The sequence below is a fragment of the Apodemus sylvaticus genome, chromosome 21 (assembly GCF_947179515.1).
Source record: "Apodemus sylvaticus chromosome 21, mApoSyl1.1, whole genome shotgun sequence".
Lineage (NCBI taxonomy): Eukaryota > Metazoa > Chordata > Mammalia > Rodentia > Muridae > Apodemus > Apodemus sylvaticus.
In genome coordinates, this window is record NC_067492.1 from 63,341,568 (window position 1) to 63,485,746 (window position 144,179).

The following is a 144,179-nucleotide window of genomic DNA, read 5'->3' on the forward strand; positions in this document are numbered from 1 at the left end:
AAATCTTTCTAATTACACTGTTTGGTTTAGGAAATACAAGACAATTTTTTATGATGCGTTATTTCTTCTCATAAAGTTTAAGTATTTCTAATAAGTTCGTATTTGTCTTTACTCTGCAACACTGTATTTCCTTATAACGTGGTATTCTGACATATTTTTTTCGAGAGAAAACTCTCCTGTGCATTCTCTTTTGATGCTACACGCTTAGAAATACACGCAACACCAAAGCTCTTCGAGTTACAACCTGTTGTTTAGGAAAAACAAGATAATTTCTCATGATGCTGGATTTCCTTCAAATGTGGTATTCTGACATATTTTTTCGAGAGAAAATTCTCCTGTGGGTTCTCTTTTGAGGCTACACATTTAGAAATACACGCAACACCAAATCATTTCGAGTTACAACGTGTTTTTTGGATAATACAAGATAATTCTTTAGGATGCGTTATTTCTTCTCCTAAAGTTTAAGTATTTCTAATAGATACGTATTTGTCTTTACTTCGCAACACTGTATTTCCTTATAACCTGGTATTCTTACATATTCTTTCAAGAGTAAAGTCTCCTGTGTGTTCTCTTTTGAGACTACACGTTAGACATACATGCAACACCAAAGCTTTTCGAGTTACAACATGTTGTTTAGGACAAACAAAATAATTTCGCATGATGCGGGATTTCCTTAAAACGTGGTATTCTGATATATTTTTTCGAGAGAAAACTCTCCTGTGCGTTTTCTTTTGAGGCTACATGCTTAGACATACACGCCACACCAAATCTTTTCGAGTTACAACGTGTTATTTAGGAAATACAAGATAATTTTGCACAATGCGTTATTTCTTCTCGTAAAGTTTAAGTATTTCTAATATGTACGTATTTGTCCTTACACTGCAACACTGTATTTCCTTATAACGTGGTATTCTTATATATTCTATCGAGCTAAAACTCTCCTGTGTTATTTCTTCTCGCAAATTTTAAGTATTTCTAATACATACGTATTTGCCTGTCAACACTGTATTTCCTTGTCACGTGGTATTCTTACATATTCTTTCGAGAGAAAACTCTTCTGTGCGTTCTCTTTTGAGGCTGCACGCTTAGACAAAAACGCAACACCAAAGCTTTTCGAGTTACAACAATTTGTTTAGGAAAAACAAGATAATTTCGCAGGATGCGGGATTTTCTTAAAACGTGGTATTCTGACATATTTTTTCGAGAGAAAACTCTCCTGTGCATTCTCTTTTGAGGCTGCACACTTAGACATACACGCAACACCAAAGCTTTTCAAGTTACAACATGTTGTTTAGGAAAAACAAGATAATTTCGCACGATGCGGGATTTTGTTAATATGTGGTATTCTGACATATTTTTTCGAGAGAAAAATCTCCAGTGCATTCTCATTTGAGGCTACACGCTTAGACATACACGTAACACCAAAGCTTTCGAGTTAAAAAATTTTGTTAAGGAAAAACAAGATAATGTCGCACGATGCAGGATTTCCTTAAAACGTGGTATTCTGACATATTTTCTCGAGTGAAAATTCTCCTGTGCGTTCTCTTTTGAGGCTACACATTTAGACTTACAAGCAACACCAAATCTTTTCAGGTTACAACATGTTATTTAGGATATACAAGTTAATGATGTACGATGCGTTATTTCTCCTAGTATAGTTTAATTATTTCTAATACGTAAGTATTTGTCTTTATTCTGCAACACTGTATTTGCTTATAATGTGGTATTCTTACATATTCTTTTGAGAGAAAACTCTCCTGTGCGTTCTCTTTTGAGGCTACACGCTTAGACATACACACAACACCAAAGCTTTTCGAGTTAAAAAATGTTGTTAAGTAAAAGCAAGATAATTTCCCACGATGCGGGATTTCCATAAAACGTGATATTCTGACATACTTTTTTGAGAGAACACTCTCCTGTGCATTCTCTTTTGAGGCTACATGCTTAGACATACATGAAACACCAAATCCTTTTGAGTTACAACGTGTTCTTTAGTAAAAACAAGAAAATTTTGCACGTTGCGCTATTTCTTCTTGTAAAGTTTAAGTATTTCTAATATGTACGTATTTGTCCTTACTCTGCAACACTGTATTTCCTTATAACGTGGTATTCTTACATATTCGTTCAAGAGAAAACTCTCCTGTGCGTTCTCTTTTGATGCAACAGGCTTAGAAATACACGCAACACCAAAGGTTTTGAGTTACATATTGTTTAAGAAAAACAAGATAATTTCGCACGATGCGGGACTTCCTTAAAACGTGGTATTCTGACATATTTTTTGGAGAGAAAACTCTCCTGTGTGTTCCTTTTGAGGCTACACGCTTAGACATAAATGCAACAACAAATATTTTCGAGTTACAACGTGTTGTTCAGGAAATACAAGATAATTTTGTACGATGCCTTATTTCTTCTCGTAATGTTTAAGTATTTCTAATACATACGTATTTGTCTTTAATCTGCAACACTGTATTTCCTTTTAACGTGGTATTCTGACATATTATTTCGAGTGAAAACTCTCCTGTGCGTTCTCTTTTGAGTCTGCATGCTAAGACATAAAGGAAACACCTATGCTTTTCGAGTTACAACGTGTTGTTTAGGAAAAACAAGATAATTTCGCACGATGCGGGATTTCCTTAAAACGTGGTATTCTGATATATTTTTCCAAGAGAAAACTCTCCTGTGCGTTCTCTTTTGAGGCTACACACTTAGACATACACACAACAGCAAATCTTATCGAGGTACAACGTGTTGTTTAGATAATTTTGTATGATGAGTTATTTCTTCTCTTAAAGTTTAAGTATTTCTAATACGTTCGTATTTGTCTTTACTCTGCAACACTGTATTTCCTTGTAACGTGGTAATCTTACATATTATTTCGAGAGAAAACTCTCCTGTGCATTCTCGTTTGTGGCTACACGCTTAGACATACACGCAACACCAAAATTTTCGAGTTAAAACGTGTTGTTTAGGAAAAACAAGATAATTTCGCACGATGCGGGACTTCCTTAAAACATGGTATTCTGACATATTTTTTTTTCGAGAGAAAACTTTCCTGTGCGTTGTCTGCTGAGGCTACACCCTGAGACATACAAGCAACACAAAAGCTTTTCAAGTTACAACTTTTTGTACAATGCGTTATATCTTCTCGTAAGGTTTAAGTATTTCTAAAACATATGTGTTCGTCTTTACTCTGCAACACTGTATTTCCTTTTAACGTGGTATTCCTGCAAATTCTTTAGAGAGAAAACTCTACTGTGCGTTCTCTTTTGAGGCTACACGCTTAGACATACATGCAAAACCAAAATTTTCGAGTTACAACATATTGTTTAGGAAAAACAAGATAATTTCGCACGATGCAGGATTTCCTTAAAACGTGGTATTCTGACATATTTTATCGAGATAAAATACTCCTGTGGGTTCTTTTTTGAGGCTACACATTTAGACATACACACAACACCAAATGCTTTCGAGTTACAACGTGTTGTTTAGGAAATACAAGGTAATTTTGTACGATGCGTTATTTCTTCTCTTAAAGTTTAAGTATTTCTAATACATAAGTATTTGTCTTTACTCTGCACACTGTATTACCTTGCAACGAGGTATTATTACATATTCGTTCGAGAGAAAACTCTCCTGTGCATTCTCTTTTGAAGCTACACACTTAGACATACACGCATCACCAAAGATTTTCGAGTTACAACGTGTTGTTTAGGAAAAACAAGATAATTTCGCACTGTGCGGGATTTCCTTAAAACGTGGTATTCTGACATATTTTTTGCAGAGAAAACTCTCCTGTGCATTCTCTTTTCAGGCTACACGGTCAGGCATACTCGCCACACCAAATCTTTTCGAGTTACAACGTGTTGTTTAGGAAATACTTGATAATTTTGTACAATGCATTAATTCTTCTCGTAAGTTTAAGTATTTCTAATTGGTACGAATTTGTCTTTAATCTGCAAAACTTTATTTCCGTGTAATGTGGTATTCTTACATATTCTTGCGAGAGAGAACTCTCCTGTGCATTCTCTTTTGAGGCTACACACTTAGAGGTACACGCAACAGCAAAGCTTTTCGAGTTAAAACATGTTGTTTAGGAAAAAAAAAAAGATAATTTCACACGATGCAGGATTTCCTTAAAACGTGGTATTCTGACATATTTTTTGACAGAAATCTCTCCTGTACCTTCTCTTTTGAGGCTACACGCTGAAACATACAAGCCACACCAAAGCATTTCAAGTTATCACATGTTGTTTAGGAAAAACAAGATAATTTTGCACGATGCAGGATTTTCTTAAAACGTGGTATTCTGACATATTTTTTTCGAGGGAAAATTCTCCTGTGGGTTCTCTTTTGAGGTTAAACCCTTAGACATACACGCAACACCAAATCTTTTCGAGTTACAACGTGTTGTTTAGGAAATACAAGTTAATTTTGTACGATGCGTTATTTCTTCTAGTAAAGTTTAAGTATTTCTAACATGTACGTATTTGTCTTTTCTCTGCAACACTGTATTTCCCTATAACATGCTATTCTTACATATTCTTTTGAGAGAAAACCTTCCTGTGCATTCTCTTTTGAGGCTACATGCTTAGGCATACACGCAACACCAAAGCTTTTCGAGTTACATCGTGTTGTTTTAGGAAAAACAAGATAATTTCGTAAGATGCGGGATTTCCTTAAAACGTGGTATTCTGACATACTTTTTTGAGAGAAAACTCTCCTGTGCGTTCTCTTTTGAGCCTACAAGCTTAGACATACACGTAACACAAAATCGTTTTGAGTTACAACGTGTTGTTTAGGAAAAAACAGATAATTTTGCATGATGTGGTATTTCTTCTCGTAAAGTTTAAGTATTTCCATTATGTACGTATTTGTCTTTAATCTGAAACACTGTATTTCCTTATAACATGGTATTCTTACATATTCTTTTGAGAGAAAACTGTCCTGTGCGTTCTCTTTTGAGGCTGCACGCTTCGACAAAAACGCAACACCAAAGATTTTCTAGTTAAAACAAGTTGTTTAGAAAAAAAAGATAATTTCGCACGATCAAGGATTTCCTTAAAACGTGGTATTCTGACATATTTTTTTGAGAGAAAATTCTCCTGGGTATTCTCTTTTGAGGCTACACGCTGAGACATACAAGCTACACCAAAGCTTTTCGAGTTACAAAATGTTGTTTAGGAAAAACTAGATAATTTCGCACGATGCAGGATTTCCTTAACGCGTGGTATTCTGACATATTTTTTTGAGAGAAAACTCTCCTCTGCGTTCTCTTTTGAGGCTACAAGCTTAGACATACACACAACACCAAATCTTTTCGAGTAACAACGTGTTGTTTAGGAAAAACAAGATAATTTTGCACGATGCGTTATTTCTTCTTGTAAAGTTTACGTATTTCCAATACATACGTGTTTGTCTTTACTCTGCAACACTATATTTCATTATAACGTGGTATTCTTACATATTCTTTCGATAGAAAACTCTCCTGTGCGTTCCATTTTGAGGTTGAACGCTTAGAAAAATACTCAACACCAAAGCTTTTCGAGTTACAACAAGTTCTTTAGGAAAAACAAGATAATTTCGCACTATGCGGGATTTTCTTAAAACGTGGTATTCTGACATATTTTTTCGAGAGAAAACTCTCCTGTGCATTTTCTTTTGAGGCTACATGCTTAGACATACACGGAACACCAAAGCTTTTCGAGTTACAACGTGTTGTTTAGGAAAAACAACATAATTTCGCACTATGCGGGATTTCCTTAAAACGTGGTATTCTGACATATTTTTTCGAGAGAAAACTCTCCTGTGCATTCTCTTTTGAGGCTACACGTTTAGACATACTCGCCACACCAAATCATTTCGAGTTACAACGTGTTGTTTAGGAAATATTTGATAATTTTGTACAATGCGTTAATTTTTCTCGTAAAGTTTAAGTATTTCTAATACGTACGTATTTGTCTTTAATCTGCAAAACTTTATTTTCTTGTAATGTGGTATTCTTACATATTCTTGCGAGAGACAACTCTCCTGTGCATTCTCTTTTGAGGCTACACACTTAGACGTACACACAACACCAAAGCTTTTCGAGTTAAAATATGTTGTTTAGGAAAAAAAAGATAATTTTGCACGATGCGTTATTTCTTCTCATAGAGTTTAAATATTTCCAATATGTAAGTATTTGTCTTTAATATGCAACTCTGTATTTCCTTATAAAATTTTATTCTTACATATTGTTTCGAGTGAAAACTCTCCTGTGCGTTCTCTATTGAAGCTACACGCTTAGACACACATGCAACACCAAAGCTTTTCGAGTTAAAATATGTTGTTAAGGAAAAACAAGATAATTTCCCACGATGTGTGATTTCCGTAAACCGTGGTATTCTGACGTATTTTTTCGAGAGAAAACTCTCCTGTGCGTTCTCTTTTAAGGATACACGCTTAGACATACATGCAACACCAAATCCTTTCGAGTTATAACGTGTTGTTTTGGAAATACAAGATAATTTTGTACGATGCGTTATTTCTTCTCGTAAAGTTTAAGTATTTCTAATATGTGCATAGTTGTCTTACTCTGCAACACTGTATTTCCTTATAACGTGGTATTCTTACATAATCTTTCGAGAGAAAACTCTCCTGTGCGTTCTCTTTTGAGGCTACACACTTAGACATACAAGTAACACGAAAGCTTTTCGAGTTACAACATGTTGTTTAGGAAAAACAAGGTAATTTCGCACGATGCGGGATTTCCTTAAAACGTGGTATTCTGACATATTTTTCGAGAGAAAAGTCTCCTGTGCGTTCTCTCTTGAGAATAGACACTTAGACATACACGTAACACTAAAGCTTTTCGAGTTACAACGTGTTGTTTAGGAAAAACATGATAATTTCGCACGACGCAGGATTTCCTTAAAACGAGGTATTCTGACATATTTTTTCGAGAGAAAATTCTCCTGTGGGTTCTCTTTTGAGGATACACATTTAGACATACATGCAACAACAAATCTTTTTGAGTTACAATATGTTGTTTAGGAAATACAAGATAATTTTGTACGATGCTTTATTTCTTCTAGTAAAGTTTAAGTATTTCTAATATGTACTTATTTGTCTTTACTCTGCAACACTCTATTTCCTTGTAATGAGGTATTCTTACATATTCTTTCGAATGAAAACTCTCCTGTGTGTTCTCTTTTGAGGCTACACGCTTAGAAATACATGCAACACCAAATCTTTTCGAGTTGCAACGTGTTGTAATTTTGCATGTTGCATTATTTCTTCTCATAAATTTTAAGTATTTCTAATACGTACGTATTTGTCTTTACTCTGCAACACTGTATTTCCTAATAACGTGGTATTCTTACATATTCTTTCGAGAGAAAACTCTCCTGTGCATTCTCTTTTGAGGCTACACGCTTAGACATACATGCAACACCAAAGCTTTTCAAGTTACAACCTATTGTTTAGGAAAAACAAGATAATTTCGCACAATGTGTGATTTCCTTATAACGGGGTATTCTGACATGTTTTTTCGAGAGTAAACTCTCTTGTGCATTCTCTTTTGTGGCTAGAAGCTTAGACATACACGCAACACCAAATCTTTTTTTGTTACAACGTGTTATTTAGGAAAGAGTAGATAATTTTGCACGATTCGTTATTTCTTCTCATAAAGTTTAAGTATTTCCAATATGTGCATATTTCTCTTTAATATGCAACTCTGTATTTCCTTATAACGTGGTATTCTTACATATTCTTTGGAGTGAAAACTCTCCTGTGCATTCTCTATTGAGGCTACACGCTTAGACATATACGCAACACCAAAGCTTTTCGTGTTAAAATATGTTGTTAAGGGAAAACTAGATAATTTTCCACGATGTGTGATTTCCTTAAAACGTGGTATTCTGACATATTTTTTCGAGAGAAAATTCCCCTGTGGGTTCTCTTTGAGGCTACCCATTTACACATACACACAACACCAAATCTTTTCTAGTTACAACATGTTGTTTTGGAAATACAATATAATTTTTTACAATCCATTATTTCTTCTTCTAAAGATTAAGTATTTCTAATACTTATGTATTTGTCTTTACTCTGAAACAATGTATTTCCTTATAACGTGGTATTCCTATGTATTCTTTCGAGAGAAAACTCTCCCTTGCGATCTATTTTGATGCTACACGCTTAGACATACACACAACACCAAAGCTTTTCGAGTTACAACATTTTGTTTAAGAAAAACAAGATAATTTCGCATGTGCGGGATTCCCTTAAAACGTGGTATTCTGACATATTTTTTTCGAGTGAAAACTGTCCTGTGCGTTCACTTTTGAGGCTACACACTTGAACATAAACACAACACCAAATCTTTACGAGTTACAACGTGTTGTTTAGGAAATACAAGATAATTTTGTACGATGCTTTATTTCTTCTTGTAAAGTTTAAGTATTTCTAATAAATACGTATTTTTCTTTATTCTGCAACACTATTTCCTTATAACGTTGTATTCTTACATATTCTTTCGAGAGAAAACTCTCCTGTGCATTCTCTATTGAGGCTACACGCTTAGACATATACGCAACACCAAAGCTTTTCGAGTTAAAATATGTTGTTAAGGGAAAACTAGATAATTTCCCACGATGTGTGATTTCCTTAAAACGTGGTATTCTGACATATTTTTTCGAGAGAAAATTCCCCTGTGGGTTCTCTTTTGAGGCTACCCATTTACACATACACACAACACCAAATCTTTTCTAGTTACAACATGTTGTTTTGGAAATACAATATAATTTTTTACAATCCGTTATTTCTTCTTGTAAAGTTTAAGTATTTCTAATACTTATGTATTTGTCTTTACTCTGAAACAATGTATTTCCTTATAACGTGGTATTCCTATGTATTCTTTCAAGAGAAAACTCTCCCTTGCGATCTATTTTGATGCTACACGCTTAGACATACACACAACACCAAAGCTTTTCGAGTTACACCGTTTTGTTTAAGAAAAACAAGATAATTTCGCATGTGCGGGATTCCCTTAAAACGTGGTATTCTGACATATTTTTTTCGAGTGAAAACTGTCCTGTGCGTTCACTTTTGAGGCTACACACTTGAACATAAACGCAACACCAAATCTTTACGAGTTACAACGTGTTGTTTAGGAAATACAAGATAATTTTGTACGATGCTTTATTTCTTCTTGTAAAGTTTAAGTATTTCTAATACATACGTATTTGTCTTTATTCTGCAACACTGTATTTCATTATAACGCTGTATTCTTACATATTCTTTCGAGAGAAAACTCTCCTGTGCATTCTCTATTGAGGCTACACGCTTAGACATATACGCAACACCAAAGCTTTTCGAGTTAAAATATGTTGTTAAGAGAAATCTAGATAATTTCCCACGATGTGTGATTTCCTTAAAACGTGGTATTCTGACATATTTTTTTGAGAGAAAATTCCCCTGTGGGTTCTCTTTTGAGGCTACCCATTTACACATACACACAACACCAAATCTGTTCTAGTTACAACATGTTGTTTTGGAAATACAATATAATTTTTTACAATCCATTATTTCTTCTTATAAAGTTTAAGTATTTCTAATACTTATGTATTTGTCTTTACTCTGAAACAATGTATTTCCTTATAACGTGGTATTCCTATGTATTCTTTCGAGAGAAAACTCTCCCTTGCGATCTATTTTGATGCTACACGCTTAGACATACACACAACACCAAAGCTTTTCGAGTTACACCGTTTTGTTTAAGAAAAACAAGATAATTTCGCATGTGCAGGATTCCCTTAAAACGTGGTATTCTGACATATTTTTTTCGAGTGAAAACTATCCTGTGCGTTCACTTTTGAGGCTACACACTTGAACATAAACGCAACACCAAATCTTTACGAGTTACAACGTGTTGTTTAGGAAATACAAGATAATTTTGTACGACGCTTTATTTCTTCTTGTAAAGTTTAAGTATTTCTAATACATACGTATTTGTCTTTATTCTGCAACACTGTATTTCCTTATAACGTTGTATTCTTACATATTCTTTCGAGAGAAAACTCTCCTGTGCATTCTCTATTGAGGCTACATGCTTAGACATATACGCAACACCAAAGCTTTTCGAGTTAAAATATGTTGTTAAGGGAAAACTAGATAATTTCCCACGATGTGTGATTTCCTTATAACGTGGTATTCTGACATATTTTTTCGAGAGAAAATTCCCCTGTGGGTTCTCTTTTGAGGCTACCCATTTACACATACACACAACACCAAATCTTTTCTAGTTACAACATGTTGTTTTGGGAATACAATGTAATTTTTTATAATCCGTTATTTCTTTTTGTAAAGTTTAAGTATTTCTAATACTTATGTATTTGTCTTTACTCTGCAACAATGTATTTCCTTATAACGTGGTATTCCTATGTATTCTTTCGAGAGAAAACTCTCCCGTGCGATCTATTTTGATGCTACACACTTAGACATACACACAACACCAAAACTTTTCGAGTTACACCGTGTTGTTTAAGAAAAACAAGATAATTTCGCATGTGCGGGATTCCCTTAAAACGTGGTATTCTGACATATTTGTTTCGAGTGAAAACTATCCTGTGCGTTCACATTTGAGGCTACACACTTGAACATAAACGCAACACCAAATCTTTATGAGTTACAACGTGTTGTTTAGGAAATACAAGATAATTTTGTACGATGCTTTATTTCTTCTTGTAAAGTTTAAGTATTTCTAATACATACGTATTTGTCTTTATTCTGCAACACTGTATTTCCTTATAACGTTGTATTCTTACATATTCTTTCGAGAGAAAACTCTCCTGTGCATTCTCTATTGAGGCTACACGCTTAGACATATACACAACACCAAAGCTTTTCGAGTTAAAATATGTTGTTTAGGGAAAACTAGATAATTTCCCACGATGTGTGATTTCCTTAAAACGTGGTATTCTGACATATTTTTTCGAGAGAAAATTCCCCTGTGCGTTCTCTTTTGAGGCTACCCATTTACACATACACACAACACCAAATCTTTTCTAGTTACAACATGTTGTTTTGGGAATACAATGTAATTTTTTACAATCCGTTATTTCTTTTTGTAAAGTTTAAGTATTCCTAATACTTATGTATTTGTCTTTACTCTGCAACAATGTATTTCCTTATAACGTGGTATTCCTATGTATTCTTTCGAGAGAAAACTCTCCCGTGCGATCTATTTTGATGCTACACACTTAGACATACACACAACACCAAAACTTTTCGAGTTACACCGTGTTGTTTAAGAAAAACAAGATAATTTCGCATGTGCGGGATTCCCTTAAAACGTGGTATTCTGACATATTTGTTTCGAGTGAAAACTATCCTGTGCGTTCACATTTGAGGCTACACACTTGAACATAAACGCAACACCAAATCTTTATGAGTTACAACGTGTTGTTTAGGAAATACAAGATAATTTTGTACGATGCTTTATTTCTTCTTGTAAAGTTTAAGTATTTCTAATACATACGTATTTGTCTTTATTCTGCAACACTGTATTTCCTTATACCGTTGTATTCTTACATATTCTTTCGAGAGAAAACTCTCCTGTGCGTTCTCTTTTGAGGCTACACGCTTAGACATACACGCAACATCAAATCTTTTCGAGTTACAACGTGTTGTATAGGAAAAACAAGACAATTTCTCATGAGGCGGGATTTCCTTAAAACGTGGTATTCTGACATATATTTTGAGAGAAAACTCTCCTGTGCGTTCTCTTTTGAGGCTACAAGCTTTGACATACATGCCACATGAAATCTTTTCAAGTTACAACCTGTTGTTTAGGAAATGCAAGATAATTTTGTAATATGCATTATTTTTTCTCGTAAAGTTTAAGTATTTCCAATATGTACGTATTTGTCTTTACTCTGAAACACTTTATTTCTTTATAACGTGGTATTCTTACATATTCTGTCGAGAGAAAACTCTCCAGTGCATTCTCTTTTGAGGCTGCATGCTTAGACAAAAACGCAACACCAAAGCTTTTTGAGTTACAATGTGTTGTTTAGGAAAAACATGATAATATTGCACGATACAGGATTTTCTTAAAATGTGGTATTCTGACATATTTTTTCTATAGTAAACTCTCCTGTGCGTTCTCTTTTGAGGCTACATGCTTAGACATACACGCAACACTAAAGCTTTTCGAGTTACAACGTGTTGTTTAGGAAAAACAAGATAATTTTGCACGATGCAGGATTTCTGTAAAACGTGGCATTCTGACATATTTTTCGAGAAAAAATTCTCCTGTGCATTCCCTTTTGAGGCTACAAGCTTAGACATACACCCAACACCAAATCTTTTCGAGTTACAATGTGTTGTTTAGGAAATACAAGATAATTTTTTACGATGAGTTATTTCTTCTCGTAAAGTTTAAGTATTTCTAATATGTAAGTATTTGTCTTTACTCTTGCAACACTGTATTTCCTTATAACGTGGTATTCTTACTTATTCTTTCGAGAGAAAACGCTCCTGTGCGTTCTCTTTTTTGGCTACACGCTTAGACATACACGCAACACCTAAGCTTTTCAAGTTACAACGTGTTGTTTAGGAAAAACAAGATAATTTCGCATGATGCGGCTTTTCCTTAGAACATGGTATTGTGAAATATTTTCTCGAGAGAAAACTCTCCTGTGCATTCTCTTTTGAGGCTACACGCTTAGACTTACACGCAAAACCAAAGTTTTTCGAGTTACAACGTGTTGTTAGGAAAAACAAGATAATTTCGCAAGATGCAGGATTTTCTAAAAACGTGGTATTCTGAAATATTTTTTTCGAGAGAAAATTCTCCTGTGCATTCTTTTTTGAGGCTACACATTTAGACATACACGCAACACCAAATCTTTTCGAGTTACAACGTGTTGTTTAGGAAATACAAGATAATTTTGTACGATGCGTTATTTCTTCTCGTAAAGTTTAAGTATTTCTAATTTGTAATTATTTGTCTTTACTCTGCAACACTGTATTTCCTTATAACGTGATATTCTTTCATATTCTTTCAAGAGAAAACTCTCCTGTGCATTTTCTTTTGAGGCTACACACTTAGACATACACGCAACACCAATGCTTTTCGTGTTACAACATGTTTTTTAGGAAAAACACGATAATTACGCACGATGCGGCATTTCCATAATAAGTGCAATTCTGACATATTTTTTCCGAGAGAAAACTCTCCTGTGCGTTCTCTTTTGAGCCTACAAGCTTAGACATACACGCAACACCAAATCTTTTCGAGTTACAACGTGTTGTTCAGGAAAAACGGTAATATTGCACGATGTGTTATTTCTTCTCGTAAAGTTTAAGTATTTCTAATACGTAAGTATTTGCCTTTAATCTGCAACACTGTATTTCCTTATAACGTGGTATTCTTACATATTCTTTCGAGAGCAAACTCTCCTGTGTGTTCTCTTTTGAGGCTGCATGCTTAGACATACACGCAACACCAAAGCTTTTCAAGTTACAACGTGTTGTTTAGGAAAAAACACGATAATTTGGCACGATGCAGGATTTCCTTAAAACGTGGTATTATGACATATTTTTTTGAGAGAAAACTCTCCTGTGCATTCTCTTTTGAGGCTACACACTTAGACATACACGCAACACCAAAGTTACTCGGGTTACAACGTGTTGTTTAGGAATAACAAGATAATTTTGCACGATGTATTATTTCTTCTCGTATATTAAGTATTTCCAATACGTACGTATTTGTCTTTACCCTGCAACACTGTATTTCCTTATAACGTGGTATTTTTACATATTCTTTCGAGACAAAACTCTCCTGTGCATTCTCTTTTGAGGCTACACACTTAGACATACATGCAACACCAAAGATTTTCATAATTACAACGTGTTGTTTAGGAATAACAAGATAATTTCGCACTATGTAGGATTTCCTTCAAACGTGGTATTCTGACATATTTTTTCGAGAGAAAATTCTCCTTTGGTTTGCTTTCACCAAATCTTTTCGAGTTACAACGTGTTGTTTAAGAAATACAAGATAATATTTTACGATGCGTTATTTCTTCTTATAAAGTTTAAGTATTTATTTATTTATTTATTTATTTATTTATTTATTTATTTATTTTTTGCTTTTCCAACTTGCTTTATTTTAAAATTACACATATTTGCACACATATACTTGCCATGGTGCATGTGGAGGTCAGAGGACAACTTGTAGGAGTCAGTTCTCTCCTTACACCATGTCCATCCTTGGGATCGAACTCAGGCCCGCAGGTCAGGCTCGTCCTAAACACTTTTACCCATAAGCACCTTTGCTGGCAGAGCTGTTCATCAGCCATTTTCCAGGCTTTTGTGCTATCTACAATGATCATTTGTCACTTTTATGTGTTTTTATTTTTTGAGACGGAATGTCCTGGAACTCGCTCTATAGACCAAGTTGGCCTCAAACTCACAGAGCTCTGCCTGCCTCTACGTCCTGAGTGTTGTGGGATTAAAGGTGTGCACTACCACACCGTTTTTGTTTTTTTTTTTTTATTCGATATAATTTATTTATATTTCAAATGATTTCCCTTTTCTAGCCCCCCCACTCCCCGAAAGTCCCGTAAGCCCCCTTCTCTTCCCCTGTCCTCCCACCCACCCCTTCCCACTTCCCCGCTCTGGTTTTGCCGAATACTGTTTCACTGAGTCTTTCCAGAACCAGGGCCCACTCCTCCTTTCTTCTTGTACCTCATTTGATGTATGGATTGTGTTTTGGGTATTCCAGTTTTCTAGGTTAATATCCACTTATTAGTGAATGCATACCATGATTCAGCTTTTGAGTCTGGGTTACCTCACTTAGTATGATATTCTCTAGCTCCATCCATTTGCCTAAGAATTTCATGAATTCATTGTTTCTAATGGCTGAATAGTACTCCATTGTGTAGATATACCATATTTTTTGCATCCTCTCTTCTGTTGAGGGATACCTGGGTTCTTTCCAGCATCTGGCAATTATAAATAGGGCTGCTATGAACATAGTCGAACATGTATCCTTATTACATGGTGGAGAGTCTTCTGGGTATATGCCCAGGAGTGGTATAGCAGGATCTTCTGGAAGTGAGGTGCCCAGTTTTCGGAGGAAACGCCAGACTGCTTTCCAGAGTGGTTGTACCAATTTGCAACCCCACCAGCAGTGGAGGAGTGTTCCTCTTTCTCCACACCCTCTCCAACACCTGCTGTCTCCTGAATTTTTAATCTTAGCCATTCTGACTGGTGTAAGATGAAATCTTAGGGTTTTTTTGATTTGCATTTCCCTAATGACTAATGAAGTTGATCATTTTTTAAGATGCTTCTCCGCCATCCGAAGTTCTTCAGGTGATAATTCTTTGTTTAACTCTGTACCCCATTTTTTAATAGGGTTGTTTGGTTTTCTGAAGTCTAACTTCTTGAGTTCTTTATATATATTGGATATTAGCCCTCTATCTGATGTAGGATTGGTGAAGATCTTTTCCCAATTTGTTGGTTGCCGATTTGTCCTCTTGATGGTGTCCTTTGCCTTACAGAAACTTTGTAATTTTATGAGGTCCCATTTGTCAATTCTTGCTCTTAGAGCATAGGCTATTGGTGTTTGGTTCAGAAACTTTCTCCCTGTACCGATGTCCTCAAGGGTCTTCCCCAGTTTCTTTTCTATTAGCTTCAGAGTGTCTGGCTTTATGTGGAGGTCCTTGATCCATTTGGATTTGAGCTTAGTACAAGAGTTACAATGTTTTGTTTAAGAAAAATAAGATAATTTCGTATGATGCGGGATTTCCTTAAAACGTGGTATTCTGACATATTTTTTTTTTGAGAGAAAACTCTCCTTTGCGTTCTCTTTTAAGGCTACATGCTTAGACATACACGCAGCACCATATCTTTTCTAGTTACAACGTTTTGTTTAGGAAATACAAGATAATTTTTTACGATGCTTTATTTCTTCTAATAATGTTTAAGTATTTCTAATACGTACGTATTTGTCTTTACTCTGCAACACTGTATTTCCTTGTAACGTGGAATCCTTACATATTCTTTAGAGAGAAAACTCTCCTGTGCGTTCTCTTTTGAGGCTACACGCTTACACATACACGCATCACCAAAGTTTTTCGAGTTACAACGTGTTGTTTAGGAAAAAAAAATAATTTCGCAAGATGAGGGATTGCCTTAAAACGTGGTATTCTGACATATTTTGTCTAGAGACAATTCCTCTGTGGGTTCTCTTTTGAGGCTACACGTTTAGACAACCATGTAACACAAAATCTTTTAGAGTTATAATGTTTTGTTTAGGAAAAACAAGATAATTTCTCATGATGCAGGATTTCCTTAAAACGTGGTATTCTGACATATTTTTTGAGAGAAAATTCTCCTGTGGGTTCTCTTTTGACTCTGCACATTTATACATACACTCCACACCAAATCTTTTCGAGTTACAACGTGTTGTATAGGAAACACAAGATAATTTTTTACGATGCGTTATTTCTTCTAGTAAAGTTTAAGTATTTCTAATACGTACGTATTTGTCTTTACTCTGCAACCCTGTATTTCCTTGTAACGTGGTATTCTTACATATTCTTAGGAGCGAAAACTCTCCTGTGCATTCTCTTTTGAGACTAAACACTTAGACATACACGCAACACCAAAGCTTTTCCAGTTAAAACATGTTGTTTAGGAAAAACGAGATAATTTCGCACGATGCAGGATTTCCTTAAAACGTGGTATTCTGACATATTTTATTAAGAGAAATCTCGCCTGTGCGTTCTCCTTTGAGGCAGCATGCTGAGACATACAAGCAACACCAAAGCTTTTCGAGTTAAAACATGTTGTTTAGGAAAAACAAGATAATTTCTCACGACGCAGGGTTTCCTTAAAACGTGGGATTCTGATATATTTTTTCGAGAGAAAACTCTCCTGTGTATTCTCTGTTGAGGCTACACACTGAGACATACAAGCAACACCAAAGCTTTTCGAGTTACATCATGTTGTTTAGGAAAAACCAGATAATTTTGCACGATGCAGGATTTCCTTAAAACGTGGTATTCTGACATATTTTTTCGAGAGAAAATTCTCCTGTGGGTTCTCTTTTGAGGCTATACGTTTAGACATGCACGCAACACCTAATCTTTTCGAGTTACAACGTGGTGCTTAGGAAATACAAGTTAATTTTCCACGATGCGTTATTTCTTCTCATAAAATTTAAGTATTACTAATACATACATATTTGTCTTTACTCTGCAACACTGGTTTCCTTATAACGTGGTATTCTTACATATTCTTTCGAGAGAAAACTCTCCTGTGCGTTCTCTTTTGACGCTGCACGCTTAGACAAAAACGCAACAACTACGCTTTTCGAGTTAACACAAGTTGTTTATGAAAAAAAAGATAATTTCGCACGATGCAGGATTTACTTAAAACGTGGTATTGTGACATAATTTTTCGTGAGAAAACTCTCCTGTGTCTTCGGTTTTGAGGGTACACGCTGAGACATGCAAGCTACACCAACACTTTTCGAGTTACAACATGTTGTTTAGGAAAAACAAGATAAATTCGCACGATACGGGATTTCCTTAAAAGGAGGTATTTGGACATATTTTTTCAAAAGAAAACTCTCCTGTGCGTTCTCTTTTGAGACTACATGCTTAGACATATACGCAACACCAAAGATTTTCGAATTACAACGTGTTGTTTAGGAAAAACAAGATAATTTCGCACGATGCAGGATTTCCGTAAAACGTAGAATTCTGATATATTTTTTCGAAAGAAAATTCTCCTGTGGGTTCTCTTTTGAGGCTACACATTTAGACATACACACAACACCAAATCTTTTCAAGTTACAACGTGTTGTTTAGGAAATAGAAGATAATATTTTATGATGCGTTATTTCTTCTCGTATATTTTAAGTATTACTAATACGTACATATTTGTCTTTACTCTGCAACTCTTTATTTCCTTATAATGTGGTATTCTTACATATTATTTCGAGAGAAAACTCTCTTGTGCATTTTCTTTTGAGGCTAAATGCTTAGACATACATGCCACACCAAATCTTTTCGAGTTACAATGTGTTGTTTAGGAAATACAAGATAATTTTGTACGATGCGTTATTTCTTCTCCAAAAGTTTAAGTATTTCTAATATGTATGATTTTGTCTTTATTCTGCAAAACTGTATTTCCTTGTAACATGGTATTCTTACATGTTTTTGCGAGAGAAAACTGTCCTGTGCATTCTCTTTTGAGGCTACACACTTAGACATACACGCAACACCAAAGCTTTTCGAGTTAAAACATGTTGTTTAGGAAAAACAAGATAATTTCGCAATATGCAGGATTTCCTTAAAACGTGGTATTTTGAAATATTTTTTCGATAGAAAACTCTCCTGTCCGTCCTCTTTTGAGGCTACAAGCTTAGACATACACGCAACACCAAATCTTTTCGAGTTACAACGTGTTGTTTAGGAATGATAATTTTGCACGATGCATTTCTTCTTCTCGTAAAGTTTAAGTATTACTAATACGTACATTATTGTCTTCACTCTGCAACACTGTATTTCCTTATAACGAGGTATTTTTACATATTCTTTCGAGAGAAAACTCTCCTTTGCATTCCCTTTTGTGGCTACACGCTTAGACATATATGCAACACCAAAGCTTTTCGAGTTACATCGTGTTGTTTAGGAAAAACAAGATAATTTCACACGATGCAGGATTACCTTAAAACGTGGTATTCTGACATATTTTTTCGAGAGAAAACTCTCCTGTGTGTTCTCTTTGAGGCTACATCCTGAGACATGCAAGCTATACCAAAGCTTTTCGAATTACAATGTGTTGTTTAGGAAAAACAAGATAATTTCGCAATATGCAGGATATCCTTTAAACGTGGTATTCTGACATATTTTTTCGAGAGAAAACTCTCCTGTGCATTCTTTTTTGAGGCTACAAGCTTAGAAATACACGCAACACCAATTCCTTTCGAGTTACAACGTGTTGTTTATGAAAAACAGGATAATTTTGCACGATGCGTTACTTCTTCTCGTATAGTTTAAGTATTTCTAATACGTACGTATTTGTCTTTACTCTGCAACACTGTATTTCCTAATAACGTGGTATTCTTACATATTCTTTTGAGAGAAAATTTTCCTTTGCGTTCTCTGTTGAGGCTACACGCTTAGACATACATGTAACACCAAAGCTTTTCGAGTTACATCGTGATGTTTAGGAAAAACAAGATAATTTTACACGACGCAGGATTTCCTTAAAACGTGGTATTCTGGCATATTTTTTCAAGAGAAAACTCTCCTGAGAAAGTTTTCGAGAGAAAACTCTCCTGTGTGTTCTCTTTGAGGCTACATCCTGAGACATGCAAGCTATACCAAAGCTTTTCGAATTATAATGTGTTGTTTAGGAAAAACAAGATAATTTCGCAATATGCAGGATATCCTTTAAACGTGGTATTCTGACATATTTTTTAGAGAGAAAACTCTCCTGTGCGTTCTATTTTGAGGCTACAAGCTTAGAAATACACGCAACACCAATTCCTTTCGAGTTACAACGTGTTGTTTAGGAAATACAAGATAATTTTTTACGATGCGTTATTTCTTCTCGTAAAGTTTAAGTATTTCTAATATGTATGTATTTGACTTTACTCTGCAAAACTGTATTTCCTTGAAACGTGGTATTCTTACATATTCTTTTGAGAGAAAACTCTCCTGTGCATTCTCTATTGAGGCTACACCCTTAGACATACACGCAACACAATAGCCTTTCGAGTTACAACTTGTGCTTTAAGAAAAACAAGATAATTTCGCATGATGCGGGATTTCCTTAAAACGTGGTATTCTGACATATTGTTTTCGAGAGAAAAGTCTCCTGTGCGTTCTCCTTTGAGGCTACAAGCTTAGACATACATGTAACACAAAATCTTTTCGAGTTACAACGTTTATTTAGGGAAAACATGATAATTTCGCACGATGCTGGATTTCCTTAAAACGTGGTATTCTGAAATATTTTTTCGAGAGAAAATTCTTCTCTGCGTTCTTTTATGGGACTACATGCTTTACCATACACGCAACACAAAATCTTTTGAGTTACAACGTGTTGTTTAGGAAATACAAGATAAGTTGCACGATGTGTTATTTCTTCTCGTAAATTTTAAGTATTTCTAATACGTACATATTTGTCTTTATTCTGCAACACTGTATTTCCTTATAAAGTGGTATTCTTACATATTCTTTCGAGAGAAAACTCTCCTGTGCATTCTCTTTTGCGGCTACACTCTTAGACATACACGCAACACCAAAGCTTTTCGAGTTAAAACGTGTTGTGTAGGAAAAACAAGATATTTTCGCACGATGCTGGATTTTCTTAAAACGTGGTATTCTGACATATTTTTTTGAGAGAAAACTCTCCTGTAAATTCTCTTTTGCAGCTACACGTTTAGACATACGCGCAACACAAAAGCTTTTCGAGTTAAAACGTGTTGTTTAGGAAAAACAAGATAATTTTGCACGATGCGGGATCTCCATAAAACGTGGTATTATGACATATTTTTTTGAGAGTAAATTCTCCTGTGGGTTCTCTTTGGAGGCTACACGCTTAGACATACACGCAATACCAAAGCATTTCGAGTTACTACGTGTTTTTAGGAGAAACAAGATAATTTCGCATGATGTGGGATTTCCTTAAAACGTGGTATTCTGACATATTTTTTCGATAGAAAACTCTCCTGTGCATTCTCTTTTGAGGCTACAAGCTTAGACATACACGCAACACCAAATCTTTTCGAGTTACAACCTCTTGTTTAGGAAATACAAGATAATTTTGCACGATGCGTTATTTCTTCTCGTAAAGTTTAAGTATTTCTAATATGTACGTAGTTGTCTTTACTCTGCAACACTGTATTTCCATATAACGTGGTATTCTTACATATTCTTTCGAGTTAAAACTCTCCTGTGCATTCTCTTTTGTGGCTACACTCTTAGACATACACGCAACACCAAAGCTTTTCGAGTTACAACGTGTTGTGTAGGAAAAACAAGATATTTTCGCACGATGCTGGATTTTCTTAAAACGTGGTAATCTGACATATTTTTCGACAGAAAACTCTCCTGTGCATTCTCTTTTCCGGCTACATGCTTAGACATACACACAACACCAAATCTTTATGAATATCAACTAATTGTTTAGGAAATACAAGATAATTTTGTACGGAGCCTTATTTCTTCTCATAAAGTTTAAGTATTTCTAATATGTACGTATTTGTCTTTACTCTGCAACACTGTATTTCCTTGTAACGTGGTATTCTGACATATTTTTTCGAGAGAAACTCTCCTGTGCATTCTCTTCTGAGGCTAAACACTTAGACATACACACAACACCAAAGCATTTCGAGTTAAAACATGTTGTTTAGGAAAAAAAATAATAACTCACAATGCTGGATTTCCTTAAAACGTGGTATTCTGACATATATTTTCAGGAGAAAACTCTCCTGTGCATTCTCTTTTGAGACTACATGCTTAGTCATACACTCAACACCAAATCTTTTTGACTTACACCGCGTTATTTAGGAAAAACCAGATAATTTTTCATGATGCGTTATTTCATCTTGAAAAGTATAAGTATTTCTAATAGGTCCATATTTGTCTTTACTCTGCAACACTGTATTCCGTTATAACGTGGAATTCTTACATATTCTTTCCAGAGAAAACTCTCCTGTGCGTTCTCTTTTGAGGCTACATGCTTAGACATACACGCAACACCAAAGCTTTTGTTTAGGAAAAACAAGATAATTTCGCATGATGCGCGATTTCCTAAAAACGTGGTATTATGACATTTTTTTTTTAGAGAGAAAACTCTCGTGTGTGTTCTCTTTTGAGGCTACAAGCTTAGACATATACACAACACCAAAATCATTTCGAGTTACAACGTGTTGTTAGGAAAAACAATATAATTTTGCACGGTGAGTTATTTCGTCTCGTAAAGTTTAAGTATTTCTAATATGTACATATTTGTCTTTACTCTGCAACACTGTATTTCCATATAACGTGGTATTCTTACATATTCTTTCGAGAGAAAACTCTCCTGGGCATTCTCTTTTGAGGCTACACTCTTAGACATACACGCATCACCAAAGCTTTTCGAGTTACAACGTGTTGTTTAGGAAAAACAAGATAATTTCACATTGTGTGGGATTTCCTTAAAACGTGGTATTCTGACATATTTTTTTGAGAGAAAACACTCCTGTGCCTTCTCGTTTGAGGCTACAAGCTTATACATACACGTAAAACCAAATCTTTTCGAGTTACAACGTGTTGTTTAGGAAAAACAAGATAATTTTGCACGACCCATTATTTCTTCTCATAAAGTTTAAGTATTTCTAATATGTACGTATTTGTCTTTACTCTGCAACACTGTATTTCCTTATAACGTGGTATTCGTACATATTCTTTCTAGAGCAATCTCTCCTGTGCATTCTCTTTTGATGCTACAAGCTTAGACATACACGCAACACCAAAGCATTTCGAGTTACAACGTGTTGTTTAGGAAAAACAAGATAATTTCGCACAATGCTGAATTTCCTTAAAACGTGGTATTCTGACATATTTTTTCGAGAGAAAACACTCTTGTGCATTCTCTTTTGAGGCTACACGCTTAGCCATACACGTAACACCAAAATTTTCGAGTTACAAAGTGTTGTTTAGGAAAAACAGGATAATTTCGCACGATGCGTGATTTCCTTAAAACGTGGCATTCTGACATGTTTTTTTTGAGAGAAAACTCTCGTGTGCATTCTCTTTTGAGGCTACAAGCTTAGACATACACACAACACCAAATCTTTTCGAGTTACAACGTGTTGTTTGGAAAAACATGATAATTTTGCAAGATGTGTTATTTCCTCTCGTAAAGTTTAAGTATTTCTAATATGTACGTATTTGTCTTTATTCTGCAACACTGCATTTCCATATAACGTGGTATTCTGAAATATTTTTTTGAGAGAAAATTCTTCTCTGCGTTCTCTTATGGGACTACATGCTTTACCATACACGCAACACAAAATCATTTGAGTTACAACGTATTGTTTAGGAAATACAAGATAATTTTGCATGATGCGTTATTTCTTCTCGTAAATTTTAAGTATTTCTAATACGTACATATTTGTCTTTATTCTGCAACACTGTATTTCCTTATAAAGTGGTATTCTTACATATTTTTTCGAGAGAAAACTCTCCTGTGCATTCTCTTTTGCGGCTACACGCTTAGACATACGCGCAACACCAAAGCTTTTCGAGTTAAAACGTGTTGTTTAGGAAAAACAAGATAATTCCGCACGATGTGGGATCTCCATAAAACGTGGTATTATGACATATTTTTTCGAGAGTAAATTCTCCTGTGGGTTCTCTTTTGAGGCTACACGTTTAGACATACACGCAACACAAACTCATTTCGAGTTACAACGGGTTGTTTAGGAAAAACAAGATAATTTTGCATGATGCGTTATTTCTTCCAGTAAATTTTAATTAATTCTAATATGAACGTATTTGTCTTTACTCTGCAACACTGTATTTCCTTATAATGTGGTATTCTTACATATTCTTTCGAGAGAAAACTCTCCTGTGCGTTCTCTTTTGAGGCTACAAGTTTAGACATACACGCAACACCAAATCTTTTCGATTTACAACCTGTTGTTTAGGAAATACAAGATAATTTTGCACGATGCGTTATTTCTTCTCGTAAAGTTTAAGTATTTCTAATATGTAAATATTTGTCTTTACTCTGCAACACTGTATTTACTTGTAATGTGGTATTCTTACATATTCTTTCGAGTGAAAACTCTCCTGTGCATTCTCTTTTGTGGCTACACTCCTAGACATACACGCAACACCAAAGCTTTTCGAGTTACAACGTATTGTGTAGGAAAAACAAGATATTTTCGCACGATGCTGGATTTCCTTAAAACGTGGTATTCTGACATATTTTTCGACAGAAAACTCTCCTGTGCATTCTCTTTTCCGGCTACATGCTTAGACATACACGCAACACCAAATCTTTACGAATATCAACTAGTTGGTTAGGAAATACAAGATAATTTTGTACGGAGCCTTATTTCTTCTCATAAAGTTTAAGTATTTCTAATACGTACATATTTGTCTTTACTCTGCAACACTGTATTTCCTTGTAACGTGGTATTCTGACATATTTTTTCGAGAGAAACTCTCCTGTGCATTCTCTTCTGAGGCTAAACACTTAGACATACACACAACACCAAAGCTTTTCGAGTTAAAACATGTTGTTTAGGAAAAAAAGATAATATCTCACAATGCTGGATTTCCTTAAAACGTGGTATTCTGACATATTTTTTCAGGAGAAAACTCTCCTGTGCATTCTCTTTTGAGACTACATGCTTAGTCATACACTCAACACCAAATCCTTTCTACTTACAACGCGTTATTTAGGAAAAACCAGATAATTTTGCATGATGCGTTATTTCATCTCGAAAAGTTTACGTATTTCTAATAGGTCCATATTTGTCTTTACTCTGCAACACTGTATTCCGTTATAACGTGGAATTCTTGCATATTCTTTCCAGAGAAAAATTTCCTGTGCAGTCTCTTTTGAGGCTACATGCTTAGACATATACGCAACACCAAAGCTTTTCGAGTTACAAAGTATTGTTTAGGAAAAACAAGATAATTTCGCATGATGCGGTATTTCCTTAAACGTGGTATTCTGACATATTTTTTTCGAGAGAAAACTCTCCTGTGCGTTCTTTTTTGAGGCTGCACGTTACTCATACACGCAACACCAAATCTTTTCGAGTTACAACGTGTTGTTTAGGAAATGCAAGATAATTTTGCATGATGTGTTATGTCTTCTCGTAAATTTTAAGTATTTCTAATACGTACATATTTTTCTTTACTCTGCAACATTGTATTTCCTTATAATGTGGTATTCTTACATATTTTTTCGAGAGAAAACTCTCCTTTGCGTTCTCTTTTGCGGCTACACGCTTAGACCTACACGCAACACCAAAGCTTTTCGCGTTAAAACATGTTGTTTAGGAAAAACAAGATAATTTCGCACGATGCGCGATTTCCTAATAACGTGGTATAATGACTTTTTTTTAGAGAGAAAACTCTCGTGTGTGTTCTCTTTTGAGGCTACAAGCTTAGACATACACGCAACACCAAAATCATTTCGAGTTACAACGTGTTGTTGGGAAAAACAATATAATTTTGCACGGTGAGTTATTTCCTCTCGTAAAGTTTAAGTATTTCTAATATGTACGTATTTGTCTTTACTCTGCAACACTGTATTTCCATATAACGTGGTATTCTTACATATTCTTTCGAGAGAAATATCTCCTGTGCATTCTCTTTTGAGGCTACACTCTTAGACATACACGCATCATCAAAGCTTTCCGAGTTAAAACATGTTGTTTAGGAAATACAAGATAATTTTGTAAGATGCGGGATTTCCTTAAAACATTGTATTCTAAAATATTTGTTCGAGAGAACTCTCCTGTGCATTCTCTTTTGAGGCTACACGTTTGGACATACACGCAACACCAAATCTTTTCGAGTTACAACGTGTTGTTTAGGAAATACAAGATAATTTTGTACGATGCGTTATTTCTTCTCGTAAGGTTAAGTATTTCTAAAACGTACGTATTTGTCTTTACTTTGCAACACTGTATTTCCTTATAACGTGGTATTCTTATATATTCTTTCGAGAGAAAACTCTCCTGTGCATTCTCTTTTGAGGCTGCACTCTTAGACATACACACAACACCAAAGCTTTTCGAGTTACAACGTGTTGTTTAGGGAAAACAAGATAATTTCGCATGATGAGGGATTTCCTTAAAACGTGGTATTCTGACATATTTTTTTGAGAGAAAACACTCCTGTGCCTTCTCTTTTGAGGCTACAAGCGTATACATACATGCAACACCAAATCTTTTCTAGTTACAACGTGTTGTTTAGGAAAAACAAGATAATTTTGCATGACCCGTTATTTCGTCTCATAAAGTGTAAGTATTTCTAATATGTACGTATTTGTCTTTACTCTGCAACACTGTATTTCCTTATAACGTGGTATTCGTACATATTCTTTCCAGAGCAATCGCTCCTGTGTGTTCTCTTTTGAGGCTACAAGCTTAGACATAGACGCAACACCAAAGCTTTTCGAGATACAACGTGTTGTTTAGGAAAAACAAGATAATTTCTCACAATGCTGAATTTCCTTAAAACGTGGTATTGTGACATATTTTTTTCAAGAGAAAACACTCCTGTGCATTCTCTTTTGAGGCTACACGCTTAGCCATACACGTAACACCAAAATTTTCGAGTTACAACATGTTGTTTATGAAAAACAGGATAATTTCGCAGGATGCGTGATTTCCTTAAAACGTCGCATCTTGACACATTTTTTTGAGAGAAAACCCTCGTGTGCATTCTCTTTTGAGGCTACAAGCTTAGACATACACACAACACCAAATCTTTTCAAGTTACAACGTGTTGTTTAGGAAATACAAGATAATTTTGCATGATGCATTATTTCTTCTCGTAAATTTTAAGTATTTCTAGTACATACGTATTTGTCTTTACTCTGCAACACTGTATTTCCTTATAACGTGGTATTCTTACTTATTCGTTCGAGAGAAAACTCTTCTGTGCGTTCTCTTTTGAGGCTACATGCTTAGACAGACATGCACCACCAAAATTTTCTAGTTACAATGCGTTGTTTATGAAAACAAGATAATTGCGCATGAAGCGGGACTTCCTTAAAACATTGGATTCTGACATATTCTTTGGAGAGAAAATTCTCCTGTGGGTTCTCTTTTGAGGCTACACTTTTAGACTTACAAGCAACACCAAATCTTTTCAGGTTACAACGTGTTGTTTAGGATATACAAGATAATTTTTTACGATTTGTTATTTCTTCTCGTACAGTTTAAGTATTTCTAATACATATGTATTTGTCTTTACTCTGCAACACTGTATTTGTTTATAACGTGGTATTCTTACATATTCTTTCAAGAGAAAATTCTCCTGTGTGTTCTTTTTTGAGGCTACACACATAGACATACACGCAACACCAAAGCTTTTCAAGTTACATCTTGCTGTTTAGGAAAAACAAGATTATTTTGCATGATGCATTATTTCCTCTCGTAAAGTTTAAGTATTTCCAATACATACATATTTGTCGCTACTCTGTAACACTTTATTTCTTTATAACGTGTTATTCTTACATATTCTTTCGAGAGAAAATGTTCCTGTGCATTCTCTTTTGAGGATGCACTCTTAGTCATACACGCAACACGAAAACTTTTTGAGTTACAACGTGTTGTTTAGGAAAAACAAGATAATTTTGCATGATGCGATATTTCTTCTTGTAAAGTTTAAGTATTTCTAATAGGTACGAATTTGTCTTTACTCTGCAACACTGTATTCCGTTATAACGTGGAATTCTTACATATTCTTTCGAGAGAAATCTCTCCTGTGCGTTCTATTTTGAGGCTACACGCTTAGACATACACGCAACATCAAAGCTTTTCGAATTACAATGTGTTGTTTAGGAAAAACAAGATAATTTCGCATAATGCGGTATTTCCTTCAAACTTGGTATTCTGACATTTTTTTCGAGAGGAAATTCCCCTGTGGGTTCTCTTTTGAGGCTAAACATTTAGACATACACGCAACACCAAATCTTTTCGAGTTACAACGTGTTGTTTAGGGAAAAAAAAAGATAATTTTGCACGATGCATTATTTCTTCTCGTAAATTTTAAGTATTTCTAATACTTACATATTTGTCTTTACTCTGCAACACTGTACTTCTTCATAACGTGGTATTCTTAAATATTCTTTCGAGAGAAAACTCTCCTCTTCATTCTCTTTTAAGGCTACACGCTTAGACATACACTCAACACCAAAGCATTTCGGGTTACAACATGTTGTTTAGGAAAAACAAGATAATTTCGCACGATGCAGTATTTCAATAAAACGTGGTATTATGACATATTTTTTCGAGGGAATATTCTCCTGTGGGTTCTCCTTTGAGGCTACACATTTAGACTTACAAGCAACACCAAATCTTTTCGAGTTACAACGTGTTGTTTAGTATATACAAGATAATTTTATACGATGCGTTATTTCTTCTCGTACATTTTAAATATTTCTAATACGTATGTATTTGTCTTTACTCTGCAACACTCTATTTGCTTATCATGTGGTATTCTTACATATTCTTTCCAGAGTAAACTTGCCTGTGCGTTCTCTTTTGAGGATACATGCTTAGACATGCACGCAACACCAAATCTTTTCAAGTTACAATGTGTTGTTTAGGAAAAACAAGATAATTTCGCACGATGCGGGATTTCCTTAAAACGTTGTATATTGACATATTTTTTTTGAGAGAAAACACTCCTGTCCATTCCCTTCTGAGGCTACCAGCTTAGACATACACGTAACACCAAATCTTTTCGAGTTTCAACGTGTTGTTTAGGAAAAACAAGATAATTTTGCAAGATGTCTTATTTCTTCTCTTAAAGTATTTCCAAAACGTACGTATTTGTCTTTAATCTGCAACACTGTATTTCCTTATAACGTTGTAATCTTACATATTCTTTAGAGAGAAAATTCTCCTATGCATTCTCTTTTGAGGCTGCACGCTTAGACATACACGCAACACCAAAACTTTTCACGTTACAACGTGTTGTTTAGGAAAAACAAGATAATTTCACACGATGAGCAATTTCCTTAAAACAGGGTATTCTGACATGTTTTTTCGAGAGAAAACTCTCCTGTGCATTCTCTTTTGAGGCTAGAAGCTTAGACATACACGCAACACAAAATCTTTTCGAGTTACAACGTGTATTTAGGAAAAACAAGATAATTTTGCAATTTGCGTTATTTCTTCTCATAAGGTTTAATATTTCCAATATGTACGTATATGTCTTCAATATGCAACATTGTATTTCCTTGTAACGGGGTATTCTTACATATTCTTTTGAGAGAAATCTCTCCTGTGTGTTTTTGTCTGAGGCTACACACTTAGACATACACGCAACACCAAAGCTTTTCAAGTTACACCATGTTGTTTAGGAAAAACAAGATAATTTCGCATGATGAGCGATTTCCTTAAATGGGGTATTCGGACAAGTTGTTTTTTTTTTTTTTGAGAGAACACTCTCCTGTGCGTTCTCTTTTGAGGCTAGAATCTTAGACATACACGCAACACCAAATCTTTTTGAGTTACAACATTTAGGGAAAAAAAATAATTCCGCACGATGCGGGATTTCCTAAAAACGTGGTATTCTGACATATTTTTTGAGAGAAAACTCTCCTGTGCGTTCTCTTTGAGGCTACAGGCTTAGACATACACGCAACACCAAATCTTTTCGAGTTAAACGTGTTGTTTAGGAAATATAAAATAGTATTGTATGATGCGTTATTTCTTCTGGTAAAGATTAAGTATTTCTAATACATACGTATTTGTCTTTACCTGCAACACTGTATTTCCTTGTAACGTGGTATTCTTACATATTCTTTGGAGAGAAAACTCTCCTGTGCATTCTCTTTTGAGGCTACGCACTTAGACATACACGCAACACCAAAGATTTTCGAGTTACAACATATTGTTTAGGAAAAACAAGATAATTCCGCAAATTGCGGAATTTCCTTATAACGTGGTATTCGGACATATTTTTTGAGAGAAACTCTCCTGTGCGTTCTCTTTTGCGGCTACAAGCTTAGACATACACGCAACTCCAAATCTTTTCGAATTTCAACTTGTTGTTTAGGAAATACAAGACAATTTTGTACAGAGAGTTATTTCTTCTCTTAAAGTTTAACTATTTCTAATACGTCCATATTTGTCTTTACTCTGAAACACTGTATTTACTTGTAACATGGTATTCTGACATATTGTTTTGAGAGAAAACTCTCCTTTGCATTCTCTTCTGAGGCTACACACTTAGACATACACGCAACACAAAGGTTTTCGAGTTAAAACGTGTTGTTTAGGAAAAACAAGATAATTTTGCACGATGCGGGATTTCCCTAAAACGTGGTATTCTGACATATTTTTTTGAGAGAAAACTCTCCTGTGCATTCTCTTTTGAGGCTACACGCTTAGACATACTCGCAACACCAAATCTTTTCGAGTCATAACGTGTTGTTTAGGAAAAATATGATAATTTTGCACGAAGCGTTATTTCTTCACGTAAAGTTTAAGTATTTCCAATAAGTACATATTTGTCTTTAATCTGCAACACTGTATTTCCTTATAACGTGGAGTTCTTACATATTATTTCTTGAGAAAATTCTCCTGTGCGTTCTCTTTTGAGGCTGAACCCTTATACATTCACGCAACACCAAAGCTTTTCGAGTTACAACGTGTTGTTTAGGAAAAACAAGATAATTTCGCAAGATGGGGGATTTCCTTAAAACGTGGTATTCTGACATATTTTTTCAACAGAAAACTCTCCTGTGCATTCTCTTTTGAGGCTAAATGCTTAGACATACACGCCACAACAAATCTCTTCGAGTTACAAATTGTTGTTTAGGAAATACAAGATAATTTTTTACGATGCGTTATTTCTTCTCGTAAAGTTTAAGAATTTCTAATATGTACGTATTTGCCATTACTCTGCAAAACTGTATTTCCTTGTAACGTGGTATTCTTACATATTCTTTCGAGAGAAAACTGTCCTGTGCATTCTCTTTTGAGGCTACACGCTTAGACATAAACTCATCACCAAAGCTTTTCGAGTTGCAACGTGTTGTTTAGGAAAAAAAAGATAATTTCGCACGATGCGGGTTTACATAAAACGTGGTATTCTGATATGTTTTGTCGAGAGAAAATTCTCCTGTGGGTTCTCTTTTGAGGCTACACGGTTAAACATACACGCAACACTAAATCTTTTCGAGTTACAACGTGTTGTTTAGGAAAAACAAGATAATTTCACACTATGCGGGATTTACTTAAAAGGTGGTATTCTGACATATTTTTTCGAGAGAAAACTCCCCTGTGCGTTCTCTTTTTAGGCTACATGCTTAGACATACCCGCCACACCAAATCTTTTCGAGTTACAAGGTATTGTTTAGGAAATACTAGATAATTTTGTACGATGTGTTATTTCTTCTCGTAAATTTTAAGTATTTCTAATATGTACTTATTTGTCTTTACTCTGCAAAACTGTATTTCCATGTCACGTGGTATTCTTACATATTCTTGCTAGAGAAAACTGTCCTGTGCATTCTGTTTTGAGTCTACACACTTAGACATACACGCAACACCAAAGCTTTTCGAGTTAAAACATGTTGTTTAGGAAAAACAAGATAATTTCGCACGATGCGAGATTTCCTTAAAACGTGGTATTCTGACATATTTTTTCGAGAGAAAACTCTCCTGTGCGTTCTCATTTGAGGCTTCACGCTTAGACATACACGCAACACCAAATCCTTTCGAGTTACAACGTGTTGTTTAGGAAAAAAAAGATAATTTTGCACGATGCGTTATTTCTTCTCGTAAAGTTTAAGTATTTCCAATACCTACGTATTTTTCTTTACTCTACAACACTGTATTTCCTTATAACATGGTATTCTTACATATTCTTTCGAGAGAAAACTCTCCTGTGAATTCCCTTTTGAGGCTACACACTTAGACATACACGCAACACCAAAACTTTTCAAGTTACAACGTGTTGTTTAGGAAAGACAAGATAATTTCGCAAGATGGGGAATTTCCATAAAACGTGGTATTCTGATATATTTTGTCGACAGAAAACTCTCCTGTGCATTCTCCTTTGAGGCTAAACGCTTAGACATACATGCCACAACAAATCTTTTCGAGTTACAACGTGTTGTTTAGGAAATACAAGTTAATTTTTTACAGGGCGTTATTTCTTCTTGTAAAGTTTAAGTATTTCTAATAAGTACGAATTTGTCTTTACTCTAAAATATGTATTTCCTTATAACGTAGTATTCTTACATATTCTCGTGAGAGAAAACTCTTCTGTGCATTCTCTTTTGAGGCTACACACTTAGACATAAACACAACACCAAAGCTTTTCGAGTTAAAACATGTTGTTTAGGAAAAACAAGATAATTTCGCACGATGCAGGATTTCCTTAAAACGTGGTATTCTGACATATATTTTTGAGAGAAAACTCTCGTGTGCATTCTCTTTTGAGGCTACACGCTGAGACATACAAGCAACACCAAAGCTTTTCGAATTACAACATGTTTTTAGGAAAAACAAAATAATTTTGCATGATGCAGGATTTCCTTAAAACGTGGTATTCTGACATATTTTTTCTAGAGAAAATTTACCTGTGGGTTCTCTTTTGAGGCTACACATTTAGAAATACACGCAACACTTAATCTTTTCGAGTTACAACGTGGTGTTTAGGAAATAGAAGTTAATTTTGCACGATGTGTTATTTCTTCTCGTAAAGTTTAAGTATTTACAATATGTAAGTATTTGTCTTTAATCTGCAACACTGTATTTCCTTATAACCTGCTATTCTTACATATTCTTTTGAGAGAAAACTGTCATGTTCATTCTCTTTTGAATGTGCACGCTTAGACAAACACGCAAAACCAAATGTTTTCGAGTTACAACGTGTTGTTTTGGAAATACAAGATAATTTTGTACTAAGCGTTATTACTTCTCGTAAATTTTAAGTATTTCTAATACTTATGTATTTGTCTTTAATCTGCAACAGTGTATTTCCTTATAACGTATTATTCTTACATATTCTTTTGAGAGAAAACTCTCGTCTGCATTCTCTTTGGAGGCTACACGCTTAGACATACACGCAACACCAAATATTTTCGAATTACAATGTGTCGTTTAGGAAAAACAAGATAATTTCGCATTATGCGGGATTTCCTTAAAACGTGGAATTCTGACATATTTTTTCGAGAGAAAACTCTCCTGTGCATTCTCTTTTGAGGCTACACGCTTAGACAAACACGCCAAACCAAATCATTTCGAGTTACAACGTGTTGTTTAGGAAATTCAGGATAATTTTTACGATGCATTATTTCTTCTCGTAAATTTTAAGTATTTCTAATATGTATGTATTTGTCTTTACTCTGCAAAACTGTATTTCCATGTAACCGGGTATTCTTACATATTCTCGTGAGAGAAAACTCTCCTGTGCATTCTCTTTTGAGGCTACACACTTAGACATACACGCAACACCAAAGCTTTTCGAGTTACAACGTGTTGTTTAGGAAAAACAAGATAATTTTGTACGATGCATTATTTCTTCTCGTAAAGTTTAATTATTTCCAATACCTACGTATTTTTCTTTACTCTACAACACTGTATTTCCTTATAACATGGTATTCTTACATATTCTTTCGAGAGAAAACTCTCCTGTGCATTCTCGTTTGAGGCTACACACTTAGACATACACGCAACACCAAAGCTTTTCAAGTTACAACGTGTTGTTTAGGAAAAACAAGATAATTTTGCAAGATGGGGGATTTCCTTAAAACGTGGTATTCTGACAAATATTTTCTACAGAAAACTCTCCTATGCATTCTCTTTTGAGGCTAAACGCTTAGACATACACGTCACAACAAATCTTTTCGTGTTAAAAGGTTTTGTTTAGGAAATACAAGTTAATTTCGCACGATGCAGGATTTCATTAAAACGTGGTATTCTGACATATTTTTTCGTGAGAAAACTCTCGTGTGCGTTCTCTTTTGAGGCTACACGCTGAGACATACAAGCAACACCAAAGCTTTTCGAATTACAACTTATTGTATAGCAAAAACAAAATAATTTTGCTTGATGCAGGATTTCCTTAAAACGTGGTATTCTGACATATTTTTTCGAGAGAAAATTCTACTGTGGGTTCGCTTTTGAGGTTACATATTTTGACATACATGCAACACTTAATCTTTTCGAACTACAACGTGGTGTTTAGGATATACAAGTTAATTTTGCACGATTCGTTACTTCTTCTCGTAAAGTTTAAGTATTTACAATATGTACGTATTTGTCTTTAATCTGCAACACTGTATTTCCTTATAACGTGGTATTCTAACATATTCTTTTGAGAGAAAACTGTCCGGTTCATTCTCTTTTGAGGCTGCACGCTTAGACAAACATGCAACACCAAATCTTTTTGTGTTACAACGTGTTGTTTTGCAAATACAAGATAATTTTGTACGAAGCGTTATTACTTCTCGAAAATTTTAAGTATTTCTAATACTTACGTATTTCTCTTTAATCTGCAACAGTGCATTTCCTTATAATGTGTTATTCTCACATATTCTTTTGAGAGAAAACTCTCCTGTGCGTTCTCTTTTGAGGCTACACGCTTAGACATACACGCAACACCAAAGCTTTTCGAGTTAAAACATGTTGTTTAGGAAAAACAAGATAATATCGCACGATGCGGGATTTCCTTAAAACATGGTATTCTGACATATTTTTTCGAGAGAAAACTCTCCTGTGCATTCTCTTTTGAGGCTAGAAGCTTACGCATACAAGCCGCACCAAATCTTTTCGAGTTACAACGTGTTGTTTAGGAAAAACAAGATAATTTTGCACGATGCGTTATTTCTTCTCGTAAAGTTTAAGTATTTCCAATACCTACGTATTTTTCTTTACTCTACAACACTGTATTTCCTTATAACATGGTATTCTTACATATTCTTTCAAGAGAAAACTCTCCTGTGCATTCTCTTTTGAGGCTACACACTTAGACATACACGCAACACCAAAACTTTTGAAGTTACAACGTGTTGTTTAGGAAAAACAAGATAATTTCGCAAGATGGGGGATTTCCTTAAAATGTGGTATTCTGACATACTTTTTCGACAGAAAACTTTCCTGTGCATTCTCTTTTGAGGCTAAACGCTTAGACATACATGCCACAACAAATCTTTTCGAGTTACAACGTGTTGTTTAGGAAATGCAAGTTAATTTTTTACCAGGCGTTATTTCTTCTCGTAAAGTTTAAGTATTTCTAATAAGTACATATTTGTCTTTACTCTACAAATATGTATTTCCTTATAACGTGGTATTCTTACATATTCTTGTGAGAGAAAACTCTCCTGTGCATTCTCTTTTGAGGCTACACACTTAGACATACACTCAACACCAAAGCTTTCGAGTTAAAACATGTTGTTTAGGAAATACAAGATAATTTCGCACGATGCAGGATTTCCTTAAAACGTGGTATTCTGACATATTTTTTCGAGAGAAAACTCTCGTGTGCATTCCTTTTTGAGGCTACACGCTGAGACATACAAGCAACAACAAAGCTTTTCAAATTACAACATGTTGTTTAGGAAAAACAAAATAATTTTGCATGATGCAGGATTTCCTTAAAACGTGGTATTCTGACATATTTTTTCGAGAGAAAATTCTCCTGTGGGTTCGCTTTTGAGGTAACACGTTTAGACGTTTAGTAATATTTAGACATACACCCAACACTTAATCTTTTTGAGTTACAGCGTGGTGTTTAGGAAATACAAGTTAATTTTGCACGATGCGTTATTTCTTCTCGTAAAGTTTAAGTATTTACAATATGTACATATTTGTCTTTAATCTGCAACACTGTATTTCTTTATAACGTGGTATTCGTACATATTCTTTTGAGAGAAAACTGTCCTGTTCATTCTCTTTTGAGGCTGCACGCTTAGACAAGCACGCAATACCAAATCTTTTCGAGTTACAACGTGTTTTTTGGAAATACAAGATAATTTTGTACGAAGCGTTATTACTTCTGGTAAATTTTAAGTATTTCTAATACTTATGTATTTGTCTTTAATCTGCAACAGTGTATTTCCTTATAACGTGTTATTCTTACATATTCTTTCGCGAGAAAACTCTCCTGTGCGTTCTCTTTTGAGGCTAAACACTTAGACCTACACGCCACAACAAATCTATTCGAGTTACAACCTGTTGTTTAGGAAATACAAGTTAATTTTTTACCATCCGTTATTTCTTCTCATAAAGTTTAAGTATTTCTAAAAGTACATATTTGTCTTTACTCTACAAATATATATTTCCTTATAACGTGGTATTCTTACATATTCTTGTGAGAGAAATCTCTCCTGTGCATTCTCTTTTGAGGCTACACACTTAGACATACACGCATCACCAAAGCTTTTTGAGTTAAAACATGTTGTTTAGGAAAACAAGATAATTTCGCACGATGCAGGATTTCCTTAAAACGTGGTATTCTGACATACTTTTTCGAGAGAAAACTCTCGTGTGCGTTCTCTTTTGAGGCTACACGCAGAGACATACAAGCAACACCAAAGCTTTTCAAATTACAACATGTTGTTTAGGAAAAACAAAATAATTTTGCATGATGCAGGATTTCCTTAAAACGTGGTATTCTGACATATTTTTCCTAGAGAAAATTCTCCTGTGGGTTCTATTTTGAGGCTACATGTTTAGACATACAAGCAACACTTAATCTTTTCGAGTTACAACGTGGTGTTTAGGAAATACGAGTTAATTTTGCACGATGCGTTATTTCTTCTCGTAAAGTTTAAGTATTTCCAATATGTATGTATTTGTCTTTAATCTGCAAAACTGTATTTCCTTACAACGTGGTATTCTTACATATTCTTTTGAGAGAAAATTCTCCTGTTCGTTCTCTTTTGAGGCTGCACTCTTAGACAAACATGCAACACCAAATCTTTTCGAGTTACAACGTGTTTTTTTGGAAATACAAGATAATTTTGTACGAAGCGTTATTACTTCTCATAAATTTTAAGTATTTCTAATACTTATGTATTTGTCTTTAATCTGCAACAGTGTAATTCCTTATAATGTGTTATTCTTACATATTCTTTCGAGAGAAAACTCTCCTGTGCGTTCTCTTTTGAGGCTACACGCTTAGACATACACGCAACACCAAATATTTTCGAATTACAATGTGTTGTTTAGGAAAAACAAGATAATTTCGCATTATGCAGGATTTCCTTAAAACGTGGAATTCTGACATATTTTTTCGAGAGAAAACTCTCCTGTGCGTTCTCTTTTGAGGCTACACGCTTAGACATACATGCCACACCAAATCATTTAAAGTTACAATGTGTTGTTTAGGAAATACAGGATAATTTTTTATGATGTGTTATTTCTTCTTGTAAAGTTTAAGTATTTCTAATCTGTACATGTTTTTTCTTTACTCTGCAAAACTGTATTTCCTTGTAACCTGGTATTCTTACATATTCTTTGAGAGAAAACTCTCCTGTACATTCTCTTTTGAGGCTACACACTTAGACATACACACAACACCAAAGCTTTTTGAGTTACAACGTGTTGTTTAGTAAAAACAATATAATTTTCACGATGCGTTATTTCTTCTCGTAAAGTTTAAGGATGTCTAATACGTACTTATTTGTCTTTACTCTGCAACACTGTATTTCCTTATAATGTTGTATTCTTACATTTTCTTTCAAGAGAAAACTCTCCTGTGCATTCTATTTTGAGCCTACACTCTTAGGCATACACGCATCACCAAACCTTTTCGAGTTATAACGTGTTCTTTAAGAAAAACAAGATAATTTTCTACAATGCAGTATTTCCTTAAAACGTGATATTCTGACATATTTTTCGAGTGAAAACTCTCCTGTGCGTCGTCTTTTGAGGCTAAACGCTTATACATACACACAACACCAAATCTTTTCGAGTTACAACGTGTTGTTTAGGAAATAAAAGATAATTTTGTACGAAGCATTATTTATTCTAGTAAAGTTTAAGTATTTCTATTACGTACGTACTTGTCTTTAATCTGCAACACTGTATTTCTTTATAATGTGTTATTCTTACATATTCTTTCGAGAGAAAACTGTACTGTGCGTTCTCTTTTGAGGCTGCACGCTTAGACAAAATGCAACACCAAAGCTTTTCGAGTTAGGACAAGTTGTTTAGGAAAAAAAAGATAATTACGCACGATGCAGGATTTCCTTAAAACGTTGTATTCTGACATATTTTTTCGAGAGAACACTCTCCAGTGCATTTTCTTTTGAGGCCACATGCTTAGACATACACGCAACACCAAATTTTTTCGAGTTACAACATGTAGCTTAGGAAAAACAAGATAATTTTGCATGATGCGTTATTTCATCTTGTAAAGTTTAAGTATTTCTAATACGTACGTATTTGTCTTTTCTCTGCAACACTGTATTTCTTCATAACGTGGTATTTTTACATATTCTTTCGAGAGAAAACTCTCCTGTGCGTTCTCTTTTGAGGCTACACACTTAGACATACATGCAACATCAAAGCTTTTCGAGTTACAACGTGTTGTTGAAGAAAAGCAAGGTAATTACGCACGATGAGGGATTTCCTTATAACGAGGTATTCTGACATATTTTGTCAAGAGACAATTTACCTGTGGGTTCTCTTTTGAGGCTACAAGATTAGACATACACCCAACACCAAATCATTTCGAGTTACAACGTGTTGTTTCAGAAAAACAAGATAATTTCACACGATGCGGGGTTTCCTTAAAACATGGTATTCTTACATATTCTTTCGAGAGAAAACTCTCCCGTGTGTTCTCTTTTGAGGCTAAACTCTTAGACATACACGCAACACCAAAGCTTTTCGAGTTACAACGTGTTGTTTAAGAAACAAAAGATAATTTCTCACGATGCAGGATTTCCGTAAAACATGGTATTCTGACATATTTTTTCTAGAGAAAACTCTCCTGTGCGTTCTCTTTTGAGGCTACAAGCTTAGTCATACACGTAACACAAAATCTTTTCGAGTTACTACGCGTTATTTAGGAAAAACAAGATAATTTTGCACGATGCGTTATTTCTTCTCCTAAAGTTTAAGTATTTGCAATATGTACGTATTTGTCTTTACTCTGCAACCCTGTATTTCCTTATAACATTATTTTCTTACATATTCTTCCGAGAGAAAACTCTCCTGTGCGTTCTCTTTTAAGGCTGCATGCTTAGACAAAAACGCAACAACAAAGCTTTTCGAGTTAGAACTAGTTTTTTAGAAAAAAAAAAGATAATTTCACACGATGCAGGATTTCCATAAATGTTGTATTCTGACATATTTCTTCGAGAGAAATCTCTCCTGCGCGTTCGCTTTTGAGGCTACACGCTGAGACATACAAGCAACAGCAAAGCTTTTCGAATTACAACTTGTTGTTTAGGAATAACAAGATGATTTCGCACGATGCAGAATTTCCTTAAAACGTGGATTTCTGACATATTTTTTCAAGAGAAAATTATCCTGTGGGTTCTCTTTTGAGGCTACACGTTTAAACATACACGCAACACCAAATCTTTCCGAGTTACAACATGTTGTTTAGGAAATACCAGATAATTTTGTACGATGCATTATTTCTTCTCATAAAGTTTAAGTATTTCTAATACGTACATATTTGTCTTCACTCTGCAACACTGTATATACTTATAACATGGTATTCTTACATATTCTTTCATGAGAAAACTCTCCTGTGCAATCTGCTTTGAGGCTACACGCTTAGACATACACGTAACACCAAATCTTTTGGAGTTAAAACATGTTGTTTAGGAAAGCAAGATAATTTCCAACGATGCGGGATTTCCTTAAAACGTGGTATTCTGATATATATTTCCAGAGAAAACTCTCCTCTGCGTTCTCTTTTGAGGCTACACGCTTAGACATACACGCATCACCAAAGCTTTTCGAGTTACAACGTGTTGTTTAGGAAAAATACATAATTTCGCACTATGCGGAATTTCCTTAAACGTGGTATTCTGACATATTTTATCGAGAGAAAACTCTCCTGTGCGTTCTCTTTGAGGCTACACGCTTAGAAATACATGCCACACCAAATCTTTTAGAGTTACAAAGTGCTCTTTAGGAAATACAAGATAATTTTGTACCATGCGTTATTTCTTCTTGTAAAGTTTAAGTATTTTTAATACGTACGTATTTGCCTTTACTCTGCAAAACTGTATTTCCTTGTAACGTGGTATTCTTACATATTCAAGCGAGAGAAACCTCTCCTGTGCATTCTCTTCTCAGGCTACACACTTAGACATACACACAACACCAAAGCATTTCGAGTTAAAACATGTTCTTTAAGAAAAACAAGATAATTTCGCATGATGCGGTATTTCCTTAAAACGTGGTATTCTGACATATTTTTTCGAGAGAAAACTCTCCTGTGCCTTCTCTTTTGAGGATATAGGCTTAGACAAACATGCAACACCAAATCTTTTCGAGTCAACGTGCTGTTTAGGAAAAACAAGATAATTTTGCACGATGTGTTAATTCTTCTAGTAAAGTTTAAATATTTCCAGTACGTAAGTATTTGTTTTTACTCTGAAACACTATATTTCCTTATAACGTGGTATTCTTAAATATTCTTTCGAGAGAATACTCTCCTGTGCGTTCTCTTTTGAGGCTGCATGCTTAGACAAAAACACAACACCTAAGCTTTTCGAGTTACAACATGTGGTTTAGGAAAAACAAGATAATTTCCCATGATATGGGATTTTCTTAAAACGTGGTATTCTGACTTAATTTTTGATAGAAAACTCTCCTGTGCGTTCTCTTTTGACGCTACAAGCCTAGACATACACGTAACACAAAATCTTCTCGAGTTACAACGTGTTGTTTAGGGAAAACGACATAATTTTGCACGATGCGTTATTTCTTCTCATAAAGTTTAAATATTTCCAATACGTATTTGTCTTTACTCTGCAACACTATATTTCCTTATAACGTGGTATTCTTGCATATTCTTTCAAAAGAAAACTCTCCTGTGCATTCTCTTTTGAGGCTGCATGCTTAGACAAAAATGCAACACCAAAGCTTTTCGAGTTACAACAAGTTGTTTAGGAAAAACAAGATTATTTCACACGATGCAGGATTTCCTTAAAACATGGTATTCTGACATACTTTTTCGAGAGCATACTCTCCTGTGCATTCTCTTTTGAGGCTACACACTTAGACATACAGGCCACACCAAATTTTTTCGAGTTACAACATGTAGCTTAGGAAAAACAAGATAATTTTGCATGATGCGTTATTTCATCTTGTAAAGTTTAAGTATTTCTAATACGTACGTATTTGTCTTTTCTCTGCAACACTGTATTTCTTCATAACGTGGTATTTTTACATATTCTTTCGAGAGAAAACTCTCCTGTGCGTTCTCTTTTGAGGCTACACATTTAGACATACATGCAACATCAAAGCTTTTCGAGTTACAACGTGTTGTTGAAGAAAAGCAAGGTAATTACGCACGATGAGGGATTTCCTTATAACGAGGTATTCTGACATATTTTGTCAAGAGACAATTTACCTGTGGGTTCTCTTTTGAGGCTACAAGATTAGACATACACCCAACACCAAATCATTTCGAGTTACAACGTGTTGTTTCAGAAAAACAAGATAATTTCACACGATGCGGGGTTTCCTTAAAACATGGTATTCTTACATATTCTTTCGAGAGAAAACTCTCCCGTGTGTTCTCTTTTGAGGCTAAACTCTTAGACATACACGCAACACCAAAGCTTTTCGAGTTACAACGTGTTGTTTAAGAAACAAAAGATAATTTCTCACGATGCAGGATTTCCGTAAAACATGGTATTCTGACATATTTTTTCTAGAGAAAACTCTCCTGTGCGTTCTCTTTTGAGGCTACAAGCTTAGTCATACACGTAACACAAAATCTTTTCGAGTTACTACGCGTTATTTAGGAAAAACAAGATAATTTTGCACGATGCGTTATTTCTTCTCCTAAAGTTTAAGTATTTGCAATATGTACGTATTTGTCTTTACTCTGCAACCCTGTATTTCCTTATAACATTATTTTCTTACATATTCTTCCGAGAGAAAACTCTCCTGTGCGTTCTCTTTTAAGGCTGCATGCTTAGACAAAAACGCAACAACAAAGCTTTTCGAGTTAGAACTAGTTTTTTAGAAAAAAAAAAGATAATTTCACACGATGCAGGATTTCCATAAATGTTGTATTCTGACATATTTCTTCGAGAGAAATCTCTCCTGCGCGTTCGCTTTTGAGGCTACACGCTGAGACATACAAGCAACAGCAAAGCTTTTCGAATTACAACTTGTTGTTTAGGAATAACAAGATGATTTCGCACGATGCAGAATTTCCTTAAAACGTGGATTTCTGACATATTTTTTCAAGAGAAAATTATCCTGTGGGTTCTCTTTTGAGGCTACACGTTTAAACATACACGCAACACCAAATCTTTCCGAGTTACAACATGTTGTTTAGGAAATACCAGATAATTTTGTACGATGCATTATTTCTTCTCATAAAGTTTAAGTATTTCTAATACGTACATATTTGTCTTCACTCTGCAACACTGTATATACTTATAACATGGTATTCTTACATATTCTTTCATGAGAAAACTCTCCTGTGCAATCTGCTTTGAGGCTACACGCTTAGACATACACGTAACACCAAATCTTTTGGAGTTAAAACATGTTGTTTAGGAAAGCAAGATAATTTCCAACGATGCGGGATTTCCTTAAAACGTGGTATTCTGATATATATTTCCAGAGAAAACTCTCCTCTGCGTTCTCTTTTGAGGCTACACGCTTAGACATACACGCATCACCAAAGCTTTTCGAGTTACAACGTGTTGTTTAGGAAAAATACATAATTTCGCACTATGCGGAATTTCCTTAAACGTGGTATTCTGACATATTTTATCGAGAGAAAACTCTCCTGTGCGTTCTCTTTGAGGCTACACGCTTAGAAATACATGCCACACCAAATCTTTTAGAGTTACAAAGTGCTCTTTAGGAAATACAAGATAATTTTGTACCATGCGTTATTTCTTCTTGTAAAGTTTAAGTATTTTTAATACGTACGTATTTGCCTTTACTCTGCAAAACTGTATTTCCTTGTAACGTGGTATTCTTACATATTCAAGCGAGAGAAACCTCTCCTGTGCATTCTCTTCTCAGGCTACACACTTAGACATACACACAACACCAAAGCATTTCGAGTTAAAACATGTTCTTTAAGAAAAACAAGATAATTTCGCATGATGCGGTATTTCCTTAAAACGTGGTATTCTGACATATTTTTTCGAGAGAAAACTCTCCTGTGCCTTCTCTTTTGAGGATATAGGCTTAGACAAACATGCAACACCAAATCTTTTCGAGTCAACGTGCTGTTTAGGAAAAACAAGATAATTTTGCACGATGTGTTAATTCTTCTAGTAAAGTTTAAATATTTCCAGTACGTAAGTATTTGTTTTTACTCTGAAACACTATATTTCCTTATAACGTGGTATTCTTAAATATTCTTTCGAGAGAATACTCTCCTGTGCGTTCTCTTTTGAGGCTGCATGCTTAGACAAAAACACAACACCTAAGCTTTTCGAGTTACAACATGTGGTTTAGGAAAAACAAGATAATTTCCCATGATATGGGATTTTCTTAAAACGTGGTATTCTGACTTAATTTTTGATAGAAAACTCTCCTGTGCGTTCTCTTTTGACGCTACAAGCCTAGACATACACGTAACACAAAATCTTCTCGAGTTACCACGTGTTGTTTAGGGAAAACGACATAATTTTGCACGATGCGTTATTTCTTCTCATAAAGTTTAAATATTTCCAATACGTATTTGTCTTTACTCTGCAACACTATATTTCCTTATAACGTGGTATTCTTGCATATTCTTTCAAAAGAAAACTCTCCTGTGCATTCTCTTTTGAGGCTGCATGCTTAGACAAAAATGCAACACCAAAGCTTTTCGAGTTACAACAAGTTGTTTAGGAAAAACAAGATTATTTCACACGATGCAGGATTTCCTTAAAACATGGTATTCTGACATACTTTTTCGAGAGCATACTCTCCTGTGCATTCTCTTTTGAGGCTACACACTTAGACATACAGGCCACACCAAATTTTTTCGAGTTACAACATGTAGCTTAGGAAAAACAAGATAATTTTGCATGATGCGTTATTTCATCTTGTAAAGTTTAAGTATTTCTAATACGTACGTATTTGTCTTTTCTCTGCAACACTGTATTTCTTCATAACGTGGTATTTTTACATATTCTTTCGAGAGAAAACTCTCCTGTGCGTTCTCTTTTGAGGCTACACATTTAGACATACATGCAACATCAAAGCTTTTCGAGTTACAACGTGTTGTTGAAGAAAAGCAAGGTAATTACGCACGATGAGGGATTTCCTTATAACGAGGTATTCTGACATATTTTGTCAAGAGACAATTTACCTGTGGGTTCTCTTTTGAGGCTACAAGATTAGACATACACCCAACACCAAATCATTTCGAGTTACAACGTGTTGTTTCAGAAAAACAAGATAATTTCACACGATGCGGGGTTTCCTTAAAACATGGTATTCTTACATATTCTTTCGAGAGAAAACTCTCCCGTGTGTTCTCTTTTGAGGCTAAACTCTTAGACATACACGCAACACCAAAGCTTTTCGAGTTACAACGTGTTGTTTAAGAAACAAAAGATAATTTCTCACGATGCAGGATTTCCGTAAAACATGGTATTCTGACATATTTTTTCTAGAGAAAACTCTCCTGTGCGTTCTCTTTTGAGGCTACAAGCTTAGTCATACACGTAACACAAAATCTTTTCGAGTTACTACGCGTTATTTAGGAAAAACAAGATAATTTTGCACGATGCGTTATTTCTTCTCCTAAAGTTTAAGTATTTGCAATATGTACGTATTTGTCTTTACTCTGCAACCCTGTATTTCCTTATAACATTATTTTCTTACATATTCTTCCGAGAGAAAACTCTCCTGTGCGTTCTCTTTTAAGGCTGCATGCTTAGACAAAAACGCAACAACAAAGCTTTTCGAGTTAGAACTAGTTTTTTAGAAAAAAAAAAGATAATTTCACACGATGCAGGATTTCCATAAATGTTGTATTCTGACATATTTCTTCGAGAGAAATCTCTCCTGCGCGTTCGCTTTTGAGGCTACACGCTGAGACATACAAGCAACAGCAAAGCTTTTCGAATTACAACTTGTTGTTTAGGAATAACAAGATGATTTCGCACGATGCAGAATTTCCTTAAAACGTGGATTTCTGACATATTTTTTCAAGAGAAAATTATCCTGTGGGTTCTCTTTTGAGGCTACACGTTTAAACATACACGCAACACCAAATCTTTCCGAGTTACAACATGTTGTTTAGGAAATACCAGATAATTTTGTACGATGCATTATTTCTTCTCATAAAGTTTAAGTATTTCTAATACGTACATATTTGTCTTCACTCTGCAACACTGTATATACTTATAACATGGTATTCTTACATATTCTTTCATGAGAAAACTCTCCTGTGCAATCTGCTTTGAGGCTACACGCTTAGACATACACGTAACACCAAATCTTTTGGAGTTAAAACATGTTGTTTAGGAAAGCAAGATAATTTCCAACGATGCGGGATTTCCTTAAAACGTGGTATTCTGATATATATTTCCAGAGAAAACTCTCCTCTGCGTTCTCTTTTGAGGCTACACGCTTAGACATACACGCATCACCAAAGCTTTTCGAGTTACAACGTGTTGTTTAGGAAAAATACATAATTTCGCACTATGCGGAATTTCCTTAAACGTGGTATTCTGACATATTTTATCGAGAGAAAACTCTCCTGTGCGTTCTCTTTGAGGCTACACGCTTAGAAATACATGCCACACCAAATCTTTTAGAGTTACAAAGTGCTCTTTAGGAAATACAAGATAATTTTGTACCATGCGTTATTTCTTCTTGTAAAGTTTAAGTATTTTTAATACGTACGTATTTGCCTTTACTCTGCAAAACTGTATTTCCTTGTAACGTGGTATTCTTACATATTCAAGCGAGAGAAACCTCTCCTGTGCATTCTCTTCTCAGGCTACACACTTAGACATACACACAACACCAAAGCATTTCGAGTTAAAACATGTTCTTTAAGAAAAACAAGATAATTTCGCATGATGCGGTATTTCCTTAAAACGTGGTATTCTGACATATTTTTTCGAGAGAAAACTCTCCTGTGCCTTCTCTTTTGAGGATATAGGCTTAGACAAACATGCAACACCAAATCTTTTCGAGTCAACGTGCTGTTTAGGAAAAACAAGATAATTTTGCACGATGTGTTAATTCTTCTAGTAAAGTTTAAATATTTCCAGTACGTAAGTATTTGTTTTTACTCTGAAACACTATATTTCCTTATAACGTGGTATTCTTAAATATTCTTTCGAGAGAATACTCTCCTGTGCGTTCTCTTTTGAGGCTGCATGCTTAGACAAAAACACAACACCTAAGCTTTTCGAGTTACAACATGTGGTTTAGGAAAAACAAGATAATTTCCCATGATATGGGATTTTCTTAAAACGTGGTATTCTGACTTAATTTTTGATAGAAAACTCTCCTGTGCGTTCTCTTTTGACGCTACAAGCCTAGACATACACGTAACACAAAATCTTCTCGAGTTACCACGTGTTGTTTAGGGAAAACGACATAATTTTGCACGATGCGTTATTTCTTCTCATAAAGTTTAAATATTTCCAATACGTATTTGTCTTTACTCTGCAACACTATATTTCCTTATAACGTGGTATTCTTGCATATTCTTTCAAAAGAAAACTCTCCTGTGCATTCTCTTTTGAGGCTGCATGCTTAGACAAAAATGCAACACCAAAGCTTTTCGAGTTACAACAAGTTGTTTAGGAAAAACAAGATTATTTCACACGATGCAGGATTTCCTTAAAACATGGTATTCTGACATACTTTTTCGAGAGCATACTCTCCTGTGCATTCTCTTTTGAGGCTACACACTTAGACATACAGGCCACACCAAATTTTTTCGAGTTACAACATGTAGCTTAGGAAAAACAAGATAATTTTGCATGATGCGTTATTTCATCTTGTAAAGTTTAAGTATTTCTAATACGTACGTATTTGTCTTTTCTCTGCAACACTGTATTTCTTCATAACGTGGTATTTTTACATATTCTTTCGAGAGAAAACTCTCCTGTGCGTTCTCTTTTGAGGCTACACATTTAGACATACATGCAACATCAAAGCTTTTCGAGTTACAACGTGTTGTTGAAGAAAAGCAAGGTAATTACGCACGATGAGGGATTTCCTTATAACGAGGTATTCTGACATATTTTGTCAAGAGACAATTTACCTGTGGGTTCTCTTTTGAGGCTACAAGATTAGACATACACCCAACACCAAATCATTTCGAGTTACAACGTGTTGTTTCAGAAAAACAAGATAATTTCACACGATGCGGGGTTTCCTTAAAACATGGTATTCTTACATATTCTTTCGAGAGAAAACTCTCCCGTGTGTTCTCTTTTGAGGCTAAACTCTTAGACATACACGCAACACCAAAGCTTTTCGAGTTACAACGTGTTGTTTAAGAAACAAAAGATAATTTCTCACGATGCAGGATTTCCGTAAAACATGGTATTCTGACATATTTTTTCTAGAGAAAACTCTCCTGTGCGTTCTCTTTTGAGGCTACAAGCTTAGTCATACACGTAACACAAAATCTTTTCGAGTTACTACGCGTTATTTAGGAAAAACAAGATAATTTTGCACGATGCGTTATTTCTTCTCCTAAAGTTTAAGTATTTGCAATATGTACGTATTTGTCTTTACTCTGCAACCCTGTATTTCCTTATAACATTATTTTCTTACATATTCTTCCGAGAGAAAACTCTCCTGTGCGTTCTCTTTTAAGGCTGCATGCTTAGACAAAAACGCAACAACAAAGCTTTTCGAGTTAGAACTAGTTTTTTAGAAAAAAAAAAGATAATTTCACACGATGCAGGATTTCCATAAATGTTGTATTCTGACATATTTCTTCGAGAGAAATCTCTCCTGCGCGTTCGCTTTTGAGGCTACACGCTGAGACATACAAGCAACAGCAAAGCTTTTCGAATTACAACTTGTTGTTTAGGAATAACAAGATGATTTCGCACGATGCAGAATTTCCTTAAAACGTGGATTTCTGACATATTTTTTCAAGAGAAAATTATCCTGTGGGTTCTCTTTTGAGGCTACACGTTTAAACATACACGCAACACCAAATCTTTCCGAGTTACAACATGTTGTTTAGGAAATACCAGATAATTTTGTACGATGCATTATTTCTTCTCATAAAGTTTAAGTATTTCTAATACGTACATATTTGTCTTCACTCTGCAACACTGTATATACTTATAACATGGTATTCTTACATATTCTTTCATGAGAAAACTCTCCTGTGCAATCTGCTTTGAGGCTACACGCTTAGACATACACGTAACACCAAATCTTTTGGAGTTAAAACATGTTGTTTAGGAAAGCAAGATAATTTCCAACGATGCGGGATTTCCTTAAAACGTGGTATTCTGATATATATTTCCAGAGAAAACTCTCCTCTGCGTTCTCTTTTGAGGCTACACGCTTAGACATACACGCATCACCAAAGCTTTTCGAGTTACAACGTGTTGTTTAGGAAAAATACATAATTTCGCACTATGCGGAATTTCCTTAAACGTGGTATTCTGACATATTTTATCGAGAGAAAACTCTCCTGTGCGTTCTCTTTGAGGCTACACGCTTAGAAATACATGCCACACCAAATCTTTTAGAGTTACAAAGTGCTCTTTAGGAAATACAAGATAATTTTGTACCATGCGTTATTTCTTCTTGTAAAGTTTAAGTATTTTTAATACGTACGTATTTGCCTTTACTCTGCAAAACTGTATTTCCTTGTAACGTGGTATTCTTACATATTCAAGCGAGAGAAACCTCTCCTGTGCATTCTCTTCTCAGGCTACACACTTAGACATACACACAACACCAAAGCATTTCGAGTTAAAACATGTTCTTTAAGAAAAACAAGATAATTTCGCATGATGCGGTATTTCCTTAAAACGTGGTATTCTGACATATTTTTTCGAGAGAAAACTCTCCTGTGCCTTCTCTTTTGAGGATATAGGCTTAGACAAACATGCAACACCAAATCTTTTCGAGTCAACGTGCTGTTTAGGAAAAACAAGATAATTTTGCACGATGTGTTAATTCTTCTAGTAAAGTTTAAATATTTCCAGTACGTAAGTATTTGTTTTTACTCTGAAACACTATATTTCCTTATAACGTGGTATTCTTAAATATTCTTTCGAGAGAATACTCTCCTGTGCGTTCTCTTTTGAGGCTGCATGCTTAGACAAAAACACAACACCTAAGCTTTTCGAGTTACAACATGTGGTTTAGGAAAAACAAGATAATTTCCCATGATATGGGATTTTCTTAAAACGTGGTATTCTGACTTAATTTTTGATAGAAAACTCTCCTGTGCGTTCTCTTTTGACGCTACAAGCCTAGACATACACGTAACACAAAATCTTCTCGAGTTACAACGTGTTGTTTAGGGAAAACGACATAATTTTGCACGATGCGTTATTTCTTCTCATAAAGTTTAAATATTTCCAATACGTATTTGTCTTTACTCTGCAACACTATATTTCCTTATAACGTGGTATTCTTGCATATTCTTTCAAAAGAAAACTCTCCTGTGCATTCTCTTTTGAGGCTGCATGCTTAGACAAAAATGCAACACCAAAGCTTTTCGAGTTACAACAAGTTGTTTAGGAAAAACAAGATTATTTCACACGATGCAGGATTTCCTTAAAACATGGTATTCTGACATACTTTTTCGAGAGCATACTCTCCTGTGCATTCTCTTTTGAGGCTACACACTTAGACATACAGGCCACACCAAATTTTTTCGAGTTACAACATGTAGCTTAGGAAAAACAAGATAATTTTGCATGATGCGTTATTTCATCTTGTAAAGTTTAAGTATTTCTAATACGTACGTATTTGTCTTTTCTCTGCAACACTGTATTTCTTCATAACGTGGTATTTTTACATATTCTTTCGAGAGAAAACTCTCCTGTGCGTTCTCTTTTGAGGCTACACATTTAGACATACATGCAACATCAAAGCTTTTCGAGTTACAACGTGTTGTTGAAGAAAAGCAAGGTAATTACGCACGATGAGGGATTTCCTTATAACGAGGTATTCTGACATATTTTGTCAAGAGACAATTTACCTGTGGGTTCTCTTTTGAGGCTACAAGATTAGACATACACCCAACACCAAATCATTTCGAGTTACAACGTGTTGTTTCAGAAAAACAAGATAATTTCACACGATGCGGGGTTTCCTTAAAACATGGTATTCTTACATATTCTTTCGAGAGAAAACTCTCCCGTGTGTTCTCTTTTGAGGCTAAACTCTTAGACATACACGCAACACCAAAGCTTTTCGAGTTACAACGTGTTGTTTAAGAAACAAAAGATAATTTCTCACGATGCAGGATTTCCGTAAAACATGGTATTCTGACATATTTTTTCTAGAGAAAACTCTCCTGTGCGTTCTCTTTTGAGGCTACAAGCTTAGTCATACACGTAACACAAAATCTTTTCGAGTTACTACGCGTTATTTAGGAAAAACAAGATAATTTTGCACGATGCGTTATTTCTTCTCCTAAAGTTTAAGTATTTGCAATATGTACGTATTTGTCTTTACTCTGCAACCCTGTATTTCCTTATAACATTATTTTCTTACATATTCTTCCGAGAGAAAACTCTCCTGTGCGTTCTCTTTTAAGGCTGCATGCTTAGACAAAAACGCAACAACAAAGCTTTTCGAGTTAGAACTAGTTTTTTAGAAAAAAAAAAAGATAATTTCACACGATGCAGGATTTCCATAAATGTTGTATTCTGACATATTTCTTCGAGAGAAATCTCTCCTGCGCGTTCGCTTTTGAGGCTACACGCTGAGACATACAAGCAACAGCAAAGCTTTTCGAATTACAACTTGTTGTTTAGGAATAACAAGATGATTTCGCACGATGCAGAATTTCCTTAAAACGTGGATTTCTGACATATTTTTTCAAGAGAAAATTATCCTGTGGGTTCTCTTTTGAGGCTACACGTTTAAACATACACGCAACACCAAATCTTTCCGAGTTACAACATGTTGTTTAGGAAATACCAGATAATTTTGTACGATGCATTATTTCTTCTCATAAAGTTTAAGTATTTCTAATACGTACATATTTGTCTTCACTCTGCAACACTGTATATACTTATAACATGGTATTCTTACATATTCTTTCATGAGAAAACTCTCCTGTGCAATCTGCTTTGAGGCTACACGCTTAGACATACACGTAACACCAAATCTTTTGGAGTTAAAACATGTTGTTTAGGAAAGCAAGATAATTTCCAACGATGCGGGATTTCCTTAAAACGTGGTATTCTGATATATATTTCCAGAGAAAACTCTCCTCTGCGTTCTCTTTTGAGGCTACACGCTTAGACATACACGCATCACCAAAGCTTTTCGAGTTACAACGTGTTGTTTAGGAAAAATACATAATTTCGCACTATGCGGAATTTCCTTAAACGTGGTATTCTGACATATTTTATCGAGAGAAAACTCTCCTGTGCGTTCTCTTTGAGGCTACACGCTTAGAAATACATGCCACACCAAATCTTTTAGAGTTACAAAGTGCTCTTTAGGAAATACAAGATAATTTTGTACCATGCGTTATTTCTTCTTGTAAAGTTTAAGTATTTTTAATACGTACGTATTTGCCTTTACTCTGCAAAACTGTATTTCCTTGTAACGTGGTATTCTTACATATTCAAGCGAGAGAAACCTCTCCTGTGCATTCTCTTCTCAGGCTACACACTTAGACATACACACAACACCAAAGCATTTCGAGTTAAAACATGTTCTTTAAGAAAAACAAGATAATTTCGCATGATGCGGTATTTCCTTAAAACGTGGTATTCTGACATATTTTTTCGAGAGAAAACTCTCCTGTGCCTTCTCTTTTGAGGATATAGGCTTAGACAAACATGCAACACCAAATCTTTTCGAGTCAACGTGCTGTTTAGGAAAAACAAGATAATTTTGCAGGATGTGTTAATTCTTCTAGTAAAGTTTAAATATTTCCAGTACGTAAGTATTTGTTTTTACTCTGAAACACTATATTTCCTTATAACGTGGTATTCTTAAATATTCTTTCGAGAGAATACTCTCCTGTGCGTTCTCTTTTGAGGCTGCATGCTTAGACAAAAACACAACACCTAAGCTTTTCGAGTTACAACATGTGGTTTAGGAAAAACAAGATAATTTCCCATGATATGGGATTTTCTTAAAACGTGGTATTCTGACTTAATTTTTGATAGAAAACTCTCCTGTGCGTTCTCTTTTGACGCTACAAGCCTAGACATACACGTAACACAAAATCTTCTCGAGTTACCACGTGTTGTTTAGGGAAAACGACATAATTTTGCACGATGCGTTATTTCTTCTCATAAAGTTTAAATATTTCCAATACGTATTTGTCTTTACTCTGCAACACTATATTTCCTTATAACGTGGTATTCTTGCATATTCTTTCAAAAGAAAACTCTCCTGTGCATTCTCTTTTGAGGCTGCATGCTTAGACAAAAATGCAACACCAAAGCTTTTCGAGTTACAACAAGTTGTTTAGGAAAAACAAGATTATTTCACACGATGCAGGATTTCCTTAAAACATGGTATTCTGACATACTTTTTCGAGAGCATACTCTCCTGTGCATTCTCTTTTGAGGCTACACACTTAGACATACAGGCCACACCAAATTTTTTCGAGTTACAACATGTAGCTTAGGAAAAACAAGATAATTTTGCATGATGCGTTATTTCATCTTGTAAAGTTTAAGTATTTCTAATACGTACGTATTTGTCTTTTCTCTGCAACACTGTATTTCTTCATAACGTGGTATTTTTACATATTCTTTCGAGAGAAAACTCTCCTGTGCGTTCTCTTTTGAGGCTACACATTTAGACATACATGCAACATCAAAGCTTTTCGAGTTACAACGTGTTGTTGAAGAAAAGCAAGGTAATTACGCACGATGAGGGATTTCCTTATAACGAGGTATTCTGACATATTTTGTCAAGAGACAATTTACCTGTGGGTTCTCTTTTGAGGCTACAAGATTAGACATACACCCAACACCAAATCATTTCGAGTTACAACGTGTTGTTTCAGAAAAACAAGATAATTTCACACGATGCGGGGTTTCCTTAAAACATGGTATTCTTACATATTCTTTCGAGAGAAAACTCTCCCGTGTGTTCTCTTTTGAGGCTAAACTCTTAGACATACACGCAACACCAAAGCTTTTCGAGTTACAACGTGTTGTTTAAGAAACAAAAGATAATTTCTCACGATGCAGGATTTCCGTAAAACATGGTATTCTGACATATTTTTTCTAGAGAAAACTCTCCTGTGCGTTCTCTTTTGAGGCTACAAGCTTAGTCATACACGTAACACAAAATCTTTTCGAGTTACTACGCGTTATTTAGGAAAAACAAGATAATTTTGCACGATGCGTTATTTCTTCTCCTAAAGTTTAAGTATTTGCAATATGTACGTATTTGTCTTTACTCTGCAACCCTGTATTTCCTTATAACATTATTTTCTTACATATTCTTCCGAGAGAAAACTCTCCTGTGCGTTCTCTTTTAAGGCTGCATGCTTAGACAAAAACGCAACAACAAAGCTTTTCGAGTTAGAACTAGTTTTTTAGAAAAAAAAAAGATAATTTCACACGATGCAGGATTTCCATAAATGTTGTATTCTGACATATTTCTTCGAGAGAAATCTCTCCTGCGCGTTCGCTTTTGAGGCTACACGCTGAGACATACAAGCAACAGCAAAGCTTTTCGAATTACAACTTGTTGTTTAGGAATAACAAGATGATTTCGCACGATGCAGAATTTCCTTAAAACGTGGATTTCTGACATATTTTTTCAAGAGAAAATTATCCTGTGGGTTCTCTTTTGAGGCTACACGTTTAAACATACACGCAACACCAAATCTTTCCGAGTTACAACATGTTGTTTAGGAAATACCAGATAATTTTGTACGATGCATTATTTCTTCTCATAAAGTTTAAGTATTTCTAATACGTACATATTTGTCTTCACTCTGCAACACTGTATATACTTATAACATGGTATTCTTACATATTCTTTCATGAGAAAACTCTCCTGTGCAATCTGCTTTGAGGCTACACGCTTAGACATACACGTAACACCAAATCTTTTGGAGTTAAAACATGTTGTTTAGGAAAGCAAGATAATTTCCAACGATGCGGGATTTCCTTAAAACGTGGTATTCTGATATATATTTCCAGAGAAAACTCTCCTCTGCGTTCTCTTTTGAGGCTACACGCTTAGACATACACGCATCACCAAAGCTTTTCGAGTTACAACGTGTTGTTTAGGAAAAATACATAATTTCGCACTATGCGGAATTTCCTTAAACGTGGTATTCTGACATATTTTATCGAGAGAAAACTCTCCTGTGCGTTCTCTTTGAGGCTACACGCTTAGAAATACATGCCACACCAAATCTTTTAGAGTTACAAAGTGCTCTTTAGGAAATACAAGATAATTTTGTACCATGCGTTATTTCTTCTTGTAAAGTTTAAGTATTTTTAATACGTACGTATTTGCCTTTACTCTGCAAAACTGTATTTCCTTGTAACGTGGTATTCTTACATATTCAAGCGAGAGAAACCTCTCCTGTGCATTCTCTTCTCAGGCTACACACTTAGACATACACACAACACCAAAGCATTTCGAGTTAAAACATGTTCTTTAAGAAAAACAAGATAATTTCGCATGATGCGGTATTTCCTTAAAACGTGGTATTCTGACATATTTTTTCGAGAGAAAACTCTCCTGTGCCTTCTCTTTTGAGGATATAGGCTTAGACAAACATGCAACACCAAATCTTTTCGAGTCAACGTGCTGTTTAGGAAAAACAAGATAATTTTGCACGATGTGTTAATTCTTCTAGTAAAGTTTAAATATTTCCAGTACGTAAGTATTTGTTTTTACTCTGAAACACTATATTTCCTTATAACGTGGTATTCTTAAATATTCTTTCGAGAGAATACTCTCCTGTGCGTTCTCTTTTGAGGCTGCATGCTTAGACAAAAACACAACACCTAAGCTTTTCGAGTTACAACATGTGGTTTAGGAAAAACAAGATAATTTCCCATGATATGGGATTTTCTTAAAACGTGGTATTCTGACTTAATTTTTGATAGAAAACTCTCCTGTGCGTTCTCTTTTGACGCTACAAGCCTAGACATACACGTAACACAAAATCTTCTCGAGTTACAACGTGTTGTTTAGGGAAAACGACATAATTTTGCACGATGCGTTATTTCTTCTCATAAAGTTTAAATATTTCCAATACGTATTTGTCTTTACTCTGCAACACTATATTTCCTTATAACGTGGTATTCTTGCATATTCTTTCAAAAGAAAACTCTCCTGTGCATTCTCTTTTGAGGCTGCATGCTTAGACAAAAATGCAACACCAAAGCTTTTCGAGTTACAACAAGTTGTTTAGGAAAAACAAGATTATTTCACACGATGCAGGATTTCCTTAAAACATGGTATTCTGACATACTTTTTCGAGAGCATACTCTCCTGTGCATTCTCTTTTGAGGCTACACACTTAGACATACAGGCCACACCAAATTTTTTCGAGTTACAACATGTAGCTTAGGAAAAACAAGATAATTTTGCATGATGCGTTATTTCATCTTGTAAAGTTTAAGTATTTCTAATACGTACGTATTTGTCTTTTCTCTGCAACACTGTATTTCTTCATAACGTGGTATTTTTACATATTCTTTCGAGAGAAAACTCTCCTGTGCGTTCTCTTTTGAGGCTACACATTTAGACATACATGCAACATCAAAGCTTTTCGAGTTACAACGTGTTGTTGAAGAAAAGCAAGGTAATTACGCACGATGAGGGATTTCCTTATAACGAGGTATTCTGACATATTTTGTCAAGAGACAATTTACCTGTGGGTTCTCTTTTGAGGCTACAAGATTAGACATACACCCAACACCAAATCATTTCGAGTTACAACGTGTTGTTTCAGAAAAACAAGATAATTTCACACGATGCGGGGTTTCCTTAAAACATGGTATTCTTACATATTCTTTCGAGAGAAAACTCTCCCGTGTGTTCTCTTTTGAGGCTAAACTCTTAGACATACACGCAACACCAAAGCTTTTCGAGTTACAACGTGTTGTTTAAGAAACAAAAGATAATTTCTCACGATGCAGGATTTCCGTAAAACATGGTATTCTGACATATTTTTTCTAGAGAAAACTCTCCTGTGCGTTCTCTTTTGAGGCTACAAGCTTAGTCATACACGTAACACAAAATCTTTTCGAGTTACTACGCGTTATTTAGGAAAAACAAGATAATTTTGCACGATGCGTTATTTCTTCTCCTAAAGTTTAAGTATTTGCAATATGTACGTATTTGTCTTTACTCTGCAACCCTGTATTTCCTTATAACATTATTTTCTTACATATTCTTCCGAGAGAAAACTCTCCTGTGCGTTCTCTTTTAAGGCTGCATGCTTAGACAAAAACGCAACAACAAAGCTTTTCGAGTTAGAACTAGTTTTTTAGAAAAAAAAAAGATAATTTCACACGATGCAGGATTTCCATAAATGTTGTATTCTGACATATTTCTTCGAGAGAAATCTCTCCTGCGCGTTCGCTTTTGAGGCTACACGCTGAGACATACAAGCAACAGCAAAGCTTTTCGAATTACAACTTGTTGTTTAGGAATAACAAGATGATTTCGCACGATGCAGAATTTCCTTAAAACGTGGATTTCTGACATATTTTTTCAAGAGAAAATTATCCTGTGGGTTCTCTTTTGAGGCTACACGTTTAAACATACACGCAACACCAAATCTTTCCGAGTTACAACATGTTGTTTAGGAAATACCAGATAATTTTGTACGATGCATTATTTCTTCTCATAAAGTTTAAGTATTTCTAATACGTACATATTTGTCTTCACTCTGCAACACTGTATATACTTATAACATGGTATTCTTACATATTCTTTCATGAGAAAACTCTCCTGTGCAATCTGCTTTGAGGCTACACGCTTAGACATACACGTAACACCAAATCTTTTGGAGTTAAAACATGTTGTTTAGGAAAGCAAGATAATTTCCAACGATGCGGGATTTCCTTAAAACGTGGTATTCTGATATATATTTCCAGAGAAAACTCTCCTCTGCGTTCTCTTTTGAGGCTACACGCTTAGACATACACGCATCACCAAAGCTTTTCGAGTTACAACGTGTTGTTTAGGAAAAATACATAATTTCGCACTATGCGGAATTTCCTTAAACGTGGTATTCTGACATATTTTATCGAGAGAAAACTCTCCTGTGCGTTCTCTTTGAGGCTACACGCTTAGAAATACATGCCACACCAAATCTTTTAGAGTTACAAAGTGCTCTTTAGGAAATACAAGATAATTTTGTACCATGCGTTATTTCTTCTTGTAAAGTTTAAGTATTTTTAATACGTACGTATTTGCCTTTACTCTGCAAAACTGTATTTCCTTGTAACGTGGTATTCTTACATATTCAAGCGAGAGAAACCTCTCCTGTGCATTCTCTTCTCAGGCTACACACTTAGACATACACACAACACCAAAGCATTTCGAGTTAAAACATGTTCTTTAAGAAAAACAAGATAATTTCGCATGATGCGGTATTTCCTTAAAACGTGGTATTCTGACATATTTTTTCGAGAGAAAACTCTCCTGTGCCTTCTCTTTTGAGGATATAGGCTTAGACAAACATGCAACACCAAATCTTTTCGAGTCAACGTGCTGTTTAGGAAAAACAAGATAATTTTGCACGATGTGTTAATTCTTCTAGTAAAGTTTAAATATTTCCAGTACGTAAGTATTTGTTTTTACTCTGAAACACTATATTTCCTTATAACGTGGTATTCTTAAATATTCTTTCGAGAGAATACTCTCCTGTGCGTTCTCTTTTGAGGCTGCATGCTTAGACAAAAACACAACACCTAAGCTTTTCGAGTTACAACATGTGGTTTAGGAAAAACAAGATAATTTCCCATGATATGGGATTTTCTTAAAACGTGGTATTCTGACTTAATTTTTGATAGAAAACTCTCCTGTGCGTTCTCTTTTGACGCTACAAGCCTAGACATACACGTAACACAAAATCTTCTCGAGTTACCACGTGTTGTTTAGGGAAAACGACATAATTTTGCACGATGCGTTATTTCTTCTCATAAAGTTTAAATATTTCCAATACGTATTTGTCTTTACTCTGCAACACTATATTTCCTTATAACGTGGTATTCTTGCATATTCTTTCAAAAGAAAACTCTCCTGTGCATTCTCTTTTGAGGCTGCATGCTTAGACAAAAATGCAACACCAAAGCTTTTCGAGTTACAACAAGTTGTTTAGGAAAAACAAGATTATTTCACACGATGCAGGATTTCCTTAAAACATGGTATTCTGACATACTTTTTCGAGAGCATACTCTCCTGTGCATTCTCTTTTGAGGCTACACACTTAGACATACAGGCCACACCAAATTTTTTCGAGTTACAACATGTAGCTTAGGAAAAACAAGATAATTTTGCATGATGCGTTATTTCATCTTGTAAAGTTTAAGTATTTCTAATACGTACGTATTTGTCTTTTCTCTGCAACACTGTATTTCTTCATAACGTGGTATTTTTACATATTCTTTCGAGAGAAAACTCTCCTGTGCGTTCTCTTTTGAGGCTACACATTTAGACATACATGCAACATCAAAGCTTTTCGAGTTACAACGTGTTGTTGAAGAAAAGCAAGGTAATTACGCACGATGAGGGATTTCCTTATAACGAGGTATTCTGACATATTTTGTCAAGAGACAATTTACCTGTGGGTTCTCTTTTGAGGCTACAAGATTAGACATACACCCAACACCAAATCATTTCGAGTTACAACGTGTTGTTTCAGAAAAACAAGATAATTTCACACGATGCGGGGTTTCCTTAAAACATGGTATTCTTACATATTCTTTCGAGAGAAAACTCTCCCGTGTGTTCTCTTTTGAGGCTAAACTCTTAGACATACACGCAACACCAAAGCTTTTCGAGTTACAACGTGTTGTTTAAGAAACAAAAGATAATTTCTCACGATGCAGGATTTCCGTAAAACATGGTATTCTGACATATTTTTTCTAGAGAAAACTCTCCTGTGCGTTCTCTTTTGAGGCTACAAGCTTAGTCATACACGTAACACAAAATCTTTTCGAGTTACTACGCGTTATTTAGGAAAAACAAGATAATTTTGCACGATGCGTTATTTCTTCTCCTAAAGTTTAAGTATTTGCAATATGTACGTATTTGTCTTTACTCTGCAACCCTGTATTTCCTTATAACATTATTTTCTTACATATTCTTCCGAGAGAAAACTCTCCTGTGCGTTCTCTTTTAAGGCTGCATGCTTAGACAAAAACGCAACAACAAAGCTTTTCGAGTTAGAACTAGTTTTTTAGAAAAAAAAAAGATAATTTCACACGATGCAGGATTTCCATAAATGTTGTATTCTGACATATTTCTTCGAGAGAAATCTCTCCTGCGCGTTCGCTTTTGAGGCTACACGCTGAGACATACAAGCAACAGCAAAGCTTTTCGAATTACAACTTGTTGTTTAGGAATAACAAGATGATTTCGCACGATGCAGAATTTCCTTAAAACGTGGATTTCTGACATATTTTTTCAAGAGAAAATTATCCTGTGGGTTCTCTTTTGAGGCTACACGTTTAAACATACACGCAACACCAAATCTTTCCGAGTTACAACATGTTGTTTAGGAAATACCAGATAATTTTGTACGATGCATTATTTCTTCTCATAAAGTTTAAGTATTTCTAATACGTACATATTTGTCTTCACTCTGCAACACTGTATATACTTATAACATGGTATTCTTACATATTCTTTCATGAGAAAACTCTCCTGTGCAATCTGCTTTGAGGCTACACGCTTAGACATACACGTAACACCAAATCTTTTGGAGTTAAAACATGTTGTTTAGGAAAGCAAGATAATTTCCAACGATGCGGGATTTCCTTAAAACGTGGTATTCTGATATATATTTCCAGAGAAAACTCTCCTCTGCGTTCTCTTTTGAGGCTACACGCTTAGACATACACGCATCACCAAAGCTTTTCGAGTTACAACGTGTTGTTTAGGAAAAATACATAATTTCGCACTATGCGGAATTTCCTTAAACGTGGTATTCTGACATATTTTATCGAGAGAAAACTCTCCTGTGCGTTCTCTTTGAGGCTACACGCTTAGAAATACATGCCACACCAAATCTTTTAGAGTTACAAAGTGCTCTTTAGGAAATACAAGATAATTTTGTACCATGCGTTATTTCTTCTTGTAAAGTTTAAGTATTTTTAATACGTACGTATTTGCCTTTACTCTGCAAAACTGTATTTCCTTGTAACGTGGTATTCTTACATATTCAAGCGAGAGAAACCTCTCCTGTGCATTCTCTTCTCAGGCTACACACTTAGACATACACACAACACCAAAGCATTTCGAGTTAAAACATGTTCTTTAAGAAAAACAAGATAATTTCGCATGATGCGGTATTTCCTTAAAACGTGGTATTCTGACATATTTTTTCGAGAGAAAACTCTCCTGTGCCTTCTCTTTTGAGGATATAGGCTTAGACAAACATGCAACACCAAATCTTTTCGAGTCAACGTGCTGTTTAGGAAAAACAAGATAATTTTGCACGATGTGTTAATTCTTCTAGTAAAGTTTAAATATTTCCAGTACGTAAGTATTTGTTTTTACTCTGAAACACTATATTTCCTTATAACGTGGTATTCTTAAATATTCTTTCGAGAGAATACTCTCCTGTGCGTTCTCTTTTGAGGCTGCATGCTTAGACAAAAACACAACACCTAAGCTTTTCGAGTTACAACATGTGGTTTAGGAAAAACAAGATAATTTCCCATGATATGGGATTTTCTTAAAACGTGGTATTCTGACTTAATTTTTGATAGAAAACTCTCCTGTGCGTTCTCTTTTGACGCTACAAGCCTAGACATACACGTAACACAAAATCTTCTCGAGTTACCACGTGTTGTTTAGGAAAAACGACATAATTTTGCACGATGCATTATTTCTTCTCATAAAGTTTAAATATTTCCAATACGTATTTGTCTTTACTCTGCAACACTATATTTCCTTATAACGTGGTATTCTTGCATATTCTTTCAAAAGAAAACTCTCCTGTGCATTCTCTTTTGAGGCTGCATGCTTAGACAAAAATGCAACACCAAAGCTTTTCGAGTTACAACAAGTTGTTTAGGAAAAACAAGATTATTTCACACGATGCAGGATTTCCTTAAAACATGGTATTCTGAGATACTTTTTCGAGAGCATACTCTCCTGTGCATTCTCTTTTGAGGCTACACACTTAGACATACAGGCCACACCAAATTTTTTCGAGTTACAACATGTTGTTTAGGAAATACAAGATAATTTTGTACGAAGCATTATTTCTTCTCGTAAAATTTAAGTATTTCTAATAAGTACGTATTTGTCTTTAATCTGCAACACTGTATTTCCTTATAACGTGTTATTCTTACATATTCTTTCGAGAGAAAACTCTCCTGTGCGATCTCTTTTGAGGCTACACGCTTAGACATACACGCAACACCAAATCCTTTCGAGTTACAATGTGTTGTTTAGGAAAAACAAGATAATTTTGCACGATGCTTTATTTCTTCCACCAAAGTTTAAGTATTTCCAATATGTACGTATTTGTCTTTACTTTGCAACACTGTATTTCATTGTAGCGTGGTATTCTTACATATTCTTGCGAGAGAAAACTCTCCTGTGCATTCTCTTTTGAGGCTACACACTTAGACATACACGCAACACCAAAGCTTTTCGAGTTAAAACATGTTGTTTAGGAAAAACAAGATAATTTCGCACGAAGAGGGATTTCCTAAAACGTGGTATTCTGACATATTTTTTCAAGAGAAAACTCTCCTGTGCGTTCTCTTTTGAGTCTACATGCTTAGACATACACGCAACACCAAATCCTTTCGAGTTACAACTTGTTGTTTAGGAAAAACAAGATAATTTTGCACGATGCGTTATTTCATCTCTTAAAGTTTAAGTATTTCTAATATGTACGTATTTGTCTTTTCTCAGCAACACTGTATTTCCTCATAACGTGGTATTTTTACATATTCTTTCGAGAGAAAACTCTCCTGTGCGTTCTCTTTTGAGGCTACACACTTAGACATACATGCAACACCAAAGCTTTTCGAGTTACAACGTGTTGTTTAGGAAAAACAAGATAATTTTGCACGATGAGGGATTTCCTTAAAACGAAGTATTCTGACATATTTTGTCGAGAGACAATTTACCTGTGGGTTCTCTTTTGAAGCTACAAGATTAGATATACACGCAACACCAAATCATTTCGAGTTACAACGTGTTGTTTAGGAAAAACAAGATAATTTTGCACGATGCGGAGTTTCTTTAAAACGTGGTATTCTTACATATTCTTTCGAAAGAAAACTCTCCTGTGTGTTCTCTTTTGAGGCTAAACTCTTAGACATACACGCAACACCAAAGCTTTTCGAGTTACAACGTGTTGTTTAAGAAACACAAGATAATTTCTCAGGATGCAGGATTTCCGTAAAACGTGGTATTCTGACATTTTTTCGAGAGAAAACTCTCCTGTGCGTTCTCTTTTGAGGCTACAAGCTTAGTCATACACGTAACACAAAATCTTTTCGAGTTACTACCTGTTGTTTAAGAAAAACAAGATAATTTTGCACGATGCGTTATTTCTTCTCCTAAAGTTTAAGTATTTCCAATATGTACGTATTTGTCTTTACTCTGCAACACTGTATTTCCTTATAACATTATATTCTTACATATTCTTTCGAGAGAAAACTCTCCTGTGCGTTCTCTTTTAAGGCTGCATGCTTAGACAAAAGCGCAACAACAAAGCTTTTCTAGTTAGAACAAGTTGTTTAGGAAAAAAAAGATAATTTCACACGATGCAGAATTTCCTTAAAATGTTGTATTCTGACATATTTTTTCGAGAGAAATCTCTCCTGTGCGTTTGCTTTTGAGGCTACACGCTGAGACATACAAGCAACACCAAAGCTTTTCTAATTACAACGTGTTGTTTAGGAATAACAAGATGATTTCGCACGGTGCAGAATTTCCTTAAAACGTGGAATTCTGACATATTTTTTCGAGAGAAAATTATCCTGTGGGTTCTCTTTTGAGGCTACACATTTAAACATACACGCAACACCAATTCTTTCCGAGTTACAACATGTTGTTTAGGAAATACCTGATAATTTTGTACGATGCATTATTTCTTCTCATAAAGTTTAAGTATTTCTAATACGTACATATTTGTCTTCACTCTGCAACAATGTATATCCATATAACTTGGTATTCTTACATATTCTTTCGAGAGAAAACTCTCCTGTGCATTCTGTTTTGAGGCTACACGCTTAGACATACATGCAACACCAAATCTTTTGGAGTTACAACATGTTGTTTAGGAAAAACAAGATAATTTCCAACTATGCGGGATTTCCTTAAAACGTGGTATTCTGACATATATTTCCAGAGAAAACTCTCCTCTACGTTCTCTTTTGAGGCTACACGCTTAGACATACACGCATCACCAAAGCTTTTCGAGTTACAATGTGTTGTTTAGGAAAAATAGAGAATTTCGCACTATGCGGAATTTCTTTAAACGTGGTATTCTGACATATTTTTTCGAGAGAAAACTCTGCTTTGCGTTCTTTTTTGAGTCTACACGCTTAGACATACATGCCACACCAAATCTTTTCGAGTTACAAAGTGTTGTTTAGGAAATACAAGATAATTTTGTACCATGCATTATTTCTTCTGGTAAAGTTTAATTATTTTTAATACGTACGTATTTGCCTTTACTCTGCAAAACTTTATTTCCTTGTAACGTGGTATTCTTACATATTCTAGCAAGAGAAAACTCTCCTGTGCATTCTCTTCTGAGGCTACAAACTTAGATATAAACACAGCACCAAAGCATTTCGAGTTAAATCATGTTCTTTAAGAAAAACAAGATAATTTCGCACGATGCGGTATTTCCTTAAAACGTGGTATTCTGACATATTTTTTTGAGAGAAAACTCTCTTGTGCCTTCTCTTTTGAGGCTACAGGCTTAGAAAAACACGCAACACCAAATCTTTTAGAGTCAACGTGCTGTTTAGGAAAAAGAAGATACTTTTGCACGATGCGTTAATTCTTCTCATAAAGTTTAAATATTTCCAATACGTAAGTATTTGTCTTTACTCTGCAACACTACATTTCCTTATAATGTGGTATTCTTACATATTCTTTCGAGAGAATACTCTCCTGTGCGTTCTCTTTTGAGGCTGCATGCTTAGACAAAAACGTGGTATTCTGACATATTTTTTCGAGAGAAAACTCTTCTGTGCATTCTCTTTTGAGGCTACATGCTTAGGCATTCACACAACACCAAAGCTTTTCGAGTTACAATGTGTTGTTAGGAAAAAGAGATAAATTCGCATGATGCGGGATTTCCTTCAAATGTGGTATTCTGACATATTTTTTGGAGAGAAAACTCTCCTTGGCGTTCTCTTTTGAGGGTACACATTTAGACACAAAGTCAAAACTACACGCTTAGGCATACACGCAACACCAAATCTTTTCGAGTTACAACATGTTGTTTTGGAAATACAAGATAATTTTGTACGATGCGTTATTTCTTCTTGTACAGTTTAAGGATTTCTAATACGTACGTATTTGTCTATACTCTGCAACACTGTATTATCTTAAACAAGATAATTTTGCACAATGCGTTATTTCTTCTCGTAAAGTTTAAGTATTTCCATTATGTACGTATTTGTCTTTACTCTGCAACACTGCATTTCCTTATAACGTGGTATTCTTACATATTCTTTCGAGAGAAAACTCTAATGTGCGTTCTCTTTTGAGGCTGCACACTTAGACAAAAACACAACCCCAAAGCTTTTCTAGTTACAACATGTTGTTTAGGAAAAACAAGATAATTTCACACGATACGGAATTTTCTTAAAACGTGGTATTCTGACATATTTTTTTCGAGATCAAACCCTCCTGTCCGTTCTCTTTTGAGGCTAAAAGCTTAGACATACATGCAACACCAAAACTTTTTGAGTTACAACATGATGATTAGAAAAAACTAGATAATTTTGCACGATGCATTATTTCTTCTCATAAAGTTTAAGTTTTTCTAATATGTACGTATTTGTCTTTACTCTGCAAAACTGTATTTCCTTGTAACCTGGTATTCTTACATATTCTTGTGAGAGATAACTTTCCTGTGCATTCTCTTTTGAGGCTACACACTTAGACATACACGCAACACCAAAGCTTTTCGAGTTACAACGTGTTGTTTAGGAAAAACAAGATAATTTTGGACAATGTGTTATTTCTTCTCGTAAAGTTTAAGTATTTCCATTATGTACATATTTGTCTTTACTCTGCAACACTGCATTTCCTTATAACGTGGTATTCTTACATATTCTTTTGAGAGAAAACTCTAATGTGCTTTCGCTTTTGAGGCTGCACGCTTAGACAAAAACACAACACCAAAGCTTTTCGAGTTACAACATGTTGTTTAGGAAAAACAAGATAATTTCGCACGATACGGGATTTTCTTAAAACGTGGTATTCTGACATATTTTTTCGAAGGAAAACTCTCCTGAGCATTCTCTTTTGAGGCTACATGCTTACACATACACGCAACACCAAAGCTTATCGACTTACAACGTGTTGTTTAGGAAATACAAGATACTTTTGTACGATGCGTTATTTCTTCTCATAAAGTATAAGTATTTCTAATTTGTACATGTTTGTCTTTACTCTGCAACACTGTATTTACTTGTAACGTGGTAGTCTTTCATGTTATTGCGAGAGAAAACTCTCCTGTGCATTCTCTTTTGAGGCTACACACTTAGACATACATGCAGGACCAAAGCTTTTCGAGTTACAACATGTTATTTATGAAATACAGGATAATTTCGCTCGATGCAGGATTTCCTTAAAACGTGGTATTCTGACATATTTTTTAAAGAAAACTCTCCTGTGCATTCTCATTTGAGGCTACACGCTTAGACATACACGCAACACCAAATCCTTTCGAGTTACAACGTGTTGTTTAGGAAAAACAAGATATTTTTGCACGATGCATTATTTCTTCTCCTAAAGTTTAAGTATTTCTAATATGTACGTATTTGTCTTTACTCTGCAACACTGTATTTCCTCATAACGTGGTATTTTTACATATTCTGTCGAGAGAAAACTCTCCTGTGCGTTCTCTTTTGAGGCTACACACTTAGACATACACTCAACACCATAGCTTTTCGAGTTATAATGTGTTGTTTATGAAAAACAAGATAATTTTGCACAATGCGTTATTTCTTCTCGTAAAGTTTAAGTATTTCCATTATATACGTATTTGTCTTTACTCTGCAACATTGCATTCCCTTATAACGTGGTATTCTTACATATTTTTTCGAGAGAAAAATCTAATGTGCATTCTCTTTTGAGGCTGCACGCTTAGACAAAAACACAACACCAATGCTTTTCTAGTTACAACAACTTGTTTAGGAAAAATAAGATAATTTCGCACAATAGAGGATTTCCTTAAAACGTTGTATTCTGACATATTTTTTCAAGAGAAAACTCTCCTGTGCATTCTCTTTTGAGGCTATACGTTGAGACATACAAGCAACACCAAAGGTTTTCGAGTTACAACGTGTTGTTTAGGAATAACAAGATAATTTCGCACGATGAAGGATTTCCTTAAAACGTGGTATTCTGACATATTTTTTGAGAGAAAATATTCCTGTGGGTTCTCTTTTGCGGCTACACGTTTAGACATACACGCAACACCAAATATTTTCGAGTTACAACGTGTTGATTAGGAAATACAAGATAATTTTGCAAGATACGTTATTTCTTCTCCTAAAGTTTAAGTATTTCTAAAAATTATGTATTTGTCTTTACTCTACAAAAATGTATTTCCTTATAACTTGGTATTCTTCCATATTCTTGCGAGAGAAAACTCTCCTGTGCATTCTCTTTTGAGGCTACACACTTAGACAAACATGCAACACAAAAGCTTTTTGAATTAAAACATGTTTTTTAGGAAAAACAAGATAATTTCGCACGATGCAGGATTTCCTTAAAACGTGGTATTCTAACATATTTTTTCGAGAGAAAACTCTCGTGTGCGTTCTCTTTTGAGGCTACACGCTGAGACATACAAGCGACACCAAAACTTTTCGAATTGCAGCATGTTGTTTAGGAAAAACAAAATAATTTTGCATGATGCAGGATTTCCTTAAAACGTGGTATTCCGACATATTTTTTCGAGAGAAAATTCTCCTGTGGGTTCTCTTTTGAGGCTACACGTTTAGCCATACACGCAACACATAATCTTTTCGAGTTACAACGTGGTGTTTAGGAAATACAACTTAATTTTGCATGATGTGTTATTTCTTCTCGTAAAGTTTAAGTATTTCCAATATGTACGTATTTGTCTTTAATGCGCAACACTGTATTTCCTTTTAACGTGGTATACTTACATATTCTTTTGAGAGAAAACTGTCATGTTCATTCTCTTTTGAGGCTGCACGCTTAGACAAACATGCAACACCAAATCTTTTCGAGTTACAACGTGTTGTTTTGGAAATACAAGATAATTTTGTACGAAGCATTATTACTTCTCATAAATTTTAAGAATTTCTAATAAGTATGTATTTGTCTTTAATCTGCAACACTGTATTTCCTTATAACGTGTTATTCTTACATATTTTTTCGAGAGAAAACTGTCCTGTGCATTCTCTTTTGAGGCTACACGCTTAGACATACACGCAACACCAAATATTTTCGAATTACAACGTGTCGTTTAAAAAAAAAGATAATTTCGCATTATGCGGGATTTCCTTAAAACATGGAATTCTGACATATTTTTTCGAGAGAAAAATCTCCTGTGCGTTCTCTTTTGAGGGTACACACTTAGACATACACGGCACACAAAATCATTTCGAGTTGCAACGTGTTGTTTAGGAAATACAGGATAATATTTTACGATGCGTTATTTCTTCTCATAAAGTTTAAGTATTTCTAATATGTACGTATTTGTCTTTACTCTGCAAAAATGTATTTCCTTGTAACCTGGTATTCTTACATATCCTTGTGAGAGAAAACTTTTCTGTGCATCCTCTTTTGAGGCTACACACTTAGACATACACGCAACACAAAAGCTTTTCGAGTTGCAACGTGTTGTTAAGGAAAAACAAGATAATTTTGCACAATGCAATATTTCTTCTCGTAAAGTTTTAGTATTTCCATTATGTACGTATTTGTCTTTACTCTGCAACATTGCATTTCCTTATAACGTGGTATTCTTACTTATTTTTTTCGAGAGAAACCTCTAATGTGCATTCTCTTTTGAGGCTGCACGCTTAGACAAAAACACAACACCAATGCTTTTCGAGTTACAACAACTTGTTTAGGAAAAAAAAAAAGATAATTTCGCACGATGCAGTAATTCCTTAAAACGTTGTATTCTGACATATTTTTTCAAGAGAAAACTCTCCTGTGCATTCTCTTTTGAGGCTACACGTTGAGACATACAAGCAACACCAAAGCTTTTCGAGTTACAACGTGTTGTTTAGGAATAACAAGATAATTTCTCACGATGAAGGATTTCCTTAAAACGTGGTATTCTGATATATTTTTTTGAGAGAAAATATTCCCGTCGGTTCTCTTTTGAGACTACACATTTAGACATACACGCAACACCAAATTTTTTCGAGTTACAACGTGTTGATTAGGAAATACAAGATAATTTTGCAAGATGCGTTATATCTTCTCGTAAAGTTTAAGTATTTCTAATAAGTACGTATTTGTCTTTACTCTACAAAGATGTATTTCCTTATAACGTGGTATTCTTCCATATTCTTGCGAGAGAAAACTCTCCTGTGCATTCTCTTTTGAGGCTACACACTTAGACATACAGGCAACACAAAATCTTTTCGAGTTAAAACTTGATGTTTAGGAAAAACAAGATAATTTCGCACGATGCAGGATTTCCTTAAAACGTGGTATTCTTCCATATTCTTGCGAGAGAAAACTCTCCTGTGCATTCTCTTTTGAGGCTACACACTTAGACATACACGCAACACAAAATCTTTTCGAGTTAAAACATGTTGTTTAGGAAAAACAAAATAATTTTGCATGATGCAGGATTTCCTTAAAGCGTGGTATTCCGACATATATTTTCGAGAGAAAATTCTCCTGTGGGTTCTCTTTAGGGCTACACGTTTAGCCATACACGCAACACTTAATCTTTTCGAGTTACAACGTGGTGTTTAGGAAATACAACATAATTTTGTACGATGTGTTATTTCTTCTAGTAAAGTTTAAGTATTTCCAATATGTACGTATTTGTCTTTAATGTGCAACACTGTATTTCCTTATAACGTGGTATTCTTACATATTCTTTTGAGAGAAAACTGTCATGTTCATTCTCTTTTGAGGCTGCACGCTTAGACAAACATGCAACACCAAATCTTTTCAAGTTACAACGTGTTGTTTTGGAAATACAAGATAATTTTGTACGAAGTGTTATTACTTCTCGTAAATTTTAAGAATTTCTAATACGTATGTATTTGTCTTTAATCTACAACAGTGTATTTCCTTATAACGTGTTATTCTTACATATTTTTTCGAGAGAAAACTGTCCTGTGCATTCTCTTTTGAGGCTACACGCTTAGGCATACACGCAACACCAAATATTTTCGAATTACAACGTGTCGTTTAAAAAAAAAAAGATAATTTCGCATTATGCGGGATTTCCTTAAAACATGGAATTCTGACATATTTTTTCGAGAGAAAACTCTCCTGTGCGTTCTCTTTTGAGGCTACACACTTAGACATACATGCCACACCAAATCATTTCGAGTTACAACGTGTTGTTTAGGAAATACAGGATAATTTTTTACAATGCGTCATTTCTTCTGATAAAGTTTAAGTATTTCTAATATGTACATATTTGTCTTTACTCTGCAAAACTGTATTTCCTTGTAACCTGGTATTCTTACATATTCTTTTGAGAGAAAACTCTCCTGTGCATTCTCTTTTGAGGCTACACACTTAGACATATATGCAACACCAAAGCTTTTCGAGTTACAACGTGTTGTTTAGGAAAAACAAGATAATTTTGCACGATGCATTATTTCTTCTAATAAAGTTTAAGTATTTCTAATATGTACTATTTGTCTTTACTCTGCAACACCGTATTTCCTTATAATGTTGTATTCTTACATTTTCTTTCGAGAGAAAACTCTCCTGTGCGTTCTATTTTGAGGCTGCATGCTTAGAAATACATGCATCACCAAACCTTTTCGAGTTACAACATGTTCTTTAAGAAAAACAAGATAATTTCGCACAATGCGGGATTTCCTTAAAACGTGATATTCTGACATATTTTTTCGAGAGAAAACTCTCCTGTGCGTTCTCTTTTGAGGCTAAAAGCTTATACATAGACAGAACACCAAATCCTTTCGAGTTATAACGTGTTGTTTAGGAAATAAAAGATAATTTTGTATGAAGCATTATTTATTCTCGTAAATTTTAATTATTTCTAATACGTACGTACTTGTCTTTAATCAGCAACACTGTATTTCCTTATATCATGTTATTCTTACATATTCTTTCGAGAGAAATCTGTCCTGTGTGTTCTCTTATGAGGCTACACGCTTAGACATACATGCAACAGCAAATATTTTCGAATTACAACGTGTTGTTTATGAAAAACAAGATAATTTCGCACTATGCGGGATTTCCTAAAAACGTGGTATTCTGACAATTTTTTTCGAGAGAAATATCTCCTGAGCGTTCACTTTTGAGGTTACATGCTTAGACATAGAAGCCACATCAAATCTTTTCGAGTTACAACGTGTTGTTTAGGAAATACAAATATTTTGTACGATGCGTTATTTCTTCTTGTAAAATTTAAGTATTTCTAATATGTATGTATTTGTCTTTACTCTGCAAAACTGTATTTCCTTGTAACGTGGTATTCTTACATATCTTGCAAGAGAAAACTCTCCTGTGCATTCTTTTTGGAGGCTACACACTTAGACATACACGCAAAACCAAAGCTTTTCGAGTTAATACATGTTGATTAGGAAAAACAAGATAATTTAGCAAGATGCAGTATTTCCTTAAAACGTGGTATTCTGACATATTTTTTCGACATAAAACTATCGTGTGCGTTCTCTTTTGAGGCTACACGCTGAGACATACAAGCTGCACCAAAGCGTTTCGAGTTACAACGTGTTGTTTAGTAAAAACAAGATAATTTTGCACGATGCGTTACTTCTTCTCGTAAAGTTTAAGTATTTCTAATAAGTACGTATTTGTCTTTACTCTGCAACACTGTATTTCCTTATAATGTTGTATTCTTACATATTCTTTCGAGAGAAAACTCTCCTGTGCGTTCTCCTTTGAGGTTACACCCTTAGGCGGACACACAACACCAAACTTTTTCGAGTTACTATGTGTTCTTTAAGAAAAACAAGATAATTTCGCACGATGCAGGATTTCCTTAAAACGTGGTATTCTGAAATATTTTTTCGAGAGAAAACTCTCCTGTGCATTCTCTTTTGAGGCTACAAGCTTAGACATACACGTAACACAAAATCTTTTCGAGTTACAAACTGTTGTTTAGGAAAAACAAGATAATTTTGCACAATGTGTTATTTCTTCTCGTAAAGTTTAAGTATTTCCAATAGGTACTTATTTGTCTTTATTCTGCAACACTGTATTTCCTTAACTCTTGGTATTCTTACATATTCTTTCGAGAGAAAACTCTCCTGTGCATTCTCTTTTGAGGCTACACGCTTAGACATACACTCATCACCAAAGCTTTTTGAGTTGCAACGTGTTGTTTAGGGAAAAAAAAGATAATTTCGCACGATGCGGGATTTACTTAAAACGTGGTATTCGGACTTATTTTTTCAAGTGTAAACTTGCCTGTGCGTTCTCTTTTGACGCTACAAGCCTAGACATACACGTAACACAAAATCTTTTCGAGTTACAATGTGTTGTATAGGAAAAACAAGATAATTTTTCACGATGCGTTATTTCTTCTCGTAAAGTTTAAGTATTTCCAGTATGTATGTATTTGTCTTTACTCTGCAACACTGTATTTCCTTATAACGTGGTATTCTTACATATTCTTTCTAGAGAAAACTCTCCTGTGCGTTCTCTTTTGAGGCTACACGCTTAGACATACACGCAACACCAAAGCTTTTCGAGTTACAAGGTGTTGTTTAAGAAAAAAAAGATAATTTCGCAGGATGCGGGATTTCCTTAAGACGTGGTATTATGACATATCTTTTGGAGAGAAAACTCTCCTGGGCGTTCTCTTTTGAGGGTACAAGCTTAGACATACACGCAACACCAAATCATTTCGAGTTACAACGTGTTGTTTAGCAAAAACAAAATAATTTCGCACTATGCGGGATTTCCTTAAAGGGTGGTATTCTGACATATTTTTTCGAGAGAAAACTCTCGTGTGCGTTCTCTTTTGAGGCTACACGCTGGGACATATAAGCAACACCAAAGCTTTTCGAATTATAACATGTTGTTTAGGAAAAACAAAATAATTTTGCATGATGCAGGATTACCTTAAAACGTGGTATTCTGACATATTTTTTCGAGAGAAAACTCTCCTGTGTGTTCTCCTTTGAGGCTACACGCTGAGACATACAGGCAACACCCAATCATTTCGAGTTACAACGTGTTGTTTAGGGAAAACAAGATAATTTCGCATGAGGCATTATTTCTTCTCGTAAAGTTTAAATATTTCCAATACGTAAGTATTTGTCTTTACTCTGCAACACTATATTTCCTTATAACGTGGTATTTTTACATATTCTTTCGAGAGAAAACTCTCCTGTTCGTTCTCTTTTGAGGCTGCACCCTTAGACAAAAACGCAATACCTAAACTTTTCGAGTAACAACAGGTTGTTTAGGGAAATCAAGAAAATTTCGCACGATATGGGATTTTCTTAAAACGTGGTATTCTGACATATTTTTTCAAAAGAAAACTCTCCTGTGCATTCTCTTTTGAGGCTACAAGCCTAGACATACACGTAACATAAAATCTTTTCGAGTTACAATGTATTTTTTAGGAAAAAACAAGTTAATTTTGTACGATGCATTATTTCTTCTCATAAAGTTTAAGTATTTCCAATTATACGTATTTGTCTTTAATCTGCAACAGTGTATTTCCGTATAACGTGGTATTCTTACATATTCTTTTGGAAGAAAACTGTCCTGTGCGTTCTCTATTGAGGCAACATGCTTAGACAAAAACGCAACACCAAAGATTTTCGAGATACAACGTGTTGTTTAGGAAAAACAAGATAATTTCGCACTATGCGGGATTTCCTTAAAACGTGGTATTCTGACAGATTTTTTAGAGAGAAAACTCTTTTGTGCATTCTCTTTTGAGGCTACACGCTTAGACATACATGCCACAACAAATCTTTTCGAGTTACAACGTGTTGTTAAGGAAATACTAGATAATTTTTTATGATGTGTTATTTCTTCTCATAAATTTTAAGTATTTCTAATATGTACTTATTTGTCTTTACTCTGCAAAATTGTATTTCCCTGTCACATGGTATTCTTACATATTCTTGCGAGAGAAAACTCTCCTGTGCATTCTGTTTTGAGTCTACACCCTTAGACATACACGCAACACTAATGCTTTTCGAATTAAAACATGTTGTTTAGGAAAAACAAGATAATTTCGCACGATGCAGGATTTCCTTAAAACATAGTATTCTGACATATTTTTTCGAGAGAAAACTCTCGTGTGCGTTCTCTTTTGAGGCTACACGCTAAGACATTCAAGCAACACCAAAGCTTTTCGAATTATAACATGTTGTTTAGGAAAAACAAAATAATTTTGCATGATGCAGGATTTCCTATATACGTGGTATTCTGACATATTTTTCTGAGAGAAAATTCTCCTGTGGGTTTTCTGTTGAGGTTACATGTTTAGACATACATGTAACACTTAATCTTTTCGAGTTACAGCGTGGTGTTTAGGAAATACAAGTTAATTTTGCATGATGCGTTATTTCTTCTCGTAAAGATTAAGTATTTCCAATATGTATGTATTTGTCTTTAATCTGCAACACCGTATTTCCTTATAACGTGGTATTCTTACATATCCTTTTGAGAGAAAACTGTCCTGTTCATTCTCTTTTGAGGCTGCACGCTTAGACAAAACGCAACACCAAGGCTTTTCGAGTTACAACAAGTTGGTTAGGAAAAAAAGATAATTACGCACGATGCAGGATTTCCTTAAAACGTGGTATTCTGACATGTTTTTTGAGAGAAAACCTCTCCTGTGTGTTCTCCTTTGAGGATACACGCTGAGACATGCAAGCTACACCAAAGCTTTTCTAGTTACACCTTGTTGTTTAGGAAAACTAAGATAATTTCGCACAATGCAGGATTTCCTTAAAACTCTGACATATTTTTTCGAGAGAAAACTCTCCTGTGCGTTCTCGTTTGAGGCTACAGGCTTAGACATACACGCAACACCAAATCATTTCGAGTTACAACGTGTTGTTTAGGGAAAAAAAGATAATTTCGCACGATGCAGGATTTCCTTAAAACGTGGTATTCTGATATATGTTTTCGAGAGAAAACTCTCCTGTGTGTTCTCTTTTGAGGCTACATGGTGAGACATACAAGCTACACCAAAGCTTTTCAAGTTACAACGTGTTGTTTAGAAAAAACAAGATAATTTCGCAAGATGCGGGATTTTCTTAAAACGTGGTATTCTGACTTATTTTTTCAAGAGAAAACTCTCCTGTGCGTTCTCTTTTGACGCTACAAGCCTAGACATACACGTAACACAAAAATCTTTCCGAGTTACTATGTGTTGTATAGGAAAAACAAAATAATTTTTCACGATGCGTTATTTCTTCTCGTAAAGTTTAAGTATTTCCAATATGTACGTATTTGTCTTTACTCTGCAACACTGTATTTCCTTATAACGTGGTATTCTTACATATTCTTTCTAGAGAAAACTCTCCTGTGCGTTCTCTTTTGAGGCTACACGCTTAGACATACACGCAACACCAAAGCTTTTCGAGTTACAAGGTGTTGTTTAAGAAAAAAAAGATAATTTCGCAGGATGCGGGATTTCCTTAAAATGTGGTATTCTGTCATATCTTTTGGAGAGAAAACTCTCCTGGGCGTTCTCTTTTGAGGGTACAAGCTTAGACATACCCGCAACACAAAAATATTTCGAGTTACAACGTGTTGTTTAGGAAAAACAAGATAATTTTGCACAATGCGTTATTTCTTCTCGTAAATTTTAAGTATTTCCAATACATACGTATTTTTCTTTACTCTACAACACTGTATTTCCTTATAACATGGTATTCTTACATATTCTTTCAAGAGAAAACTCTCCTGTGCATTCTCTTCTGAGGCTACACACTTAGACATACATGCAACACCAAAGCTTTTCGAGTTACAACGTGTTGTTTAGGAAAAACAAGATAATTTCGCACTATGCGGGATTTCCTTAAAACGTGGTATTCTGACATATTTTTTTAGAGAGAAAACTCTTTTGTGCATTCTCTTTTGAGGCTACACGCTTAGACATACACGCCACAACAAATCTTTTCGAGTTACAACGTGTTGTTAAGGAAATACTAGATAATTTTGTAAGATGTGTTATTTCTTCTCGTAAATTTTAAGTATTTCTAATATGTACTTATTTGTCTTTACTCTGCAAAACTGTATTTCCTTGTCACGTGGTATTCTTACATATTCTTGTGAGAGAAAACTGTCCTGTGCATTCTGTTTTGAGTCTACACACTTAGACATACACGCAACACCAAAGCTTTTCGAGTTAAAACATGTTGTTTAGGAAAAACAAGGTAATTTCGCACGATGCAGGATTTCCTTAAAACATGGTATTCTTACATATTCTTTCGAGAGAAAACTCTCCTGTTCGTTCTCTTTTGAGGCTTCACACTTAGACAAAAACGCAACGCCTAAGCTTTTCGAGTTACAACAAGTTGTTTAGGGAAAGCAAGATAATTTCGCACGATAGGGGATTTTCTTAAAATGTGGTATTCTGACATATTTTTTCGAGAGAAAACTCTCCTGTGCATTCTCTTTTGAGGTTACAAGCCTAGACATACACTTAACACAACATCATTTCTAGTTACAACGTGTTGTTTAGGAAAAACAAGATAATTTTGTACGATGCATTATTTCTTCTCGTAAAGTTTAAGTATTTCCAATATGTATGTATTTGTCTTTAATCTGCAACATTGTATTTCCGTATAACGTGGAATTCTTACATATTCTTTCGAGAGAAAACTGTCCTGTGGGTTCTCTTTTGAGGCTGCACGCTTAGACAAACGCAATACCAAAGCTTTTCGAGTTGCAACGTGTTGTTTAGGAAAAAAAAGATAATTTCACACGATGCAGGATTTCCTTAAAACATGGTATTCTGACATATTTTTTCGAGAGAAAACTCTCCTGTGTGTTCTCTTTTGTGGCTACACGCAGAGACATACAAGCTACACCAAAGCTTTTCAAGTTACAACGTGTTGTTTAGGAATAAAAAGATAATTTCGCATGATGCAGGATTTCCTTAAAACTTGGTATTCTGACATGGTTTTTCGAGAGAAAACTCTCCTGTGCGTTCTCCTTTGAGCCTACACGCTTAGGCATACACGAAACACCAAAGCTTTTCGAGTTACAACGTGCTCTTTAAGAAATACAAGATAATTTTTGCACGATGCGGGCTTTCCTTAAAACGTGGTATTCTGGCATAGTTTTTCGAGAGAGAAAACTCTCCTTTGCATTCTCTTTTGAGGCTACAAGCTTAGAAATACACGTAACACAAAATCTTTTCGAGTTACAGCGTGTTGTTTAGGAAAAACAAGATAATTTCACACGATGCAGGATTTCCTTAAAACGTGGTATTCTGAGATATTTTTTCGATAGATATTTCTCCTGTGGGTTCTCTTTTGAGGCTACACGTTTAGACACACACAACACCAAATCTTTTCGAGTTACAACGTGTTGTTTAGTAAATACTAGATAATTTTGTATGATGCGTTATTTCTTCTCATAAAGTTTAAGTATATCTAATATGTATGTATTTGTCTTTACTCTGTAAAACTGTATTTCCTTGTAACGTGGTATTCTTATATATTCTTGCGAGAGAAAACTTTCCTGTGCATTCTCTTTTGAGGCTACACACTTCGACATACACGCAACACCAAATCTTTTCGAGTTAAGACATGTTGTTTAGGAAAAACAAGATAATTATGCATGATGCAGGATTTCTTTAAAATGTGGTATTCTGACATATTTTTTCGAGAGAAAATACTCCTGTGGGTTCTCTTTTGAGGCTAAACATTTAGACATACACGCAACACCAAATCTTTTTGAGTTACAACGTGTTGTTTAGGAAGTACAAGATAATTTTGTACGATGCGTTATTTCTTCTTGTAAAGTTTAAGTATTTCTAATACGTACGTATTTGTCTATACTCTGCAACACTGTATTACCTTATGTGATATTCTTACATATTCTTTTGAGAGAAAACTCTCCTGTGTGTTCTCTTTTGAGGCTACACTCTTAGACATACACACAACACCAAAGCTTTTCGAGTTACAACATGTTGTTTAGGAAAAACAAGATAATTTCGCACAATGCGGGATTTCCTTAAAACGTGGTATTCTGACATATTTTTTTCAAGATCAAACCCTCCTGTCCGTTCTCTTTTGAGGCTAAAAGCTTAGACATACATGCAACACCAAATCTTTTTGAGTTACAACATGATGTTTAGGAAAAACTAGATAATTTTGCACGACGCATTATTTCTTCTCGTAAAGTTTAAGTATTTCTAATATGTACGTATTTGTCTTTACTCTGCAAAACTGTATTTCCTTGTAACCTGGTATTCTTACATATTCTTGTGAGAGAAAACTTTCCTGTGCATTCTCTTTTGAGGCTACACACTTAGACATACACGCAACACCAAAGCTTTTCGAGTTACAACGTGTTGTTAAGGAAAAACAAGATAATTTTGCACAATGCATTATTTCTTCTCGTAAAGTTTAAGTATTTCCATTATGTACGTATTTGTCTTTACTCTGCAACACTGCATTTCCTTATAACGTGGTATTCTTACATATTCTTTCGAGAGAAAACTCTAATGTGCGTTCTCTTTTGAGGCTGCACGCTTAGACAAAAACACAACACCAAAGCTTTTGTAGTTACAACATGTTGTTTAGGAAAAACAAGATAATTTCTCACGATACGGGATTTTCTTAAAACGTGGTATTCTGACATAATTTTTTCGAGATCAAACCCTCCTGTCCATTCTCTTTTGAGGCTAAAAGCTTAGACATACATGCAACACCAAATCTTTTTGAGTTACAACATGATGATTAGGAAAAACTAGATAATTTTGCAAGATGCATTATTTCTTCTCATAAAGTTTAAGTATTACTAATATGTATGTATTTGTCTTTACTCTGCAAAACTGTATTTCCTTGTAACCTCGTATTCTTACATATTCTTGTGAGAGAAAACTTTCCTGTGCATTCTCTTTTGAGGCTACACACTTAGACATACACGCAACACCAAAGCTTTTCGAGTTACAAGGTGTTGTTTAGGAAAAACAAGATAATTTTGCACAATGCATTATTTCTTCTCGTAAAGTTTAAGTATTTCCATTATGTACATATTTGTCTTTACTCTGCAACACTGCATTTCCTTATAACGTGGTATTCTTACATATTCTTTCGAGAGAAAACTCTAATGTGCATTCTCTTTTGAGGGTGCATGCTTAGACAAAAGCACAACACCAAAGCTTTTCGAGTTACAACATGTTGTTTAGGATAAACAAGATAATTTCGCACGATACGGGATTTTCTTAAACGTGGTATTCTGACATAATTTTTCAAGAGAAAACTCTCCTGAGCATTCTCTTTTGAGGCTACATGCTTACACATACATGCAACACTAAAGCTTATCGACTTACAACGTGTTGTTTAGGAAATACAAGATACTTTTGTACGATGCGTTATTTCTTCTCGTAAAGTATAAGTATTTCTAATTTGTACGTATTTGTCTTTACTCTGCAACACTGTATTTACTTGTAATATGGTGGTCTTACATTTTCTTGCGAGAGAAAACTCTCCTGTGCATTCTCTTTTGAGGCTACACACTTAGACATACACGCAGCACCAAAGCTTTTTGAGTTACAACATGTTATTTATGAAATACAGGATAATTTCGCTCGATGCAGGATTTCCTTAAAACGTGGTATTCTGACATATTTTTTTTAGAGAAAACTCTCCTGTGCATTCTCATTTGAGGCTACACGCTTAGACATACACGCAACACCAAATCCTTTCGAGTTACAACGTGTTCTTTAGGAAAAACAAGCTAATTTTGCATGATGCATTATTTCTTCTCGTAAAGTTTAAGTATTTCTAATACGTACGTATTTGTCTTTACTCTGCAACACTGTATTTCCTCATAACGTGGTATTTTTACATATTCTGTCGAGAGAAAACTCTCCTGTGCATTCTCTTTTGAGGGTACACACTTAGACATACACTCAACAGCAAAGCTTTTCGAGTTACAATGTGTTGTTTAGGAAAAAGAAGATAATTTTGCACAATGCGTTATTTCTTCTCGTAAAGTTTAAGTATTTCCATTATGTACGCATTTTTCTTTACTCTGCAACACTGCATTTCCTTATAACATGGTATAATTACATATTTTTTCGAGAGAAAACTCTAATGTGCATTCTCTTTTGAGGCTACACGCTTAGAAAAAAACACAACACCAATGCTTTTCGATTTACAACACCTTGTTTAGGAAAAAAAAAGATAATTTCGCACGATGCAGGATTTCCTTAAAACGTTGTATTCTGACATATTTTTTCAAGAGAAAACTCTCCTCTGCATTCTCTTTTGAGGCTACACGTTGAAGCATACAAGCAACACCAAAGCTTTTCTAGTTACAACGTGTTGTTTAGGAATAACAAGATAATTTCACACGATGAAAGATTTCCTTTAAACGTGGTATTCTGACATATTTTTTCGAGAGAAAATATTCCTTTGGGTTCTCTTTTGAGGCTACACGTTTAGACATACACGCAACACCAAATATTTTCGAGTTACAACGTGTTGATTAGGAAATACAAGATAATTTTGCAAGATGCGCTATTTCTTCTCGTAAAGTTTAAGTATTTCTAATAAGTACGTATTTGTCTTTACTCTACAAAAATGTATTTCCTTATAACGTGGTATTCTTACATATTCTTGCGATAGAAAACTCTCCTGTGCATTGTCTTTTGAGGCTACACACTTAGACATACACGCAACACAAAATCTTTTCGAGTTAAAACATGTTGTTTAGGAAAAACAAAATAATTTCACACGATGCATGATTTCCTTAAAACGTGGTAATCTAAAATATTTTTTCGAGAGAAAACTCTCTTGTGCGTTCTCTTTTGAGGCTACACGCTGAGACATACAAGCAACACCAAATCTCTTCGAATTACAACATGTTCTTTAGGAAAAACAAAATAATTTTGCATGATGCAGGATTTCCTTAAAACGTGGTATTCCGACATATTTTTTCGAGAGAAAATTCTCCTGTGGGTTCTCTTTTGAGGCTACACATTTAGCCATACACGCAACACTTAATCTTTTCGAGTTACAACGTGGTGTTTAGGAAATACAACTTAATTTTGCACGATGTGTTATTTCTTCTCGTAAAGTTTAAGTATTTCCAATATGTACGTATTTGTCTTTAATGTGCAACACTGTATTTCCTTATAACGTGGTATTCTTACATATTCTTTTGAGAGAAAACTGTCATGTTCATTCTCTTTTGAGGCTGCACTCTTAGACAAACATGTAACACCAAATCTTTTCGAGTTACAATGTGCTCTTTTGGAAATACAAGATAATTTTGTACGAAGCGTTATTACTTCTCATAAATTTTAAGAATTTCTAATAAGTATGTATTTGTCTTTAATCTGCAACAGTGTATTTCCTTATAACGTGTTATTCTTACATATTTTTTCGAGAGAAAACTGTCCTGTGCATTCTCTTTTGAGGCTACACGCTTAGATATACACGCAACACCAAATATTTTCGAATTACAACGTGTCGTTTAAAAAAAAAGATAATTTCGCATTATGCGGGATTTCCTAAAAACGTGGAAATTCTGACATATTTTTTCGAGAGAAAACTCTCCTGTGCATTCTCTTTTGAGGCTACACACTTAGACATACACGCCACACAAAATCATTTCGAGTTACAACGTATTGTTTACGAAATACAGGATAATTTTTTACGATGCGTTATTTCTTCTCATAAAGTTTAAGTATTTCTAATATGTACGTATTTGTCTTTACTCTGAAAAACTTTATTTCCTTGTAACCTGGTATTCTTACATATTCTTGTTAGAGAAAACTCTCCTGCACATTCTCTTTTGAGGCTACACACTTAGACATATACGCAACACCAAAGCTTTTAGAATTACAACGTGTTGTTTAGGAAAAACAAGATGATTTTGCAGGATGTGTTATTTCTTCTCGTAAAGTTTAAGTATTTCTAATACGTACTTATTTGTCTTTACTCTGCAACACCGTATTTCCTTATAATGTTGTAATCTTACATTTTCTTTCAAGAGAAAACTCTCCTGTGCATTCTATTTTGAGGCTACATGCATAGGCATACACGCATCACCAAAGCTTTTCGAGTTACAACATGTTCTTTAAGAAAAACAAGATAATTTCGCACCATGCGGGATTTCCTTAAAACGTGATATTCTGACATATTTTTTTGAGAGAAAACTCTCCTGTGCGTTCTCTTTTGAGGCTAAACGCTTATACATACACACAACACCAAATCCTTTCGAGTTACAACGTGTTGTTTAGGAAATAAAAGATAATTTTGTACGAAGCATTATTTATTCTCGTAAAGTTTAAGTATTTCTAATACGTACGTACTTGTCTTTATTCTGCAACACTGTATATTCGTATAACGTGTTATTCTTACATATTCTTTCAAGAGAAATCTGTCCTGTGCGTTCTCTTATGAGGCTACATGCTTAGACATACATGCAACAGCAAATATTTTCGAATTACAAGGTGTTGTTTATGAAAAACAAGATAATTTCGCACTATGCCGGATTTCCTTAAAACGTTGTATTCTGACAATTTTTTTCGAGAGAAATATCTCCTGTGCGTTCACTTTTGAGGTTACACGCTTAGACATAGAAGCCACACCAAATCTTTTCGAGTTACAACGTGTTGTTTAGGAAATACAAGATATTTTGTACGATGAGTTATTTCTTCTTGTAAAGTTTAAGTATTTCTAATATGTACGTATTTGTCTTTACTCTGCAAAACTGTATTTCTTGTAACGTGGTATTCTTACATATTCTTGCGAGAGAAAACTCTCCTGTGCATTCTTTTTGGAGGCTACACACTTAGACATACACGCAACACCAAAGCTTTTCGAATTAAAACATGTTGTTTAGGAAAAACAAGATAATTTAGCAAGATGCAGGATTTCCTTAAAACGTGGTATTCTGACATATTTTTTCGAGATAAAACTATCGTGTGTGTTCTCTTTTGAGGCTACACGCTTAGACATACAAGCTGCACCAAAGCGTTTCGAGTTACAACGTGTTGTTTAGTAAAAAAAAGGATAATTTTGCACGATGCGTTATTTCTTCTCGTAAAGTTTAAGTATTTCTAATAAGTACGTATTTGTTTTTACTCTGCAACACTGTATTTCCTTATAATGTTGTATTCTTACATATTCTTTCGAGAGAAAACTCTCCTGTGCGTTCTCCTTTGAGGCTACACCCTTAGGCGGACACAGAACACCAAAGTTTTTCCAGTTACAATGTGTTCTTTAAGAAAAACCATATAATTTCGCACGATGCGGGATTTCCTTAACGTGGTATTCTGAAATATTTTTTGAGAGAAAACTCTCCTGTCCATTCTCTTTTGAGGCTACAAGCCTAGACATACTTGTTACACAAAATCTTTTCGAGTTATAACGTGTTGTTTAGGAAAAACAAGATAATTTCGCACTGTATTTCCTTGTAACGAAGTTTTCTTAAATATTCTTTTGAGAGAAAACTCCCCTGTGCCTTCTTTTCTGAGGCTACACACTTAGATGTACATGCAGCACCAAAGGTTTTCGAGTTTAAACACGTTGTTTAGGAAAAACAAGATAATTTTGCACGATGCTGGATTTCCTTAAAACATAGTATTCTGACATATTCATTCGAGAGAAAACTCTCCTGTGCATTCTCTTTTGAGGATACAAGCTTTGACATACATGCAACACCAAATCTTTTCGAGTTAAAATGGGTTGTTTAGGAAATACAAGATAATTCTCTATGATGCGATATTTCTTCTCATAAAGTTTAAGTATTTCTAATACATACGTATTTGTCTTTACTCTGCAACACTGTACTTCCTTGTAAAATGGTATTCTTACATATTCTTTAGAGAGAAAACTCTCCTGTGCGTTCTCTTTTGAGGCTACACACTTAGACATACACGCAACACCAAAGCTTTTCGAGTTACAACGTGTTGTTTAGGAAAAACAAGAGAATTTCGCACAATGCGGGATTTACTAAAAGATGTGGTATTCTGACATATTTTTTCGAGAGAAAACTCTCCTGTGCGTTCACTTTTGAGGCTACACACTTAGACATACACGCAACACCAAACCTTTTCGAGTTCCAACGTGTTGTTTAGGAAAAACAAGATAATTTCGCACGATGCTGGATTTCCATAAAAGGTGGTATTCTGACATATTTTTTCGAGCGAAAACTCTCCTGTGCGTTCTCTTTTGAGGCTACACGCTAGGACATACATGCAACACCAAATCTTTTCGAGTGACAACGGGTTGTTTAGGAAATAAAAGATAATTCTCTATGATGCGTTGTTTCTTCTCGTTTAGTTTAAGTATTTCTAATAGGTACATATTTGTCTTTACTCTGCAATGCTGTATTTCCTAGTAACATAGTATTCTGAAATATTCATTGGAGAGAAAACTCTCCTGTGCGTTCTCTTGTGAGGCTACACACTTAGACATACACACAACACCAAAGCTTTTCGAGTTACAATGTGTTGTTTAGGAAAAACAAGATAATTTCGCACAATGCGGGATTTCCATAAAACGTGGTATTCTGACATATTTTTTCAAGAGAAAACTCTCCTGTGCATTCTCTTTTGAGGCTACAAGCTTAGACATACAGGCAACACCAAATCTTTTTGAGTTGCAATGTGTTGTTTAGGAAATACAAGATAATTTTGCACGATGCGTTATTTCTTCTCGTAAAGTTTAAGTATTACCTATACGTAGTATTAAATTCTATTTGAGGCTACATGCTTAGACATACACGCAACCTCAAAGCTTTTCGAGTTACAACGTGTTGTTTAGGAAAAATAAGATAATTTTGTAAGATGCGTAGACTTACAAAACTTTGGTGTTCTGTGTCCGCCTAAGGGTGTAGCCTCAAAGGAGAACACACAGGAGAGTTTCTTACAAAACCCAAAGATGAATTTACTCTCCTGTGCGATCTCTTTTGAGGCTACATGCTTAGACATACACACAACACTAAAGCTTTTTGAGTTACAATGTGTTGTTTAGGAAAAACAAGATAATTTCGCACGATGCAGGATTTCTTTAAAATGTGGCATTCTGACATATTTTTTGAGAAAAAATTCTCCTGTGCGTTCCCTTTTGAGGCTACAAGCTTAGACATACACACAACACCAAATCTTTTCGAGTTACAATTTGTTGTTTAGGAAATACAAGATAATTTTTTATGATGAGTTATTTCTTCTCGTAAAGATTAAGTATTTCTAATATGTAAGTATTTGTCTTTACTTTTGCAACACTGTATTTCCTTATAACGTTGTATTCTTACATATTCTTTCGAGAGAAAACTCTTCTGTGCGTTCTCTTTTGAGGCTACACGCTTAGACATACATGCAACACCAAAGCTTTTCGAGTTACAACGTGTTGTTTAGGAAAAACAAGATAATTTCGCACGATGCGGGTTTTCCTTAGAACGTGGTATTCTGTCATATTTTCTCGAGAGAAAACTCTCCTGTGCATTCTCTTTTGAGGCTACACACTTAGACATACACGCAAAACCAAATCTTTTCGAGTTACAACGTGTTGTTAGGAAAAACAAGATAATTTCGCAATATGCAGTATTTTCTAAAAACGTGGCATTCTGACATATTTTTTCGAGAGAAAATTTTCCTGTGGGTTCTCTTTTGAGGCTACATGTTTAGACATACACGCAACACCAAATCATTTCGAGTTACAACATGTTGTTTAGGAAATACAAGATAATTTTGTACGATGCGTTATTTCTTCTCGTAAAGTTTAAGTATTTCTATTTTGTATTTATTTGTCTTTACTCTGCAACACTGTATTTCCTTATAACGTGTTATTCTTACATATTCTTTCGAGAGAAAACACTCCTGTGCGTTTTCTTTTGAGGCTACACGCTTAGACATACACACAACACCAATGCTTTTCGTGTTACAACATGTTGTTTAGGAAAAACAAGATAATTACGCACAATGCGGCATTTCCATAACAAGTGCTATTCTGACATATTTTTTCGAGGGACATCTCTCCTGTGTGTTCTCTTTTGAGGCTACAAGCTTAGACATACACACAACACCAAATCTTTTCGAGTTACAACGTGTTGCTCAGGAAAAACAAGATAATATTGCACGATGTGTTATTTCTTCTCGTAAAGTTTAAGTATTTCTAATACGTAAGTATTTGCTTTTAATCTGCAACACTCTATTTCCTTATAACGTGGTATTCTTACATATTCTTTCGAGAGCAAACTCTCCTGTGTGTTCTCTTTTGAGGCTGCATGCTTAGACATACATGCAACACCAAAGCTTTTCGAGTTACTACGTGTTGTTTTGGAAAAAACAAGATAATTTCACATGATGCAGGATTTCCTTAAAACATGGTATTATGACATAGTTTTTTGAGAGAAAACTCTCCTGTGCGTTCACTTTTAAGGCTACACACGTAGACATACACGCAACACCAAAGCTATTCGGGTTACAATGTGTTGTTTAGGCATAACAAGATAATTTTGCACAATGCATTATTTCTTCTCGTATATTAAGTATTTCCAATACGTACGCATTTGTCTTTACCCTGCAACACTGTATTTCCTTATAACGTGGTATTTTTACATATTCTTTTGAGACAAAACTCTCCTGTGCATTCTCTTTTGAGGCTACACGCTTAGACATACACGCAACACCAATGATTTTCATAGTTACAACGTGTTGTTTAGGAATAACAAGATAATATCGCACTATGCAAGATTTCCTTCAAACGTGGTATTCTGACATATTTTTTCGAGAGAAAATTCTCCTTTGGGTATGCTTTTGAGGCTACCCATTTGCACACACACACAACATCAAATCTTTTTGAGTTACAACGTGTTGTTTAGGAAATACAAGATAATATTTTACGATGCTTTATTTCTTCATGTAAAGTTTAAGTATTTCTAATACGTACGTATTTGTCTTTACTCTGCAACACTGTATTTCCTTATAACGTGGTATTCTTACATATTCTTTCGAGAGAAAACTCTCCTCTGCGTTCTCTTTTGAGGTTACATGCTTAGACATACATGCCATTTCAAATCTTTTCAAGTTATAACGTGTTGTTTAGGAAATACAAGATAATTTTGTACGATGTGTTATTTCTTCTTGTAATGTTTAAGTATTTCTAATATGTACATAATTGTCTTTACTCTGCAAATCTGTATTTCCTTGTAACGTGGTATTCCTACATATTCTTGCGAGAGAAAACTCTCCTGTGCATTCTCCTTAGAGGCTACACACTGAGACATACACGCAACACCAACGCTTTTCGAGTTAAAACATGTTGTTTAGGAAAAACAAGATAATTTCGCACAATGCAGGATTTACTTAAAACGTGGTATTCAGACATATTTTTTCGAGAGAAAAGTCTCCTGTGCGTTCTCATTTGGGCTACAAACTTAGACATACGCGCAACACCAAATCTTTTCGAGTTACAACGTGTTGTTTATGAAAAACAAGATAATTTTGACGATGCGTTATTTCTCCTCGTAAAGTTTAAGTATTTCTAATAAGTACGTATTTGTTTTTACTCTGCAACACTGTATTTCCTTATAATGTGGTATTCTTACATATTCCTTCCTGAGAAAACTCTCCTGTGCATTCTCTTTTGAGGCTACATGCTTAGGCATACACGCAACACCAAAGCTTTTCGAGTTACAACTTGTTCTTTAAGAAAAACAAGATAATTTCGCACGATGCGGGATTTCTTTAAAACGTGCTATTCTGACATATTTTTTTAAAGAGAAAAGTCTCCTGTGTATACTCTTTTGAGGCTACAAGCTTAGACATACACGTAACACAAAATCTTTTCGAGTTACAACCTGTTGTTTAGGAAAAACTAGATAATTTTGCACGATGCGTTATTTATTCTCGGAGAGTTTAAGTATTTCCAATATGTAAGTATTTGTCTTTACTCTGCAACACTGTATTTCCTTATAATGTGGTATTCTTACATATTCTTTCGAGAGAAAACTCTACTGTGTGTTCTATTTGAGGCTGCATGCCTAGGGAAAAACGCAACACGAAAGCTTTTCGAGTTGCTACAAGTTGTTTAGGAAAAAATAGATAACTTCGCACGATGCAGGATTTCCTTAATACGTGGTATTCTGACATATTTTTTCGAGAGAAAACTCTCCTGTGCTTTCTCTTTTGAGGCTACATGCTTTGACATACACGCAAATCCAAAGCTTTTCATAGTTACAACGTGTTGTTTAGGAATAACAAGATAATTTTGCACGATGCAGGATTTCCTTCAAACGTGGTATTCTGACATATTTTTCGAGAGAAAATTCTCCTGTGGGTTCTCTTTTGAGGCTACCCATTTACATATACACACAACACCAAATCTTTTCGAGTTACAACGTGTTGTTTAGGAAATACAAGACAATTATTTTGATGCGTTAATTCTTCTTTTAAAGTTTAAGTATTTCTAATACGTACGTATTTGTCTTTACTCTGCAACACTTAATTTCTTTTATAAAATGGTATTCTTACATATTCTGACGAGAGAAATCTCTCCTGTGCATTCTCTTTTGAGGCTGCACGCTTATACAAAAACGCAACACCAAAGATTTTCGAGTTATAACAAGTTGTTTAGGAAAAACAAGATAATATCACACGATACGGGATTTTCTTAAAACGTGGTATCCTGACATATTTTTTGGATAAAAACATCTCCTGTGCATTCTCTTTTGAGGCTACATGTTTAGACATACACACAACACCAAATCTTTTTGAGTTACAATCTGTTGTTTAGGAAATACAAGATAAATTTGTAAGATGCGTTATTTCTTCTCGTAAAGTATAAGTATTTCTAATATGTACGTACTTGTCTTTACTCTTTAAAACTGTATTTCCTTGTAACGTGGTATTCTTATATATTCTTGCTAGAGAAAACTCTCATGTGCATTCTCTTTTGAGGCTACACACTTAGACATACATGCAACACCAAAGCTTTTCGAGTTATAACATGTTGTTTAGGAAAAACAAGATAATTTCGCACGATGCAGGATTTACTTAAAACGTGATATTATGACATATTTTTAAGAGAGAAAACTCTCCTGTGCGTTCTCTTTTGAAAGCTCCATGCTTAGACAAACACGTAACACCAAATCATTTCGAGTTACAATGTGATGTTTAGAAATACAAGATAATTTTGCACGATGTGTTATTTCTTCTCGTAAAGTTTAAATATTTCCAATACGTATGTATTTGCCTTTACTCTGCAACACTGTACTTCCTTATAACGTGGTAGTCTTACATATTCTTTCAAGAGAAAACTGTCCTGTGCGTTCTCTTTTGATGCTGCACGCATAGACAAAAACGTGGTTATCTTACATATTCTTTCAAGAGAAAACTCTTCTGTGTGTTCTCTTTTGAGGCTACACGCTTAGACATACACGCAACACCAAAGCTTTTCCTGTTACAACATGTTGTTTAGGAAAAACATGATAATTTCGCACGATGCGGGATTTCCGAAAAACGTGGTATTCTGACATATTTTTTCGAGAGAAAATTCTCCTGTGGGATCACTTTTGAGGCTACACGTTTAGACCTACACGCAACACCAAATCGTTTCGAGTTACAACGTGTTGTTTAGGAAATACAAGATAATTTTATACAATGCATTATTTCTTCTCGTATAGTTTAAGTATTTCTAGTATGCATGTATTTGTCTTTACACTGCAACACTGTATTTCCTTGTAACGTAATATTCTTACATATTCTTTTGAGAGAAAACTCTCCTGTGCATTCTCTTTTGAGGCTACAAGCTTAGATATACACGCAACACCAAAGCTTTTCGAGTTAAAATATGTTGTTAAGGAAAAACAAGATAATTTAGCACGCTGCGGGATGTCCTTAAAACGTGGTATTCTGACATATTTTTTTTGTGAGAAAACTCTCCTGTGCATTCTCTTTTGAGGATAAATGCTTAGACATACACGCAACACGAAATCTTTTCGAGTTACAACGAGTTGTTTAGGAAAAAAAAAGATAAGTTTGTACGATGCTTTATGTCTTATCGTAAAGTTTAAGAATTTCTAATATGTAAGTATTTGTCTTTACTCTTGCAACACGGTATTTCCTTATAACGTGATATTCTTACATATTCTTTCGAGAGAAAATTCTCCTGTGCATTCTCTTTTGAGGCTACATGCTTAGACATACACGCACAAAAACACAACACCAAAGCTTTTCGAGTTACAACAAGTTGTTCAGGAAAAAAACAAAGATAATTTCGCACGAAGCAGGATTTCCTAAAACGTGGAATTCTGACATAATTTTTTGAGAGAAAACTCTACGTGGGTTCTCGTTTGAGGATACACGCTGAGACATACAACAACACCAAAGCTTATCGAGTTACAACGTGTTGTTTAGGAAAAACAAGATAATTTTGCACGATGCAGGATTTCCTTATAACGTGGAATTCTGACATATTTTTCGAGAGAAAATTCTCCTGTGGGTTCTCTTTTGAGGCTACACGTTTAGACATACACGCAACACCAAATCCTTTCGAGTTACAACGTGCTGTTTAGGAAATACAAGATAATTTTGTACGATGCATTAGTTCCTCTCATAAAGTTTAAGTATTTCTAATACGTACGTATTTGTCTTTTCTCTGCAGCACTGTATTTCCTTATAACGTGGTATTCTTACATATTCTTTCGAGAGAAAACTCTCCTGTGCATTCTCTTTTGAGGTTACACGCTTATACATACACGCAACACCAAAACTTTTCGAGTTACAACGTGTTGTTTAGGAAAAACAAGATAATATCCACGATGCGGGATTTCCTTTAAACGTTTTATTCTCAAATATTTTTTCAAGAGAAAACTCTCCTCTGTGTTCTCTTTAGAGGCTACAAGCTTAGATATACACGCAACACCAAATCTTTTTGAATTACAACTTGTTCTTTGGGAAAAACAAGATAATTTCGCACGATGCGTTATTTCTTCTCATAAAGTTTAAGTATTTCCAATACTTACTTATTTGTCTTTACTCTGCAACACTATATTTCCTTATAACGTGGTATTCTTACATATATTTTCGAGAGAAAACACTCATGTGTGTTCTCTTTTGAGGCTACACGCTTAGAGATACATGCAACACCAAATCTATTCGAGTTACCACGTGTTGTTTAGGAAAAACAAGATAATTTCTCTCGATGCAGGATTTCCTAAAAACGTGGTATTCTGACATATTTTTTCGAGAAAAAAAATCTCCTGTGCATTCTCTTTTGAGGCTACACGCTTAGACAAACAGGCAACACCAAATCCTTTTGAGTTACAACGTGTTGTTTAGGAAAAACAAGATAATTTTGCACGATGCTTTATTTCTTCTCGTAAAGTCTAAGTTTTTCTAATAAGTACGTATTTTTCTTTACTCTGAAACACTGTATTTCCTTATAACGTGGTATTGTTACATATTCTTACAATAGAAAACTCTCCTGTGCATTATCTTTTGAGGCTACACACTTAGACATACACGCAACACCAAAGCTTTTCAAGTTACAACGTGTTGTTTAAGAAAAACAAGATAATTTCGCAAGATGCTGGAATTCCTTAAAACGTGGTATTCCGACATATTTTTTTCGAGAGAAAACTCTCCTGGGAGTTCTCTTTTGAGGCTACAAGCTTAGACATACACGCAACACCAAATCATTTCGAATTACAACATGTTGTTTTGGAAAAAGCAGATAATTTTGCACGATGCGTTACTTCTTCTGGTAAAGTTTAATGATTTCAATTATGTATGTATTTGTCTTTACTCTGCAACACTATATTTCCTTATAACGTCGTATTCTTACATATTCTTTCGAGAGAACAATCTCCTGTGCATTCTCTTTTAAGGATGCACACTTACACAAATACGGAACACCTAAGCTTTTCGAGTTACAACAAGTTGTTTAGGAAAAACTAGATAATTTCGCACGATGCGGGATTTTCTTAAAACGTGGTATTCTGACATATTTTTTCGAGAGAAAACTCTCCTGTGCATTCTCTTTTGAGGCTACACGCTTAGACATACACGCAACACCAAATCTTTTCCAATTACAACGTGTTGTTTAGGAAGTACAAGATAATTTTTTATGATGCGTTATTTCTTCTTGTAAAGTTTAAGTATTTCTAATACGTACGTGTTTGTTTTTACTCTGCAACATTGTACTTCCTTATAACGTGGTATTCTTAATCATTCTTTCTAAAGCAAACTCTCCTGTGTGTTCTCTTTGAGGCTACACGCTTAGACATACACGCAACACCAAAGCTTTTCGAGTTACAAAGTGTTGTTTAGGAAATACAAGATAATTTTGTACGATGCTTTATTTCTTTTCATAAAGTTTAAGTATTTCTAATATGTATGTATTTGTCTTCACTCTGCGAAACTGTATTTCCTTGTAAGGTGGTATTCTTACATATTCTTGCAAGAGAAAACTCTCCTGTGCATTCTCTTTTGAGACTAGACGCTTAGACATACACACAACAACAAAGCCTTTCAAGTTACAACGTGTTGTTTAGGAAAAACAAGATAATTTCGCACGATGCAGGATATCCTTAAAACGTTGTATTCTGACATATTCTTTCAAGAGAAAATTCTCCTGTGAGTTCTCTTTTGAGGCTACACGTTTAGACATACACGCAACACCAAATCTTTTCCAATTACAACGTGTTGTTTAGGAAATACAAGATAATTTTTTGATGCGTTATTTCTTCAGGTAATGTTTAAGTATTTCAAATATGTACATATTTGTCTTTAATCTGCAACACTGTACTTCATTATAACGTGGTATTCTTACATATTCTTTCGAGAGAAAATTCTCCTGTGGGATCTTTTTTGAGTCTACACGCTTAGACATACACTCAACACCATAACTTTTCGAGTTACAACGTGTTGTTTAGGAAATACAAGATAATTTTGTACGATGCGTCATTTCTTCTGGTAAAGTTTAAGTATTTCTACTATGTATGTATTTGTCTTTAATCTGCAAAATTGTATTTCCTTGTAACATGGTATTCTTACATATTCTTGCGAGAGAAAACTCTCCTGTGCATTCTCTTTTGAGGCTACACACTTAGACATACACGCAACACCAAAGCTTTTCGAGTTAAAACATGTTGTTTAGGAAAAACAAGAAAATATCGCACAATGCAGGATTTCCTTATAACGTGGTATTCTGACATATTTTTCGAGAAAAAAATCTCCTGTGCGTTCTCTTTTGAGGCTACACGCTGAGACAAACACGCAACATCAAATCTTTTTGAGTTACAAAGCGTTGTTAAGGAAAAAGAAGAGAATTTTGCACGATGCTTTATTTCTTCTCGTAAAGTTTAAGTATTTCTAATACGTACGTATTTTTCTGACATATTTTTTCCTGAGAAAATTCTCCTTTGGGCTCTGTTTTGAGGCTACACGTTTAGACATACACGCAACACCAAATCTTTTCGAGTTACAACGTGTTGTTTAGGAAAACCAAGATAATTTTGCACGATGCGTTATTTCTTCTAGTAAAGTTTAAGTATTTGTAATACGTACGTATTTGTCTTTATTCTGCAATACTGTATTTCCTTATAACGTGGTATTCTTACAGATTCTTTCGAGAGAAAACTCTCCTGTGCGTTCTCTTTTGAGGTTACACTCTAAGACATACACGCAACACCAAAGCTTTTTGAGTTACAACTTTTTATTTAAGAAAAACAAGATAATTTCGCACGATGTGGGATTTCCTTAAAACGTGGTATTCTGACATATTTTGTTGAGATTAAATTCTTCTGTGGGTTCTCTTTTGAGGCTACACATTTACACATACACACAACACCATATCTTTTCGAGTTACAACGTGTTGTTTAGGAAAAACAATATAATATTTCACGATGCGTTATTTCTTCTCATAAAGTTTAAGTATTTCTAATATGTACGTATTTGTCTTTACTCTGCATCACTGTATATCCTCATAACGTGGTATTCTTACATATTCTTTCGAATTAAAACTCTCCTGTGCATTCTCTTTTGAGGCTACACTCTTAGACATACACGCAACACCAAAGCTTTTCGAGTTACAACGTGTTGTTTAGGAAAACCAAGATAATTTTGCAAAATGCGTTATTTCTTTTCATAAAGTTTAAGTATTTCTAATATGTACATATTTTCTTTGGTCTGCAATACTGTATTTCCTTATAACGTGGTATTCTTACATATTCTTTCGAGAGAAAACTCTCCTGTGCGTTCTCTTTTGAGGCTACACACTTAGACATACATGCAACACCAAAGCTTTTCAAGTTACAACGTGTTGTTTAAGAAAAACAAGATAATTTCGCACGATGCGGGATTTCCTTAAAACGTGGTATTCTGACATATTTTTTCAAGAGCAAACTCTCCTGGGCATTCTCTTTTGAGGCTATAAGCTTAGACATACACGCAACACCAAATCTTTTCGAATTACAACGTGTTGTTTTGGAAAAACCACATAATTTTGCACGATGCGTTATTTATTCTGGTAAAGTTTAAGTATTTCAATTACGTACGTATTTGTCTTTACTCTGCAACACTCTATTTCCTTATAACGTGGTATTCTTACGTATTCATTCAAGAGAAAACTCTCCTGAGCGTTCTCTTTTAAGGCTGCATGCTTAGACAAAAACGGAACACCAAAGCTTTTCGAGTTACAACAAGTTGTTTAGGAAAAACAAGATAATTTCGCACGATGCGGGATTTTCTTAAAACGTGGCATTCTGACATATTTTTTCGAAAGAAAACTCTCCTGTGCGTTCTCTTTTGAGGCTACACGCTTAGACATACACACAACACCGAAGGTTTTCGAGTTACAACATGTTGTTTATGAAAACCATGATAATTTTGCACGATGCATTATTTCTTCTCGTAAAGTTTTAGTATTTCCAATAAGTAGGTATTTGTCTTTACTCTGCAACACTGTATTTCCTTATAACGTGGGATTCTTACATATTCTTTCAAGACAAAACTCTTCTTTGCGTTCTCTTTTGAGGCTGCACGCTTAGAAATATATACAACACCAAAGCTCTTCGAGTTACAACAAGTTGTTTAGGAAAACAAGATAATTTCGCATGATGCGGGATTTCCTTAAAACTTAGTATTCTGACATATTTTTTCAAGAGAAAACTCTCCTGTGCATTCTCTTTTATGGCTAGACGCTTAGATATACATGCAATACCAAATCTTTTCGAGTTACAACTTTTAGGAAAAACAAGATAATTCCGCACAATGCGGGATTTCCTAAAAACGTGATATTCTGACATATTTTTTCGAGAGAAAACTATCCTGTGAGTTCTCTTTTAAGGCTGCATGCTTAGACAAAAACGGAATACCAAAGCTTTTCGAGTTACAACAAGTTGTTTAGGAAAAACAAGATAATTTCGCACGATGCGGGATTTTCTTAAAACGTGGCATTCTGACATATTTTTTCGAAAGAAAACTCTCCTGTGCGTTCCCTTTTGAGGCTACACGCTTAGACATACACACAACACCGAAGGTTTTCGAGTTACAACATGTTGTTTATGAAAACCATGATAATTTTGCACGATGCATTATTTCTTCTTGTAAAGTTTTAGTATTTCCAATAAGTAGGTATTTGTCTTTACTCTGCAACACTGTATTTCCTTATAACGTGGGATTCTTACATATTCTTTCAAGACAAAACTCTTCTTTGCATTCTCTTTTGAGGCTGCACGCTTAGAAATATATACAACACCAAAGCTCTTCGAGTTACAACAAGTTGTTTAGGAAAACAAGATAATTTCGCATGATGCGGGATTTCCTTAAAACTTAGTATTCTGACATATTTTTTCAAGAGAAAACTCTCCTGTGCATTCTCTTTTGTGGCTAGACGCTTAGACATACATGCAATAACAAAGTTTTTCGAGTTACAACGTGTTGTTTAGGAAAAACAAGATAATTTTGCACGATGCGGAATTTCCTTAAAACGTGGTATTCTGACATATTTTTTCGAGAGAAAATTCTCCTGTGAGCTCTCTTTTGAGGCTACATGTTTAGACATACACGCAACACCAAATCTTTTCGAGTTACAACGTGCTGTTTAGGAAAAACAAGATAATATTGCACGATGCATTATTTTTTCTCGTAAAGTTTAAGTATTTCTAATAAGTACGTATTTGTCTTTACTCTGCAACACTGTATTTCCTTATAACATGATATTCTTACATATTCTTTCGAGAGAAAACTCTCCTGTGCATTCTCTTTTGAGGCTGATAGCTTAGACAAAATCGAAACACCAAAGCGTTTCGAGTTTCAAGTAGTTTAGGATAAAAAAGATAATTTCGCACGATGCGGGATTTCTTTAAAACGTGGTATTCTGACATATTTTTTGGGACAAAACTCTCTTCTGCATTCTCTTTTGAGGCTACATGCTGAGACATACAAGCAACACGAAAGATTTTCGAGTTACAACATGTTGTTTAGGAAAAACAAGATAATTTGACACGATGCAGGATTTCCTTAAAACGTGGTATTCTCACATATTTTTTCGAGAGAAAATTCTCCAGTGTTCTCTTTTGAGGCTACACGTTTAGACATACAAGCAACACCATATCTTTTCGAGTTAGAACGTGTTGTTTAGGAAAAACAAGATAATATTGCACGATGCATTGTTTCTTCTCTTAAATTTTAAGTATTTCTAATAAGTACATATTTGTCTTTACTCTGCAACACTCTATATTCTTATAACGTGGTATTCTTACATATTCTTTCGAATTCAAACTCTCCTGTGCGTTCTCTTTTGAGGCTACACGCTTAGACATACATGCAACACCAGAGCTTTTCGAGTTACAATGTGTTGTTTAGGAAAACCAAGATAATTTTGCATGGTGCATTATTTCTTCTCGTAAAGCTTAAATATTTCCAATAAGTATGTATTTGTTTTTACTCTGCAACACTGTATTTCCTTATAATGTGGGATTGTTACATATTCTTTCGAGACAAAACTCTTCTGTGCGTTCTCTTTTGAGGCTGCACGCTTAGAAATATATGCAACACCAAAGCTTTTCAAGTTAAAACAATTTGTTTAGGAAAAACAAGATAATTTCGCACGATGTGGGATTTCCTTAAAACGTGGTATTCTGACATATTTTTTCAAGAGAAAACTCTCCTATGCGTTCTATTTTGAATCTAGACGCGTAGATATATACGCAACAACAAAGCTTTTCAAGTTACAACGTGCTGTTTGGGAAAAACAAGACAATTTCACACGATGCAGGATTTCCTTAAAACGTGGTATTCTGACATATTTTTTCGAGAATTCTCCTTTGGGTTCACTTTTGAGGCTACCCCTTTAGACATACACGTAACACCAAAACTTTTCGAGTTACAACGTGTTGTTTAGGAAAAAAAGATAATTTTTTTACGATGCGTTATTTCTTCTCGTAAAGTTTAAGTATTTCTAATACGTACATATTTGTCTTTTCTCTGCAACACTGTATTTCCTTAAAACGTGGTATTCTTAAATATTCTTTCGAGTGAAAACTCTCCTGTGTGTTCTCTTTTGAGGCTACACGCTTAGACATACACGCAACACCAAAGCATTTCAAGTTACATGTTGTTTAGGAAAACCAAGATAATTTTGCATGATGCGTTATTTTTTCTAGTAAAGTTTAAGTATTTCCAAAAAGTACGTATTTGTCTTTACTCTGCAAAACTGTATTTCCTTATAACGTGTTATTCTTACATATTCTTTCGAGAGAAAACTCTGCTGTGCGTTCTCTTTTGAGGCTGCATGCTTAGACAAAAAGGCAACACCAAAGCTTTTCGAGTTACAACAAGTTGTTTAGGAAAAAAAAGATAATTTCGCACGAAGCGGGATTTCCTTAAAACGTGGTATTTTGACATATTTTTGGGAGAGAAAATTCTCCTGTGCATTCTCTTTTGAGGCTACATGCTGAGACATACAAGCAACACCAAAGCTTTTCGTGTTACAATGTGTTGTTTAGGAAAAACAAGAGAATTTCTCACTATGCAGGATTTCCTTAAAACGTAGTATTCTGACATATTTTTTGGAGAGAAAATTCTCCTGTGGGTACTCTTTTGAGGCTACATGTTTAGACATACAAGCAAACCCAAATCTTTCGAGTTACAACGTGTTGTTTAGGAAATACAAGATAATTTTGTTCGATGCATTATTTCTTCTCCTAAAGTTTAAGTATTTCTAATACGTACGTATTTGTCTTTACTCTGCAACACTGTACTTCCTTATAACGTGGTATTCTTACATATTCTTTCTAGAGAAAACTCTCCTCAGTGTTCTCCTTTGAGGCTACACATTAAGACATACACGCAACACCAAAGCTTTTCGAGTTACCACGTGTTGTTTAGGAAATACAAGATAATTTTTTACGTTGCGTTATTTCTTCTTGTAAAGTTTAAGTATTTCTAATATGTACATATTTGTCTTTACTCTGCAAAAGTGTATTTCCTTGTAACGTGGTATTCTTACATATTCTTTCGAGAGAAAACTCTCCTGTGCATTCTCTCTTGAGTCTACACTCTTAGACATACACGCAACACTAAAGCTTTTCGAATTACAACAAGTTGTTCAGGAAAGCCAAGATAATTTTGCATGATGCCTTATTTCTTCGCATAAGTTTAGATATTTCCAATAAGTACGTATTTGTCTTTGCTCTGCAAATCTTTATTCCCTTATAACGTGGTATTCTTACATATTCTTTCGAGAGAAAACTCTGCTGTACATTCTCTTTTGAGGCTGCACGCTTATACAAAAAGGCAGCAACAAAGCTTTTCAAGTTACATGCTTAGACATACACACAAAACATAATCGTTCGAGTTACAACGTGTTGTTTAAGAAAAACAAGATATTTTCGCACCATGCGGGATTTCCTAAAAACGTAGTATTCTGACATATTTTTTTGAGAGAAAACTCTCCTGTGCATTCTCTTTTGAGGCTACAAGCTTAGACATACACGCAACATCAAATCTTTTCGAGTTACAACGTGTTGTTTAGGAAATACAAGATAATTTTGTACGATGCTTTATTTCTTCTCGTAATGTTAAAGTATTTCTAATAAATACGTATTTGTCTTTACTCTGCAGCACTGTATTTCCTTATAATGTGGTATTTTTACATATTTTTTCGAGAGAAAACTCTCCTGTGCATTTTCTTTTGAGGCTGAACGCTTAGACAAAGAGGCAACACCAAAGCTTTTCGAGTTACAGCACTTTGTTTAGGAAAAAAAAGATAATTTCGCACGATGCAGGATTTCCATAAAACGTGGTATTCTGACATATTTATTCGAGAGAAAACTCTTCTGAGCATTCTCTTTTGAGGCTACACGCTGAGACATACAAGCAACACCAAAGCTTTTCGAGTTACAAAAAGTTGATTAGGAAAAAAAGATAATTACGCGCGATGCAGGATTTCCTTAAAACGTGGTATTCTGGCATATTTTTTGGGAGAAAACTCTCCGGTGCATTCTCTTTTGAGGCTACAGGCTTAGACATACACGCAACACAAAATCTTTTCAAGTTACAATGTGTTGTTTAGGAAAAAGAAGATAATTTTGCACGATGCTTCATTTCTTCTCATAAAGTTTAAATATTTCCAATACGTACGTATTTGTCTTTACTCTGCAACACTATATATCCTTATAACGTGGTATTCTTACATATTCTTTCGAGAGAAATCTCTCCTGTGTGTTCTCTTTTGAGGCTGCATGCTTAGACAAAAACACAACACCTAAGCTTTTCGAGTTACAACAAGTTGTTTAGGAAAAACAAGATAATATCGCACTATACGGGATTTTCTTAAAACGTGGTATTCTGACTTATTTTTTCGAGTGAAAACTCTCCTGTGCAATCTGTTTTGACTCTACAAGCCTAGACATACACGTAACACAAAATCTTTTCGAGTTACAACATGTTGTTTAGGAAAAACAACATAATTTTGCACGATGCGTTATTTCTTCTCATAAAGTTTAAGCATTTCCAATATGTACATATTTGTCTTTACTCTGCAACACTGCATTTCCTTATAACATGGTATTCTTACATATTCTTTCTAGAGAAAACTCTCCTGTGCGTTCTCTTTTGAGGCTACACGCTTAGACATACACGCAACACCAAAAGTTTTCGAGTTACACGGTGTTTTTTAAGAAAAACAAGATAATTTCGCACGATGCGGGATTTCCTTAAAACGTGATATTCTGACATATTTTTTGTAGAGAAAACTCTCCTGGGCATTGGCTTCTGAGGCTATAAGCAGAGACATACACGCAACACAAAATCTTTTCGAGTTACAACGTGTTGTTTAGGAAAAACAAGAAAAATTTTCACAATGCGTTATTTCTTCTCATAATGTTTAAGTATTTCCAATATGTACGTATTTTTCTGTACTCTGCAACACTGTATTTCCTTGTAACATGGTATTCCTACATATTCTTTCGAGAGAAAACTCTCCTGTGCATTTTCTTTTGAGACTACACACTTAGACATACACGCAACACCAAAGCTTTTTGAGTTAAAACATGTTGTTTAGGAAAAACAAGATAATATCACACGATGCAGGATTTCCTTAAAACGTGTATTCTGACATATTTTTTCGAGAGAAAACTCTCCTGTGCATTCTCTTTTGAGGCTACACACTGAGACATACATGCAACACCAAATGTTTTCGAATTATAACATGTTGTTTAGGAAAAACAAGATAATTTTGCACGATGCAGGATTTCCTTAAAACGTGGTATTCTGACATATTTTTTCGAGAGAAAATTCTCCTGTGGGTTCTCTTTTCAGGCTACACGTTTAGAAATGCACGCAACACCTAATCTTTCCAGTTACAACGTTGTGTTTAGGAAACACAAGTTAAGTTTCCACGATGCGTTATTTCTTTTCGTAAAGTTTAAGTATTTCCAATATGTACGTATTTATCTTTAATCTGTAACACTGTATTTCCTTATAACATGGTATTCTTACATATTCTTTTGAGAGAAAACTGTCCTGTGCATTCTCTTTTGATGCTGCATGCTTAGACAAAAACGAAACACCAAAGCTTTTCGAGTTACAACAAGATGATTAGGAAAAAAAGATAATTAAGCACGATGCAGTATTTCCTTAAAACGTGGTATTCTGACATATTTTTTGAGAGAAAACTCTCCTGTGTGTACTCTTTTGAGGCTACACGCTGAGACATGCAAGCTACTCCAAAGCTTATCGAGTTACAACGTGTTGTTTAGGAAAAATATGATAATTTCGCACAATGCAGGATTTCCTTAAAACGTGGTGTTCTGAAATATTTTTTCAAGGGAAAACTCTCCTGTGCGTTCTCCTTTGATGCTACAGTCTTAGACATACACGCACCACCAAATCTTTTCGAGTTACAATGTGTTGTTTAGGAAAAACACGATAATTTTGCACGATGCATTATTTCTTCTCATAAAGTTTAAATATTTCCAATACGTATTTGTCTTTACTCTGCAACACTGTATTTCCTTATAATATGATATTCTTGCATATTCTTTCGAGAGAAAACTCTCTTGTGCGTTCTCTTTTGAGGCGGCACGCTTAGACAAAAACGCAACACCTAAGCTTTTCGAGTTACAACAAGTTGTTTAGGAAAAACAAGATAATTTCGCACGATACGGGATTTCCTTAAAACGTGTTATTCTGACATATTTTTTCGAGCGAAAACTCTCCCGTGCATTCTATTTTGAGACTTCACACTTAGACATACACTCAACACCAAAGCTTTTTGAGTTACAATGTGTTGTTTACGAAAAACAAGATAATATCACACGATGCGGGATTTCCTTAAAACGTGGTATTCTGACATATTTTTTCCTCAAAAAACTCTCCTGTGCATTCTCTTTTGAGGCTAAACGCTTAGACATACATGCAACACCAAATTATTTCGAATTACAACGTGTTGTTTAGGAAATACAAGATAATTTTGTATGATGCGCTATTTCTTCTCGTAAAGATTAAATATTTCTAATACGTACGTATTTGTCTTTAATCTGCAACACTGTATTTCCTTATAACGTGGTATTCGTACATATTCTTTCAAGAGAAAACTCTCCTGTGCGTTCTCTTTTGAGGCTACACGCTTAGACATACACGCAACACCAAATATTTTCGAATTACAACGTGTTGTTTCAGAAAAACCAGATAATTTCACACTATGCGTGATTTCCTTAAAACGTGGTATTCTGACATATTTTTTCGAGAGAAAACTCTCCTGTGCGTTCTCTTTTGAGGCTACATGCTTAGACATACACGGCACACCAAATCTTTTCGAGTTACAATGTGTTGTTTAGGAAATACAAAATAATTTTGTACGATGCATTATTTCTTCTCGTAAAGTTTAAGTATTTCTAATATGTACGTTTTTGTCTTTACTCTGCAAAACTGTATTTCCTTGTAACATGGTATTCTTACACATTCTTTCGAGAGAAAACTCTACTGTGCATTCTCTTTTGAGGCTACACACTTAGACATACACGCAACATCACAACTTTTTGAGTTAAAACATGTTGTTTAGGGAAAACAAGATAATTTCGCACGATGAAGGATTTCCTTAAAATGTGGTATTCTGACATATTTTTCGACAGAAAACTCTCCTGTGCATTGTCTTTTGAGGCTACACGCTGAGACATACAAACAACACCAAACCATTTCGAGTTACAACATGTTGTTTTAGAAAAACAAGAAAATTTTGCACGATGCAGGATTTCCTTAAATTGTGGTATTCTGACATATTTTTTTCTAGAGAAAATTCTCCTGTCGTTTCTCTTTTGAGGCTACCCGTTTAGACATACCAAATCTTTTCGAGTTACAACGTGTTGTTTAGGAAATACAAGATAATTTTGTATGATGCGTTATTTCTTCTCATAAAGTTTGAGTGTTTCTAATACGTACGTATTGGTCTTTACTCTGCAACACTGCATTTCCTTATAATGTGGTATTCTTACATATTCTTTTGAGAGAAAACTATCCTGTGCATTCTCTTTTGAGGCTATACGCTTAAACATACACGCAACACCCAAGCTTTTCGAATTACAACGTGTTGTTTAAGAAAAACAAGATAATATAGCTCAATGCGGGATTTCCTTAAAACGTGGTATTCTGACATATTTTTATGACAGAAAACTCTCCTTTGCGTTCTCTTTTTAGGCTAAATGTTTAGACATACGTGCAACACCAAATATTTTCGAGTTACGTGTTGTTTAGGAAATATAAGATAATTTTGTACGATGCGTTATTTCTTCCCGTAAAGTTTAAGTATTTCTAATATGTATGTATTTGTCTTTAATCTGCAACACTCTATTTCCTTATAACGTGGTATTACATATTCTTTCGAGAGAAAACGCTCCTGTGCATTCTCCTTTGAGGCTAAACGCTTAGACATAGAAGCCACACCAAATCTTTTCGAGTTACAATGTGTTGTTTAGGAAATACAAGATAATTTTGTAAGACGCATTATTTCTTCTCGTAAAGTTTAAGTATGTCTAATATGTACATATTTGTCTTTAATCTGCAAAACTGTATTTCCTTGTAACGTGGTATTCTTACATATTCTTGCGAGAGAAAACTCTCCTGTGCATTCTCTGTTGAGGCTACACACTTAGACATACACGCAACTCCAAAGCTTTTCGAATTAAAACATGTTGTTTAGGGAAAAAAGGATAATTTCGCATGAAGAAGGATTTCCTTAAAACGTGGTATTGTGACATTTTTTTTTCGAGAGAAAACTCTCCTGTGCATTCTCTTTTGAGGCTACACGCTTAGACATACATGCAACACCAAAGCTTTTCGAGTTACAACGTGTTGTTTAGGAAAAACAAGATAATTTCGCACGATGCAGGATTTCCTTAAAACGTGGTATTCCTACATATTTTTTCAAGGGAAAATTCACCTATGTGTTCTACTTTGAGTCGACACGTTTAGACATACACACAACACCAAATCTTTTTGAGTTACAACGTGTTTTTTAGGAAATACAAGATAATTTTTAAATGCATTATTTCTTCTCGTAAAGTTTAAGTATTTCTAATATGTACGAATTTGTCCATATTCTGCTACACTGTATTTCCTTGTAACGTGGTATTCTTACATATTATTTTGAGAGAAAACTATCCTGTGCATTCTCTTTTGAGGCTACACACTTAGACATACATGCAGCACCAAAACTTTTCGTGTTACAACGTGTTGTTTAGGAAAAGCAAGATATTTAGCACGATGCGGGATTTCCTTAAAACGTATTATTCTGACATATTTTTTTTTGGAGAGAAACCTCTGCTATGCGTTCTCTATTGAGGCTACAAGCTTAGACATCCAGACAACACCAAATCTTTTCCATTTACAACGTGTTGTTTAAGAAAAACAAGATAATTTTGCATGATGCTTTATTTCTTCTCAAAAAGTTTAAGTATTTCTAATACGTATGTATTTGTCTTTACTCTGCAACACTGTATTTCCTTATAACGTGGTATTCTTACATATTGTTTCAAGAGAAAACTGTCCTGTGCGTTCTCTTTTGAGGCTGCGCGCTTAGACAAAAACGCACACCAAAGCTTTTCGAGTTACAACAAGTTGTTTAGGAAAAACAAGACAATTTCTCACGATGCAGGATTTCCTTAAAACATGGTATTCTGACATATTTTTTGGAGAGAAAATTCTCCTATGCATTCTCCTTTGAGGCTACTCACTTAGACATCCACGCAACACCAAATCTTTTTGAGTTACAATTTGTTGTTTAGGAAAAACAAGATAATTTTGCACGATGCATAATTTCTTCTAGTAAAGTTTAAGTATTTCCAATATGAACGCATTTGTCTTTACTCTGCAACACTGTATTTCCTTATAACGTGGTATTCTTACATATTCTTTCGAGAGAAAACTCTCATGTGTGTTCTCTTTTGAGGCTGCATGCTTAGACAAACACGCAACACCAAAGCACTTCGAGTTACAATGTGTTGTTTTGGAAAAACAAGATTATTTTGCACGATGCATTAGTTCTTCTCGTAAAGTTTAAGTATTTCCAATACGTACATACTTGTCTTTATTCTGCAACACTGTATTTCCTTATAACATGGTATTCTTACATATTCTTTCAAGCGAAAACTCTCCTGTGCGTTCTCTTTTGAGGCTGCACGCTTAGGCGAAAACGCAACACCAAAGCTTTTTGAGTTACAACAAGTTGTTGAGGAAAAACAAGATAAATTTGCACGATGCGGGATTTCCTTAAACGTGGTAATCTGACATATTTTTTTTGAGAGAAAACTCTCCTGGCATTCTCTTTTGAGGCAACACGCTTAGACATACATGCAACACCAAAGCTTTTCGAGTTACAATGTGTTGTTTAGGAAAAACAAGATAACTTCGCTCGATTCAGTATTTCCTTAAAAAGTGGTATTCCTACATATTTTTTCAAGGGAAAATTCACCTGTGTTTTATCTTTTGAGGCGACACGTTTAGACATATACGCAACACCAAATTTTTTCGAGTTACAACGTGTTTTTTAGGAAATACAAGATAATTTTGTAAGATGCAATATTTCTTCTCGTAAAGTTTAAGTATTTCTAATACGTATGTATTTGTCTTTATTCTGCAACACTGTATTTCCTTGTTACTTGGTATTCTTACTTAATATTTCGAGAGAAAACTCTCCTGTGCATTCTCTTTTGAGGCTACACACTTAGACATACATGCAGCAACAAAGCTTTACGAGTTACAACGTGTTGTTTAGGAAAAGCAATATATTTCACATAATGCAGAATTTCCTTAAAACATGGTATTCTGACATTTTTTTTTTTTTTGGAGAGAAAACTCTCATATGCGTTATCATTTGATGCTACAAGCTTAGACATCCACGCACCACCAAATCATTTCAAGTTACAATGTGTTGTTCAGGAAAAACAAGATAATTTTGCACGATGCATTATTTCTTCTCTTAAAGATTAAGTATTTCAAATACGTACGTATTTGTCTTTACTCTGCAACACTGTATTTCCTTATAACGTGGAATTCTTACATATTCTTTTGAGAGAAAACTCTCCTGTGCATTCTCTTTTGAGGCTACACGCTTAGACATACACGCAACAACAAATCTTTTCGAGTTACAACGTGTTGTTTAGGAAAAACAAGATAATTTTGCATGATGCTTTATTTCTTCTCAAAAAGTTTAAGTATTTCTAATGCGTGAGTATGTGTCTTTACTCTGTAACACTGTATTTCCTTATAACGTGGTATTCTTACATATTCTTTCAAGAGAAAACTATCCTGTGCATTCTCTTTTGAGGCTGTGCCCTTAGACAAAAACGCAACACCAAAGCTTTTCGAGTTACAACAAGTTGTTTAGGAAAAAGAAGATAATTTCACAAGATGTGGGATTTCCTTAAAACGTGGTATCCTGACATATTTTTTTGGAGAGAAAACTCTCCTATGCGTTCTCCTTTGAAGCTACTCGCTTAAACATCCACACAACACCAAATCTTTTCGAGTTACAATGTGTTGTTTAGGAAAAACAAGATAATTTTGCACGATGTGTTATTTCTTCTCGTAAAGGTTATGTATTTCTAATACATCCGTATTTGTCTTTACTCTGCAACTCTGTATTTCCTTGGACGTGGTATTCTTCCATATTCTTTCGAGAGAAAACTTTCCTGTGCGTTCTCCTTTGAGACTACACACTTAGACATACATGCAACACCAAAGCTTTTCGAGTTAAAACATGTTGTTTAGGAAAAACAGGATAATATCCCACGATGCGGGATTTCCTTAAAACGTGGTATTCTGACATATTTTTTTCGAGAGAAAACGCTCCTGTGCATTCTCTTTTGAGGCTACACACTTAGACATACACGCAACAGCAAATCCTTTCGAGTTACAACGTGTTGTTTAGGAAAAACAAGAAAATTTTGCATGATGCTTTATTTCTTCTCAAAAAGTTTAAGTATTTCTAATACGTAAGTGTTTGTTTTTACTCTGCAACTCTGTATTTCCTTATAACGTGGTATTCCTACATATTCTTTCAAGAGGAAACTCTCCTGTGCATTCTCTTTTGAGGCTGCGCTCTTAGACAAAAACGCAACACCAAAGCTTTTTGAGTTACAACAAGTTGTTTAGGAAAAAAAAGAAACTTTCGCACGATGAGGGATTTCCTTAAAACGTGGTATTCTGACATTTTGTTTCGAGAGAAAACTCTCTTGTGCCTTCTCCTTTGAGTCTAATCACTTAGACATACATGCAACACCAAATCTTTCGAGTTACAACGTGTTTTTTAGGAAATGCAAGATAACTTTGTACGATGCCTAATTTCTTCTCATAAAGTTTAAGTATTTCTAATTAGTATGTATTTGTCTTACTCTGCAACACTGTATTTCCTCATAACGTGGTATTCTTACATATTCTTTTGAGAGAACACTCTCCTGTGCGTTCTCTTTTGAGGCTGCACACTTAGACATACATGCAACATCAAAGCTTTTCGAGTTACAACGTGTTGTTTAGGAAAAACAAGATAATTTCGCACGATGTGGGATTTCCTTAAAACGTGGTATTCTGACATATTTTTTCAAGTGAAAATCCTCCTGTGTGTTTTCTTTTGAGGCTACACGTTTAGACATACACGCAACACCAAATCTTTTCGAGTTACAACGTGTTGATTAGGAAATACAAGATAATTTTGTATGATGTGTTATTTCTTCCTGTAAAGTTTAAATATTTCTATTATGTACGTATTTGTCTTTACTCTGCAACACTGTATTTCCTTATAACGTGGTATTCTTACATATTCTTGCAAGAGAAAACTCTCCTGTGCGTTTCTTTTGAGGCTACACATTTAGACATACAGGCAACACCACATCTTTCGAGGTACAACGTGTTGTTTAGGAAATACAAGATAATTTTGTATGATGCGTTATTTCTTCTTGTAAAGTTTAAGCATTTCTAATACGTACTTTTTGTCTTTACTCTGCAACACTGTATTTCCTTATAACGTGGTATTCTTACATATTCTTTGGAAAGAAAACTCTCCTGTACGTTCTCTTTTGAGGCTGCACGTTTGGACAAAAACGCAACACTAAAGCTTTTCGAGTTACAAAAAGTTGTTTAGGAAAAACAAGATAATTTCTCACGATGCAGGATTTCATTAAAACGTGGTATTCTGACATATTTTTTGAGAGAAAACTCTCCTGGGCATTCTCTTTTTACGATACACGCTTAGACATACACGCAACCCCAAATCTTTTCGAGTTAAAACGTGTTGTTTAGGAAATACAAGTTAATTTTGTATGATGCGTTATTTCTTCTTGTAAAGGGTAAGTATTTCTAATAGGTACGTATTTGACTTTACACTGCAACACTGTATTTCCTTGTAACGTGGTATCCTTACATATTATTTCGAGAGACATCTCTCCTGTGCGTTCTCTTTTGAGGCTACACACTTAGACATACATGCAGCACCGAAGGTTTTCGAGTTACAACGTGTTGTTTAGGAAAAACAAGATAATTTCGTACAATGCAGGATTTCCTTATAACGTGGTATTCTGACATATTTTTTCCAGGGAAAATTCACCTGTGTGTTCTCTTTTGAGGCTACACGTTTAGACATACACGCAACACCAAATCTTTTCGAGTTACAATGTGTTGTTTAGGAAAAACAAGATAATATTGCACGATGCATTATTTCTTCTAGTAAAGTTTAAATATTTCCAATACGTACGTATTTGTCTCTAATCTGCAACACTGTATTTCCTTATAATGTGCTCTTCTTCCATATTCTTTTGAGAGAAAACTCTCCTGTGCATTCTCCTTTGAGGCTGCATGCTTAGACATACACTCAACGCCAAAGAATTTCGAGTTACAACATGTTGTTTAGGAAAAACAAGATAATGTCGCACAATGCGGGATTTCCTTAAAACGTGGTATTCTGATATATTTTTTTCAAGAGAAAACTCTCCTGTACGTGCTCTTCTGAGGCTAAACAATTAGACATACACGCAACACCAAAGCTTTTCGAGTTACAACGTGTTGTTTAGGAAAAACAAGATAATTTCGCACGATGTAGGATTTCCTTAAAACGTGGTATTCTGACATATTTTTTCAAGAAAAAAATTTCCTCTGTGTTCTCCTTTGAGGAAACACGTTTAGACCTACACGCAACACCAAATCTTTTCGAGTTACAACGTGTTTTTTAGGAAATACAAGATAATTTTGTGCGATGCGTTATTTCTTCTTGTAAAGTTTAAGTATTTCTAATACATAAGTATTTGTCTTTACTCTGCAACACTGTATTTCCTTGTAACGTGGTATTCTTACATATTATTTAGAGAGAAAATTCTCCTGTGCGTTCTCTTTTGAGGCTAGACACTAAGACATACATGCAGCATCAAAGCTTTTCGAGTTACAACATGTTGTTTATGAAAAGCAAGATATTTCGCACGATGCAGGATTTCCTTAAAACATGGTATTCTGACATATTTTTCGAGAGAAAACTCTCCTGTGCGTTCTCTTTTGAGGCTATACTCTTAAACATACACTCAACACCAAATCTTTTCGAGTTACAATGTGTTGTTTAGTAAAAAACAAGATAATTTTGCATGATGCTTTATTTCTTCTCAAAAAATATAAGTATTTCTATTAAGTACGTATTTGTCTTTACCGTGCAACACTGTATTTCCTTATAACATGGTATTCTTACAAATGTTTTCGAGACAAAACTCTCCTGTGCGTTCTCCTTTGAGGCTGCATGCTTAGACATACACGCATCACCAAAGCATTTCGAGATACAACGTGTTGTTTAGGAAAAACAAGATAATTTTGCAAGATGCGGCATTTCCTTAAAACGTGGTATTCTTACATATTTTTTCGAGAGAAAACTCTCATGTGCGTTCTCTTTTGACGCTAGACACTTAGACATACACGCAACGCCAAAGCTTTTCTAGTTAAAACGTGTTGTTTAGGAAAAACAAGATAATTTCGCACAATGCGGGATTTCTTTAAATGAGGTATTCTCACATATTCATTCGAGAGAAAACTCGCCTGTGCATTCTCTTTCGAGGCTGCATGCTTAGACATACACGCAACACCAAAGCATTTCGAGTTACAACGTGATGTTTAGGAAAAAAAAGATAATTTTGCACGATGCTTTATTTCTTCTCAAAAAATTTAAGTATTTCTAATAAGTACGTATTTGTCTTTACTCTGCAACACTGTATTTCCTTATAACGTGGTATTCTTACATATTCTTTCAAGAGAAAACTCTCCTGTGCGTTCTCTTTTGAGGGTGCACACTTAGACAAAAACTCAACACCAAAGCTTTTCGAGTTACAACAATTTGTTTAGGAAAAACAAGATAATTTCGTTCGATGCGGAATTTCCTTAAAACGTGGTATTCTGACATATTTTTTCGAGACAAAATTCTCCTGTGGGTTCTCTTTTGAGGCTACACATTTAGACATACAGGCAACACCATATCTTTCGAGTTACAACGAGTTGTTTAGGAAATACAAGATAATTTTGTACGATGCGTTATTTCTTCATGTAAAGATAAAGTATTTCTAATATGTACGTATTGTCTTTACTCTGCAACACTGTATTTCCTTGTAACATGTTATTCTTACATAGTATTTCGAGAGAAAACTCTCCTGTGCGTTCTCATTTGAGGCTAGACACTTAGACATACATGCAGCATCAAAGCTTTTCGATTTAAAACGTGTTGTTTAGGAAAATCAAGATATTTCGCAAGATGCGGGATTTCCTTAAAACATGGTATTCTGACATATTTTTTTGAGAGAAAACTCTTCTATGCGTTCTCATTTGAGGCTACAAGCTTAGACATCCACGCAACACCAAATCTTTTCGAGTTACAATGTGTTGTTTGGAAAAACAAGATAATTTTGCATGATGCGTTATTTCTTCTCGGAGTATTTAAGTATTTCCTATACGTACGTATTTGTCTTTACTCTGTAACACTGTATTTCCTTATAACATGGTATTCTTACATATTTTTTCGAGATAAAACTCTCTTTTGCATTCTCTTTTGAGGCTGCATGCTTTGATATACACGGAACACCAAAGCATTTCGAGATACCACGTGTTGTTTAGTAAAACAAAATAATTTCGCAAGATGCGGTATTTCCTTAAAACGTGGTATTCTTACATATTATTTCGAGAGAAAACTCTCATGTGCGTTCTCTTTTGAGGCAAGAAACTTAGACATACATGCAGCATCAAAGCTTATCGAGTTACAACGTGTTGTTTAGAAAAAGCAAGATATTTCGCACGATGCTGGATTTCCTTAAATCATGGTATTCTGACATATTTTTTTCGAGAGAAAACTCTCCTGTGCGTTCTTTTCTTAGGCTACACTCTTAGACATACAGTCAACACCAAATCCTTTTGAGTTACAACGTGTTGTTTAGGAAAAACAAGATAATTTTGCACGATGATTTATTTCTTCCCAAAAAATCTAAGTATTTCTAATACGTACATATTTGTCTTTATTCTGCAACACTGTATTTCCTTATAACGTGGTATTCCTACAAATTCTTTCAAGGGAAAACTCTCATGTGCATTCTCTTTTGAGGCTGCGCACTTTGACAAAAATGCAACACCAAAGCTTTTCGAGTTATAACAATTTGTTTAGGAAAAACAAGATAATTTCGCACGATGCGGAATTTCCTTAAAACGTGGTATTCTGGCATATTTTTTCGAGAGAAAATTCTCCTGTGGGTTCTCTTTTGACGATACACGCTTAGACATACACACAATCCCAAATTCTTTCGAGTAAAAATGTGTTGTTTAGGAAATACAAGATAATTTTGTAAGATGCGTTATTTCTACTCGTAAAGTTTAAGTATTTCTAATACGTACGTATTTGTCTTTACTCTGCAACACTGTATTTCCTTGTAACGTGGTATCCTTACATATTATTTCGAGAGAAAACTCTCCTGTGCGTTCTCTTTTGAGGCTACACACTTAGACATACATGCAGCACCAAAGGTTTTCGAGTTACAACGTGTTGTTTAGGAAAAACAAGATAATTTCGTACAATGCAGGATTTCCTTATAACGTGGTATTCTGACATATTTTTTCAAGAGAAAATTCACCTGTGTGTTCTCTTTTGCAGCTACACATTTAGACATACACGCAACACCAAATCTTTTCCAGTTACTACGTGTATTTTAGGAAATAAATGTAATTTTGTAAGATGCGTCATTTCTTCTCGTAAAGTATAAGTATTTCTAATACGTACGTATTTGTCTTTACTCTGCAACACTGTATTTCTTTGTAACGTGGTATCCTTACATATTATTTCGAGAGAAAACTCTCCTGTGTGTTCTCTTTTGAGGCGACACATGTAGACATACATGCAGCACCAAAGGTTTTCGAGTTACAACGTGTTGTTTAGGAAAAGCAAGATATTTTGCTCGATACAGGATTTCCTTAAAACGTGGTATTCTGACATATTTTTTTGGAGAGAAAACTCTCCTATGCATTCCCTTTTGAGGCTATACGCTTAGACATCCAAACAACACCAAATCTTTTCGAGTTACAATGTGTTGTTTAGGAAAAACAAGATAATTATTCACGATGCTTTATTTCTTCTCAAAAAGTTTAAGTATTTCTAATACGTAAGTATTTGTTTTCACTCTGCAACTCTGTATTTCCTTATAACGTGGTATTCTTACATATTCTTTCAATAGAAAAAACTCCTGTGTGTTCTTTTTTGAGGCTAAGCGCTTAGACAAAAACGCAACACCAAAGCTTTTCGAGTTACAACAATTTGTTTATGAAAAACAAGAAAATTTCACACGATGAGTGATTTCCTTAAAACGTAGTATTCTGACATACTGTTTTGAGAGAAACTCTCTTGTGCCTTCTCCTTTGAGGCTACTCGCTTAGACATACACGTAACACCAAATCTTTTCGAGTTACAATGTGTTTTTTAGGAAATGCAAGATAATTTTTTACGATGCTTAATTTCTTCTCATAAAGTTTAAGTATTTCTAATAAGTACAAATTTGTCTTATTCTACAACACTGTATTTCCTTATAACGTGTTATTCTTACATATTCTTTTGAGAGAACACTCTCCTGTGCATTCTCTTTTGAGGCTGCACACTTAGACATACACGCAACACCAAAGCTTTTCAAGTTACAACGTGTTGTTTAGGAAAAACAAGATAATTTCGCACGATGCGGGATTTCCTTAAAACGTGATTTTCTGAAAAATTTTGACGAAAGAAAATTCTCCTATGGGTTCTCTTTTGAGGCTACACGTTTAGACATACACGCAACACCAAATCTTTTCGAGTTACAACGTGTTGTTGAGGAAAAACAAGATAACTTTGCATGAGGCAGGATTTCCTTAAAACGTGGTATTCTTACATATTTTTCCAAGGGAAAATTCATCTGTGTGTTCTCTTTTGAGGCGACACGTTTCGTTTAGACATACATGCAACACCAAATCTTTTCGAGTTACAACTTTTTTTTTAGGAAATACAAGATAATTTTGTAAGATGCATTATTTCTTCTCGTAAAGTTTAAGTATTTCTAATACGTACATATTTTTCTTTACACTGCAACACTGTATTTCCTTGTAACGTGGCATTCTTACATATTATTTCGATAGAAAACTCTCCTGTGCATTCTCTTTTGAGGCTACACACTTAGACATAAATGCAGCACCAAGGCTTTTCGAGTTACAACGTGTTATTTAGGAAAAGCAAGATATTTCGCGCAATGCGAGATTTCCTTAAAACGTGGTATTCTGACATATTTTTTTGGAGAGAAAACTCTCCTATGCGTTCTCCTTTGAGGCTACAAGCTTAGACATCCACACACCACCAAATCTTTTCGAGTTACAATGTGTTGTTTGGGAAAAACAAGATAATTTTTGCACGATGCTTTATTTCTTCTAGTAAAGTTTAAGTATTTCCAATATGTACGTATTTGTCTTTACTCTACAACACTGTATTTCCTTATCACATGGTATTCTTACGTATTCTTTCGAGAGAAATCTCTTCTGTGCATTCTCTTTTGATGCTGCATGCTTAGACATTCACGCAACACCAAGGCATTTCGAGTTACAACGTGTTGTTTAGGAAAAACAAGATAATTTCGCACAATGCAGGATTTCCTTAAAACGTGGTATTCTGACATATATTTTCAAGAATAAATTCTCCTGTGTGTTCTCTTTTGAGGCTAGACGTTTAGACATACACGCAAAACCAAATCTTTTCGAGTTACAACGTGTTGTTTAGGAAAAACAAAATAATTTTGCACGATGCTTTATTTCTTCTCAAAAAATTTAAGTATTTCTAATAAGTATGTATGTGTCTTTACTCCGCAACACTGTATTTCCTTGCAACGTGGTATTCTTACTAATTATTTCGAGAGAAAACTCTCCTGTGCATTCTCTTGAGGCTACACACTTAGACATACATGCAGCATCGAAGCATTTCGAGTTACAACGTGTTGTTTAGGAAAAACAAAATATTTCGCACGATGCGGGATTTCCTTAAACATGGTATTCTGACATATTTTTTCGAGAGAAAACTCTCCTATGCGTTCTCTTTTGAGGCTACAAGCTTAGACATCCACGTAATGCCAAATCTTTTTGAGTTACAATGTGTTGTTTAGGAAAAACAAGATAATTTTGGATGATGTGTTATTTCTTCTCGTAAAGTTTAAGTATTTCCAATATGTACGTATTTGTCTTTACTCTGCAACACTGTATTTCCGTATAACGTGGTATTCTTACAGATTCTTTCAAGACAAAACTCTCCTGTGCGTTCTCTTTTGAGGCTGCATGGTTAGACATACACGCAACACCAAAGCATTTCGAAATACAACATGTTGTTTAGGAAAAACATGATAATTTCCCAAGATGCGGGATTTCCTTAAAACGTGGTATTCCTACATATTCTTTCATGAGAAAAGTCTCCTGTGCGTTCTCTTTTGAGGCTACACGCAACACCAAATCTTTTCAAGTTACAACTTGTTGTTTAGGAAAAACAAGATAGTTTCGCATGATGCGGGATTTCCTTAAAACGTTGTATTCTGACATATTTTTCGAGAGAAAACTCTCCTGTGCGTTCTCTTTAAAGGCTACATGCTTAGAAATACACTCAACCCCAAATCCTTTCGAGTTACAATGTGTTGTTTAGGAAACACAAGATAATTTTTTTCGATGCCTAATTTCTTCTCCTAAAGTTTAAGTATTTCTAATACGTACGTAAATTTCTTAACTCTGCAACACTGTATTTCCTTATAAAGTTGTATTCTTACCTATTCTTTCGAGAGAAAACTCTCCTGTGCATTCTCTTTTGAGACTACACACTTAGACATACACACAACACCAAAGCTTTTTGAGTTAAGACATGTTGTTTAGGAAATACAGGATAATTTCCCACGATGCGAGATTTCCTTAAAACGTGGTATTCTGATATTGTTTCAATAGAAAACTCTCCTGTGCGTTCTCTTTTGAGGCTACATGCTTAGAAATATAAGCAACACCAAATCTTTTCGAGTTACAATGTATTGTTTAGGAAAAACGAGATAATTTTGCATGATGCTTTATTTCTTCTCAAAAAGTTTAAGTATTTCTAATATGTAAGTATTTGTCTTTACTCTGCAACACTGTATTTCCTTATAACGTGGTATTCTTACATATTCTTTCAAGAGAAAACTCTCCTGTGCGTTCTCTTTTGAGGCTGCGTGCTTAGACAAAAACGCAACACCAAAGCTTTTCGAGTTACAACAATTTGTTTAGGAAAAACAAGATAATTTCGCAAGATGCGGGATTTCCTTAAAACGGGGTATTCTGACATATTTTTTCAAGAGAAAATTCTCCTGTGGGTTTCTTTTGAGGCTACACATTTAGACATACAGGCAACTTCACATCTCTCGAGTTACAACGTGTTTTTTAGGAAATACAAGATAATTTTGTACGATGCGTTATTTCTTCTTGTAAAGTTTAAGCATTTCTAATACATACGTATTTGTCTTTAGTCTGCAACACTGTATTTCCTAATAACATGGTATTCGTACATATTCTTTCGATAGAAAATGCTCCTGTGCATTCTATTTTGAAGCTACACGCTAAGAAATACACGCAACACCAAAGCTTTTCGAGTTACACGGTGTTGTTTAGGAAAAACAAGATAATTTTGCACGATGCATTATTTCTTCTCGTAAAGTTTAAGTATTTCCAATAAGTACGTATGTGTCTTTACTCTGCAACACTGTATTTCTTTATAACGTGGTATTCTTACATATTCTTTTGAAAGAAAACTCTCCTGTGCGTTCTCTTTTGAGGCTGCACGCTTGGACAAAATTGCAACACCAAAGCTTTTCCAGTTACAAAAAGTTTAAGTATTCCTAATACGTTCGTATTTGTCTTTACTCTGCAACACTGTATTTCCTTGTAACGTGGTATCCTTACATATTATTTCGAGAGAAAACTCTCCCGTGCGTTCTCTTTTGAGGCTACACACTTAGACATACATGCAGCACCAAAGGTATTCGAGTTACAACGTTTTGTTTAGGAGAAGCAAGATATTTTACACGATTCAGGATTTCCTTAAAACATGGTATTCTGACATATTTTCTTTGAAGAGAAAACTCTCCTATGCGTTCTCTTTTGAGGCTACACGCTTAGACATCCAAACAACACCAAATCTTTTCGAGTTACAATGTGTTGTTTAGGAAAAACAAGATAATTTTGCACGATGCGTTATTTCTTCTAGTAAAGTTTAAATATTTCCAATACGTACGTATTTGTCTGTTCTCTGCAACACTGTATTTCCTGATAATGTGGTATTCTTCCATATTCTTTCGAGAGAAAACTCTCCTGTGCGTTCTCCTTTGAGGCTGCATGCTTAGACATACTCGCAACACCAAAGCATTTCGAGTTACAACATGTTGTTTAGGAAAAACAAGAATATTTCGCATGATGCGGGATTTCCTTAAAACGTGGTATTCTGACATATTTTTTTGAGAGAAAATTCTCCTGTGGGTTCTCTTTTCAGGCTACACATTTAGACATACAGGCAACACGACATCTTTCGAGTTACAATTAGTTGTTTAAGAAATACAAGATAATTTTGTACGATGCGTTATTTCTTCTCGTAAAGTTTAAGTATTTCTAATAAGTACATATCTGTCTTTACTCAACAACACTGAATTTCCTTCTTACGTGGTATTCTTACATATTATTTCGAGAGAAAACTCTCCTGTGCATTCTTTTAAGGCTACACTCTTAGACATACACTCAACTCCAAATCTTTTCGAGTTACAACATGTTGTTTAGGAAAAACAAGATAATTTTGCACGATGCTTTATTTCTTCTCAAAAAAATTAAGTATTTCTAATACATACGTATTTGTCTTTACTATGCAACACTGTATTTCCTTATAACGTGGTATTCTTACATATTCTTTCAAGAGAAAACTCTCCTGTGCGTTCTCTTTTGAGGCTGCACGCTTAGACAAAAACGCAACACCAAAGCTTTTCGAGTTACAACAATTTGTTTAGGAAAAACAAGATAATTTCACATGATGCGGGATTTCTTTAAAACGTGGTATTCTGACATATTTTTTCGAGAGAAAATTCTCCTGTGGGATTCTTTTGAGGCTACACATTTAGACATACAGGCAACACCACATCTTTCGAGTTACAACGTGTTTTTTAGGAAATACAAGATAATTTTGTATGATGCGTTATTTCTTCTTGTAAGGTTAAGCATTTCTAATACGTACGTATTTTTCTTTAGTCTGCAACACTGTATTTCCTTATAACGTGGTATTCGTAATATTTTTTCGATAGAAAACGCTCCTGTGCATTCTATTTTGAGGCTACATGCTTAGATATACACGCAACACCAAAGCTTTTCGAGTTACACGGTGTTGTTTAGGAAAAGCAAGATAATTTTGCACGATGCATTATTTCTTCTCGTAAAGTTTAAGCATTTCCAATACGTACGTATGTGTCTTTACTCTACAACACTGTATTTCCTTATAACGTGGTATTCTTACATATTCTTTCGAAAGAAAACTCTCCTGTGCGTTCTCTTTTGAGGTTGCACGCTTGGACAAAAACGCAACACCAAAGCTTTTCGAGTTACAAAAATTTGTTTAGGAAAAACAAGATAATTTCACACGATGCGGGATTTCCTTAAACGAGGTATTCTGACATATTTTTTCGAGAGAAAACTCTCCTGGGCATTCTCTTTTTACGATACACGCTTAGACATACACGCAACCCCAAATCTTTTCGAGTTAAAACGTGTTGTTTAGGAAATACAAGATAATTTTGTATGATGCGTTATTTCTTCTCGTAAAGGTTAAGTATTTCTAATAGGTATGTATTTGACTTTACTCTGCAACACTGTATTTCCTTGTAACATGGTATCCTTACATATTATTTCGAGAGAAATCTCTCCTGTGCGTTCTCTTTTGAGGCTACACACTTAGACATACATGCAGCACCAAAGGTTTTCGAGTTACAACGTGTTGTTTAGGAAAAACAAGATAATTTCGTACAATGCAGGATTTCCTTATAACGTGGTATTCTGACATATTTTTTCCAGGGAAAATTCACCTGTGTGTTCTCTTTTGAGGCTACACGTTTAGACATACACGCAACACCAAATCTTTTCGAGTTACAATGTGTATCTTAGGAAATAAAGGATAATTTTGTAAGATGCATCATTTCTTCTTGTAAAGTTTAAGTATTCCTAATACGTTCGTATTTGTCTTTATTCTGCAACACTGTATTTCATTGTAACGTGGTATCCTTCCATATTATTTCAAGAGAAAACTCTCCTGTGCGTTCTCTTTTGAGTCTACACACTTAGACATACATGCAGCACCAAAGGTTTTCGAGTTACAACGTGCTGTTTAGGAAAAACAAGATAATTTCGTACAATGCAGGATTTCCTTATAACGTGGTATTCTGACATATTTTTTCCAGGGAAAATTCACCTGAGTGTTTTCCTTTGAGGCTACACGTTTAGACATACATGCAACACCAAATCTTTTCGAGTTACAACGTGTATTTTAGGAAATAAAAGATAATTTTTTAAAATGCGTCATTTCTTCACGTAAAGTTTAAGTATTCCTAATACGTTCGTATATGTCTTCACTCTGCAACACTGTATTTCCTTGTAATGTGGTATCCTTACATATTATTTCGAGAGAAAACTCTCCTGTGCATTCTCTTTTGAGGCTACACACTTAGACATACATGCAGCACCAAAGGTTTTCGAGTTAGAACGTGTTGTTTAGGAAAAACAAGATCATTTCGTACAATGCAGGATTTCCTTATAACATGGTATTCTGACATATTTTTTCCAGGGAAAATTCACCTGTGTGTTCTCTTTTGAGGCTACACGTTTAGACATACACGCAACACCAAATCTTTTCGAGTTACAACATGTATTTTAGGAAATAAAAGATAATTTTGTAAGATGCGTCATTTCTTCTCGTAAAGTTTAAGTATTCCTAATACGTTCGTATTTGTCTTTACTCTGCAACACTGTATTCCCTTGTAACGTGGTATCCTTACATATTATTTCGAGAGAAAACTCTCCTGTGCATTCTCTTTTGAGGCTACACACTTAGACATACATGCAGCACCAAAGGTTTTCGAGTTACAACGTGTTGTTTAGGAAAAGCAAGATATTTTACACGATTCAGGATTTCCTTAAAACATGGTATTCTGACATATTTTTTGGAGAGAAAACTCTCCTATGCGTTCTCTTTTGAGGCTACACGCTTAGACATCCAAACAACACCAAACCTTTTCGAGTTACAATGTGTTGTTTAGGAATAACAGCATAATTTTGCACGATGCGTTATTTCTTCTTGTAATGTTTAAATATTTCCAATACGAACGTATTTGTCCGTACTCTGCAACACTGTATTTCCTTATAATGTGGTATTCTTCCATATTCTTTCGAGAGAAAACTCTCCTGTACGTTCTCCTTTGAGGCTGCATACTTAGACATACACGCAACACCAAAGCTTTTCGAGTTACATCGTGTTGTTTTAAGAAACACAAGATGATTTCACACGATGCGAGATTTCGTTAAAACGTGGTACTCTGACATATTTTTTTGAGAGAAAACTCTCCTTTGCGTTCTCTTCTGAGGTTACACACTTAGACATACAGGCCACACCAAATCTTTTCGAGTTACAACGTGTTGTTTAGGAAATACAAAATTATTTTGTACGGTGCGTTATTTCTTCTCGTAAAGTTTAAGTATTTCTAATATGTACGTATTTGTCTTTACTCTGCAAAACTGTATTTCCTTTTATCGTGGTATTCTTACATATCCTTGTGAGAGAAAACTCTCCTGTGCGTTCTCTTTTGAGGCTACACGCTGAGGCATACACGTAACACAAAATCTTTTTGCGTTAAAACGTGTTGTTTAGGAAAAACAACATAATTTTGCATGATGCGTTATTTCTTCTAGTAAAGTTTAAGTATTTACAATATGTACGTATTTGTCTTCACTCTGCAACACTGTATTTCCTTATAACGTGGTATTCTTACATATTCTTTCTAGAGAAAACTCTCCTGTGCGTTCTCTTTTGAGGCTACACGCTTAGACATACACACAACACCAAAGCTTTTCGAGTTACAAGGTGTTGTTTAAGAAAAATAAGATAATTTCGCACGATGCGGAATTTTCTTATAGCGTGGTATTCTGACATATTTTTTAGAGAGAAATCTCTCCTGGGCGTTCTCTTTTGAGGGTACAAGCTTAGACATACACGCAACACAAAATATTTTCGAGTTACAGCGTGTTGTTTAGGAAAAAACAAGATAATTTTGCATGATGCGTTATTTCTTCTCGTAAACTTTTAAGATTTCAAATACGTACATATTTGTCTTTATTCTGCAAAACTGTATTTCCTTATAACGTGGTATTATTACATATTCTTTCGAGAGAAAACTCTCCTGTGTGTTCTCTTTTGAGGCTACAGGCTTAGACATACACGCAACCCCAAAGTTTTTCGAGTTACAACCTGTTGTTTAAGAAAAACAATATAATTTCGCATGATGCAACATTTCCATAAAACGTATTATGACATATTTTTTCGAGAGAAAAATCTCCTGTGCATTCTCTTTTGAGGCTAAACGCTTAAAAAAACATACAACACCAAATCTTTTGGAGTTACAACGTGTTGTTTAGGAAATACAAGATAATTTTGTACGAAGCGTTATTTCTTCTCGTAAAATTTAAGTATTTATAATACGTATGTATTTGTCTTTAATCTGCAACATTGTATTTCCTTATAACGTGTTACTCTTACATATTCTTTCGAGAAAAAACACTCCAGTGCGTTCTCTTTTGAGGCTACACGCTTATACAAACACACAACACCAAATATTTTCGATTTACAACGTGTTGTTTAGGAAAAACAAGATAATTATGCACTATGAGGTATTTCCTTAAAACGGGGTATTCTGACATACTTTTTCAAGAGAAAACTCTCCTGTGCATTCTCTTTTGAGGCTACACGCTTAGACATACATGCCACACCAAATCTTTTTGAGTTACAACTTGTTGTTTAGGAAATACTAGATAATTTTTCACGATGCGTTATATCTGCTCATAAAGTTTAAGTATTTCCAATACGTAGGTATTTGTCTTTACTCAACAACACTATATTTCCTTGCAACGTGGTATTCTTACATATCCTTGTGAGAGAAAACTCTCCTGTGCATTCTCTTTTGAGGCTACACGCTTAGACATGCATGCCACACCAAATCGTTTCGAGTTACAACTTGTTGTTTAGGAAATACTAGATAATTTTTTATGATGCGTTATTTCTGCTCGTAAAGTTTAAGTATTTCCAATACGTACGTATTTGTCTTTACTCAGAAACACTATATTTCCTTGTAACGTGGTATTCTTACATATCCTTGCGAGAGAAAACTCTCCTGTGTATTCTCTTTTGAGGGTACAAGCTTAGACATACACGTAACACAAAAGCTTTTCGAGTTACAACGTGTTGCTTAGGAAAAACAAGATAATTTCACACAATACGGGATTTCCTTAAAACGTGGTATTCGGACATACTTTTTCGAGAGAAAACTATCCTGTGCATTCTATTTTGAGGCTACATGCTTAGACATACATGCACCACCAAATTTTTTCGAGTTAAAACGTGTTGCTTAGGAAAAACAAGACAATTTTGCACGATGCATTATTTCTTCTCGTAAAGTTTAAAGATTTCTAGTACTTACTTATTTGTCTTTACACTGCAAAACTGTATTTCCTTATAACGTGGTATTATTACATATTCTTTCAAGAGAAAACTTTCCTGTGCGTTCTCTTTTGAGGCTACAGGCTTAGACATACACGCAACACCAAAGCTTTTCGAATTACAACATGTTGTTTAGGAAAAACAAGATAATTATGCACTATGCGGGATTTCCTTAAAACGTGGTATTCTGACATACTTTTTTGAGAGAAAACCCTCCTGTGCATTCTCTTTTTAGGCTACATGCTTAGACATACATGCCACACCAAATCTTTTCGAGTTTCAACGTGTTGTTTAGGAATTACAAGATAATTTTTTATGATGCGTTATTTCTTCTCATAAAGTTTAAGTATTTCTAATATGTACGTATTTGTCTTTACTCTGCAAAACTGTACTTCCTTGTAACGTGGTATTCTTACATATTCTTGCGAGATAAAACTCTCCTGTGCATTCTCTTTTGATGCTACACACTTAGACGTACACGCAACACCAAAGCTTTTCGAGTTAAAACATGTTGTTTAGGAAAAACAAGATAATTTCGCACGATGCAGCATTTCCTTAAAACGTGGTATTCTGACATATTTTTTGAGAGTAAACTCTAATGTGTGTTCTCTTTTGAGGCTACACGCTTAGGCATACACACAACACCAATGTTTTTCTAGTTACAACGTGTTCTTTAAAAAAAAACAAGATAATTTCGCACGATGCGGGATTTCCTTAAAACGTGGTATTCTGACATATTTTTTCGATAGAAAACACTCCTGTGCATTCTCTTTTGAGGCTACAAGCTTAGACATACACGTAACACAAAATCTTTTCGTTTTACAACGTGTTTTTTAGGAAAAACAAGATAGTTTCGAACAATGCGGGATTTCTTCTCGTAAAGTTTAAGTATTTCCAATATGTACGTATTTGTCTTTACTCTACAACAAGGTATTTCCTTATAAATTGGTATTCTTACATATTCTTTCAAGAGAAAACTCCCCTGTGCATTCGCCTTTGAGGCTACACATTTAGACCTACACGCAACACCAAAGCTTTTCAAGTGAAAACATGTTGTTTAGGAAAAACAAGATAATTTCGCACGATGCTGGATTTCCCTAAAACGTGGTATTCTGACATATTTTTTCAAGAGAAAACTCTCCTGTGCGGTTATATTTTGAGGCTACATGCTTAGACATACACGCAACACCAAATCCTTTCGAGTTACAACGTGTTGTTTAGGAAAAACAAGATAATTTTGCATGATGCGTTATTTCATCTCGTAAAGTTAAGTATTTCTAATACGTACCTATTTGTCTTTACTCTGCAACACTGTATTTCCTCATATCGTGGTATTTTTACATATTCTTTTGAGAGAAACCTCTCCTGTGCGTTCTCTTTTGAGGCTACACACTTAGACATACATGCAACACCAAAGCCTTTCGAGTTACAACGTGTTGTTTAAGAAAAACAGGATAATTACGCACGATGAGGGATTTCCTTAAAACGAGGTATTCTGACATATTTTGTCGAGAGATAATTTTTCTGTGGGTTCTCTTTTGAGGATACACTATTAGACATACACACAACACCAAATCATTTCGAGTTACAGCGTGTTGTTTAAGAAAAACAAGATAATTTCGCACGATGCGGGGTTTCCTTAAAACGTGGTATTCTTACATATTCTTTCAAGAGAAAACTCTCCTGTGTGTTCTCTTTTGAGGCTACACTCTTAGATATACACGCAACACCAAAGCTTTTCGAGTTACAACGTGTTGTTTAAGAAACACAATATAATTTCGCACGATGCAGGATTTCTGTAAAACGTGGTATTCTGACATATTTTTTCAAGAAAAAACTCTTCTGTGCGTTCTCTTTTGAAGCTACAAGCTTAGTAATACACGTAACACAAAATCTTTTCGAGTTACTACGTGTTGTTTAGGAAAAACAACATAATTTTGCACATTGCGTTATTTCTTCTCCTAAAGTTTAAGTATTTCCAATATGTACGTATTTGTCTTTACTCTGCAACACTGTATTTCCTTATAATATTATATTCTTACATATTCTTTCGAGAGAAAACTCTCCTGTGAGTTCTCTTTTAAGGCTGCAGGCTTAGACAAAAACGCAACAACAAAGCTTTTCGAGTTAGAACAAGTTGTTTAGGAAAAAAAAGATAATTTCGCACGATGCAGGATTTCCTTAAAATGTTGTATTCTGACATATTTTTTCGAGAGAAATCTCTACTGTGCGTTCGCTTTTGTGGCTACACGCTGAGACATACTAGCAACACCAAATCTTTTCGAATTACAAAGTGTTGTTTAGGAATAACAAGATGATTTCGCACGATGCATGATTTCCTTAAAATGTGGAATTCTGATATATTTTTTCGAGACAAAATTCTCCTGTGGGTTCTCTTTTGAGGCTACACGTTTAAACATACACGCAACACCAAATCTTTCCGAGTTACAACATGTTGTTTAGGAAATACCAGATAATTTTGTACGATGCGTTATTTCTTCTCATAAAGTTTAAGTATTTCTAATACGTACGTATTTGTCTTCACTCTGCAACACTGTATATCCTTATAACGTGGTATTCTGACATATTTTTCCAGAGAAAACTCTCCTCTGCGTTCTTTTTTGAGGCTACACGCTTAGACATACACGCATCACCAAAGCTTTTCGAGTTACAACGTGTTCTTTAGGAAAAATAGATAATTTCGCACTATGCGGGGTTTCTTTAAACGTGGTATTCTGACATATTTTTTCGAGAGAAAACTCTCCTGTGCATTCTCATTTGAGTTTACACGCTTAGACATACATGCCACACCAAATCGTTTCGAGTTACAAAGTGTTGTTTAGGAAATACAAGATAATTTTGTACCATGCGTTATTTCTTCTTGTAAAGTTTAAGTATTTTTAATACGTACCTATTTGCCTTTACTCTGCAAAACTGTATTTCCATGTAACATTGTATTCTTACATATTCTAGTGAGAGAAAACTCTCCTGTGCATTCTCTTCTGAGGCTACACACTTAGACATACACACAACACCAAAGGTTTTCGAGTTAAAACATGTTCTTTAAGAAAAACAAGATAATTTCGCACGATGCGGGATTTCCTTAAAATGTGGTATTCTGACATATTTTTTTGAGAGAAAACTCTCCTGTGCAGTCTCTTTTGAGGCTACAGGCTAAGACATACACGCAACACCAAATCTTTTCGAGTTACAACGTGTTGTTTAGGAAAACAAGATAATTTTGCACGATGCGTACTTTCATCTCGTAAAGTTTAAATATTTCCAATACGTATTTGTCTTTACTCTGTAACACTATATTTCCTTATAACGTGGTATTCTTACATATTCTTTCGAGAGAAAACTCTCCTGTGCATTCTCTTTTGAGGCTGCACACTTAGACAAAAACACAACACCTAAGCTTTTCAAGTTACAGCAAGTTGTTTAGGAAAAACAAGATAATTTCACATGAATAGGGATTTTCTTAAAACGTGGTATTCTGACTTCTTTTGTTGAGAGAAAACTCTCCTGTGCGTTCTCTTTTTACGCTACAAGCCTAGACATACACATAACACAAAATCTTTTCGAGTTACAACGTGTTGTTTACGAAAAACAACATAATTTTGCACGATGTGTTATTTCTTCTCATAAAGTTTAAGTATTTCCAATATGTACATATTTGTCTTTACTCTGCAACACTGTATTTCCTTATAACGTGGTATTCTTACATATTCTTTCACGAGAAAACTCTCCTGTGCGTTCTCTTTTGATGCTTCACGCTTAGACAAAAACGCAGCACCAAAGCTTTTCGAGTTAGAACAAGTTGTTTAGGAAAAAAAAGATAATTATGCACGATGCAGGATTTCCTCAAAACGTTGTATTCTGACATATTTTTTCCAGAGAAAACTCTCCTGTGCATTCTCTTTTGAGGGTACATGCTGAGACATACAAGCAACACCAAAGCCTTTCGAATTACAAAGTGTTGTTTAGGAATAACAAGATGATTTCGCACGATGCACGATTTCCTTAAAACGTGGTATTCTGACATAGTTTTTCGAGAGAAAACTCTCCTGTGCGTGCTCTTTTGAGGCTTAGTCATACATGCAACACCAAAGCTTTTCGAGTTACAACGTGTTCTTTAAGAAATACAAGACAATTACGCACGATGCTGGACTTCCTTAAAACGTGGTATTCTGACATAGTTTTTGAGGCTACAAGCATAGACATACACGTAACACAAAATCTTTTCGAGTTACAACGTGTTGTTTAGGAAAAACAAGATAATTTCACACGATGCAGGATTTCCTTAAAATGTGGTATTCTGACATATTTTTTCTATAGAAATTTCTCATGTGAGTTCTCTTTTGAGGCTACACGTTTAGACATACACACAACACCAAATCTTTTCGAGTTACAACGTGTTGTTTAGGAAATACTAGATAATTTTGTATGATGCGTTATTTCTTCTCATAAAGTTTAAATATTTCTAATATGTACGTATTTGTCTTTACTCTGTAAAACTGTATTTCCTTGTAACGTGGTATTCTTATATATTCTTGTGAGAGAAAGCTTTCCTGTGCATTCCCTTATGAGGCTACACAGACATACATGCAACACCAAATCTTTCGAGTTACAACGTGTTGTTTAGGAAATATAAGATAATTTTGTACGATGCGTTATTTCTTCTTTTAAAGTTTAAGTATTTCTAATATGTATGTATTTGTCTTTACTCTGTAACACTGTATTTCCTTATAACGTGGTATTCTTACATATTCTTTCTAGAGAAAACTCTCCTGTGCTTTCCCTTTTGAGGTTACACGCTTAGACATACACGCAACACCAAAGCTGTTCAAGTTACAACGTGTTGTTTAGGAAAAAATAGATAATTTTGCACAATGTGGGATTTCCTTAAAACGTGATATTCTGACATATTTTTTTTTTGAGATCAAACCCTCCTGTGCGTTCTCTTTTGAGGCTAAAAGCTTAGACATACACGCAACACCAAATCTCTTTGAGTTACAACATGATGTTTAGGAAAAACTAGATAATTTTGCAGGATGCATTATTTCTTCTCGTAAAGTTTAAGTATTTCTAATTTGTATGTATTTGTCTTTACTCTGCAACACTGTATTTCCTTATAATGTTGTATTCTTACATTTTCATTCGAGAGAAAACTCTCCTGTGTGTTCTCTTTTGAGGCTACACGTTTAAACATACACGCAACACCAAATCTTTCCGAGTTACAACATGTTGTTTAGGAAATACCAGATAATTTTGTATGATGAGTTATCTCTTCTCATAAAGTTTAAGTATTTCTAATTCGTATGTATTTGTCTTTGCTCTGCAACACTGCATATCCTTATAACGTGGTATTCTTACATATTCTTTCGAGAGAAAACTTTCCTGTGCTTTCCCTTTTGAGGCTACACGCTTAGACATACACGCAACACCAAAGCTTTTCGAGTTACAACGTGTTGTTTAGGAAAAAATAGATAATTTTGCACAATGCGAGATTTCCTTAAAACGTGATATTCTGACAATTTTTTTTTTTTGAGATCGAACCCTCCTGTGCGTTCTCTTTTGGGGCTAAAAGCTTAGACATACACGCAACACCAAAGCTCTTTGAGTTACAACATGATGTTTAGGAAAAACTAGATAATTTTGCACGATGCATTATTTCTTCTCGTAAAGTTTAAGTATTTCTAATTTGTATGTATTTGTATTTACTCTGCAACACTGTATTTCCTTATAATGTTGTATTCTTACATTTTCATTCGAGAGAAAACTCTCCTGTGCGTTCTCTTTTGAGGCTACACGTTTAAACATACACGCAACACCAAATCATTCCGAGTTACAACATGTTGTTTAGGAAATACAAGGTAATTTTGTACGATGCGTTATTTCATCTCGTAAAGTTTAAGTATTTCTAATTTGTATGTATCTGTCTTTACTCTGAAACACTGTATTTACTTGAAATGTGGTATTCTTACATGTTCTTGCGAGAGAAAACTCTCCTGTGCATTCTCTTTTGCGGCTACACACTTAGACATACACGCAACACCAAAGCTTTTCGAGTTACAACATGTTGTTTAGGAAAAACAAGATAATTTTGCACAATGAGGGATTTCCTTAAAACCTGGTATTCTGACATATTTTTTCTAGAGAAAACTCTCCTGTGCGTTCTCTTTTGAGGCTACACACTTAGACATACACGCAACACCAAAGCTTTTCGAGTTACAACTTGTTGTTTAGGAAAAACAAGATAATTTTCCACGATGCATTATTTCTTCTCTTAAAGTTTAACTATTTGTAATACGTACATATTTGTCTTTACTCTGCAACACTGTATCTCCTTATAACATGTTATTTGTACATATTCTTTCGAGAGAAATCTCTCCTGTGTGTTCTCTTTTAAGGCTACAAGCTTAGAAATACACGCAACACCAAAGGTTTTCGAGTCACACGGTGTTGTTTAGGAAAAACAAGATAATTTTGCACAATGCGTTATTTCTTCTCGTAATGTTTAAGTATTTCCAATATGTACGTATTTGTCTTTACTCTGCAACACTGCATTTCCTTATAACGTGGTATTCTTACATATTCTTTCAAGAGAAAACTCTAATGTGCGCTCACTTTTGCGGCTGCACGCTTAGACAAAAACACAACACCAATGCTTTTCGAGTTAAAACAACCTGTTTAGGAAAAAAAAAATAATTTTGCACGATGCAGGATTTCCTTAAAACGTTGTATTCTGACATATTTTTTCAAGAGAAAACTCTCCTGTGCGTTCTCTTTTGAGGCTACACACTTAGACATACACGCAACACCAAATCTTTTCGTGTTACAACGTGTTGATTAGGAAATACAAGATAATTTTGCAAGATGCGTTATTCCTTCTCATAAAGTTTAAGTATTTCTAATAAGTACGTATTTGTCTTTAGTCTACAAAAATGTATTTCCTTTAACATGGTATTCTTACATATTCTTGCGAGAGAAAACTCTCCTGTGCATTCTCTTTTGAGGCTACACACTTAGACATACACGCAACAGCAAAGCTTTTCGAGTTAAAGCATGTTGTTTAGGAAAATCAAGATAATTTCGCACGATGCAGGATTTCCTTAAAACGTGGTATTCTGACATATTTTTTCGAGAGAAAACTCATGTGTGCATTCTCTTTTGAGGCTACACGCTGAGACATACAAGCAACACCAAAGCTTTTCGAATTACAACATGTTGTTTAGGAACAACAAAATAATTTTGCATGATGCAGCATTTCCTTAAATCGTGGTATTCTGACATATCTTTTTCGAGAGAAAATTCTCCTGTGGGTTCTCTTTTGAGGCTACACGTTTAGACATACACGCAACACTTCATCCTTTCGAGATACAATGGGGTGTTTAGGAAATACAAGTTAATTTTGCACGATGGGTTTTTTCTTCTCGTAAAGTTTAAGTATTTCCAATATGTACGTATTTGTCTTTTCTCTGCAATACTGTATTTCCTTATAACGTGGAATTCTTACATATTCTTTTGAGAGAAAACTGTCCTGTTCATTCTCTTTTGAGGTGGCACGCTTAGACAAACTCGCAACACCAAATCTTTTCGAGTTACAACGTGTTGTTTTGGAAATACAAGACAATTTTGTACGAAGCGTTATTAGTTCTCGTAAATTTTAAGTATATCTAATACGTACGTACTTGTCTTTATTCTGCAACACTGTATTTCCTTAGACATACACACAACACCAAAGCTTTTCAAGTTACAAGGTGTTGTTTAAGAAAAACAAGATAATTTCGCAGGATGGGGGATTTCCTTAAAACGTGGTATTCTAACATATCTTTTGGAGAGAAAACTCTCCTGGGCGTTCTCTTTTGAGGGTAGAAGCTTAGACATACCCGCAACACAAAATCTTTTCTAGTTACAACGTGTTGTTTAGGAAAAACTAGATAATTTTGCACGATGCGTTATTTCGTCTCATAAAGTTTAAGTATTTACAATACGTACGTATTTTTCTTTACTCTACAACACTGTATTTCCTTATAGCATGGTATTCTTACATATTCTTTCCAGAGAAAACTCTCCTGTGCGTTCTCTTTTGAGGCTACACACTTAGACATACACGCAACACCAAAACTTTTCGAGTTACAACGTGTTGTTTAGGAAAAACAAGATAATTTCGCACGATGGGGGATTTCCTTATAATGTGGTATTCTGACATATTTTTTCGACAGAAAACTCTCGTGTGTGTTCTCTTTTGAGGCTACACGCTGAGACATGCAAGCTACACCAAAGCTTTTCGAGTTACACCGTGTTGTTTAGGAAAAATAAGATAATTTCGTACAATGCAGGATTTCCTTAAAACGTGGTATTCTGACATATTTTTTCAAGAGAAAACTCTCCTGTGCGTTCTCTTTTGAGCCTACAGGCTTAGACATACACGCAACACCAAATCATTTCGAGTTACAATGTGTTGTTCAGGAAATACAAGATAATTTTGCACGATGCGTTATTTCTTCTCTTAAAGTTTAAGTATTTCTAGTACGTACGTATTTGTCTTTACTCTGCAACACTATATTTCCTTATAACGTGATATTCTTACATACTCTTTCAAGAGAAAACTCTCCGGTGCGTTTTCTTTTGAGGCTACACGATTAGACATACACGCAACACCAAATCTTTTCGAGTTACAACGTGTTGTTTAAGATAAAAAAGATAATTTCGCACGATGCGGGATTTCTTTAAAACGTGGTATTCTGACATATTATTTCGAGTGAAAACTCTTGTGCATTCTCTTTTGAGGATACATGCTTAGACATACACGCAACACCAAATCTTTTCGAGTTACAATGTGTTGTTTAGGAAATACAAGATAATTTTTTACGATGCGTTATTTCTTCTCGTAAAGTTTAAGTATTTCTAATATGTAAGTATTTGTCTTTACTCTGCATCACTGTATTTCCTTATAACGTCATATTCGTACATATTCTTGCGAGAGAACACTCTCCTGTGGATTCTCTTTTGAGGCTACACCATTAGACATACATGCAACACCAATGCTTTTCGAGTTACAACATGTTGTTTAGGAAAAACAAGATAATTACGCACGATGCGGCATTTCCATAACAAGTGGTATTCTGACATATTTTTTCGAGAGAAAACTCACCTGTGCGTTCTCTTTTGAGGCTACAAGCTTAGACATACACGCAGCAGCAAATCTTTTCGACTTACAAAGTGTTGTTTAGGAAAAACAAGATAATATTGCACGATGTGTTATTTCTTCTCTTAAAGTTTAAGTATTTCTAATACGTACGTAATTGCCTTTACTCTGCAACACTATATTTTCTTATAACGTGGTATTCTTACATATTCTTTCGAGAAAAAACTCTCCTGTGCATTCTCTTTTGAGGGTACATTCTTAGACATACACGCAACACCAAAGCTTTTCGAGTTACAAAGTGTTTTTAGGAAAAACAAGATGATTTCGCACGATGCGGGATTTCCTTAAAACGTGGTATTCTGACATATTTTTTTGAGAGAAAACTCTCCTGTGCGTTCTCTTTTGAGGCTACACGCTTAGACATACACGCAACACCAAAGCTATTCGAGTTACAACAAGTTGTTTAGGAAAAAATAGATAATTTTGCACGATGCATTATTTCTTCTCCTAAAGTTTAAGTATTTCCAATACGAAAGTATTTGTCTTTACTCTGCAACACTGTATTTCCTTATAACGTGATATTTTTAAATATTCTTTCGAGACGGAAATCTCCTGTGCGTTCTCTTTTGAGGCTACTCGCTTAGACATACACGAAACACCAAATCCTTTCGAGCTACAACGTGTAGTTAGGAAAAACAAGATCATTTTGCAAGATGCGTTATTTCTTCTCGCAAAGTTTAAGTATTTCCAATATGTACGTATTTGTCTTTACTCTGCAACAATGTATTTCCTTATAACGTGGTATTCTTACATATTCTTTCAGAGAAAACTCTCCTGTGCATTTTCTTTTGAGGCTGCACGCTTAGAGAAAAACGCAACACCAAAGCTTTTCAAGTAACAACAAGTTGTTTAGGAAAAAATAGATAATTTCGCACGCTGCAGGATTTCCTTAAAACGTGGTATTCTGACATATATTTTCGTGAGAAAATTCTCCATTGTGTTTTCTTTTGAGGCTACTCGCTTAGACATACATGAAACACCAAATCCTTTCGAGTTACAACGTGTTTTTAGGAAAAACAAGATAATTTTGCACGATGCGTTATTTCTTCTCGTAAAGTTTAAGTATTTCCAATATGTACATATTTGTCTTTACTCTGCAACACTCTATTTCATTATAACGTTGTATTCTTACATATTCTTTCAAGAGAAAACTCTCCTGTGCATTCTCTTTTGAGGCAGCAAGCTTAGAGAAAAACGCAACACCAAAGCTTTTCGAGTTAAAACAAGTTGTTTAGGAAAAAATAGATAAATTCGCACGATGCAGGATTTCCTTAACATTGTATTCTGACATATTTTTTCGTGAGAAAACTCTCCTTTGCGTTCTCTTTTGAGGCTACATGCTGAGACATACAAGCCACACCAAAGCTTTTGGAGTTACAACGTGTTGTTTAGGAATAACAAGATAAATTCGCATGATGCAGGATTTCCTTAAAACGTGGTATTCAGACATATTTTTTCGAGAGAAAATTTTCCTGTGGTTTCTCTTTTGAGGCTACACGTTTAGACATACATGCAACACCAAATCTTTTCGAGTTACAACGTGTTGTTTAGTAAATACAAGATAATTTTGTACGATGCGTTATTTCTTCTCATAAAGTTTAAGTATTTCTAATATGTATATATTTGTCTTTATTCTGAAACACTGTGTTTCCTTATAACGTGGTATTCTTACATATTCTTTCGAGAGAAAACTCTCCTGTGCGTTCTGTTTTGAGGTTACACACTTAGACATACACGCAACACCAAAGTTTTTCGAGTTACAACGTGATATTTAGGAAAAAAAGATAATATCGCACGATGCGGGATTTCCTTAAAACGCGGTATTCTGACATATATTTTTGAGAGAAAACCCTCCTGTGCATTCTCTTTTGAAGCTACATGCTTAGACATACACGCAACACCAAAGCTTTTCCAGTTACAACGTGTTGTTTAGGAAAAACACGATAATTTCGGAAGTTGTAGAATTTCCGTAAAACGTGGTATTGTGACATATTTTTTCGAGAGAAAATTCTCTGTGGGTTCTCTTTTGAGGTTACACTTTTAGACATACACACAACACCAAATCTTTTCGAGTTACAAAGTGTTGTTTAGGAAAAAACAAGATAATATTGCATGATGCGTTATTTATTCTCGTAAAGTTTAAGTATTTCTAATACATACATATTTGTCTTTACCCTGCAACACTGTATTTCCTTATAATGTGGTATTCTTACATATTCTTTCAAAAGAAATCTGTCCTGTGCGTTCTCTTTTGAGGCTACACGCTTAGGCATACATGAAACACCAAAGCTTTTCGAGTTACAACGTGTTCTTTAAAAAAAACAAGATAATTTCGCACAATGCGGGATTTCCGTAAAACGTGGTATTCTGACATATTTTTTCAAGAGAAAACTCTCCTGTGTGTTCTCTTTTAAGGCTACAAGCTTAGTCATACAAGTAACACAAAATCGTTTCGAGTTACAACATATTATTTAGGAAAAACAAGATAATTTTGCACGATGCGTTATTTCTTCTCATAAACTTTAAGTATTTCCAATATGTACGTATTTGTCTTTACTCTGCAACAATGTATTTCTTTATAACATGGTATTCTTACATATTCTTTCGAGAGAAAACTCTCCTGTGCGTTCTCTTTTGAGGCTGCATGCTTTGACGAAAACGCAACACCAAAACTTTTCGACTTAAAACAAGTTTTTTAGGAAAAAATACATAATTTCGCACGATGCAGTATTTCCTTAAAACGTTGTATTCTGACATATTTTTTCGTGAGAAACCTCTCCTGTCCGTTCTCTTTTGAGTCAAAACGCTGAGACATACAAGCAACACCAAAGCTTTTCGAGTTACAACGTGTTGTTTAGGAATAACAAGATAATTTCACACGATGCAGGATTTCCTTAAAAGGTGGTATTCAGACATATTTTTTCGAGAGAAAATTCTCCTTTGGGTTCTCTTTTGAGGCTAAACTTTTAGACATACACGCAACACCAAATCCTTTCGAGTTACAACGTGTTGTTTAGGAAATACAAGATAATTTTGTATGATGCGTTATTTCTTCTCATAAAGTTTAAGTATTTCTAATAAGTACATATTTGTCTATACTCTGCAACACTGTATTTCCTTATAATGTGGTATTCTTACATTTTCTTTCGAGAGAATACTCTCCTGTTCATTCTCTTTTGAGGCTACACGCTTAGACATACATGCAACACCAAAGCTTTTCGAGTTAAAACATGTTGTTTAGAAAAAACAAGATAATTTTGCATGATGCATTATTTCTTCTCGTAAAGTTTAAGTATTTCCAATATGTACGTATTTGTCTTTACTCTACAACACTGTATTTCCTTAAAACGTTGTATTCTGACATATTTTTTCATGAGAAAACTCTCCTGTGCGTTCTCTTTTGAGGCTACACGCTGAGACATACAAGCAACACCAAAGCTTTTCGAGTTACAACATGTTTTTTAGGAATAACAAGATAATTTCGCACGATGCAGGATTTCCTTAAAACGTGGTATTCAGACATATTTTTTGAGAGAAAATTCTCCTGTGGGTTCTCCTTTGAGGCTACACGTTTAGACATACACGCAACACCAAAGCTTTTTGAGTTACAACGTGTTGTTTAGGAAATACAAGATAATTTTGTACGATGCGTTATTTCTTCTCATAAAGTTTAAGTATTTCTAATAAGTACATATTTGTCTTTACTCTGCAACACTGTATTTCCTTATAACGTGGTATTCTTACATTTTCTTTCGAGAGAATACTCTCCGGTGCTTTCTCTTTTGAGGCTACACGCTTAGACATACACGCAAAACCAAAGCTTTTCGAGTTACAACGTGATGTTTAGGAAAAACAAGATAATTTCGCACGATGTGGGATTTCCTTAAAACGTGGTATTCTGACATATTTTTCGAGAGAAAACTCTCCTGTGCGTTCTTTTTTGAGGCTACATGCTGAGACATGCACGCAACACCAAAGCTTTTCGAGTTACAACGTGTTGTTTAGGAAAAACAAGATAATTTCGCAATATGCAGGATTTCCTTAAACGTGGTATTCTGATATAATTTTTCGAGAGAAAATTCTCCTGTGGGTTCTCTTTTGAGGCTGCACTTTTAGACATACACACAACACCAAATCTTTTCGAGTTACAACGTGTTGTTTAGGAAAACCAAGATAATTTTTCTGATGCTTTATTTATTCTCGTAAAGTTTAAGAATTTCTAATACGTACTTATTTGTCTTTACTCTGCAACACTGTATTTCCTTATGATGTGGTATTCTTACATATTCTTTCGAAAGAAAACTGTCCTGTGCATTCTCTTTTGAGGCTATACGCTTAGGCATACACCAAAGTTTTCGAGTTACAACGTGTTCTTTAAGAAAAACAAGATAATTTCGCACAATGCGGGATTTCCGTAAAACGTGGTTTCTGACATATTTTTTCGAGAGAAAACTCTCCTGTGTGTTCTCTTTTGAGGCTACAAGCTTAGTCATACAAGTAACACAAAATCGTTTCGAGTTACAGAATGTTGTTTAGGAAAAACAAGATAATTTTGCATGATGCGTTATTTCTTCTCATGAAGTTTAAGTATTTCCAATATGTACGTATTTGTCTTTTTTCGGCAACACTGTATTTCCTTATAATGTGGTATTCCTACCTATTCTTTCGAGAGAAAACTCTCCTGTGCGTTCTCTTTTGAGGCTGCACGCTTAGAGAATAACGCAACACCAAAGTTTTTCGAGTTACAACAAGTTGTTTAGGAAAAAATAGATAATTTCGCACGATGCAGGATTTCCTTAAAACGTTGTATTCTGACATATTTTTTAGTGAAAAAACCCTCCTGTGCGTTCTCTTTTGAGGCTACACGCTGAGACATACAAGCAACACCAAAGCTTTTCGAGTTAAAACATGTTGTTTAGGAAAAACAAGGTAATTTTGCACCATGCGTTATTTCTTCTCGTAAAGTTTAAGTGTTTCCAATATGTACGTATTTGTCTTTACTCTGCAACATTGTATTTCCTTAAAACGTTGTATTCTGACATATTTTTTCATGAGAAAACTCTTCTGTGCGTTCTCTTTTGAGGCTACACGCTGAGACATACAAGCAACGCCAAAGCTTTTCGAGTTACAACATGTTGTTTAGGAATAAAAAGATAATTTTGCAGGATGCAGGAATTCCTTAAAACGTTGTGTACAGACATATTTTTTCGAGAGAATATTCTCCTGTGGGTTCTCTTTTGAGGCTACACGTTTAGACATACACGCAACACCAAATCTTTTTGATTTACAATGTGTTGTTTAGGAAATACAAAATAGTTTTGTATGGTGCATTATTTCTTCTCATAACGTTCAAGTATTTCAAATAAGTACATATTTTTCTTTACTCTGCAACACTGTATTTCCTCATAACGTGGTATTCTTACATTTTCTTTCGAGAGAATACTCTCCGGTGCGTTCTCTTTTGAGGCTACATGCTTAGACATACATGCAACAACAAAGTTTTTCGAGTTACAGTGTGATGTTTAGGAAAAACAAGATAAATCCACACGATGCGGGATTTCTTTAAAACGTGGTATTGTGACATATTTTTTCTAGAGAAAACTCTCCTGTGCGTTCTCTTTTGAGGCTACACGCTTAGACATACACGCAACACCAAAGCTTTTTGAGTTACAATGTGTTGTTTAGGAAAAACAAGATAATTTTGCAAGATGCAGGATTTCCTCAAAACGTGGTATTCTGACATATTTTTTCAAGAGAAATTTCTCCTGTGGTTTCTCGTTTGAGGCTACACTTTTAGACATACACACAACACCAAATCCTTTTGAGTTACAATGTGTTGTTTAGGAAAACAAGATAATTTTTTCAATGCTTTATTTCTTCACGTAAAGTTTAAGTATTTCTAATAAGTACGTATTTGTCTTTACTCTCCAACACTGTATTTACTTATAATGTGTTATTCTTACATATTCTTTCAAAAGAAAACTGTCCTGTGCATTCTCTTTTGAGGCTACATGCTTAGGCAAACACGCAACACCAAAGCTTTTCGAGTTGCAACGTGTTCTTTAAGAAAAACAAGATAATTTCACACGATGCAGGATTTCCTTAAAATTTGGTATTCTCACATATTTTTTCGACACAAAACTCTCTGTGCATTCTCTTTTGATGCTACTCGCTTAGACATACACGAAACACCAAAACCTTTCGAGTTACCACGCGTTTTTAGGAAAAACAAGATAATTTTGCACGATGCGTTATTTCTTCTCGTAAAGTTTAAGAATTTTCAATATGTACGTATTTTTCTTTACTCTGCAACACTTTATTTCCTTATAACGTGTTATTCTTACATATTCTTTCAAGAGAAAACTCTCCTGTGCATTCTCTTTTTAGGCTGCACGGTTAGAGAATAACACAACACCAAAGCTTTTCGAGTTACAACAAGTTGTTTAGGAAAAAATAGATAATTTCGCACGATGCAGGATTTCCTTAAAACGTTGTATTCTGACATATTTTTTCGTGAGAAAACTCTCCTGTGCGTTCTCTTTTGAGGCTACACGCTGAGAAATACAAGGAACACCAAAGCTTTTCGAGTTAAAACTTGTTGTTTAGGAAAAACAAGATAATTTTGCACCATGTGTTATTTATTCTCCTAAAGTTTAAGTATTTCCAATATGTACGTATTTGTCTTTACTCTGCAACACTGTATTTCCTTATAACGTGGTATTCTTACATATTCTTTTGAGAGAAAACTCTCCTGTGCATTCTCTTTTGAGGCTGCACGCTTAGACATACACTCAACACCAATGCTTTTCGAGTTACAAAGTGTTGTTTAGGAAAAACAAGATAATTTCCCAAGATGCAGGATTTCCTTAAGACGTGGTATTCTAACATAATTTTTCGAAAGAAAATTCTCCTGTGGGTTCTCTTTTGAGGCTGCACTTTTAGACATACACACAACACCAAATCTTTTCGAGTTACAACGTGTTGTTTAGGAAAAACAAGATAATTGTTCTGATGCTTTATTTCTTCTCTTAATGTTTAAGTATTTCTAATATGTACTTATTTCTCTTTACTCTGCAACACTGTATTTCCTTATAATGTGGTATTCTTACGTATTCTTTCGAAAGAAAACTGTCCTGTGCTTTCTCTTTTGAGGCTACACGCTTAGACATAAACGCAATACCAAAGCTTTTCGAGTTACAACCAGTTGTTTAAGAAAAACAAGATAATTTCGCATGATGCGGGATTTCCTTAAAACGTGGTATTCTGATATATTTTTTGACAGAAAACTCTCCTGTGCATTCTCTTTTGAGGCTAAACGCTTAGATATACAAGCATCACCAAAGCTTTTTGAGTTACAAGATATTGTTTAGAAAAAACAAGATGATTTCGCATGATGCAGGATTTCCTTAAATCATGGTATTCTGACAAATTTTTTCGAGTGAAAATTCTGTGCGTTCTCTTTTGAGGCTACAAGCTTAGACATACATGCAACACGAAATCTTTTCGAGTTACATCGTGTTGTTTAGGGAAAACTAGATAATTTTGCACCATGCGTTACTTGTTCTCGTAAAGTTTAAGTATTTCCAATAAGTACGTATTTGTCTTTACTCTGCAACACAGTATTTCCTTATAACGTAGTATTCTTACATATTGATTTGAGAGAAAACTCTCCTGTCCATTGTGTTTTGAGGCTGCACGCTTAGACAAAAACGCAACACCAAAGCTTTTCAAGTTACAACAAGTTGTTTAGGAAAAACAAGATAATTTCGCACGATACGGGATTTATTTAAAACGTGGTATTCTGAAATATTTTTTCGAGAGAACACTCTCCTTTGCATTCTCTTTTGAGGTTACACGATTAGACACACACACAACACCAAATCTTTTCGAGTTACAACGTGTTGTTTAGGAAATTCAAGATTTTTTTTACGATAAGTATTTCTAATAGGTACTTATTTGTCTTTACTCTGCAACACTGTATTTCCTTATAACGTGGTATTCTTACATATTCTTTGGAGGAAAAACTCTCCTGTGCGTTCTCTTTTGAGGCTAAACGTTGAGACATACAAGCAACACCAAAGATTTTCGAGTTACAACAAGTTGTTTAGGAAAAACAAGATAATTTCCCAAGATGCAGGATTTCCTCAAAACATGGTATTCTGACATATTTTTCGAGAGAAAATTCTCCTGTGGTTTCCCTTTTGAGGCTACATGTTTAGACATACACCCAACACCAAATCTTTTCGAGTTACAACGTGTTGTTTAGGAAATACAAGATAATTTTGTACGATGTGTTATTTCTTCTCATAAAGTTTAAGTATTTCTAATACGTACGTCTTTGTCTTTACTCTGCAACACTGTTTTTCCTTATAACGTGGTATTCTTACATATTCTTTTCAGAGAAAACAGTCCTGTGCATTCACTTTTGAGGCTGCACGCTTAGACAAAAACGCAACACCAAAGCTTTTCGAGTTACAACAAGATGATTAGGAAAAAAATATATATAATTAAGCACGATGCAGGATTTCCTTAAAACGTGGTATTCTGAAATATTTTTTGAGAGAAAACTCTCCTGTGTGTTCTCTTTTGAGGCTACACGCTGAGACATGCAAGCTACTCCAAAGCTTTTCCAGGTACAACGTGTTGTTTAGGAAAAAAAAGATAATTTCGCACGAAGCAGGATTTCCTTAAAACGTGGTATTCTGACATATTTTTTCGAGAGAAAACTCTCCTGTGCATTTTCTTTGGAGGCTACAGTCTGAGAAATACACGCAACACCAAATCTTTTCAAGTTACAACGTGTTGTTTAGGAACAACAAGATAATTTTGCACGATGCATTATTTCTTCTTGTAAAGTTTAAATATTTCCAATACGTACGTATTTGTCTTTACCCTGCAACACTATATTTCCTTATAACGTGGTATTCTTACATATTCTTTCGAGAGAAATCTCTCCTGTGCGTTCTCTTTTGAGGCTGCACGCTTAAAAAAAAAAACAACATCTAAGCTTTTCGAGTTATAAGAAGTTGTTTAGGAAAAAGAAGATAATTTCGCACAATACGGAATTTTCTTAAAACATGGTATTCTGAATTATTTTTTCGAGAGAAAACACTCCTGTGCATTCTGTTATGTCGCTACAAGCCTAGACATACATGTAACACAAAATCTTTTCGAGTTACAACGTGTTATTTAGGAAAAACAACATATTTTTTTACGATTCGTTATTTCTTCTCGTAAAGTTTAAGTATTTCCAATATGTACGTATTTGTCTTTATTCTGCAACACTGTATTTCCTTATAACGTGGTACTCTTACATGTTCTTTCGAGAGAAAACTCTCCTGTGCTTTCTCTTTTGATGCTACACTCTTAGACATACACGCAACACCAAAGCTTTTCGAGTTACAAGGTGTTGTTTAAGAAAAACAAGATAATTTCGCTCGATGCAGGATTTCCTTAAAACGTGATATTCTGACATATTTTTTTGTAGAGAAAACTCTCCTGGGCGTTCTCTTTTGAGGGTACAAGCTTAGACATACACGCAACACAAAACCTTTTCTAGTTACAAAGTGTTGTTTAGGAAAAACAAGATAATTTTGCACAATGCGTTATTTCTTCTCGTAAAGTTTAAGTATTTCCAATACGTACGTATTTTTTTTTACACTACAACACTGTATTTCCTTATAACATTGTATTCTTATATATTATTTCAAGAGAAAACTCTCCTGTGCATTCTCTTTTGAGGCTACACACTTAGACATACAGGCAACACCAAGGCTTTTCGAGTTACAACCTGTTGTTTAAGAAAAACAAGATAATTTCGCACGATGCGGGATTTCCTAAAAACGTGGTATTCTGAAATATTTTTACGAGAGAAAACTCTCCTGTGCGTTCTCTTTTGAGGCTACATGCTTAGACATACACGCAACACCAATTCTTTTCAAGTTACAGCATGTTGTTTAGGAAATACAAGATAATTTTGTACGATGCTTTATTTCTTCTCGTAATGTTTAAGTATTTCTAATAGGTACGTATTTTGTCTGTACTCTGCAATACTGTATTTCCTTGTAACGTGGTATTCTTACATATTCTTTCGAGAGTAAACTCTCCTGTGCATTCTCTTTTGAGACTACACACTTAGACATACACGCAACACCAAAGATTTTTGAGTTAAAACATGTTGTTTAGGAAAAACGAGATAATATCGCACGATGCAGGATTTCCTTAAAACGGGGTATTCTGACATATTTTTTCGAGAAAAAACTCTTCTGCGCGTTCTCCTTTGATGCTACAGTCTTAGACATACACGCAACACCAAATCTTTTCGAGTTACAATGTTTTGTTTAGGAAAAACAAGATAATTTTGCACGAGGCATTATTTCTTCTCGTAAAGTTTAAATATTTCCTATACGTATGTATTTGTCTTTACTCTGCAACACTATATTTCCTTATAACGTGGTATTCTTGCATATTCTTTCGAGAGAAAACTCTCCTGTGCGTTCTATTTTGAGGCGGAACGCTTAGACAAAAACCCAACACCTTAGCTTTTCGAGTTACAACAAACTGTTTAGGAAAAACAAGATAATTTGCACCATACGGGATATCTTTAAAACGTGGTATTCTGACATATTTTTTCGATAGAAAACTGTCCTGTGCATTCTCTGTTGAGGCTTCAAGCATAGACATACACGTAAAACAAAATCTTTTCGAGTTACAACGTGTTGTTTAGGAAAAACTAGATAATTTTGTACGATGCGTTATTTCTTCTCGTAAAGTATAAGTATTTCCAATTGTTCTTATTGGTCTTTAATCTGCAACACTGTATTTTCTTATAACGTGGTATTCTTACATATTCTTTTGAGAATAAACTGTCCTGTGCATTCTCTTTTGAGGCTGCACGCTTTGTCAAAACCCCAACACCAAAGCTTTTCGAGTTACAACGTGTTGTTTAGGAAAAAAAAAGATAATTTCGCACGATGCAGGATTTCCTTAAAACCTGGTATTCTGACATATTTTTTCGAGAGAAAACTCTCCTGTGTGTTCTCTTTTGAGGCTACACGCTGAGACATACAAGCTACACCAAAGCTTTTCAAGTTACAACGTGTTGTTTAGGAAAAACAAGATAATTTCGCACGATGCAGGATTTCCTTAAAACGTGGTATTCTGACATATTTTTTCGAGAGAAAACTCTCCCGTGCGTTCTCTTTTGAGGCTACAAGCTTAGACATACACGCAACACCAAATCTTTTCGAGTTACAACGTGTTGTTTAGGAAAAACATGATAATTTTGCACGATGCGTTATTTCTTCTCATACAAATTAAATATTTCCAATACATACGTATGTGTCTTTAATCTGCAACACTATATTTCCTTATAACGTGGTATTCTTACATATTCTTTCGAGAGAAAACTCTCCTGTGCATTCTCTTTTGAGGCTGCACGCTTTGACAAAAACGCATCACCATAGCTTTTCGAGTTAAAACAAGTTGTTTAGGAAAAAAAAGATAATTTCGCACGATGCAGGATTTCTTTAAAACGTGGTATTCAGACGTATTTTTTGATAAAAACTCTTCTGTTTGTTCTCTTTTGAGGCTACACGCTGAGAATACAAGCTACACAAAAGCTTTTCAAGTTACAAAGTGTTGTTTAGGAAAAACAAGATAATTTCGCACAATGCAGGATTTCCTTAAAACGTGGTATTCTGACATATTTTTCGAGAGAAAACTCTCCTGTGTGTTCTCCTTTGATGCTACAGTCTTAGACATACACGCAACACCAAATCTTTTTGAGTTACAATGTGTTGTTTAGGAAAAACAAGAAAATTTTGCACGATGCGTTATTTCTTCTCGTAATGTTTAAATATTTCCAATACGTATGTATTTGTCTTTACTCTGCAACACTATATTTCCTTATAACGTGGTATTCTTGCATATTCGTTCGAGAGAAAACTCTCCTGTGCGTTCTCTTTTGAGGCGGCACGCTTAGACAAAAGCCCAACACCTAAGCTTTTCGAGTTACAACAAGTTGTTTAGGAAAAACAAGATAATTTCACACGATACGGGATTTCCTTAAAACGTGGTATTCTGACATATTTTTTCGAAAGAAAATTCTCCTGTGCATTCTCTTTTGAGGCTACAAGCCTAGACATACACGTAACACAAAATCTTTTCGAGTTACAATGTGTTGTTTAAGAAAAACAAGATAATTTTGTACGATTCATTATGTCTTCTCGTAAAGTTTAAGTATTTCCAATTGTACGTATTTGTCTTTAATCTGCAACACTGTATTTCCTTATAAAGTGGTATTCTTACATATTCTTTTGAGAGAAAACTGTCCTGTGCATTTTCTTTTGAGGCTGCACGCTTAGACAAAAACGCAACACCAAAGCTTTTCGAGTTACAATGTGTTGTTTAGGGAAAAAAAAGATAATTTCGCACGATGCAGGATTTCCTTAAAACGTGGTATTCTGACATATTCTTTTGAGAGAAAACTCTCCTGTGCGTTCTCTTTTGAGTCTACACACTTAGACATACATGCAACACCAAAGCTTTTCGAGTTAAAACGTGTTGTTTAGGAAATACAAGATAATTTCGCACGAAGCAGGATTTCCTTAAAAGTGGTATTCTGACATATTTTTTCGAGAGAAAACTCTCCTGTGCGTTATCTTTTGAGGCTACATGCTTAGTCATACACGCAACAACAAATCTTTTCGAGTTAAAACGTGTTGTTTAAGAAAAACAAGATAATTTTGCACGGTGTGTTATTTCTTCTCGTAAAGGTTATGTATTTCTAATACATCCGTATTTGTCTTTACTCTGCAACTGTGTATTTCTTTGGACGTGGTATTCTTCCATATTCTTTCGAGAGAAAACTCTCCTGTGCGTTCTCCTT